Source organism: Microplitis demolitor, chromosome 3, assembly GCF_026212275.2.
Source record: "Microplitis demolitor isolate Queensland-Clemson2020A chromosome 3, iyMicDemo2.1a, whole genome shotgun sequence".
NCBI lineage: Eukaryota > Metazoa > Arthropoda > Insecta > Hymenoptera > Braconidae > Microplitis > Microplitis demolitor.
In genome coordinates, this window is record NC_068547.1 from 22,781,958 (window position 1) to 22,919,882 (window position 137,925).

The following is a 137,925-nucleotide window of genomic DNA, read 5'->3' on the forward strand; positions in this document are numbered from 1 at the left end:
AACCGTTCGGGACTGATTTACGTGGCGTCTAATTAGCGAGCTTGACGGCGATACTCTATATATATAAACCACATATACTTGTATATATTACCGTACGTACAAGTATTTTGATTGGGTGGTACAAGTTGACATCTATAAAAAAACAGCTTACAAGATGCTTAAGATATTGGTCAATCTTTGCTGTCTCTTGATCTAAATAAAGTTATTTTATGTAAATGTCTATTTTTATTAAGCTATTTTAATTGCTCCTTTGATTCCTGTGAAACACTTGAAGAATCTCTGCTACATTTTCCATGAAAATTTTATTTGTTACAATAGAAATTCGGCATGGAGATGAAATTAATTTTTCTAAAGTCCGGAAAAATGAAAATTTTCCATAGGATAAATTTTTTTTGTTTTGTGTAATTGAATTTTTATGATTAGAAATTAAATGAAAGAACTTTTAAACTGCAGCCTGGTCTTGAAAGGCCAGAAAAATCTGAAGAGAATAGAAACATGTCGTATATTTTTGAAAAAAAATTTATAAAGTAATTTTCATATAAATTTATTTTAAAAATAATAAGTAAGTCGAGTACAAATTTCGATAATTAAAAAAATTTTTATTTTCATTGGTTCAAAAGAGGATCAAAATTTTTTAGCGTAACAAAATCAAATTCTCATCAGGCGGTTGACAGACTTGCAGCCAAAAACAACAATGTTGCCTTCAAAATAACAAATTTCAGTACCAACTTTGAGTATTCTTTTGTTGTCTGCAATTTGGTTATGGCAGGAGCTGCCATTATCATAAATATCTATTCTTTTGAAAGTTTAAAAATAAAGCATTTGAATTCTTCTCAAATTTAGAAACTTTTGGTACCCATTAGCTGGCTTTAAGCTTTGGCATATAAATCTAATAAATAAAAAACAAAATTCTTGTCTAGTTTGTTGGATTTTTCATTCACAAAAAATTGAATAACTAGACTGTAAATATAAATTCAAATTTAATTACTTTATTTTCTTTTAAAATTTAATTAAAAGTCAGTATAACTAGAAATATTAAAATGTTAGTTCCGTATAGTAATTAATTAAAAATAATAAAATGTCAATTATAGTGTATAGTGATTAATGATTTAGTTAGTAGTAGTAGTAGTTGTAGTGGTACGTTAGTATAAGTAAGGCAGAGTAGGGTAGAGTAGAGTAGGGTATGGAGAATATGAGGGAATTGAATTTCATTAGGCGATCTTAACGGTCCTCGGTATATATTTAATGAGTGCAGTAGCAGTTAGTGGTAGTTTATATAACGTGGGCATAAAGACGAATTCGGTAGTGTAGTGAGTTTCCTACGGGAGCTTTTGCTGTTAGTGCAAATATACACTCGACTTGTACTTGTACTTGTGCTGGTGCTGGTGCCAGTGCTAGCTCTAGTACTGGTGTTGGAGATGATGATTAAAGGGAATATTTCATAAGAGAGGATTGATGAGACAGATGCTGAGAAAACAGATGTCAAACTTTAAATAGATTCTTCAATTAAATCTTTAATATTAAATTTTAAGTCTCACACTATTTCAGACATTTTATATTTCTTAATTAATTTCATTTTAATGTCACCATTTAATTACTCAATGTCTCTCAAGAGAATATTTAATTGACAGTTAATAAGTCTCTTAATTGGATTATCAATTTTTTGTTACAGTTTTATATTTTATTTTTTTACTTCCTCGTAATTAAATACTTTTTTTTTATTAATAAATTTATTTACAGTCTGTAGGAAATGTTTAATTATTCTATGGCTCTATACCTGTAATTAAATTTAAAATAAAATGAAATTTGTCATTTATTAAACCGCATCCTGTTTTTTCAGTAAACGTCATATTATTATTAAAAAAAAAAAAAAAAAAAAAAAAAAAAAAAAAAAAAAGTAATAACGTTAATTTGAATTTAAAATTTAAGTATTTTATTAAAACTAGATCCATTACAAATGTAATAACTTATGATTGTTAATTTTAAGAGGAAAGTCTGTCGTAAAAATAAGAAATTATGCAGAAGCTGTCACAGCAGCTTATTTTTAAATAAAGATAAAAAAAAAAATTAAATGAGAACCAGAATCAGATGTTTCCTCAGTCTACGGAATTCGTTGGTATATAGTCCAATTAACGAAAAAAGATCACAAGATTCACGGACACGAGACGAAAGTCGGCTCGCTATACAGTCCGTGTTTACTATACAGTCCGTCGATTTATTTTACCTGACAATTAGCCGAAACTGGAAGACGAGTCTCGCTGAATTTTGTTTCTCATCCAATTCTTTTTTTATTTTTTCCCCCTCTTATTTTTATTTAAACTCTGGTTTTTTAATACAAATTGTCGGTCGTTAATTTTTATTATACCATCCAAGGCCGGTGATTTTCATGCTAATATACTTAAATAAATATCACACGAAAACATATATATATTCTTTGAGTCACGAGTCATGACAACAGATGATATTTTTCTTCAGAAAATTGGTTTTATCACTGGCGACTTATCTGCTAATTTGTTTTTTCTTTGAAAAGTAAATTACCTGATAACGTTGCGTAGCTACATCGAGACAATCGACAGCTGAAATACAATAGAGGAATATTGAGGACTTGGCAATGGAGTAATTGGCGTTAAATAACAAGTCGGCGGATAATTTTCTAAAAACTTTTATTTTTATTTTCATTTTATTTATTAATAATTAATTAATAAACGTATGTGCCGTAAATATATATCTTACAAGAGCCTGAGGTCGACTAGAGACCCCAACGCTGACGTTTAAAGTTAAAATAAATCAAATAACAAAATTAACTAAACGAATTTTATTTAAATTTATATTTTTCAATCCCTCATATTCACATACTCGGACAAAAGGGCAAGAGTTGTTTGTTTTAAATCATAAAACTGTGTAAAGACAACCAGCTATTTATTTATTCATCAGTTTATAGTGTCCAAGAATGAAAACAAGCGATTGATGAGTCAAATTAATTATCAAATTACGTTTAATAAATAAAATCAATTATATTATTATATAAAATCAACAATTTAATTACAATATTAATAATAATGATAATGAAATTTTAAAATTTAGTTGCAACTGTCTATTGAAAATTAATTTGACCTCATGATCTGGATAAATTACCCATTAAAACACAATTATTAATAATTAATCAATGGATTTATTTATTTTAATAATTAAAGTGTTTTTTTTTTTAATTATTTATATTTTATCGTAATAGTAGTAAATAACCATTTATATCACACAAATTTTTTTTTTTTAACAATATACAAAATGTACCTATATACAAGTTTAAATTACACATTCTTGCCAGCTGGATTTAATGGAAAAAATTAAAAAAAAAAAAAAAAAAAAACAAATTTATAAGTATAATAAAAAATAAGAAATTTATAAAATCAGGCCAACATTTATTTTTTAAGATATTAATATTTTACTGTAGTGATTTTTTTTTTTTTTTCAAGATTATTGACTATAGAAAATTGACCTGATATTTTTTTAGCCAGCTGGCAAACTCGCCGCCATCTCATCATCCTCTTACATATTTTATTTTTATTTCATTAAATGATTTACTCATTTGCATTCATTGTTTTCAACAGTATGCGGAACTTTATGAAGACAATTTGCTAAGGAACAAAACGAGTGAACGATCAGTTTCTCAAAATACACTTATAAATTATAGAAAAACGATTTCTATTTTCATTTTTTTTGCTTAAACATAAATTTTCATATTAATAAACTGCGTTACTGTCAAGTTTCATTTGATGTTAAAACAAAATATCATTGATGGTACAAAGATTACATATTAATGTAACAATTAGCTGTAACCCTGTTCTCATACTTGTTATATATATTTGTTCAAGTGTCCGATAATTCCCGCCCTGACTTCATCGTCGACTTTTCAAAATAAAAATATTTAAAATAAAGTAGAATTTTATAAAAAATAATAAATGATTAGATTAATTATTAATTACGACGATAAAGTTATCTGATAGTGTCATGGATACATTGATTTTTAAAATTTCATATTATCGAGATCAATTTTATTATTTTTACTTACCATTGTCTATTTTATTTACCTCAAATTGACTCATTTTATATTTATTATTATTATTATTATTAATTTATACGCGAGTAATTCTGTCCACTTTTCATCTTTATAATTATTTATATATGTAACATATTATTGCTTGCGGAGTCGCGTATTTTAAAAAAAAAGTGCAATTAAGTACAGTGACTTTTAATTTTTTATGCCGTGACTAAGACTACAGAGCTCGTGTATGAGAAAATAATTAAGTTTTAATTTTGTGTAGAAAAATTAAAAATCAAAATTTAGATTTTTTTTTAAAATTCCCAGGTCGTTTTTGAGAGAACTGAGTGCGAGCGGACTATTGAGTAGGGACAAGGTCTTGGAGGGCTGTGTGAAAATAAATAATAATAATAATAATAGTAAAGGTATAATCGTTAACTGTAACCTCGGCCACGGAAACAAGGGCCGCCTAACGAGCTTAGTCTCTCTTCGCGCTCGCCCAAGTAAAAGGACCGATGATTTTGAAAGAAAAATAATTTTCTAAGAGCCCACGGGTTTTACTCATTTGGACTTTTTTTAAATTTACATTCCGTCATTTATTATTACGTACTTTTTTTTTCTCTGAGGGCTCGCTTTTGTTGATTTTCATTTAAAATGTCGTTATTTAATTATCGAGACAGATTGTTTTGAGAATAATCAAAAGGTTTCTTAAACACCTGCCAGTGTTGTAATTTTGAATGGTAATAATTTGAGTAATTTTGTACTTCCGCACCTGGCGGCATAAAACATCCAGCTCTATGTATACATATGTATATATATATATATAATACCTGACGGCTATTTTGACTCGTTAACATGCACTGAATTTAAATTATTATTATTTTACTGGAGTAAATATTTAATGTGAATTTAAAAAAAAAAAAATATTGACAGTGACGGATTGGAAGATTAAGCAGAAATTAAACGTCGAGTGGTTGGGTTACTGGGGATTCGAGGGTCGTTTTGGGATGATCGCGGTAATTTATGGACAGAGGAATAACAAAGTAATGATAGTGAGCAAATATATGTTAAAAGAACAATGTTGAATGTTCTTTTTAAATTGAGCAACAATCACGCGAAGGTACTTCCGCCTTAGTGACTCAGTTATCACCAATCAGAATCACGGATTGAGTTTAGCTCTCGCGTATAGTACATTAACTTTACTTTTTTATAAACATGACAAGTGCGTCAACTGTCTAATCACGTGCGGATAATTCCAAGTAAAAATATAAGTACTCTGATTTAATATTTTTTATTATTTCTTACATGTTCGAGGATTTACTTGTTACTTTTTTTGTTTGGTTATTCCCATTTTATCACTAAGAAAAGAGTCTATTTGTCAATAAAACCAGTGAATTATGTTTTCAAATAATTCAACCCGAAATTAAATTATAAATTATTTATTATTTTAATTAAATAAACAATTTCCTCAGTGATGTAAAAAATTATTAGCAATAATAATCAATGGGTCATCAAAAAAAATAAGCTCCTTAAATGATGGCAACATATTTGTTTTTATTTTCATCAGTTATGATTTAATATGAACGTCAAGTAGACACAAATCTGAGCGCCGATGAATTAAAATATTTTCACTTGGTCTCTGTTTGCCAGTTTTTATTTTAATCACCAGACTTCTCTGAGTGTTTGTTGATACCGTAACATTTTATCACACACTGTTTAATTTATTTAATTAATTATTTATTAATATATTTATTTATTTTTATCTATTTAATTATAAAGTTATTATTCACTCACTCAGACACTGAGAGCTAAGTAACCACTGAGTAAAGTAAATTAAAAGGAATTCAGTCACAAGGCTCACCCCAGTGCACCCACTCTTGGTAAGAAGGCTGCTGATGCTGTAGGTGATGGTGAAGCGGCGGCTGATGATGGTGGGCCAGTCCCAGAAGACCTATTCCCATCTGTGGCGGCGGCTGGTGATGGTGATGATGATGGTAGTGTTGATGCTGATGACCCGGTGGTGGCGGCGAATAAGGATCACCCCCGACACCCACGTCTACTACGTCAACGACGGGATTAGGCTGGTGCACGAGCCCGGACGGTGATGCCTGGACCGAGGTAGCCTGGACCGAAGATGACGGGGACTGAGCGACTGGGGACGCGGCCAATGGTGTCATTGGCTGAACCTTCTTCGGGCGACCAACCGGGTTGCCGCCTCATTCGCGGCTTCGTCTCGGTCGGCCGACCTTGGCCTTCCTTACTGTAGTTCCTCCGTTACCCGTAACAGCTGCTGCCGCTGCCGAAACGTTTGATGATTTCACCACCTTGTGCCAGTCTGCTTCGCAAATTGGCGCGCCGGACAATAAACAATATCTAGTGACAAAAAATGAATGTCCAATTAATAATTGTCATTATGTTTTTCGTTTTTTTACAACAAATTAAAGCAGAAAAATATTTACTTGTCACCGGCAACCAGTTGGATACCACATTTACTGCATGTGAAACATTTTTGATGAAATACTAAGCCACCCGCTCTCATTACTAATTCATTTCCTGGTATAGGGCTTCCACAAGATTGACACGCGCCTGAGCAATATAACCTGTAACACAATTCATTAAAAATTTTTTAATTTAATTAATTATGATTTTTTTATTCAACTAATTTACAGTTAGGGGCCCGGGAAATTTGAAATTTTCCTTAACGAAATGGGAAAAAATTATAATGATGATAACTAAATGGCAATATTTATAAGTATATATTGTCTAGGATAATTGAAAGCAAGTGAATGTATGGTTATTTATAATAAGGTGTTGTAAATGCGGGTTTTAATTGGAAGTCACGGTGGAGATAAAGACCGAGTAGTGCTTGGGCTCTGCGGCTGCGAATGCTGCTATCAAGATTCCAGTGGGGCGCGAGCAAGACGCCTGTTCCATTTCTGGATCAAGGTAGTTGTTAGTTGTTACTGAGTATCCCAAGGCATCGAGCGAAGCTGTAGACATTTATACAAACCCGAGAGAGGGCAACTGTTAAAAAGTCGTAGTAGGGGTTAATTATTTATTCGCACTGGTTTGCGGAGACGGTGATTTTAGTTGCCATAGACGGGCAACATAATGAGCAAGATCGATCAGAGCTTGGGTTTATATCCCCACGATTCATGTCTGCTTATTTTTTATCATAAATGGAGACGGCTGATAATTATTATCACGTTATGAGTACATATATTTTATCGCATTTATATGAATTTGATTTATAGTTAATATACCTACGAATGTTTGGTTAATGATTCCAACGATCGATATTGATTTTCTCATTAAAGTTTCATCAAAATATCGAGTCTATTAATCAAAGCCTTTTTTTTAATTAATTAGTGCGCGAGAAAATAAAATTATGTGATAATAGATTGATTGAGTTGATAAATATGAGGATGGAAAATTAAAGACGGGCTGAGGTGGGCTCTGGTTTACGCAGCATCCATCTTGACAGGTTTTGTAGTTAGAATATATCTATATAAATATAGTAAGTAGTATATTAATATAGTAAAGGGAGCGTACGGTACCAAACTGGTTTTAATTACTCGCTTAATCTGCAAGAGTTGTTAGTTCTTAGTTAGCTGGTTTATGAGCTTCTTCACTTGTTACTTCTTGTGTTGCACACCGGCGAGCGTTTTTCTGTGCCAAGAACTTCGATAATGAAGACTAAATATATATTTAAATGTACAAAGGAACTCATAATAATGCTTTAAGACTCTATTATATTATATCATATCATATCATATTTTATCATATTATGACTTCGTTATAATAACCAACTTTTTTATTTATTATTTACGACATCCAGCCCATAGTTAATGCTGCTAAAAAATTCATCAAAGATTTTCCTAACAAAAAAACACTAATTAGAAATTCAGTTTAGCTAATAAATATTTCCTCTGGTTCTTAATTTAATATTTCTTCAAATTTTCAAAAATTCAAATATTCAAAATTTATTTTTCAAAACAGGTTATCATTATAATTTTTTACTTTCATTCTACATCAGTTACAAATACAAAAATTTTTGGAGTGATTCATTTGGCCCGCTCTTTTCCTATATATGTATATATGTACAGTTAACTAAAATGCGCGAACGTCAATAGTATAGTGTATGTTTACTAAACGACAACGTGCTTGCGAATTGCATTCTGTAAAGCTTGATGTTTATGTAGCAATTAGTTGCGTGCAATACTCGGTATTCGAGTCTCGATTCAGAGATTCACCAGTTACTAGTAGGATCATTGCAAATTGTCAAATCTACGTGATTTTTAAAAATATTTCGGTGACAGAGTAATCGATGAACCGATTAATTGGTCAATTGATAAATAATTAAGTAATGTCTAAATTTAAAATTAATTCTCAGTCTAATAAATAAATAAATAATTTTATAACAATAATATATATTTTATAATATTACTATTATTATTATATAATAGTATATTTATAGGGAATAATTTAAATGTCATTTATCGACGTTGTTTATTAATGAGATAATTACGCAATAACCACATGGGAATTAATGGACAAATATATATGTATGCATATATATATATAAAGGTAAAATCGGATGAAAACGACAAATGAGGAAAACCATATAAAAGATATATAATCAAGAGTGGGCCACTGATTGGATTTGCGGTTTCTCGTTATTAATTTAATCATTCTCTGACAGTTCTATAATTAAATTGCTAATTGATCCATCGAGGATTCCCATGTACACCAGGCAAGCTCAACATCATCCTGCGATTATTTATCATCTCACTTTATTTATTATTATTGTTATTTAATTTTTTCCACGTGGTCCTCTTGAGCCGATTGGTACACAACCTGCAGCGATTTCAAATTTTTATTCCCGCTTCGTCTCGTCTCATTATTGCGATAAGGCAATTAAGTATCGACTCTATGCAATATTACTCAAGTGATTGCAAGTGTAATATAAAAAAAAAAAAAAAAAAATATTGTCATCAATCAAACGTAATCGAAGAAAATAAATTATAGGTATGAAAAAAAAAAATTTATTCTCTGATTAATAAATAAATTAATTTTTTTAATGAGAACAGGAGTGTTTTTTTTTTTTTTTTTTTTTTTTAATTATAAAGTGATTGTTAGAATCTCACGATCGATTATAATTGCAATATTAATTGTATGGTATTGGTTTATTTCTAGTCAACGGCTGATCAATTAATCAAATAATATAATCTAGTATTTCATTATCGGCAGACACGTACGAATGTTGATTGGCTAAGTGTGTTGTTAAGTAGATTAGAAATAAATAAAAAGATATAAAAATAAACTTAACTAATAACTAATAAGTAATATAATGGGTAGGGAGTGTGTAGTTATCTGAGATGGAAAGCTAAAAGGGGATTGAAAGAGCTTACAATGTAAAGAGAGAGACCGATACCAAGAGAAAGAGAGAAAGAGAGAGAGAGGTCTCACAACGTAGCCGAAGTTGGTCCCGTGCAATTACCAGCCGCCATCTGTTCTATCCGTTCTACTTGATCGGCGAGACGTCGGCTTCTAATTAGTAATTACGAAGAAATCAAAAATAGAGCAACTCGACGTTAGTTTATACCCATACTCGTTTTTTTCTCTCTCCCTCTTATTCTCAACTACATTAATATCTTCGCGCTTCACCGGTTCTAATTCTTCAGCAATTATTTCATTTTATTTTTTTCGTGAGAGAAACAGGATAAGGAAAAAAAACCTTAAGAAAACTATTAATTATAAATCAATTTAATTTTCAGTTAATTCATACTCACAATTACTGTTTGGTTACTTAACTCAAACTTTCAAAAGCTATTAGCTTTGTAGGATTTAGAGGAGTAAAAAAGGAAGAGCTGAGATTATAACGGCATATGCTTAACGATATGTGGTTTGTATATGTATATATATATATATATGTATGTGAATAAATGTATATTGTATGTGCCATAACTCGTGCAAGCAAGGATTCATTTTCCCGCTCGGGCGATCCGATCTATTCCCGGATCACGCTCGATTGCCTCAACGCCGTCGTCCTGGATCGTGAGACCTAACCGTTAAATCTGAGAAAATTATCCAGCGGTGTTGCATCCCAAGGACAATGGAGGACAGAAGTATAAATTAGACTGACATTTGATCTACGGAGAAATGAGAATAGAACGTCTACAAGTCAAATAATTAATTCGATCACTCTCGTAGCAGCAATGCGTCGTACCTTTGGATTATAATATAATTGTACATGTACCACACTAGTACGAGTACTACCACTAGCACTAGTAAGTGCTTACTTAACTTAAACTACAACGTACTCGCGTGAGCATCAGAATATGGCGCACTGTTTATTAGATATCAACCTCTACCATCACCCCGATGCTTTTAATAGATAATTATCTAATCAATTGTATTTTTTTTTTATACTGAATTTACTTTAGTGATTGATTTTATTTTAATAGCAATCACTATCCCCTATAAAAGAGGAAAAAATTGAGCTCTTAAAATTTTTTAAAAAATCATACGGGAAAAAAAACAAAGTAGGGTAAATTGGGACACTTGAAATTTTCAATGATAAATTTAAAAATTTTTATTTGTAGGAAAAATTCAAAATAAAATAAAAATGAAAAATTTGTGGGAAAAATTTTTCGGAGGTCGACTTTACCCCACTTTAGGAAAAATAGGAAAGTCCATTTTTCAGCTCTCCATTATATTTTTTATAATTGTTATTAAAAAAATGTAAATATAATTATGAGGATAAATTATTAGTCGACTAAAGTTTAAGTAAACTTTGGTAATGATAAAAAAAGCAATAATAAAATGTCCATGTATAACAAAGAGCTATAGAAATGACCGAAAATAATTACGCTAATTAAAGTCGCCCAATTTGCGCTTTAGACAATTAAAATGGTGACGAAGCGCTGAAAGAGAGGGGGGGAGTTGGAGCGACCCAACGGGCCGGGTAACTCATTAGCAGCCCGAGCTCATATATGCCAGTCCCTACATATACAGTTGTATACTTCCTTGTGTGAATGGAGCGTGCATTTTGCTTTATGCACACATAAACACACACACAAACATATGTGTGTTGTGTAGCAGTGAGGGTGAAGAACAATTTGAAATACGTAACTCGTAACTTGTGTTTTATCTACGATATATCTTTAGCAACAGATAGACGATTACACCGTATTTTAATTTAGTTTACTGACATTAATGATTCAAATTTTAATTACAATAATTACTGGAAGTTAATTTTATTGCGTGCAGAGTTCTGTCGAATATAAATAAAATAATTAAATTAAATTTAAATTGAATTGTTTTTTTTTTTTTTTTTTTTTTTTTTTTTAATTACACACTGTATTAATAATTAGTAGGTCTGTTAAAAGTTAAGTCGTGTAGTTTAAAGTGTGAGGAAAATCCAAGATTCGTGGATATTAATTTTATTCTCCGGGAAAACTGTAGTACCAACAAGTTAAATTGAAGTTGAACGATCCTATAATGAGGTGCTGCGTTCTGGAAAATGAGTTTTGACTTAACGACAAATTGCCTTGAGTTTTTTTTTTTTTGTTTTAAAATTTATATTTTTTTATTTATTTTTCACGGTGGGTTTTTTCAATTACATTTTTATTTTAGCTCTCCACCCTCACTCATGCTTACCAGTTACAGCCCCACCCACTGGTCTGTCTTTTTGCGGTGAGAAAGACCGTAAGAGCACTAATATAGATGATCAATTTAAAAACCCCGACGTTTCCAATAACCATTTAATTCAGTCAATCAAAATTCCTATTAGCTTCCAATATACAAGTCCAATTTCGCTCTTGGATACAGCAACAATAACAATAACAATAATAATAATAATAGCTAACAGAGATCGTGAGCCTCGTATTACAAGGTGGTAAAACTTTTTACAACAAAGTCGAGTGTGTACTTAAATTTTTAATAATAACCAACAAATTGTTTTTAATATTAAACTTGTATCTGTAATTTTCTATTTAATTATAATTTAGATTTTTTAATTAAAATTCCGCCGGTTGAAATAATTATTCGCGGCATTGTACTGATAATTTGAAATATTCAATTAAAAACCGTGTATTAATTTAATTAATTAATTTATAAAAATAATTAAATTTTTATCCTAATGGAATATTGTTTCTAAAATTATTTATATTGAGTTACTCGATAATTAACAGAGCTAATGAGTATCAATATTGATTGATCAGATCTATTAACTCGGAATTAATTAAACTTTTGATGATTACCTCTCTCATTTTATCCTTTCCTCAATCAAATGTTTCTCTCATTACCTCAACCCGAATGCTAACAATTTACGAGTAAGTACTAACAGTTATTTCGAAATTAGGTTTTTTTTAATTAATTATCATAAGTACTAAAAAAAGTCTGAAAAATAGCTTTCAAACGACTTTTATATCCTTAATTAATCTACATACATTAGTCTATAATCATCATATGTTTGCGTCAAAACTTGTATTCATATGTTGTAAAGTATGAGCTTAATTAAATGGATTAATTAAGTTAAATTGTTGATGGTTGATGTTCAATTTTGTGAGATCATGTAATTATGATAAAACGTTTTAAAAGTTGAATTCTCAGCTGATATACATATAAATATATAATTACTCTTTTCCATTAAGCTAAATATTCATACGTACATAAATTAATGACTTTATGACATCTGACATGACAATTTTTAAATCAATTACCCGAGAGAATCTATACGACAATCAATCAAACTTTAAATTTTAAAAAAAACTTCAAGTGTCTCGTAGATTGAAATTATGTAATTTATATTATTATTGTTGTTGCGATATATTTAGCTTGATAAAACATGTCAAAAGGAGTATATATGTATGTGTATGGATGTATGACTGTGTGAGATTATATCGAAGTCAGCGATTTGTAATAATAGTGAGCTGAACGTGAGCAAGAGCCCGTGGAAAGCAATATAAGTGAAGTATATACTGCAATTAATATATCTCGATTAGTTTTCAACAGAGTTGGGTTTTAACGTCGTCGGCGACGCAGTACCACCCCGGCGGCATCTGAGAAGCCTTTGGTACTTTTATTATTTTTTCGTTCCTTGTTCCTCCTTGTTCCTTAATTCTCGTACCCATTCTTTATTTATTATTTTATTTATATTTCATTATCTTTTCTCTTTATACATATCCCAACCCCCGACACATAATCTTTTATTTTCTGTCCCACTCTCTGTCTCACCTTCCATTTAGTTATTGCCAATAAGTAATTATATTGTTGATGCTGCAGCACGCAGATGAATTTAAGAGAAGCGGGAATCTCATTTTTTACGTCCCCGCTAGCGAGGACTACGCAGGTGAATTCACTCTCCATTTTTAAGTCTCTCGTCTCATTTTTTTTTTTTCTCAATTTATTTATTTAATTTAATTTTTTTATTTTATCTCATTCATTTTCTCACCCGGTCAGTTGCTGAGCTCGACGAACCTAATTACGATTTTTACACTCTTCATCCACAATTACATGGCTCCGGTGCAGATCGTATCGAGCCGAGTTCATCTCAAAGGGCACGAGGGGGTCAATGAAGAAATGCAACCACGACCGGTTTTATTTCTCATCCTCTCACTCGTCTTATTCTCCCGATGCCTTTAATGCATAACTTTATTTTTACTCCGAAAAATTATTTTACTTTAAATTCCTGCAGTAAATTTACTAACTGTCTAATTATTTAATCGAATGCGTGATTTGAATAGAAGATTCGATTTATTTAAATATATTTACATACAATCAGTCACATCACAAGTTACTCATGTTATTTAATACGAAATTACGTTAATAACATCACGCGTGAAATTTGAATTTTAGTCGAGAAACTTGAATGCGCTACGTGATATATTTCCGGTAGGTCATGTTATAATCAAGTTCAACAGATGTAGAATTGTGAATTGTGTTTCATTACACCATAAATTACATTCACAATGATATATATATACACATATATGTACAATAATAAATTCTATAAATATATTGCACATTAATTTTTAAAATTTCATTCATTACTCATTATTTTAATTAATAAAACTTGAGGCAGAATAAAATTCTTGAGCAGAAATGCTGGGAAAAAGTATCTGGGGTAAAAAGGGACACTACTGAAAAGGAAAAGAATTTTTTTTTAGTCAAAATTTTGGCCCACTAACCACAATAGCCAATTCTTTTTATTCTCAATTAGATCTACACAAATTTTTTTCTAAATAGTGTCTCATTTTACCCCAAGTTCCTCATTCGTATAATAAAAATAATAATATAACTAATGTACAATTACTTAATACATATGGAGGATAATATCATGTAATTGTATCTTGATTATACTTGTCGGTCATATATATTTATATATATATAGATGGTTATATCTAGCAATTTATCTTTGTCCTTATACGTTACTTAATCAGCCGTATTCCATTTTGATTAATCTATTATTTTAATGGAATAATATTATTCACACGCAAAAAATAATGAAAAATAGCAATAAATATAATTAAATATGTTTTTGTTATTAATATAAGGTAATAATTTGCAATTAATAATTTATATTTTCAATTTAGTTATGTAATTTAAAAGAGGTAAAATTATTTAATTAAAAAATGCATGGATGTATTTGTGTGTGTGTGTGGATGATACAAGGATTTATGTTTGAAGGCAATTTAGTTGGACGTAACAGTTTGTCAAATAAACAAGTTTAATATCCAGAAGAAAAGTGGGGGAGTATAGGTAGTGAGTAAGTAAGCAAGCAAGTAAATAAGTAAAGTGAGTAAGTAAGTAATAAACATGAAGAAGTAAGCGGTGTTGAAGCAATTTTGCCGGAATGAAGCAAAGAGCTTGAGCGTCAATCAACCCAAACGGATGTAATCCACGTCACGCAAGGACAAATTAAAACTTAGTTGCTTTGCAATTTCATCAAACCGAGACAAAGTAAAACGATACAATAATAGCGAAACGGCAGCATCGGTTTAGGATGAGGGCGACGAGGGGGACCAGGTCGGAGCAATTTTCTTGAGCGGTTTCAACCCTCCCAGCTCTCCCTGAATTCCTTCATATATATATGTACGTACGGTTGTATATATGTTTTTGTGTATGTGGCGTCGCGTGTCGTACGTAAGTGAATTGTTTTTGGGATTTCCCGGTAAATGTGCTGAGGATTGTTGTTGCCGTATCTCGTTGTACTGAGGTATATGTGTGTTTTGGAAATTTCGGGCACTGTAAATTGCTCTTTTGTCCAATGAACGTCGTTGACTTTGTTTAGGATACTCGGAGGATAAGGGATAAACTAGAATAGTGTACACATAAAATAAGGACAAGTCTCTATCGTAAATAGAATCACCGAATAAACATTTTCTGAATTATATTATCGCTGGGAAAAAAATGATTGAATTTATTCTGGTCCTTAAAATTATTTTTTTTTATGAAATTTTGATTTTAGAAAAATTTGTTCGACTGAAAATAGCGGAACGTCAGTAAAAATTTATTTTGTCATTATTAAAAAAAAAAAAAAAAAAAAATAAAAAATAAAGTAAAATAAAAATTGTAAGTATATCAGAGCAAATTGTATAAACTTATAGTACAAAGTATCTATTGTACAGCCAACAAAACTTTCTAAACGATACGGTAATAACAATAATAACTTTTGTAACTCTCAGGGCGGTACTGTAACCCGGTTGGAAAATGCGAAAAGAGATAAATAGATAGCAGAGGATAAGAGAGATAAAATAAGAAAGCAAAGGAGAGCGAGTGAGCAGGACTCACGCGCGCGTAAATTGAACGTCCAAGTTGTATTTATATGATAATAAGCGGGTTTAAACTGTACCCGGTGTACGTAAACTCGGTACTTAAATACCAGTCGATTACCGGAACCGTTGGCTCGTGCGTTTCTCAAGGACGGAGACCCACTGGGTAAAGCTACTAGAAAATCCTCTCTTTATCCATCTACACGCTTCAGAGGTGTATTAATATCGTCTATTATCCAGCAGAGGACGGGGGAAAATATTTACATATTTACAGAAGCCGCAACTTTTGTTAAGTTTCAGTTAATCCGCGCCACCCCTCCCCCATTTTATTCCCAGATACTCTCGCGCAGCTACCGAACAATATTTAAATTATTCACGACTCTGCTTATATCTGATATTTTTAAGTTTTCTCGAGTTCCTTCTTAAGTTTATTATTTAATTTTGACTGACTAGTGACTCACTTATTTATTAACCTGTAAAATAAATATTTTTATAAAATTACTGAGAGTCGGATTTATTGTCACAGCAAAGACTTTTAATAGAGCGCGTATTATATTCGCGTGTGAGAAGGAAAAAAATCAGTTATGAAAACGTCACCCCACGGAGGTATGTATATTTAAAGAGGGTTGCGCTCGACGAAAGAGAGAAAGAGAGAGGTTGGTTATAATTTTAATGACGGCGTGTCCGCGCAGATTATTAAGAATACGCGTTGCTAGAAACTTTTAACGAGGCTGGGTTGTACAGAGACCTGTGGATGGTAGTCGAATGTATATATATATATACGTATATATTTAAGCAATGACGACAACGCTAGTGAGGAAGAAGAGGTGGCGTAAACCTCCCCTGGGGGTACACTGAAAAATCCTTGGTGCTACCCTGCAAAAGTATTATTATGTATTTTATAATGATCTCACAACTAAATTGCAATTTACTACGGACGATGTTGTCCAACCTGTACTTTTAACTTGTACTTTATAAAATATATACATATATATTTTAAAAATATTTAACATAATATACTTTTTGTGATTTTTAACTATTATCAAGCCCCTTTGGCTGAAACTCATTAAAATTTATACTCTGATAATTAATTGAGGGAAAAATGGCCTGTAAAAAATTTATCGCGGCGCTTAATTATAGAGTATTTGAGTAAATTATTAGTTATTAATTATTGTCGTGTGATATAGGATAAGGTTTGAGGTAAAAAAAAAAGGTTATGGAGAGAAAAAATTAAAAAATCATGATCAGCACGTGCGGTGCTGTTAGTTTGGTGTATGAAATTAGTCAGTCATGGCACGAACTGGTCTTTTCAATTTATCGATCCGTGCAGAGTTTGCACGATCGTTGTGTGTCGACTCTCAGACTTAACAACTACTGCGGGGGTCAGGTGGTAGTAGTGTAGCGGGTACAGTAGTTAGCTGGCTTTCAAGAGTTCCCACCAATTCTTTAATCAATAATACACGACACACATATATAACAGATAGATATACATACATATATATGAACTGGGTCATAGGTCATGCGATCGATTTTGACTTTATTAATAACAATCGACCCCGTGTTTAATAATAAGCTCATGTGTAATTATTTGATGGCTGAAAAAAATTTTTTTGCCCAGAAAAAAATTTTATTTCCATTTTTTTTTTTTAATGAAACAAATAAACGGAAAATATATTCGTAAAGAAAAATATGTAGACGATAGATCTATATGTTGTAAATTTGTCTGGATTGTGGATCGACGAAAACTAAGTTCTTTGAAATCGGACGTGAAAGCGTTTTCGCTCGTTAAATTCAAATATGGAGAATAGAGAAGAGATGTGTGATGATGTCGGGAAAAGAGGGGGAGTAGGAGGGGTAGCAGGTGATAGACGAGGCGAAGAGAAGAGACGTGTGTCGCGATGTGCTTGGAGCTTGCGGAGGTTCGTCAACGTTTGCCTCAGGCTTCTCTTCCCTTCATAATAATCCTCGACCTCCGATAGTCGTCCTTCCAGTTGTATTCCTCCCACCAGCTCTTCGACGTCTCTCGCCCATCCCGTTTGCATCATCCCGGCTGGTTGCTAGACTCCCTCTACAAGTCTACTCTATCTCACTGTTTCGTCACTGCAGCCCCTAACCGAGCTAACGACCCTGCTTTATCTCCGTACCAGCCGCAAGATATATAGTTCCAACTGATACGCGACAACGAGGGTTCCTGCATGCACTGTAATGAATCTACGTCGGGTCACTTCAAATTCTACCCATACTTTGTTATTTTTATCTTTGTTTTTCACCTCAGGTACTAATTTTTCGTCAACATTTTCGGGTTTGAAAATTTTTTCACCAGTAGCGATTTTTTTCGACCGATTTTTGAATCAACTGACAGACAGCCGAAAATAAAAAATTGTATTTTTAAAAAAAAGATGAAAAAAAAAAATAATAAATGCTTATCGTTAGTCTAACACGCCACCCTATTAGTACACAACGCAAGAGTGTCTCACGCATTGGTCATTTCGAACCCAGTGTATTCGAGATAACGCACGTGGGTATACCGGTATGGTGCCCACAGATAGGGCTGACCACAATCACCAAGGGATACCTTTTATTACCGCACAGTGAATTATCACTAATGAAAAGTTGTAAATTATTTATTTAACAATATCATAAATATTTAAAAATAATCGTCATCCATCACGATAACTGAGGACTCGAAAAATTAATATTTATATTAATAATGAGTCAAAAATGAATAATGAAAGATGTAGAGAATGTTATACATATATTTAAAAATTAATGAAAAAAAAGTAGACGGGTCGTTGAAGAGATATCGTTCAATCTACATATAATTAACAGAAAGAAAATTTATATAAAAGCCCCCGAAGCCAAAAGCATGATCGTTATTTTTGTTCTCTCGGCAAACTTAAATACGCTTTTAATATAACTCCTTACACATACACGAAGGATAAATTAAAATATCCAATTTCACTGTAATTTAACGCTATTAAATGTGATTGCAAGACAGATTCAACTACGTATGTTTTATCTGACATTTAAAACACAACTACAAGTGCACTTTTAAACCCAATACTGTGTGTGTTTCTCATTATAAATTATTATATATTAATTTAAACAGACAATTTAAATTTACTCTGTTTGTTACACTAAAATTCAAAGCTTTTCATCAGTCAGACAATCACTCATATATATGTTTTGATGTTCGATTTAAATTTAAAAAAAAAGGTTTCATAAGAATACCGACTACCCCATTCTTCCTTATGTAATATAATATATATATGAACTATGGTGTGCCAATGGCGTAATGCATCACGCTGGCATTAAATAATCGTCCAATCAACGTTCGAGGAACTCCAAAGTCTTTAGAGACCAATCTGCATGTTAAGAGGACGCTAATGCCTTTTCATCTAGCCGCCCGTTACTCATAACAATTCACAATCTCTTTAGCTCATATTTATACACAAATAAATATATACATCTATGCATAAATTAATTAAACTTTAATCTTCACCACTTCATTATTTATTTTGTTACTAAAAAGTTATTGTTATTTTTCATTATTCCCAAAAAAAAAAAAAATTTACAAATAAATTTGTAGTTTGTAATATAAAATGGAGTAAAAACTAATAATATAAATATTTGTGTTATTTGAAGAATTTTTAAATTTGTTCTCTGTAATTGCACGAAAAATGCAATAATAGTTCATAGATAATAAAAATGTATACAATAAATTAAAATATATAGATTGTTACTATCAATATTTTTATAAAACTATAGTTTGGCCCTACCTCTGACCTTACACCCTATGAGTTCAACCCCGGGCTGTTCCAGGTACACGCACACGCACACAGATGCGTCTCGTTTCATACCCCTGGTAATTGCTTATTAAATTCCTGGGGGTGAAGAAACCCCGCTCAGCAACTACAGAGTTCTCGTCGACGTCACTCTCTTATACTAGTACTGTTCTTGTAGTGCTGCGGGTGGATTTTACAGGAAGGAAGACGGAATAGACAAGAGATGGAAATATATAACTAGAGGGAGGCACGCGCGATTTCTGGGGGTTGAAACGGGATAAGAAGACTTTACTTCTACTCTGTAAAATGAGTAGAGCATGGAAGGGAGAGACAGTGAATAGAAGGAAGGAAATAAGGAGCGAGGGAGAGACCGGGGGTGGGATTGCCGCAGAGTACCCGAGCTTTGGCTGTCTTGTCCGACAGAATTGTTTTCCTGTTACCGTGAAAATATGCCAAGAGGGATCTCGCCGCGTAATTGGATTATTAATTAGATTGTTAATGAGACAGATTCCATGAGCTGGGGGTCTATAGTGTGTTTTGTTTGTTTTGCGCACATAGGATATATATGTAGATGGATGAATAGAGCGAAAGGACGGGAAAGCTGCGGTAACGAGGCGTGAGATGTTATGGAACATCACCCGCAGATTTAAGTTCGTGACTTAGCGATAAATCTCGTGTTCAATACCCGTAGGTGTTTAGTCAATTATTTAGACGCAAATAACGTTAAGTACTTTGAGATATAACGATGCTCAATTTATTAAAGTAATTTAATTTATTATTTAAATTGTAATTATACTGAATGATAAATTTACAAGATTTTATTTCATAAAAATATAATGAATGAGAAATTTGACTTTTAAATTTACGAAAACTATTTTCTGTTCGTTTTAAATTTAAAAGTTTAAGAAAAAAAAATGAGATGGTATATAGACTTGTCAAAACATAGTAACACATGATGACGATGTTGACTCTTAGTAAAACACAGACGGTTGAAACATAAAATTTTTTAAGACATAGCTGCTCTCTAGCACGCCGGCGGAAGGGCGTCAATCAAGGACTCCAAGAAGTCTGTAAGTTTGAACAGTTTAACCTTGATTCACTGATTGTGAATTCTCCGAGTGATTGAATCCCTGAATTTCATGGCTCTCGTTTTATTTATTCGAATCAAGTAACGCGTTTAGTGTGTAATAATTTTTTTATATACATATTTATCAAATTACTAAGACGGACTAGATTTTTGAGAGTTTTTTTCATAAAAATTTAATGGATTGGACAAATGTATGTGGGCTTACATGTGACGTCTGGTTGCCGTTATTGGGTTAGATTCATCCCGAACGCTCGAAGCAATCTAAGCAAAATAGAATAGAATGGTCATATCCCAACCGACGATCTCGATGACAAATATAATTCTCATCACTATTTACTATGCTACTCGCTGTTTCAAAATTAGATTATTATTACAGCACTCTACCCCTTACTATCTCTTTTGAATATATATATATATATATATACGAATGTTCTATTTATATATATCTATGTCTATATATTTTTGTCGGTACAGATATATATACATTATGTATAGGAGAGAGTGAGAAAATATGCAACGTGGTACGGAATTTTAAAAAATGTATAATAAAATTCTTATTCCTTTGAAAAAAATTTTCTTTGATATTAATATACATAAAAAGAGTATTGTTATTAAAAATTATTGGATTATTGATGTAAATCAATTTATTTCTTTGATCAAATATTCGTGACATTTTTTTTTATCAACCTGTACAGTAGTAATAGTTGTTATATATATATACATATATATATTATATATGTGTGTATGCATTTAATAATTCCGCAGGAGAGAAAAGAGTTAGGATAAAAAATAAAATTGATTTAGTTTGGATGAGAGATAAAAATAAAAGTGAGAAAGAGCGTTAGCGGCATAATTGAAAGTATGAAGCGGCGAAGTATTTTTTTTGTTTTAATTTTTTTCCTGTGCGGTTTGACAAATTAAAGGCGACGTATTTTTACAAGCAAATGACGTATATTTTACGCATCGACTGCTCGTTGGAACCGATTGGTTTTTCACGAGTGAACAAAACCCGTCAAAGGGGAATTCGGGCAGTTGATGTACCATAGGAAAAAAAAATAAAAAACTTTAAATGTTCTAACGTATTCCATTTCAGTGAGCGTTACTAGAATTTTTGTTGTGTAAATTTTAATTAAGTGCTTTTATTTTTAACACCTACTATGTTTATTAATTTTTAAATTCAAAATTATTTGTTCAAATGATATTTATCGATGTATTTAGATAAATTTCATTGTAATAATGGTTTTATTTTAGTAACGGCAGAATGACAAAGTTTATTTTTCTTTCTGAAAAAAGTCCGTGAGACTGAAACTCTTTGAAAAAATATTAACATGTGTCGTTTTTTTATCATTTTATTTTTTGTTGTTTCTGTTTTTACGTTCACAAGTGAGTTTTTTTAACGTCTAACTGACGCGCGGATTAAAATTCATGATGTGCAACGAGCAGCGAATGGTTTTGCGGAGAGAACACACGAGTAAAGACGATAAAAACAATAAAAACAACAACCAAAATAAAAAATTAAATTAAAGAAATACCTAAAAAACATTTGTCAGGTTATTTGTCAACTGTTTAAGAGTAATAGATTTCAAGCATCACAAAATCTCATTCACATAATTATACGTGATTTTAATGAATTCAAATAAATCCAAAAAATGGTTGACCCCGCGGATTATCTCAAAAACTTTTCACGGCTCAATAGTCTCAAAATCATTTATTAGTAATTATTGTCAATAACAATAATAATTTCCTTCGAACCTCGACACCTGTCAAAATCTTCATTTTTGAAAATTCAACTGAATTCAACAATTTCCTTTTTTCCAATTTCAATTTTTGATAGCGGGAAGTTAATATAAATAAAATTCACATTTGTCAGTAATTAAATTTTTTTAATTCACAAGCGAATTCTCACTTTAATTAATATCAATAAATTCGATTGTCTATACAGTAAAAGCTTTTGATATTTGAATGAATTCACATGGCTGCACTCACAGTCTTTTCAAAATCACTAAAGCAAACACATAAATGGAGAAATCCATTTAATTTGTACATATATAAAAATTGCGGAAAGAAAATAAAGTTTAATAATATTATTTTTGTGTTGACTATTGGCCACACATACGCGTCCGTATATAAATCGCTTTGTTTAATTAATTGGATGGAATTGTGTCCAATGAATATAAATAAAAATTAAAGTTACCCAGCATACATTTATCGAAAAAGAAGTTTTTGCTTCAGCATTAATGTATAAAAACGTGGATAGTAAGTTAACTGATTAAATAAATTCAATTTACTCGTCCCCTATCTATAAATATTTTTTTTTCTATTTTGTTTTTTATCTGAGTCACACGCGTCTTTGACAGATACCGTAGAGAATCCCAAGCCGATAAAGTTCCACGGGTGTCTTTTCCTTCTTTCCTCTCTAGCTCCATGCCGGTTAATTTTTTCTTTTTTTTACATAGCTATCGTTACTCGCGAGTATTTTTCAATTAGTAGAAAACAAAGGATGTCCTGGCAATAATTGCAACAGAGCGAAAACAAGAGGGGGCTACTGGAGTAATTGCCTGGCGTCATTGGACGTCGGTTCCTACTTGTACATATATACACCAGTGTTATATAGAAAGTGGTACAGTGCAAGAGATGAGTATAGAGAAAAAGGTTTTCTGTATGTTGTCAATGTGACGGCTATTTTTTTTTTTTTTTACGGATTATCTATTCTTGACGTACGTGCGAGCTGTGCACTATCTACACACTAGGTACGTTTGAGTACCGATACCCGGAGATCTCCGTCAAAGGAGCAAAGTACGGGAAATTCGTTTGCGCAGTACGTGACGATGTCGTTATATATTATTCAGTGTAATGCTTTGGATATATATGTACATATATGGCTATGTATATAGACGAAGCGATGAGTCAATGCGATCTACCACTTGGCTCTTTTGATAATCAACAACTTGGACAATACAACAATAATAATAACAATACACAGCAGTATTGAATAAAGACGCATTGTTTTTTTTACAGAGGAACGCCAGTGAAAATTGTAAGAGAAAATTTATCGATCCTGATTTTACTAAATTTTTTTCATAGCGTCCAAATTTGAAGAGAATAAAAAAATTTTTTTTTACTTTAAGGCAAAATGAGGCTGGTTAAAAAAATTATTAATTTTAAAAAAAGTCATAGACTTTTGATAAAGTCATAAAATTTGAAAACTTGTCATTTGCAAAAAAATTACGGATACTAAAAAATAAGTGTTGATTTAATTTATTATTAACCACAAAGACTAAGGCCGTCAACGGAAGAGACATAAACGCCGTCTAATATCCACGAGATGACAAACGTGACGTGCATCGTCTCTTTCTCACTTTCTCATCCTACACGTGTATTATCTGTTTGCTAAAATATATATATATGAAAAATCTAAAGCTGAAAGCTACAGTGTTGAGCTTTTGCAAGACGTGTGTCATCGGACAAAACGTTAAACGAAAAATGTGATTTCATTTCAACGGGATTCTGAACACGCGCATTACTCATATTTTCAGAGATTCCCACTATTAGAAATGATACGTCATATATAAACGAAAGTTATTATATTAATAACTTAATAACCCCAAACAATAGTAGTAGTAGTAGTATGACTAAAATAATTTTCATAATTTTCAGATGTGTGATTACTGTTGAATTTCATTAAAATATCGATTAATTTACTTGAATTGCAATTGACGGTTTAATTACCTTCTGAATAGTAAATATAACGTTTGAATTTACCATCAGAATTTGCGTACATAAACTTTCACGGAACTTTGACTGAGCGATAATTAAATTAATTGAACAATCTGTACCAATTGATTAAAACTCATCGTTCAATAATATTTTAAACCAAAATTAAAGCCGCGATGTCAAAGTGATTATCCGAAAAATCTTTGGCGAAGTAAATTTTACAGCAAAATATTTCAAAAGGATTAATTATTGAAGTATAAAGTGTGTACTAAAATTATCCGCGTACGCACGCAGAATGTGGAGGTTGGTTAAATTCAGATTTCAAAGTATGTGTTTAATAGTGAATAGAAGTAAAACCAACGACACGTGCGCCAGGATAATCGTGTCTGAAGACGAAGACGAAGAAGAGGAAGACGCCGGCGTCGAAGGGGTGAGAAGAAATAGAGGGATAAAGGAAGACGGGAAACGCAGAGAGGGAGGTAGCAATTAACTTCTCCTCACAAGATTAGAGCGAGATATTACGAGATATCGAGCGAGACTTAATGGCAACACGCGAGAGACTTCAAAGGCGGTAATAAACTGCCTCTAATGAACCCCTTATCGCCAACGTTGCCACCCTCCTGCGCCACCTCTTTCTCTCCCGCTCTTTCTACCCTAAAGTATACTCCTTTTATTTTTCATTTCACTACTCTCTTGCTATTTACAACGCACAATACTCATAAACTCATTATTTATTCATTTGTTTATTTTTTTTATTTTACCGGCTTCTTTTCTTTTTTTTTTTTTTTTTTCATTTTTTATTTTTATTGTTTCTTGAATATATTTACAAATAAATGTTTGTATGTTCATATAACTCAACCGGTTTATTTTAAAAGTACTTTATATTCACGTGACGAGTTATCTTTTAAACAGACGGTTGTCATGAGGTCGACGCTAATTTCCGTGCTGATAAGAAATTAGGCCAAATTAATTTACCTTTTAATAGTTGGCCATTACTTTTAAATAGCTACGATAAACTAATTAGTACTAGCAATAAAATATAAAAGAACATTTTTCAAAAAATACTAAAAACATATATTATATATTATATGTATACTGATAAAAAAAAAAAAAATAAAAATAAAAATACTTGTGTAGAAATCTATCCGTCACATCTTAAGCTCTTATATTTTTGGTTCGTTTATCGTCGGTATACCTCATTGCGTCAAGCCCAATCATGTTGATTCAACAAAGTACCTACAACAACCAGCCCAGCTAGCAAATTGCCGGAATTTGGTATTCGGCCAGGAAGAAGCGAGGGGGTGATGATGCACGTAGAGTGGCAACCCGCACCAAGAAGACACGAGTCGCGGGTAGAGGGAAGGATCTGATGCTGGTTGAAGCCAGTCTGATTGCACATCTAGGCCAACACAGGGACCGCGTGACGTCGGGCTGACGCGCTCCAGTGGAAAGCCACCGCGATGATTGGCCCTCCCGTCTTCCTCGGCCGCGTGTCGTCGTCGTCGTTCTCGTGTCGACCAGAACCTCACTACTACAATCTACTATTTCTCCTATTCAACCCTCACTCTCTTGCTCTCTCATATGAACGAAAAGTAACATTCTCAAGTATCTTCGCTCTTTCTCACACATACATACATACCTATAAATCTAACACACATATACATATACATGTATTTCTCTTTTTATTCGCTCACTTACTCTCTCAATCTAACGTCTATGTATCAGCCAAAATGCCGAAAGGGAAGAGAAGGATGATTGGACGCATCCTGGTGATTGTAGCACCCACCCCTTGATTCATTTTCTATCTCATTTTCTCTATTGCTTCTGTATACTACTACTACTACAACTACTATCAGTGCAAGTAGCAGTAGTACCAGTATTTGAAGTAAGTCTGTCTGTCGGTCTCACTCACTTGGCTCATTCTATACACACACGACTTGCCGGCAGTCAACCTAACCCCCAACGACGAGAACCAGCTCCTGCACGACTACCGCAGTGTATACCCACACATCCCCTTGCGTGCCTGTCCCCGTTCCCGCGGTAAAGCACCACCCTGCTCTACCCCAGTACACACGTATAGACGTATACGTAGATGCCTGTAAATCGAGTTTACCCTCTCGCTGTAGCTCAGCCCTTCAATCAAACTGATTGAAACATTCCTTGAATCCAAAAGAAACGAGCCATCTCTATCATCTTCTATTTCTCTCATTCGTCTCTCTCTCACCCACACACCTGCTCATCTAGTCCACGTGCTCACTGTTTTATTTGTTTATTTTCCCGTCGCAAGCTTTGGAAAAACGTTTTTCATTCACTTTCGTTGCCCCCAACTTCTTTCTCAAAAACATTCGGGTTTCCTGCACGAATAATACTTTTCATTTATATAAACTGTTTATTTTTATTCTGCTCTAGTTTTATCTTACTATTTTTTTCAATTATTTAGTTATTCGGTTCTATAACAAGCTGGAATAGACAAACGATTGATAAGATTCTATTTAACATTTTTTTATTTTTATCCAACAAAAAATACTCGATAATTTAAAATAGATTTGATGAGAATAAAAAAAAAAAAAAAAAAAAAAAAAACGTGACAGGTAAAATATTCTGAGAAAAATAATTTGAGTTAAATGGCGCCTGACGTGATTTTTAAATGCTAGAAAAAAAAATTTTTTTTAATTCTGTCTTTTAAATTCAAATCTCATGTTCTAAAAATTTAAATTCCCTTTACATCAAATTATTACAGTAAATAAATTTAACCGGAAAAGTAAAGAAAAAAAAAAATATATACATTTATATATTTTAAAAATTTTTAAATTAAAATTTATCAGCAGCCGAAAAACCAACATACACATTAAATACATAATTATATAGGTATATTATTTTTTAACATAAAAACGATGTCTGTGGTAGAGTAATTGGCTCTTAGCGTTGCGTATCTCGTTCGTTTGGGACTTAAAGTGACGCAGAGTATAGAGCAGAGTGTATATATTGTGCAGTATTGTACAGAGGGTACACAGAGGTACAGAGTGCACCATGACAGTTGAAATGAAAATAAGTACAACAAGTTTAAGCACAAAAAGATGAGGAAATGGCGGGAGGGGAGGAGAGGGCAAGAAGATGAAGATGGAGAAGAAGAAAAAGATGGATGAGATAAAAAGCGAGAGGCAACACACCGTAAGTATCCGACGGTTAGACCTAAAGAACTGAACTAAACGAGGAGGAATGGTCTGGTCGGACTTTGGAGGCAGCAACAGCACGTCGATCTATTCCGAGCGGCGGACGGGTCCACCTAATGTAATGTAAGTCGACGTCTGTTTCTCATTAAATTGTACTCTGACCTCGAATCCTCTAAATTTGGAACAACGGTCCCCAACGATTACCTAGCTCTGAGCTTTGTAACATCACAAGTAGACCCGCAGTATCAACACAACCACATGTAACTCTCTTTCCCCAAGACATTTAGAATTATCGTCACTAAAATAATTTACTTATATGCGCGTTCGTTTTATTTACAAGCTGACTTTTGTACGTTGTGTCTAATGCGTACAAGTACGTAAACTTGTAACTCAATTATATAATTAAATATATTATTGAGATTTATATTTATGAGCACAAGAGTGAGTAATTGCATTAGAGCGAAATATAAAGGGACATTAGGCAATAAACGACGGATAGGAAACATTTTCATTAGGGCTCCTGGGTAGTGGGATTAAGTTAAAATGAATAGGAGGGCGTATTGCGCGACAATTACTTTAATATAACTATCGGATTTCAGTTAAGTAGCGAAATTCCGAGTTAATCCGGAAATCAATTAACGATTAAATGGATAAAAGGATTAAGTTTAATTGCATTGTTATTATGTGTATTATAAATATTTATGGCTGGGGTGAGGTTCGCGTTTGTGTCAAGAATATATAAAGATGCACTTACCTCATGTAGTCGGTCTTGCAGAGGATCATGTTGTTTTTGAGATAACAGGATGCGCCCAAATCTATCAGAGGTAGGTGGCAACAATTACACTTGAGACAACTGTTGTGCCAATAACGATCCATCGCGTGGAGTAAAAATCTTTCTACTATCCTGCCGTTACAGCCCGCGCAGAATTGCATATTCGTTGCGCCTGGAGGTCCTTCTTGCTGCAATCATACAAATAGTGATATTATTTTATAGGTCATGAATTTTTTTGTTGAAAGGGCAGATAAATTAACTTTGAATTATCGGAGCGCTCTGTACTTTCTTTAAAAAATTACCATTCACTCTCGCATTCATCAAAATAATTAAATTTTAACTTTTCGGGTTCTGTTGCTCGGTTCGTATGTACTTCGAATAATTAAATGCTTAAATACGTAATCAATCTTGTGGATTTCTTAAAAGTTAATTTTAAAAATTTGAGAGTAAAATTTAACTATAAATTATTATTGAAATGATTTCTAGGCCATGATTCTAAAGTAAGCCGACGTCTAATAATTTTTGGATTTTTTAAAAATGATAAATTATAAAAAAAAAAATATTTTGAAAAATTGCACCTATAGTTTGTTAAATTTCCTACATGTGCATATTTTTAGTTTTTTATTTTTTAAATTAAATTGTTAAAAAAAAAAAGTCCAAAAATTTTTAGTTGCCTGCTAATTTCAGGATCATTACTAGGTTACGTTCCTCCTTATTTTTTTATTCAAGTGAGAGTTGATAAAGTAGAAATCTACGATAATTTATCTATTGATACTTTTGTGTAAAAAAAAATCTGATTGAAGGATTTGTCGTGAGAATTTTTTAAAATTTCCTGAAAGTTTTAAAAAATGGACTTTGAGTTTTACCGAAATGTTTTATAAATTATTGTTATTATAATATTTTATATTATATTAATTCAGCGATAATATTTCGTAAGAGACAAACTAAACGGTATAGTGAATAATAAGAGCTACTTGACCGAAATCACGCACCCGTATCTTTTTACGCAAAAGCCAATCTCCTCAAAATCACTCGTTCGCGACGGTCACGCGTAGGAAAGAACAGCAGAAAAAATACTTCATTTTACAACAAACCGATAAAAAAAATCAATTCCGCTTTAGAAATAAAAAAAAAATCAATTTCCCGTCAGCTAAATCGACTTTTAATTAAACAACGCCAGGCTATCAATGTTCGAAATTTTCATGCTCCAAAGATAATTTTCTAAAACGCGCCAATATAAATAGCCAACAAAATTTTCAATCGCACTCATCGAAGGAAAGTCGATTGAATCGCCGCACTCTTCAGTAATACAAACGAGTTTTCGTTGAATATCAAACACCCGACTACAGACAACAGACCAGAGACCAGAGACAGGAGACTAGTAAAACGGGACATTAGAATCCCAAAAGCGGACCACGGATCGTTGTGAGGATCTTGAAATCCAATGTCCTTGCGGTTGGTGCTCTCAGTGCGTCGTCTTCGTCGCTCGGGAATTCATTTCAGGCAAACCTTGCAGTAAATATCCCAAAACCCTCTCTCTCTGACTTATAATCTGCCACCACCAACCAGCTCTTACTCTTTCCTCCACCACTACCATCTCCAATACCAGCAACTGAACCAAGATCACCTCAACTTCTCTTTCCTTCATCTCCGTAACACATTTTAAATACAACCACGTTCTTTTTCTTCAGAGCAGTAGGACAAACAAGTACATGCACTTGTTCCTACAGCTCTAAAACAACTTATTTACTCTTACTCATACTTATACTGATAGACATTCCCACTTACACACACATGCATCCATGCTACTAGTTTAGAAATAATATTAACTCACAATTTTGTCACCGGGAAAACACTTCATTTGGTTCATACGCGCAGTGATGGCGCTGTAGTGATGAGTGTGGATCTCCATGGTGAGAAAATGCCGATTGTTTGTTTTCGGCAATTAATTCACTGACCACTACTACTACCAAGTCCAGTAGTGTTCAGAAAAACGAACCAGCGTATGGTGGATTAATCTGATGGCTATTTATTTCCCAATCCAGTAGACGAAACAAGGAACAACGCGGCGGCTTATGCACTCAAATAATCACTTGAATGAACGTTACTCCAAAACACTTGGCAGCATTAATACCCAGTGGATTATAACGAAATGAAGATTTATTATAGATAATCTAGCCTCTGGTTAATGAAACTTGTGGTAAGGTAATGTAATATAAGGCAGAGGAATATAAGACTTTACTAAATGTGCTCCAACTGACTCGACTCACAACACGTTGATCGTACCCACACGCAACAAACACGACTGGTTACTCTCAGACGTTTGAGTAAAATCACCACGATACTCGGCGATACGAGTAGGGAGAACGAAAAGAAACGGAGAATGAAAAACACTGTGCACTGAGAGAGAGTGAGTAAAAAAGTTGGTGAACGTGTGAGTGAGTAACAGAGAAAGAAAGAGAGCGAGTTCTTCAGCGAGTGAGTGAGTTAGTTTTAAATGATGTTAAAGTATAGAGTATACAGTAATGTATAAGTGTGTAAGGAGCAAACTGTAGAGAAGTAAACTGTAGTGTGTGTTGGAATGCACAGAAAACGACGAACTAGCCCCGACCGAAGTCAGGACCCAACTGACTGGACGGGGTCTGCCGGATGGCTTTGGGACCTGAATGCCTCTCGGGGTCTCTGGGTTCAGGTACCCCGTTGCGTTCTGTTTCCGAGGTATAGATGATGACGACGGTAGTGAGCCGGTGGAGGGGGATACCGATGAAGAATATGTACAAAAAGAAGAGCCTAGAAAGGACCTAACGAACGTGCTAAGGGGGAAGGGTCCCATTGGTTGTTATGGTGGTAGTGAAAAAGGTGGGAGAAGTATCTTGCCCTCTCTGTCTTTCCCATTTCTTTTGCTTTACCTTTACATACACATATAAATATATACATACATATATATAGATATATACGTATATATAGTATAGTAGTTTCTCGTCCTTAATGTACTCTGGGTCTTTCGGTCTCTGTCGCTCGCACAGAGCCAGCAGACTCCACAGAGCTCGACCCCGCAACACTCTTTGCCCCATTCAATTATATTTCTCCATGGTAAATGCCCATATTGTTACGTTTGTCAATGGCGAGCTAAGTGAGGGTCGCATAGCCGGATAATACCCGTGGAATTTCAGCTTGAGAGGCCCCTCTGTTAAGCTATAAGGCTCCGATGCCCCTCGTCATTAACATCACTCTTTTGCACTCTTGGCTATTTGTTCCTCCATCTTCTGTCGTCCTTAAACTTTGCTATTATAAGTACACTATACTCTACTGTGTGCACACTATGTGCGTTGATTGAGTCCCGATGTGTCATTGCCGACACGTCAACCATTTCATTTCATTTTTTCCTCATCATTCCCACAATTCTCGGAATAATGACGTCATTTGGATGAAAATAAATTTCTTATTATACATATATATATATACATATATATTTACTACGAAATGTGTAACAGCAAAGGCAAGTGGTCATACGAATTTTCATTTAAATAAGTTAATATTTTAAAGCAATTTAAAAATTGTTACAATTAATTTTTATAGCCAATTATCTTAATGAAATTTTTTTAATTAAAAAATGTTAATATCATTTTTTACTCCAATTTAATTTTAATTAATTTTACGGTATAAATTCAATTACGAAAATAAATGATTGCTATTTTTTAATTTTTTTTAAAGAGAGAAACTTAATTTTAAATATAGTTGTACTCGGTTAATAAAAATGAAAATAAATATGTGTATATACATAATAAAAAATACGAAATATCCTATTTAACAAGAATACGAAATATCTTTGGCAATGCTTCCGCCTACTGGCTTTCTCTATTCGATGATCGTTGTTGCTGAACCACCACGCGCTTAGAAAGTGTAGGCCAACAGCACTTGGGGAACCGACACGAGCTCATGCTAGTTTCAACAACCTTAACGATGACGCAAGAACCTCTCGGCTAAGAGAATACAACCGAGAGGTATACACAACTGTATGTATATACATACATATAAACTAAATCTTGTACCCACAAACAAAACTCTACTCTCAATATTCTCATCCACTCGTTTCCAACGGTAGAAAATATTTTTTCACACGATCTTATCAACTCTACACCCAAATCTGAGCTCATGTGTCACCGATAAATTTCTTATACAATAAAATACAATGTCTATTATTATAAATTATGCTCAATACTATTCCAATAGCATTAACTCACTTACATACATACATATCTATACATGTGTGGACTTAATACTGACGTACTTTGGACTCAATCACATTCCACAGCAGCTCAGAAATTTAAACCATTTTCAATAATCGCTATTGATTTATCTAAATCCCAATAAATCTTCAGAAAAAAAAAATTTACCCAGTTACTGGTTGAAGAATTCTTACCTTTAAGGTGCAATTGTTGTTATTATGGTTGACAGGAGGATACGCAGGATGTCCGGGCAAGTGAGGATGTGTGTGTACAGAGTGATGAGGATTGTCACCCATCATACCCCCGCCACCGTGAAGATGGCCATTGCTGCCCATGCCCGGTGTGCCTGACATGGAACCATAGGGTGTACCGGGGTCACCTTGGCCTGAATGACTTAGAGGTGAGTGGGGACTGGGCAGATCCGGCGTCGAGGTACTATTACTTCCTGCACCGCTGCTGGCACCACCGGCTCCACCGCCGCTATTGCCGCTGCCAGGAGTGCCGTATCCTCCGTGATGAGGTCCTCCGGCACCAGGGTGGTGCGGACTACTCGACAGCGAGGGGTGATGAGGGTATGCTGCTGAGTGGCCCGGGTGGTGGGGGTTCATACCAGCGGTCAAAGCGCTCGCCAGCTTGACCAATTAGATGGGTGGGCCTTAAAGCCCACCGACTTTCCGTCACAAATAAATTTATTCACTAGATCACGATTGCTCTCCTGTATTTAACCTCTACTTTCACGTAAATGACCGCTTCTTCTTCTTTATTTCTATTTTTATCTGAAACATAAATTCAAAATTTTTTTTAATTTCATCATTAGCGTAGTCGAGGGTATTAATAGTAATTTATTTATTGGCTGATTGACGAAAGCCAATAGAATGATGCCCAATTTCAAAAATTTGATACGAAGCTTTACTTTTTTTTCACCGTGATTGATAAATATATATGTATGTGTATATGTATATGTATATACGGAAATAGCAATTCCGCTTCACGAATTCCATTGTACGAACGAACAAAGCTTGCTCTAATTACTCGCCTTTATGATCTTTTCCGGCGTCCAATCAGATCTTCTCATTTCCCTCCGCCCTCGAGAAAGTAATCTCATTAACTTGCTACCGCTCTGGTGACCTGCTCGCGCTCTCTCAGTCCATCTCATTTGCTGCTATCGTTACAGAGTTCACCAGCTGTTCTTATATAAATATACATATATATATATACATATATACATAACTATTGCCTTGGTCGATGATATAATTTTCTTTACTAATTTATTTTTTAAACTTATACCAATTTAAATTATAAATTAAAACTTTTTCTTTGTTCGATTTAATGTGGTCATTAATTTTAAATAAAAATTTTTTTATGTGTACAGTTAAATACGTAATTTATAACAATAAAATTTAAAAATTCAAATATTATCTCTGTAATCTACTTAGATCGGGTCTTAGAAAAAAAATGATTTAGTGGTTGCGAAGAATTTCGGGTGGATGGATTTAAAATGAAGTAACCGAAAATGTCTCATTTTAAAAATCTCATTTGACTGAATATTTTTTTTTATTTTTTATTTTCCTTCTGTTGGCTTTACCTGGGGACGGGCTCATACCCATATGGATTATAATAAGCATGAGCATCTGAGAGGCCTGTGGATGCCGCCGATTCTTAATTAATAACGACGGTCCTTCTTGGTAAAACTCAGCGTGTGGTTTTTGGGACATCACCCATCAGCAGGCTTTGCTCTCACGATATTTTAAAATTCTAAAAATGTATAAATAAATATACATGTGGATACAAGTATACAAGTATTCCTCAATACATCATAGTCCTTGTAATTATTTCAGTCCCTAAGCAATTTTACCCATGACAAAATTAAGTAGAAAAAAAAAAATGAGTATAAATGACAGTGTATTAAAACTGAAATGAAAGGTTGTGTAAAATATTTTAAAAACAAAATCTCTTCAACGTCAATTTCACTAATCATTACTCTAATAATATATGAAATGTGGTGTAGTATATTATTGTGTGGAATAGGGAACCTTTATCAGCATCACCTGCCAGCTGTTGCATTCAATTATATAAAACCCACGAGTGCTAATTTTGACGTTGATTGGTAAACCATTAATCGTTTATTTTATCACTCAGCTGGGGAAATTTACTTTGAAAATCTATTTAATGGCTTAAAAAATTTAAAAAAACATAAAAATAAATTAAGCCGGTTTCCTAAGTGATAATTATCGCGACGTCTACTAATGAGATAAAAGAAAAATCGTAATTCATCAAATAAACCGACCGATTGTAAGCGTGCGTGAGTGTATACTAAGAAACGAGTTTTCTTTAAGTAGCGGAAGTGACCTCACTGCGATAACGAGACGATAGCGTATAAATACACACATTCGCACAGACACATTTGCGGAGCATAAATACACTCGGATATGTTGATCAGAGTGATATATTTGTGTAGATGTGAATATGTGAGTGTGTGTAAGTGTACTGGTAATTACCAGAATGATAATGACGAAGTTGAATAGACAGTCTTATAGCACTAATGAGTGTGAGTGAGTAAGGGATAACATAACAGAGCAGAAGCAGAGGAAGCTAAACGATGAACAAGCAACCGATAGAGATAATTAACGATCACGATCCTACGAAAACGAGGACGTCGAGTGCCACAAGGACGATTACAACCGATAATAACGAGATGGTGGCGATGTTGTTAGCGATAAGGAATGATAACGAGGACGTCCGTGGGCGATAGTAACAACGATAACTCTAGTTTAATTTTGTATCAATAAAACTAATGCGCATCATCTCATTGTATCTGTCTATCTATATATATATAGATATAACATATACATGTACGTGTTGTCTATATCTATTTTTGAATTTATTGTAATTATTGGGTTAGGTATAATTGTTAGATAAAAAATTTTTTAAATACATGTATGGTATGACAAAATAAAAGTGTCTGGCCCAAAGGCATGAAGATAATTACATGATCGTTAGGTTCTCTCGATTCCGTTGTGTGATTCTTCCGAGAAGACTCGAGGGCATATGATCATGAGAAGGTGGATCATCTTCGTGTAGAAAAGTACACCTTTTCATTTGCCTCAAAAACCTTCTTGGCATCTATATATGTGTATAAACATATATTTGTCTGTATATATATATACGTCTAATAAAGGTCCACGGTAACAAACAGAGAACCCACTCATCTTTCGCATAATTACTATAATCGTTTTCACCAATAATTAGATTATTTTTCAAAACCGAGCTCTCACTCGCTCGCTCTCTCGGGATATTTATAGTCTTTCCTTTCTTTAAAAGTTATTCGGTCTCGTTTTATTCGCAACCAACAGAGAGTCTGTGTGCTGTATTCTTTGCCCTTATTCTCTTTTTGCGTCTATTCGACCAGTCATTATACCTCGCACCAAAGTTATCATTACGTGCGGATTCGCTTTATTTTTTATCTTTTTTTAAATTTTATTTATTACTTTTACTATGTTTTGTTTTTGCAGAAATTTTTTTCGGTTGATGTTTGCGTTTATGCCTCAAACTCGGTCGCATTCTCAAGAAATCGTCAGCTTTTACTGCGATTATTTTCAGCATTCAGTGTATTACTTTACTTGGGTCTTAAGCTCAAGACTCTGGTATGTTTCTTTATGTTTTTACTGCTGTAGAGAGAAAAATCTTTTTGCGTGAGTACTGTAAAAATGAAGACCAAGACCAAGGCTCAAGCAAAATGGAGAGGAGAAACAAGAAAAAAAGTAAGAAAAAGTGTTATTAGGAGATACAAATGCCTTATTTTATTGTTGTCTGGTTATAGTTGTCGGTAGGAATGCAACTACAGCCATTTCACTGTGAAATATTATTCCTGAGGGATAGCCTTACAGATGAGTAAAGCGAAAGTGTACTCTCATATATACATACAAACAAATATACTGAAGTGGAAGTAAAAAGAAAAAAGCCAGAGTCTCTTGACCACCGAGTGAGAGGCTTCACTCTTATACCATCCGACGTCAAGACTCTACAACACCAAGGACTTTGTAGTTGCCGTTCTGCTTTTATAGTTTTTCCATTTCCCACTTTGTGTTTTGCATAACTATCCCATTGTTATCTATTCATGCAACAAGTTTAAATATTTATATTCATATTTCTTACGGATAAAATAATAAATTTTTATTTTATTAATCCAAAAAAAAATTTTGACATTCACTACCCCTACAAAATTATGCCGTAACATTTTTTTTTGCTAAATATAATTTGACGTATTTATATATATATATATATATATATATATATATATATACATATATATCAGTGGCAATAATAAAGACACACGATTGTCAAAAAGGCTAAAATAAAGCACTTCGCTATTATAAATCATATTGGAAGGTTCAATGGAGTGTCAGATTACCCAGTAGTGTATATAGAAGCCGTTAAAGCTGTGCTAGCCAATGTGCTAGAAGTATGTGTCCACATATGTACATGCACTTCATATATATATGTACAGACATAACTTTCTCTTTTGCTGATGGTGTTTCGGGCATCGGTACATCGGAATACACTCAGTCCCTAAATACGTATCTAATTAAGTGTCCCCAGAATACGAGTACTTGGTTTCGAGAGTGCAGAGAGCCACATATCGAGTGCAAGAGTGCTAAAATATCATGAGTTAAATGTACGAAGAAAGAGGACACGTGAAAACTAGTGTAGGGGCGGTTCATGGGTTTATAATAGATATCAGTGCAAGCATAACTCTTGGCTGCTCTGCCATACCGCCCGAGCATGAACCTTTCTCCATACGAACCTATACCTACATATGTACATATCTATACACTACAAGATGGAATTTCATCCGCGCTATACGACATAAATCTCAGACGCATTAAACCCGGCGTTATGAGAGAGCTGGCCTGCACAGAGTTTCGGCATCCATTGCCAGTTTTAATACGTTCGTTATATATACTTCTTATTACATATATATTATAGCTTTGTAGCTGTTTCGCGTAAAGATGCTGATACTAACGGCTGTTACAAACTTGATATTTAATACTATTAGACCAATTTCGAGTAACCAGGATTAATTATTTAAGTACATAAAAATAATAATTTATGTACACAAAATGGCTTCTCAGCTTAAGGTTGACAGTAATTGTTTACTGTAATTGAAATAAATTTAGTCAAAAAAACAATTGCTGGTGGTAAAAATAATTGCTAGTTCATATAAACATGTCTTGGTGACTTTTAAAGCCTTGTACCAAATGCCATATGCATAATTGAATTTTGCATACATATGTGTAAAACTCCACATGTGAAAGTGGGTGTGGATATGTATTTTATTAGTGTGCATGTGTGTGTGTTGCATCAGACATGTAAACGCAGAGCAATATAAGAGTTTAGAACCTTTGTAGGTTGACCTCTTCACTGAGGCAATAATACACAAGTTGAAAGAGTCAAAGTGTAAAACTGTTATTTGCGAATAACAGTTGGCTCGAGCTACAATGCTGGTATGGTATTGCTCCGCTGACGTATTTGATGTAGCTTGGGTGTAAAAGTGTGTATGGGGTGTAGTGTGAGGATTGGTATTATAGCAGTGGATCGGAAAAGGAAAAAGAGAATGTAGTTGAGGAGGATTCACGTATCGTGCTGCTGAAGCTCTCGAGTCCGCGTTCACGACCCCTACGAGGCCCCCCCATAAATATTGGACAGTGGCAGCTTGTTACTCCACACCATTGCTAACTTCAAACCGACCACGACACTCAATACTCTCTGACCACTCGTATAACCACCGATGAGCGCTCTGTTCATCTGCTGGATGTTGGATGCTGTGTGCTTGCAACCGAGTACATTTGATTGACATCAGCTTACAAGAGATCAGAGTCACTCCCATCTCATTTAATAATCCTACGCTTATTACATTGATATTATATGCGTACATTATATTGTCCGCACTACAAACTTACGATGCAATCCACTGGCGGTAACTTAATAGAGAAAATTTTTTTTTTTGGACACCATTGACTCTTCCGAGAAATCGGTTAATTTTCAATTGAAAAAACATAATTTGGTGTTAACATACTGCGCAATAGTTAAATATCACTTGTATTTTAACGAGATCGCAGACATTTATATTCATATTTATAAATATAATGAGGAGACGTAAGAATTTACTTGAAGAGGCGTACGCCTACGTCTATAACGAGCTATCTGCGGTTATACACATCCACCAGAGTTGAGAACGCATCGAGAAGCTTACGCGGATATAAATTACATATATTATGCACTGAAAATTGTTTTTAATTTATACGCAAACTCAACGTTTTATTATTTATTTCAAAAACGCGGATAATTTAATTAACGTGCTAAAAGTCATACTTAAAAAATTTATTTTACTACTTTTGAATAGTTTATTTTTTATTAGCTCTTCTGCACAAGTTTTAATTAATTTTATTTATTATTATTAATTAAATTAATTAATTAATTAATTAAAAGTTAAATATTTTAGATGTGTATAGTATGAAATGTATTCAATAATTGCAACCATGCATAAAGTAATTTGTATAGATTATTGTCTATTCGATGTGTAATACAGTAATATATATAATCTATACACTAATTAGTGGATTCAGTGATGCAGAATTGGTGGTTAGACAAAATTTATCTCGCTAAGCATTTACCGTCGGTCAAGATTGAATATAGTGCACATTAGAGCTGGAGTGTGGCCGACTTGAGGGCAAGTGAATGGATGCCTGTGTATGTAAGTATCCATATATATAAGCAGGGGTTTCTAAGCTGCATCAAGTAGAGAAAGGGATGAAGTGAATAAGGTAGCGGGAGCAGAAGTAGTGAAGAGAAGAGAAGGGTTGTAAGGTGGTGAGGTGGTCTTTGGCGACGTCGTAGACGCTGGAAGGGGCCACTGGTTAGGTGGCTCTAATTGGTCGAAATTAGCAAGTTTAGTCATTAGAGGAGTTTCCGGCGGTGAGTCCACTTGACTTTAGCTTCCTGTGGAAGGAAGGAAGGAAGGTGAAAGAGGATGTTGGCTATGTGTTCTATTCTGCTTTTGGAGAAACTCAGGACTTACGATTCAGGACGTTTCTAGTTCTCGCATCGCCTAACTCACCCGTCGTATCCTTACACAGTTCTCATCCTTATGTACTCCACTGTCTACTCAGTACTATCTAGTCGAAGTACATAAGTACGTAACACACGGGAACGGGGTTTACTCTAGCTTCTTCCTGACATTACCAAGTCGAGACTTCAACACCACAAATAACTGTTGCCGTGAGAATTCTGCGGTTTACACCTTACTATTGTCTATTCCAGATTATGGAGCTGTGTATATCTGAACCTATAACGTGCAGAGCATCAGCATTCTCATATTAAGTATCAAATTATAATAAGACATATTAATATTAATGTCATTACCATCTTTGATTACGCTATTGAACTCTGTAAATACTAAATTTGGATATTGTATCCTGTAACCATAGACTGTTTTAATTAAGACATCCAATTAAAGTGCAATGCGACCGCCGATTTAATTTATATATTATACTTCCAAGTGATAATTATTTTTGAACTCTATTTAGCTTCATTTCTAGAGACACTGTTCAATTAATTGAACGAAAGATTGATTGATTAGTTAATTAAATAGTTTGTAAGGTACCTCGATTCATAGCTTAAAATACTCAAAAGTATATTTGATTAGCCAGTGATTAAAAATGCGGCTCAATAAATGAATGAGATTTGATAATAAAGAGAAGATGAATACAAATTAAATTAAATTTAAAAATAACTATAAATTAAATTCGATAAATCAATGATGATAATTATCTGATAGAGCTTATCAAAGTGTAACGTTTATCATGATTAAAGTCTTGATGTATATAATTCAGTGGTATACAGTGAAAATTTATAGTCGAACCCGATTACAGTAATTTTACCAGCCAGCAATGAAGTTTGAATCACTCTGAAGTCTAGACTTTGTGCATGCGGTAGGCGTGTAAACATACGGACAACGTTTGACATTAATAAAATAAAATTATAACGTTAATCGAGTTTGCTAGTAAATAGTAAACCGCATGGATATGATGTTCAATGCGCAAGCGTCGAAATATCATGGCTTATACTTTTGGTTAATATTAATTCCGTTGGTCCTGTCCCCTGCGCGTGGATCCTCTGTACACCCCATGGATAGATCGAGGTACGTGCACAATAGTACAGGGGATGTCGAGAATTGAACTAGTGTAGTGTTTGTGCATAGATGAAGGGGAATCGTGCGTGTATCAGACAACTTTTCTCTAATACGCAATCTACAAGTACAGACGGTCCAATCTCACGCAACGAAATTTAAGAGAGAGTAAGCACTAGAAAGATATATGTATATATATCTATATATGGAGTGAGTACACACGAGCGTGTTGTAAAAGCATCAGCTGCCATATACGAGGACCCTTAATTATTCTATTAAACGGCTCGCGGACTTATTGTCATACCCCTGCCTTATACCGTCATCCGAGCGTAGAAAGGCGCACACGCGCACATGTATATATATATAGAGTATACATTTGATGGCACTCACAATCAATGGAAGCATATAATAAATTTATTGAATGGTAAATAAGCGACAGAGACACTGCCGGTAAATTTATTAAGGGATAAAAAAATAGCTACTCTGTAAATAAAATAAGTGATGGTGTGAGATCAAGTATAATCATTTATATTATTAGACTTGAGAATGTGTAAAATAGGCGTATGAAATATAAAAAACAATAGTAAAAAAAGTAAACGAGAAATAATAATTCTTTAGTGGTATTATATATTACCTTAAAGGTGCTATGTAATATGGGATAAAACTTTTATGAGATAAAAAAATAAATGGCAAGTTCTAGGGTTCAGGGACTTGGAGACAACCAAGTGATTGGTCGTAAAAGCTTGACGAAAAAAAAAAAAAAATAATATAATAAAATAAAGGAGAGAAGAAAAAAGTAAAGGGGGAAATTGGTGATTTCAGGGGTAAACCAATTTTATGACAACTGCTGCCAAGTTTCAAGACTAATTCTAGGTTGTCTTCGCACTTTTAGTACGCTGATAATACGAGGGGCTTTTACTGTTTGCAATTAGACTCGGGGTAATTTTAAAAATTTAATGGTTTTCAATTTATTTTTCTACTTATTGAGTTGTAATGGAAAATTTTATTTAGAGTATTTTTTTGATACTTCGGAGCTATAGATAAAAATAAATAATTATAGATTGTTAACTGTTTAAATACTCAAGTTGTTCAAATAGGAATGCACTTTGTTTCTGGCGCAGTATATAAAAAAAAAAAAATAGTAATAATAATTTTTGAGTAAAACCAGGCAATTTCCGATGTAATTTAAAGCCATATAAACTACAAAGTTTCCATGAAAAAACCACAAAATCATGAAATGAGTTTGAGTCTCAGTATGAGCAGTTGGTTTCAAGAGCTGTACTAGTCTGGGTACTACTACTGCTACACTGCTACAGTGTGCTATATATTGTGTGCCTTAGCTCTCTTTCAATTTCGCAAGGGACCGTAAAGTAATGATTCCAATTTCGCGAGATCGCTCGTAGCTCCACGACGATTTGGATTAAGCGACTAAAGAAATTCAATATCAGTAGCTCGATGGCCACATAAAATTACTGACTGCCACTTTGCCTTAATTTGCGCAATAAAGTGCCCCCCTCGATCTCTGCCCCAGCTCTTTTCTCCCACTACACAATCTCGATTTTATTTTTTCACTCGTTCTCCGAGAGTTTGCGCTGCTATCAAACACGTGGGCTTGTTATTAAACCGCGATGAGATTTAAAACTGGATAAGAGGATAACATTTATGATTTAGTTTCATATATATGGTGATGACCTTGCTCGCGCTGATTCGAATCAGTTCGATAAAAACCGCGGGTTAATTTTCGTCGGTTAGTTCCCTTGAACTTTCGGGCTGGTAATGATGCTGATGGGAAAATCAAAAGGTTCTGGAGTACACTAGCACTCGAGAGAAATATTAGGACCCGTGAAATACGAGAGGACGATATTATATTCGACGATGCTGACGTAAACGACACTACAGTATATTCATGGCACGAAAGCAGAAGTATGGCAACGTTTGTATAGCAGAGCTAACCTATGTAAGCCACTTTTTCATTTCGTTCCATCGATTTGCAATATATTGGACAAAATGGAACGTTTACTTTGTTTTTTCTTTATGAAAAAAAAGAACACTCGCACAGTGGAAAATAAATTCATTTCTCTATATTGAAATCGATTTATATTTCATTCAAAATATCTTTTTATAAATGAATAAAAACTAAATAAATAAATGAAAGGTTCAATTTATCATTGGGCCATTAAACTAGATTAATCCTCTTGCTATTTGTTTATTTACAATCCTAAAACAAATCACTGTAAAACGTATTTTTATGTATACAAATTGTTTTTATATTTTTTCTATATTGTTCGTCGAGAAAAATAACTTTTATATTTTTTTTTCCTACCATTTTTATATGCATGTAAATTTATATTTTACAAAGTGGTTAAAAATGAATTTAAAATTGCTCTGTAATAAATTTTGACCTGCTATTTAGTTTCCAATATTTATTACAAATTTTTTACACAAAAAAAAAAACAATAATTGAACAAAATAAAAATTTATTCCCCGTCAATGCAATAATCAATCGAAATTTGAATTTTTCTCAATTTTCAGATGTACTAAAATTTTCAAACCCAATTCACGTAGCCTAGCTGTCTTCATTTTTTATAATACTACAATAGCCAACTAACGAACAAAAAAAATATTTTTGAAAGGGTTGTGACATAAGTAAACAATAACATTGAAGAATCTAGCCGGACATTATTTACTCAAGTGATGAAATTTACAACGACTTTTACCAAATAGAATATGTAAATCCGTTAGATAGAAAGAGCTTGTGCACTCAAGAGCGAGTGGCCTGAATCTCGTTTCACATGACGCTCCTATATACATATATATATATATATATATATCTATATGTCTCGCTATCTTTCGTGTAAAATCCATTGGCCAAAATTTACGGCATACCGCGCAGGTCGCTATTTTCTATTCCACATCTTGGTGTCTCTCTTGAACCTGCGAAAACCTATTCCTTCGGATTCTCTCTTTACAGCCACCCTTGTCTGCTAACCCACTCACTCTCTTTCTATCACTTTTTCTCCTTAACAATATATACTTATACTTGTCTACATGTATATCTGTATATATATAGAATGAGAGTATACGGGAGCACGCGGCACGTAAAACGTATCCGCGTACGAAATTGAACTCACCCGAACGGCCGTAATACGAAAACCATAGAATTCGCAATATCGTATCACGCGCATTCTCTCTCAGTAGCGTACCGTCTATAGTAGCAAGTATTACGTCTTTTGCAACTACGGGGGTGGCTTGTGGGTGTGCGCGCATGTGTGAGTGTGTGCATGTGTGTGAGACCCCTACCAAGCATTTATAAGCGAAGGTGCCCCACAAGTGTAAGCGAGAAGATAAAATTTCTCTCTATCTCTGCTGGCAACTAGAAACGTTTATTTTAAATGCGCCATATACATATACATATATATGATAGTGAATCGAGGCATAGATAGTCTGTGGTTCAGAAAAGGAGGTGAGATCCCAGGCGTGTCGGTACTATCAGTTTATCAGATGCTGCAAGCTTTGTAACAGCTGTTACATATCCCACCCGATATGCTAATTTTCAAGTGGGACTAAACGAATCAAATAAAACATTAATAACGCGCGTTATTTAAAAATTATCTCTACTGTATATACATATGTATACGTAGTTGAGTATTATGATATGGCGAGCAATAAATATTAATAAAAAAGTAACAACAGTTTATGCAGATGAGAAGCTAAAGTTATTATTGACTCGCCGAAATGAAAACAACAAAGAATATATATGTATACATATTTATTGTTGAGCGGTGCGAAGCAGGGGAACGTTTCGATCGATGTTTTCCAATATCTGTCAAACACATATTTTTGTCAGATTTATTTCACTCGACGTCTGCCCCTCACACTCACCCAACTCTCTACCCGAGACGGGGATAAAGGTCCAATTTCATTTTCTCGCCGGCTCGTAAAAGCGTACACACTACTGTCCTCATACCCAGAGCTACCCCCGGTATACCGAAGCGGCGCTGGCTCTGAATTGGCTTTATCTTTCATTTGGGTAATACACTTTTCAAAAAGTTTTAAAGAAAATAAACAAGCTCTTTATTTAATTAATTCTATGGACCATTATCCGAGTATGGAGCTACAGTAAACATGCGCAAATATATACATATATGTAGAAACGGACTGAATAGAAGTTATTTCAGACGAGTATTTCCGGGGCATTAATTTGTGAATAACAGAGGGAGTGATTTTAATAGAACTTATTACTGGAGATTTTAGTGAGCGCGTTAGTGATGTTAGAGTAACGTAGACTCATGACGTTCACAGTAATGAAAGTAGACGAGAGTACAAGTACAGTAGAGTAGTAGGTCTTTTCAGAAAGTGCAATCCACCGTGACGGGTTCTTATTTGTGCTACGACATTTGTTGGTTCTCAGCTTACGTTCATTACGTATCCAACCGAACACTACGTGTACTTACAACTTATCTATCTATATTTTATACTTATACCTACATATATTATGTACAATATACATGCATACATAAATGCGAAAGGGGAAAGAACATTTTGGAAGCAATGGAACATGAACGTAAAGCCCTTTTCGTATTGAGAAACTCAATGTAAAATTCTTGCGGTTGCAGTAGCACACGACAATTTCTCTACACGCACATACAGGATTTCCATTTTACGGAAATACAGCTAGTGTGCGGGTTGGTACATACTCGCGATGCTCTCCCTAACAATCGCGGAAAAAAATAATAAAAAGTATAAAAACCTTGGAAAGTCTCTCACTATTTTCCAGCTTTCAGACAAAAACTCCAACCACTATACAAAAGTTTATGTACAAAAAATATATAAGTCTATACATATATTAGAAATATGTAAAAAACTATGTACCAAGTATGTGTGAAAATAATTCCTACCCAACAATTTATTTTTTTTCCCTCAGATGTATTGCGGATAAATATATTTTGTTTTTTTTTTTATTGTCTGATTTCGTTTTTTATTTTTATAATATATATTATGTTCGCGTGTTACTTTATCGTATCAGAGAACGAAAAACAGAAAATAATAGCATATTAGTAGTAACGCAACCGACAGCTGGGGCAACCCCTCAATTGAACTGTTATTTTAGTATTATATTCACACATATATATATATATACATTTACGATAATATATATGTATATAAGGTATGGATTATTGTAAAAGTAAGTAAAAAAACTCACACTGTCATCAGATTGATCGCGTCCACGACATTATTGTGAACGAGGCGTTAATTGTAGAGATTTGTCATCAGACATAAAGCCAGTCTTTTCTCATTTCGTATACATGGGGTGAGATTCGATCCTGGGCTGGGGTCACCGAGCTGGGGTGACGTTCGTATGAATCTCTCGAATCTCTTTTAATAATGGTTTATTTAAATTTAATACAGTGACGTCTTATAAATCCGGGTAAGTAAATAAAATTTATATATATTCAGGTTAAATATTTAAAGCTAAAAAATAATAATTTAAATATAAAGCGACTTTAGTCACTTGTCAATCTCGTTAAAGTTAACTCGAAATCTTGTGTATACTTTTCTCTGGGTTTTTCCCCATATTATTATTGTGTATTATTCTCAAGACTCAACACACACTTCGCATGCATTATAACGACGACAAAACAATTTTAACAACCAACAGTGTGTAAAAAAAATTTTGAAAAATAATCACCGTGCATTTTATTATTTTTTAATTCTTGTGTGTCAAGTATTCTCGAATAACGAATATACAGCTGAAATGTTACACTCCTTTGTAGAAATATTTTAAATAAAAATACTCGAATCATTATAAGATCAAACTCACACAGAATAATCTAAATCTTTAATGAATATCTAAAAGAGGGAAAAACAGTCTCTACTCCATATACATATGAAGTAATTTATTTTTTACTCATAATTAATTAATTAAAAAAAAATTTAATTTGGAAAACATTTTTGAGACTAAGAAATTATGAATTGCCCATTTGTCCCATGGTATCTATTTTCCTTTCGTATGTAATTTAAAAAAAATGACACGTGTGTATATATGAATTGGCGCGAATTCCAATCAATGAATCAAATCGAATACAAAGCAATAAATTTTTTAATTAATTAATATTAAACTCCATATTAGCCCGGTGTTTGTAGGGACGGTGCGTGTGCGAAACGCATGTCATTGTGGGTAATGATCGTTTTACCCTTCGCCACCAAGCAATAATAATAATAATAATAATAATAATCGGGGCATATACCAAGCCAGTAATACTAACAGTGACGTGGCATACTACTCCGGTGTTGTGTCTAGCCGCACATATTGCTGAATCGTTATTAAATTATACGCAGAGCCATAACTAAATTGACCAGTACGGTTCGTTAACGAGTAAACGGTCCCGTTCAATATGATTTTGAATTTAACTAGGTTATATACAGTCAACAATTTGTTACATTCGTGGTATCAAATAACACACCTCAAAACTCAACATAACATGGCCAGCTTTAAATACATACCAACTCCCACTGACCATACGATTGTTTTAAATATAAATATAAATATCCATCTATTGATAATATTTACTTTGGTCACTTTAAGCTCCCGTATTTTCATTTCCAAACCATCAAGTGCTTCATCATCATCATCATCATCATCATTATTATATTAAATATACATAATTGTTAATACAAAAATATCAAAATAATTAAATCAGTGAGTTTAATTTTTTTTCCTTCATTATTTTTTAAAAACTTATGTAGTCTTGAGTATACATTTAAAACAAACAAAATTCCTTCCTCACACTTGGTGTCTCGAGCACCATTACTCAGCACGGCCCTAAATAAATATGTATAAATATATATTGTATTTTTTATTATTTAAAATAAAACATAGCAGGTTCTACGGCACCTGCGATTTGAATTCTCATTTTTCCAACGGTTCTTAAACTCATACAAAAATTAATATTTATCATTTTCAATATTATTATTATTATTGTTAAATTTATGATAAATGATATTATATTAATCGTGTAAGATATGTATGTAAAGCGACATACATGCATGAAATCAATCGACAGAAACTTTCACCACGTGGGTGTACTGCATTTGGTGGTGTCACGACTGAACCGTACAGAGTCCGGATCTCCCACGTGCAGACACACATTACAGACTAAAACCACCGGCAGATTATTTTATTCCATCGAATCTTTCTTATTCTCTCGATTTTCTCGAGCCTCGTATTTAATGATTTCCTCACCTTGTTTTTTTGTACTTTTAATTTATTATACTTATAAAACGAAAACCGTTAAATAAGACTTAATGTATGTACATATCATGTATGGGGAGTTTTTTTGGCTTAGTGCATACATTAAAATATGTATATTATTTATTGTTGACTATTTAAATGTACTGGGTCGGAAAAAATGGTTTGCATTAAATATTAATTTCTTCCCATCCATCATAAGGTAGTTACATATTACACAGTCTGTTTTAGATAGGCATTAAATGTTTATTTATCTATTCAATGAATAATTACTACAAGAGCCGCAATACCAGAATTAATCGTTCCTGTATTTTAATATATGTATGTTTGATGTTTGTTGCACAGACGATTGCAAAAACTGCTTTTAATTAAATGTGATTACATAAATAAAATGTAGATTGATATATGTCGACGTTAACGTATATATTAATTAGACAAGACTGATTTTATATAAATATATAATTCCATTTTATTTAAATGAAATCAGATCTTGGAGACCGTAATTTATTTTAATCTCTGTAAATCATTTTCATATATTTTGAACAAATCCGCGGACAATTTTTTTTTATAAAGAAAATAAAAAACTCCGTCAAGGTATCAAAAAAGAATTTTCATTTATATTCAAATTTTTAAGAGTCCCGCTGTATCCAGTTTTGATAAAAAATGTAGTTTTTGAAAATTCAAATTTTTTCCCGCCAAATTTAGTATGAGCTCCATTTTCCCCCTAATACTATAATAATATCCTCTCTTTTAACGATTTACACTAGTGACAGTAATGCTAAGTTAAATTAAAAAAAAAAATAAGCAAATAAATAGACAACTTGAAGTTTGTCAGTATAAGTATGAAGTAAGCGCAATCAAATGGAATAAGCCAATTTTCCAAGCAATTTCTTTATCGTTACTAGTTGATCAGAGACACTATAACTCCAGCTATACCTATTACAATAACTACAATTGCAACTGGAACCAGAACCATAATGATAATGATAACAATAGCAATAGCAATAGCAATAACAACAACAAAGTAAAGAGCAAAAGTGTTTAACTGTTAAATCCCGTTCACTTTAAGTTCGTTTAGCGACGCGATCGCTTGATTTTAATGCGAGTGGGTGGTTATGTAGGCTGTTGGATATATTAGAGAGACCTTTTGAGAGAGAAATCGGCACACGGCTAAGCCACCAGGTGATGCAACTTATTAACACTTAGCTCAATAGATTTAATCTTGAGGCGAAGTTGGGGTAAGCTAAAAATGTGATGCCGCTGTCCGGGCGACCGTCATAAAACAATATTTTCAAGGAAGAGAGATATATTATGGTGTAGTAAAAATAATATTTTAACAATATACGATAGTTTAAATAGCAAACTTGGAGTGATTTATGTACTTGGGAGGTGTAGTTGTAAATCATACAGTTCTTGGAATCGGTATTATATTTAGTGGTGGGTAGTCATTGGCAAGTTTGCTGTGCTGACTAGGACTAGAAGTAGGAACGGTGCAGGGCTAAAGTAGGTAGGCGGGTTAGTGCTACCTCAAGATTTTGTAGTGCCCCGGTACAGAACTTGAGGCCAACTAAGACCAGGTGGCTCGTAAAATAATCGTAGAGATCGTAGAATATTAAGTAAAAGCCTGTCCCACCCTCGTCCCTTACACATATATAGACATAGAATGGACATAGACCAAGTAAAGGAGCGAACACCTGCGCTGATATCTATTATTTCACTCAAAGAAAGTACCGCTACGTAGTTTATGGTTCCATCTTGTCAACTTAAGTGCACTCTAATCTGCTTTTTTTAAGACCAAATTGATATTCACTTCTATAACGCGTTATTAAAGATATTAAATACAGAGTACAGACAGGAAGTAGGGCTTTTGAAAATATTCACTTTTTTATCTTGATTGAGCTATAAGACAAAATTTCGGGGTAAAATGGGGTAGCCTTGAAAAAATAAAGAAAATTGTAATTTCGAAATATTAAACGAAATCACTTAATCAAGGCGCAGAAAAAATGTATTTTAAAATTGAACAATGCAGCATATGTACAAATGAATATAGTCAGAATAAGTAGTGTAGTGTAGATTGCAGTGAGTAGAATGAACGCGTGAGTATCGGATTACACGGAGATATTTCAGCCGGAGGAATGAAACTTCCAGTTGGTTGCATCTCAATGGTTCGTTGACGGTCGGAGGGCCTACCGTCACATCGGCAATGTAAGGAACTTGAATCGAGAGCCTTGAGGCCCTCTACACACCACTACATATACATATACATATAGAACTATTACATTAGGTCCAGGGTAGGATGAAAAACCAACAAAGAATATCCTCTTGACAATAGGACCAAGACCCACAAGCTCTTACCATTCTTGTGTACCTTTTCTCTCTACACTCGTACTCTCTGACTCTCATCAGCTTGTATGCACACACCATTGTGTTTATTCAGCACACATACACTATATACCTATATATATCGTATATTTATACGCACAACCGGCAGAGTACTCAAAACCACCTTTTAATCATAACAAAAAAAATCCATTTATAATTAAAAAGACTTAATGGAGCATGCAAATTACATATTGTCCGACATCCACTCACTGGAATAATAAATTTCGTAAATTTAATTTTTAATGAAAAATCAAGTAACGACTAATAGCTAGTGATAAATATATGTATAGGGCACATATATTATATAGATAGAGGATTGAATGTGTCATTTAGGTAAAAGCAACCGAGTAATTATCGTCATTCTACATGTATGTATATATATATATATATATATATATATATATATATTCATATGGTGGATGTGTCAACTACTATAACGGAAATGTCACAAATGGGATCGTTATCCAGCATATATGCAATGGATAATGGACCATCAAACTACATACTGTCTGTTATACACTTAACATGCTCCGATCCCGTCAATAATTATCATTAAAAATTATCAGCATTTAAATGACACTTGACATTAAAAAAAAAATGTTATGGAAAACTTGTCCAATAATTGAACGATTGAATTTATGAAATAAATGAAAATGAGGATATGTACTTACTGAGTTGGGTGATTGGAAAAATAAAACTATCAGAGATTGAAAATGAGTAAGGTAAAGGCAGACCGGATGTAATGAAAATAAAGATAAGATATGATGAGTGTGATATTAGGAAAAATAAAGGTCAGAGATAAAAGAGATAAGACGCGTGGATCGAAAAGGAAAGTGTAGGCGACGGTTCACGTTGGTGAGAGTGTATGGCAGGAAGATGTGCGAAGGGGGTTAAGACATCACCCTGCCAACAGGTGGTGCTCTCTCCCCGAGCTCGGCCTCGGTTCTCAATCTCTTGCTCTCGCTCTCTCTTTCTCTATGTCTTTCTTTCTCAGTTGCTTGCTGTCGTGTTCTCTTCGAAGCGACCCTCCCCTTCGCACCCTCTGCGGCAGCAGCCCGATAACCCGCGGCGACACCCGATAAAACCGTGTCTCCGGGTGGTTGGGGTTGAATAAGACCGGAAGAAGTGGGTCGGGAATGAAAAGAGAAACAACTAGAGGATTATTATTACTACCGTAAAAACATACCATAACATATATAATCCTGCATTTTTTTTTCTATTTATTGTCACCGAATAAAAATAACTAATAAATAGTTAAAAAAAAAAAAATAATCCCAGTGAACTTATTCTTTTTTTTTTTTTTTTTGTCAAATAAATTATTAATTTTTAGGTCTCCTCTTAATCAGCGAATTGATGATCGTAATTATTTAAATTTTCAGAGTAAAAATAAATAAGCTGTCAGTGTTTCGTGAATAAAAAATGAACAAAATAAATGAGTATACTTAAAAATGTCCATTATAAATTTGAAGGATCGAATAACTGGCAGGACAATAGCTTGATTGTTAAAACGAATTCTAAAAAAAATTTTAGCCTCAACTCTTTTAGAAGTTCCATTCCCTCTAACTCAGACTCAGTCTCTGACTCTCATCATCTATCCTCTCAGCAACCCTCGCTTATTATCATGCACCTTTCTCGCACTTATTCACTATCTACCAAGGAGTGCCACCCACGTGCTCACATCACGAATCATTCAGCTCGAAATTTACTTGTCTCATTCCATCGGAATGCCTGTTTTATTTTTCGCCCATTCCCATCTCATTCAAGTGTTAAAAACCGTGGTTTAGGTTTGTTAATTATACAAATACGTGTCATTTATTACTTTACTTCTATTCGGCATCATATAGGTCTCAGTAAAAATATATGTCATGTGAATCATCATCGAGTGCCGCATCCATCAAGACGAATATCAAAACAATAAAGACAATTTCCGAGCGGTGGGACAAAAGCATAATAAAAATCCATGGTGGCCACAAAGTGAACGAAAAAATGTTTTTTTAAAATTTAATAACTTTTGTTGATAACAGTCAACAGCAAAATAAATAATAAGGTCCACTGAGAGTTATATGATAATAAAAATAATAATGAGTTAGATATATACAGAAGGAGGAGGAACAAAAAATAATAGTAAAGATGACGAGACACATCAACAGGGGGTGGTCTCGTTAATAAGCATAATTAGGCGGAAATTGAATGGCCCTCGAAATGCCGATTATTATAGAGCCCAGTCTCTCTTCTTTTGATACAGCCGGTTGTCTCGCGAGCTCTGGAATTGCCCTTCGTCCTTGAAAATAACGATCCCATATATATATACAAATATATATATAGAGAAAATGTGTGCGTCTCTTTCAGCGATCCTCATACCAACAACGAACCCCACTATCACCACCATCACATTCTCTCCCTTATTTCCTTTTGCGTTCCCTTCCTTTCTTGTGTATGTATTATTTATTAGCACGTTAATACTTTAGTATATATTTTTACCTCGTACCAAATTCTATTATATAGATATTAAAATTAATAGTATTGTATGTAATATAATATTTATATTTATACTGCATGATTTTTATTTATTACTACTGTGTATAATTTATTTAAATAAATAAATTTACTTAGTGTCGAATTTAAAGTGAATGTTGCTGTTGTTGCTGTAGGTATTTTCCCATGAAAACAAACTCTATTAACCGGAGATATATGCTGATTATTTATTTGGTTAATTTTATTTCCAATTCTCAAGGAAAATCTCAAACTTCTTGTACAACTGTCGGAAGGTAGATCGAGTATGTGCAGTGGACCGTTTCGAAATGCCCTGATATTGGTTGTCTCGCTTCACATGCGACTTCACGAGAAGGATGAACGATTCCAAATTGAAATGTAATGTACACCCTCCTCCCTCTGGTCCGTATACGCTTTTCAATCTCATTCCTCTATCGTCTCAATCTCCCTATACTCTGCTATACTCTGCTCTACACTCACAACACACCAATGTCGTCTTTTCCAAACGTTCTGGCTCTTTTCGCTGGTACATATGCAACACACAGTCTATATAAGTGAACACCAGTAGGAAAAAGACGGAGCATCCAATGTGCAGAACCAAACGAGACTGGAGACCAGCGAATGCTGCTGTGTGCTCTGCACTGGGAATTGAGAGAAGAGAGACGAGCAGAGAGAATTAAATGTATATGTATATATATATAGTCGGAAAGGGGGTCGACGCCACCACCGCTTTCTGCTATGTATATATTATACACAAGAAGAAAAAGTAGAGGGGGTAAGTGTAGGTGATTTACAACTGCGGGCTTAATGGAGGCTGTTTACTGCTAATTAAAACTAAACCCATTTAATGCTGCGCTCGTGTGTTGGTTCGGTCTTGTGTTGGAGTCTACATGCATTGAGAAAACCGATTCTCTATACTATTCTGTAGTACATATCAACTCTATCTCATTTTGCTGGTGACACTTTATCTTTGCTTTCTCTTTCTCTCTCTTATTCGCTCTTTCTATCTTGAAACTCCTCCATACTACCCCTTTGAACAAAGTGTCTTTGCACTCGTCTCTCTCTATTCTCTGCAAACGTATTCAAGTCTGTATCCCACACCGACACCAGCCGGAGTATATTCTCAAAAGCCAAAGTAAAGTGTGTACTGGAAATGATAATTTGGTTGTGTATAAGTTTAACGGGATATAGACACCGGGTGCTCGTTAGTGGATCGTTATGCATCGACGGAAAATACGTCTAATTATTTAGCCCCATACTCTGCGCTATAGCACGCAGAGATTTATAATAAATTATTATTAACAAACATGAACTGACTCACTCACTCAAAGTGATTAATATTTATCTATGACAACGGACTAGTGTAGTGTAGTGTACACTTGTAACATGTCCATTCGTTAATTTTATGAAGACTGAGGTCTCGTCGGGCAGAGAACCGACAGATAAAGTCAAAGAAGAGTAGGAAGAAAACGAGGATGAAGAAGAAGGTGCTACGGAGAATAAGTAAAATAATTGGCACGAAACTTTCACATTGACTTTATACTCTTACTCAGTGTGACTCGAAATTTCTCTATCTCATCTTTTATACTTTAGTGTTCGTATAAATGTGTGTATGTGTATATGTGTGTGTCACTTGTTCTGGTTGTATAAGAGTAGTCGTTGCTGGGAATTAATAACCGACCCTCTCGCATCTGCAGCTCGTTAATGATTCGTTTCGTGAGTCGTGCGTTTTCTCTTAATTTGACGTAGCTGCCCCGCGGCATCGCGCTGACAGATATCAATTTTGCAGCTCCAAGACTAAGAAGACGAACAAGAAAAACGTAAAGAGACGAGAATGAGAAGTACAGAGAGTACTCTGGAGTAATAATTTATTTCATGACTATTGAATTTTTCCTTTTGTTTATATATTTTACAACTGACGTATATTCAGACCGTTTATTTATCAGTCTATCTCTATTCAGTTACTACGTGCTATCAATCTCACCTCTCTCACATCGGCATTTTACAATTGATCGTGTCAACACCGTTTCACGAAAACGACATTTACGACACTGGATAGCGATACAAATTGAAGCGGTCCCAAAGTAACGAGGACAATAAATTTAGCTAATTAAAAAAACAACTCATGTGGTAGAGTACGCAATGACGTGTATTTCTTTTTACTTGATCATTATTAAAATATAAATATAATTATTAAAGTAGGTTGTAAATAATTACGAGAGTAATATAATAGATTCAGTGGATCTGATTTATCGCATTATAAATAAGAGATGGGTAGAGAGATAGGTGTATTGTTGTGGTGTACGTGAGTGTACAAGTCGGGGAGAAATTTTCGAGAGGCAAGTAAGTGCAGGTGTGATTTGTGCGGAATCTGCGCTGGTACATTCCAAGGAAAAGTAGTGGAAATGGAGCTCTTATACGAAAGTACTCCATATCACTTTATTTAAGATTTACCCTCTCACTCGTCCCTTTCAACCCTCAACAAGACTCGTCCATTTCGTAGCTTCTAGCAGCTTCATTCGCTATATACTTTTCCCTCACCTCCGCGTCCCCATTTCCTCTCTCAATTTCTCTCCACCGACTCCTTCACTTTTGCATCCTCGAACAACCACTCGAACGCTCGACGATGCGCAACTTTTCCACATTTTTTATCCATTTAAATTCATTGCTCATTCACCGACAGCTTTATACCACACACATACATAAACACAGCTGCACACCCTCACGCAAATTATTGACAATTTTTAAAATAAAAATTACTCTGTCAATCATTCCTCCCAATTAATTAAATTTCATTCGGCGAAACAAATGCTCGGACATTAAAAAAAAAAAATATTTGATGCTTGTTTACTTAAATTTATTCAACTGACTGCAAATGTACTCAGGGCCTCGTAAAAAAAAACCTTTTAGTAAATAAAATAAATGTTTCGCGTAAATAAAATTTAAATTGACTATAAGATGATAATTTTTTGCCAATCTCGAATTGAAGGTAATAAGAAAAATTCCCGAGCTCAACTTGAAGCCAATATATTTACAGCTCTCTCTCTCTCTCTCTCTCTTTCAAACGTAAAAACATACCATAAGCACGCGGATAACGCAGAAGCAGCTATGTATATTTATTTGGGACGTTAAACGCGCGAAAAGTATCATCCGTTCCTCCTATCCTCGACTCCTCGGCGATTCGAGCCTCGTTCGCACTACTCCGACTTTTATTTCATCCATCTCACTCTCTATCTACTTAACGTTAGCTTATAAAATTTTATCTCCGTTGTGTCGGTATACAAACACTCTTACCTTCCATTATTATATTGTCCTGCGTCTTTTCCTTGCACTCGCAGAGCAAAACAACAGAGAGAGAAAGAAATAAGAGAGAACGATAAAAGAGATGAACAGGCCCAAGTCTCCTCTCTCTGTCTTTATAAATCCAGCATACATGAAACCGGTCGGTCGAGTTATCCAGCATTCCCCACTACAAAACGGGCCACCTGCTCAGACCCCGCGCACCCATGAGTCCCTTCGGTCCCACCGACGACAACCAAACAGACTCGCCATATTTATTCCTCTCTCGTCACAACCAATATCGCAATACATCAAATTACATTAATCCACATAATGCCCGATATTGTTTTAAAAAATTTAACAAATTAAAAAAACCTCTCGGGCCATTAAAGCCTTGATAGCTTTAATTATTATTATAAAGTATGTAGGATGTTGATACGTACGTTAAAAAAAATATAACAATTAATTGTTAATGATAATTAATTACCCGAAGCTAAGAAGCTAGACTAATTGACATTGATTTATGAGTTTAATTAAAACAAGGCGCCAGAGAGAGGAGTGTCTTACATGAGTAGGGAGGATTTAACAACACCTTTTAAAAGCTAAAGGCCCTTTGTCTAATGGCCCGTTCAAGCACCACTGTGCTTTGTAAATCGAACTAAAAAAATATATACATATACATACTTATATACATCTAGCTCTTTCTTCACTCTGTACTCAGCACTCTACTCTTATTAATTATTTTTATTACGCTCCATTATACAACACTATTTATTATCAGTCATTTTCCCATAACACAAATAACGCACCTTTTTTTCGTGTTTTTTTTATTATTGTATACTATCTTTGCTATTGAACTTGACATTGATAAGAATTATTGAGCGACTTTGACTGGTGTGTTACCGATAAGATATAGATATAGTGTTTGAAGAAAAAAAAAACTGATAATATAATACTGTTGTTTACATGTTAATTTTAAATAATAAAATTGTCAAGATATCAGCAAGTGAAAAAAAAAAATTTTTTTGCTTAAAAGTTTGTAATAACGAAATGTGTGATTGCGGTTTATAATTAAGTTGCGTTCTCGGTAACTGTAATTATAAAATAATAAATTTATTTTTTCCAGCGACTCTTGATACAAAAATATATAATATAATGCTCGTGTGTCTTGTCATACTGTAATATAAGTTTTAATACCGAGATAATGTAATGTAGTCCAAAGACATGCTGCAATGTGATGGCACAAAGCGTGACTGAGCCCGCGAGTTAGTCGCTCATGGTAGTTGGTACACTACACAGACAAGCAAAAAATCCGAGACAGAATATAAGAGACAGCCACCAATACCAGTAAAGTCAACATCTACAGAGTTACCACGAGACTGTCTCTGTCAATTTAGTTATTTTTTTATTATCTACTTCATCGAACTTACAGCACACACTCGACTCGCGATGGACAGAAGGTTGAAAAGAGAAGTGCAGTAAAATAAAAAATATAAAATAATAATAAAGTAAAAGGATGAAAAAAAAAAAAAAAAAAAAATAGACATGTAGCAGCCCGGGCAAAGGGAACTAAACTCATTTCCGAGGCATTAACCAATTACTTTTTGCGAAAGGGTGTCGGTTACCTTCGGCGGCGGTCGCGGTGAAAGAGGGCTCTGTTCTCTCCCTCAGTCCCCTTGCTCTTGTCTACTCTGAGACTATCCTCGTTGATATAACCACTAACCACCCAACTCTCGCTGATGCTTATTCTTCTCTATAGAGATATCTTGGTGTCTTTATCTCACACATATTATCTCTTCAAGCGTTAAGTGATAATTTAAAAAGTATACTTATACAAAGTGTTACAAACACTAGGATAAATTGTATAAATCATGATGATGTATACTTATTAATTAATTAATTAATTAATTAATTAATAATAAAGATTAATTATAGATGAGTGTAATTTATGTGATGATGATAAATTTAATTATAAACAGTCAATATCAATTACTCAGAGCGAGTAGTAGGAGCGTAGCACTAGCAGCAGCATTGATCCAAGTTGACACGAGGTAATTAAACCCTAGTAATAGATATTCCGCGTAGCAATTTCATGGACATTCTAGCTCATATGCACAGACACACGATGACATTCGCAAAGTGCATGGGAGAAGAGAACCAAGCGAGATGAAACCCACGATGATATTAAACGTGACTCGGTCGAACACAAAACCCACACCCTCTTTGTCCGTTATTCACCCTCACTTGGTCTCATCTCCTTTCTATCTTTCTCTTTGTCTCTATCTCTCTCTCGCTCTCGCGCTTCATTTCAATCTCTCTACTATACCACTACATCCACCACTGCTATTCCCGGTGTGTATGCAAACACACATCATTTTGTTAATCTCGGAAGTTGTAGTATAAGAATCCACTTAATGAAAATTTCTGTCAGATCACTGAGTCAAGTTCGCGTGCTCTATACGCCAAACAACTACTATTATCATTATTGCTGTCAAGTGGGTTGTAGAAAAATAATTTCATAGGTTTTAATATAATGCATCACATGTGAGGGTGCCCAGACAATTAATAATCCACCCATTGTCTCTTATATTGTCAATATTTTTTAATATATTAAAAAAGTTTAATATTTTAATATTAAATTTTTTTCCCGTCAAAGATACTAAGATATTACTCTCATTTTATGTTAAATTTAATAAATTAAATATTTAATTAAATTGTTTTAATATTAGTCGAGTGTTACGTCAGATAATTATTGCCCGTAGTAATATGTGCCGTGGACGCAGGACGCACCGTGGGGCGCTGGAGGGAAAGAGCTTTTTGTTTAATGTACAAGAGCCCTAGGCTGTTGTTAATATTACATTTTCAATGTATCTGTATCTATATACGTGTATATATATATGTTCACAGACATTATTAAAGGTGACCCCCGTCTACTCTTTGACTTGACTCTTCTAACCCTTTGCCTTCGGTCTCTGTCTGTCTCTATCTCTGTTTCGGTCTTCTTGCGCCTCCACCACGTTAACTTGTCTTGTAAGTAAAACCAAAGTTCAAGCAAAGACACAATAAGATGGCCTCTGTAATTAATTTCAAGCTCCGGTGATTAAATATTTCCTCGACTTGCTGGCTCTCCACCCAGACTTTATCCTAATTTTTTATTCTTTGTTGTACTGTCATATATATAATTAATTACTGAGCCGTTTAATTATTTTTGAATTCCCTGGGAGGGCAGGAAATTTTTTATGACTGAGAAAAATTTTTTGGTATCGAATTTTCCGATTAAAAAATTCCTGGGGCTTAAAAATTCATTGATTGATTTAAATCTCTTTTTTTTATTTATTGAAATCGTGGATGAGAGAGAAAGTATAAAGAGAGTTGAGTTGAGAGATTTATATATTATGTATGTACCTATGTATTTATATTTAAAGTGCACACTCTTTAAAATCGATAGTAATCGTGCTTTGAGCTTTACTCGAGAACGAACATCCAGCGATTTCTTTTTACGGATAAATATATACTGAAGGAGGAGGTGTGAGAGATGATGAGCAAGAAGTAAAATTGCATCACGTGACCCTTAACACCTCCGTAGATAATTTTCTTCCTTGATTTTACAACGGTACTTTACAACTTTTACAATACACTCATCATTTTATGCTAAGTACTTATGAATATTAAATGCGAAAGTTGAATTTTTTTAAACGTTATTGATCCTGCCAATTAGATAATGGACTATGTTTTTAAATTACACACTATACACTTTATTGAAGCTTTTGATGGGAAAGAAGAGAGACGAAAATAAAATAATTAAGTAATAATAAAAAAAAAAAAAAAAAAAAAAAAAATTTTAAACCACAAAAACTCGGTTTCTTTTTCATCACGCGCACAATCAAATCCTTCTTGGAAGGCCCGGGTAAATCTATTTCGCGCTTAAAGAGCCAGCTGTGACCGTATAGTCGCTTCCACAAGTCACAAAATATTTATTTAAATAAAATAAATAAATGGACATAAACTTTAATAATTTTAAAAAAATTCCCACAATAATTAAAATTCTAAAAAATTAATTTACCGCCTTTTTTTTTTTTTTTTTCATTTTTTTAACAGCAAACTTAGCAATTAAATTTTCAAAGCCCAGTCAGTTAACGACACAAAATAATGAGCTGGTTTTCTTATTAGCGATAAAAAAAGGTCAGCAAATAACTAAATAAAAAAACTAAAACCAGACCACTTGCTCGACGGCCTGTGTGTGAGTGTGAGAGCAACAGAAACAATGTGTTGGCTGTCAATTATAAAAAAATCCCCAACGTGTCTTCACTTTTTTACATAAATTAGAGGGAGTAAAAAATAAATACATAAATGAGAGATGTGTAACTCGTTTACAACTCCGAAGAATCCAACTCAGAGATCGTTAAATGACCTACCCCTCAGCATTTATCTCACTCGGACTCGTTGTTTTAAAAACTAGCGTAGCCACCCCCTCAGGAGATTTACGGCAATACCTTTTTTGCTTCACTTCTTAAGTGCTTTCGCATTATCTCGCTGCAACTAAATACGCTCACTCAGTCTACGCAGGATACCCACCAACGATACATACACTCGCTCTGCCGTATTAACCAGTATATATATATATATATATATATATATATATATATATATAAACTTCACTTTTAAAGTCAGCTGGTTGACGTAATATTAACTGCATCTAACTACATTTACATGAGTGTGCTACAATATATATATGTATATATATGTATATGTATATGTCTCATGTTGAAGCTACGTAATAACAACGTCGACGTTACGAGAACTCATCATCATAATAATCATCGTCTCTCTATAGCCAGTTGATACCTGGGTTGTTAAATAAAAAATAATAAAGAATAATAAGAAAAATAATAACGAGTTATAAGAGGGAGTAAATAAACGAGGGGACTTTTAATTATTTCACATGACGGATACACAGTGTAAGAGGTAATTGCCTCATATTCAATTAATCTCAAGGACCAACAATCGTCTTTCAATTATTATTCTCTGTTGGAATAAATATCTAACAGCTGTAATCTACTACTTACTACGCCTTGTTATTATTTATATTCTATTATTATTATTCATATTTTTTTCCATATCCGCATTAATGAGTCAGCGACTTTGGAGCCGCTTTGTTATAAATATTAATAAATAACATTCATTTTAATTATCGACACAATGGCTGTGATTATAATTTTTTAATTAAAACTGTAATCCAAGTTTGTACTGATATATATTTTTTAAATTTATGTATGTGTGTATAAGTAAATATATAAATACGAGTGGAGGTTTTTCTGTTGATTTAAATGTCAGTAATTTTTGTTGGGGCATCGACAAACATGTCTCGGGTATACGCAATAGCTGAATCGTAATTAGAAATTAGGTAAGGCAAGAAACGCGCGAGGTAAAGAGAGAAACTTTTAATTGGTCTCACCGTATCTTTTTTTGCTGAGCGCAACCGTAATGCGGATATCATCTACCTAGACATAGACACTCATTTATGTGCATATATATATAAATATATATATTTATGTATGTATAAACAACTAATTTTATTCCTGAATTTTTAAAAAATAATTAACTAAAATATATATACACTAATATATACGGTAATAAATATTCAATTATGAAATAAAATAAGTATTTATAGCAGGTCTCTGGAGTGAAGTGACATTGATGTAAATATAATTAACAGTTAAATTTAAATTAAGTATGTACTTTACCAAGATTTAATATATAAAATACCATTGGATTTTCGTATTATATATATTTATATAGGTACCTTGAGTGTATACATCTCGAATGTTTTAAGCAACACAATTGTATATCATGTACATAGAAATTTATATATATATATGTGTATATGTATATATAGAAAGACCAATACAAGTCTCTAGTGGTAGCGACTACTTCACGGCTTTCCATAGAGCACAAGAGCAAGCGAAGGCTCTGCCGGGCTAATTAAAACCGCGGATAGTAATTAATTAAGCAGACGTCAGGAGTGCCTAGAATTCTCTGGCAGACAGGGGCTCTCAAATTCCCACAGTGAAATTCCTACTTCCAATACCCAGCCACGCTTCTCTTCATATATATATATATGTTGAATAAATGTATAAATATATACGTATAGGTATGTATACATGTTTGTGGATATATAACATGACTCTATTATCAAAAAATCGAAACCCATTTCAATATGAGTGATACAGATAAAATTTAAAAAAATATAATAAAATAAAAAAAGTGATAAAGTTGGAGCAATTTGGGGAAGTGATTCGTCGTTGCCGGCTGGAGAGAGCAATTTTTCAATTATCTCTGATCAAATAGTTCATCCAATTATCTAAAAGCCGTGTGACCTCGGGTTGGGTACCTTGGCTGGGTCCAACATCCAGCCAGCTCGTTGTGATTGAGCTTATAGCAATTAATGTTATTGCTTGGAGTAGCACTACATACCCTCCTCGTTTCTCATTCCCTTGTCTATTACTATCCCTCTCTCTCTCGCTCTTTAACTTTCATCCCCGTTTTCTCTATCGCTTAAATACTCGCAGCGGACTTGGAACCACTCAACAAAGCTGGAATGAGTATACAGAGACTTGCATAGACCTGGACTATTGCTCCCTCGTACATGTACTAATTCGAGGGTACACTTGTTCCACAGACCCCAAGTCTACTTTTGATTACAGCACACACACTCGACGACACCCGTAGACCCATATTTTATAATTATTAATCTCTCCATTTAAATTAAATTCTTAATTTCAAATTATACTACAAATAAATCTCGAAATTCATTTATATTTTTTAAAAGCCTTGCGTTAATTGCCTAATTAATCTCACATACCGTCTCCAGTTTTAAATCAAATCCATCCATTTTAGTATCATTTGGTTTCTAAAAACTACTGACTGACCCTCGGCTCAGCTTGTCTTTAAAAATTAAAACAATTTTATGTTAAAAAATAATTTATGGGGATTATAAACAGTGGGAACGTTGAAAACATTTAAATGACGAGGCTAATTACACTAATAGGCCATTGGGGCCGACAAGCAAGTGTCAGGTCTCATTGAAGATCTAGTCATAGAACGTGGCTTGATAATGTACGGTAACGGAACACCTAAGAGCTATCCTGAATATCCTACTTCTCTGTATGTACTAGTATCTGTATTATATATATATACATACAGTCACACATTAAACGATTTACGTATATACATATATTGCATGAGTATATATGTACAAGTAAAACAAGAAGACACGAGCAATTGTACTCGTGTGGGTAAATGTGATATGTATATGACGATCCGCGTGTGTGTAGATGACCAGAGAGGGCAGCTAACGTTTATAATATTAACGTTAATGGACTGCCTTATACCTTATAGAGTAACTCCCACTCAGAGCTGTGAGCTCCCTGACCGGTCGTTCTACCTACTTCCATGTAGTGCAACTTCTACCCCTTTGCTCGATGATAGTCCTCCTATAGAGTCGTTGCTGCAGCACAGTAGTACCCTATCGGACAATATTAATGGATGTATATGCAAGCTAATGCACCAAAGCAGCCAACGAAGTAATAACGGATAGTCATATCGGTGTGCCCCAAGTACCGTCCACACCCGACTACTTTCCGATATACATTTTCTCATCGTACGTGACGCGTAAAAATAATAAGCTGGCTTACGTTTATGCAAGCTCGGTTTTTTTTTTTTTTAAATACCTGCATACATTCTGCGCAAACTGTAAAGTTGCGGAATTAAAAAATATTAAATATTTTTAATTCAAAGTTTTTAAATTAATTATTAGTTAAAGTTCCCGCGTAAGAGTAAGTATAAGAGTATTTCAGCGCGCGGATAAAATTTAATTAATTTTTCTTTTTATTTTAATACTGAGGTCTTTTTGTTGCTGTTGCTGTTGTTGTTGTTGTTGTTATTAATAACGTAAATTAATAATCGGTTTAATTATTACCACTGAATATTCAAGTGGATATATTTTTCATTTCTTTATTATTATTAATTTAAGTTTTTTATTTCTCTTATTTTTTTAGTATTATGAATTGTACGGACGTCGCATGAACGTGAGGAAAACGTGAAGGTATACCAGTACGACGGTATCGCGTCGCTGCAGCTGAAAACGACGTGGCACTTAACTTTTAATTAATATTATATACCTAATTAGCCCGCCGGGTAGAAAGGGAGTGAGAATGGATGAGGGGCGAGAGGCGAGAGGTGAGGACCGCGGGGTGGATAGAAGCTAGATGGAGTATGAGGTTTAAACTAAAGGAGTGAGAGCGGCGGCGGGGCCAAGGTGTGGGTTTAGTGTATTAATTTAATTTTCAATCTCACGGGGTAATTCTTGGCACAACGTTAGTTTTAATCAACCCTCTCCCGTCCGGGTTCACACGGAGGTAGCGCAAGCGGCCGAGTAGTGAGAGGGTTGCTGAGGGTGAGTTGAAATAGGTCGTTCGGAGAGGGCGAGAGACGGATTGAGGGGCTCAAAACGAGCTGCTATAGTCTGCCTGCGCTAAACAGAGACCCGAGGGTAGAGGGTATAACAGAAAGAGAAAGAACCGGGAGAGGAGGAGGAGGAGGGGTGTACCTACACGGCCAATAAAAACTGGTAATAAAAAATACCCCTCAGGGCCTAGTCCTCCTCGTCTCAGACCCTCGCTCGTCTTCCCATTCTGTCTTTCTTTAACTTTCTTTCGCTCAACCTCTAGACATACTCATCCACCTGCTCTGGATTAACTCTTATCAAATATTTACATTTTAATTCGCGAGCTACGCGTGCATATGCTACTAGTCTAGTGTAGGAACTGTAGTGTAGATTGTATAGCAAAGTGTAGTTTGGTACGCGACCTTTTACGACGACGCGACGTCATTTAATTGCAAAATACCCCTCTATCCTTTATTACTACACAGATCGAACAACAACCCAGACCTACTGAGACGTCTCTTTATGTGTAACATCTATAGGTTTGTTTTATATGTCAGACATTAATTTTCCGGCGAGTTGTTAAATTTAATAAGCTTTTTTATTTTTTAAATTTATAGTCTAATATAAAAAATTAAAGTGAGTCGGTCGAGCGTTTTTTTTTCCTTTTCGTATTATGAAGATAAATTATTTTATAAAAGAAGCAACTTTAATTAAACTTATTATTAAAATACTCGATTCATTTTAAAGTTAATACAGCTTTTGTAATTTTAATTTGTTAAATAAATAATTAAAATAATGAACTTTTTGTCATTATAATTATGCGACGTTTTTGAATTTCATAACAAGCTAAGTATCAAAGCAGCTGTAACGGATGACAGTAGGACAATGAAATTGTAACACTAGAACACCTTTCCCTAGAAAATAAAAGCATCAAAGCAGCAGGTTTTCTCAGCATAACAAATTAAACTGGTTAGTAAGCTTTTATAGCAGCTAAACTCGACAATCCGTTACACCTGTGTGTGACACTACAATGAGCTAACTCGAGAAGACAATAGCGTTATATATGATCGTGACAAAAGATTTTTAATTTTTATTATTTGCCTCAGCTGTACATTTAAATAATTCGATTTAAATCCCCGACAAACCTGTAGAGCAAATTTACACTGCAATACGTACATACATTCTTATTTTAATACCATTGATTAGTCAACTGTTGTTCCGTTTATTTTTTACCGACCCCGTCTTCGTACAAGAAATAGCATATGTATGACAATACAAAAGATAAAAGTCGCATATATATGCTGCCAAAAATTTTCAGAGTCGAGTGAACTTCGGAAAAAACGTTTTTCAACCCAAAAAAAAAAAATAATTCTTGTTTAGTCTCCGAAAGCCTCAATTCCTTTGATGTTTTATTTGCCACCTATAAAGTAACTCTACTTTCTGTACTAAAAATTCTTAATGAGAATAATAAGGCCTAAATGCGAATAATTTGTCAATTTTAAAGTATAAACTAAGACTTCAAAATCATCAACTTTGAAAAATTTTAAATAGAAGAGGTAGGGGAGAGAATACGTCGAATGAAATTTTTGAGGCTCAAATGTATGGATAAAATTATTTTTGTATGTTTTGAGTATTTTGAGACTCTAATCCAGATTATGTTATTCCAGTTTAGTCCTCAAAGTGGTAAAATTGGTCGTAACTGCTACTTTGAGGACTAAACAATAGGATAACTTTCCATACTGTTGTCAATTTTTAAATTATAAATCGATCCTCAAAAACCTCATTGAGAACTTTGAGACTTAAAACCAAATTCGTTTTTTGACTTGGGAAAATTTGTACCCCGGATCGGAGTAGATACAGGTTAAAATTAAATCCACTACCCGCCAAAATCACTCTACCAAAAAAAAATCCGTATGCGAGGTGATTTTTTTCAATACTCCAGAACTTTGAGCCGCAGAATCAATTCGAATTGAAATAAAACCCGTATTCACTCCCAGTTTGTGCAGTGTATTATTTTGTCCATATATATATACATATATTAATTTATAAATATAAATAAAAATTAATACTCATTTCCTGTTATTTAAATTGTCATAATGTAATAGAATAAAATAAAAAGTGAACCCGGTGAGCCAAAATGTCAAAATGTTGGTGGCAGTGGGAATATTATTTTAACTTTTTAGCAGTCCGCTACTGGGTAGTGTCTTTGGACCAAGTCCAGGAAATTCTCAGCTCTACTCTTTACTGCTCTTACTACACCGGATATATATCTGTTGTATACAGCTGATCATTATCAAAAAATAAGACAGCTTATAATCGTGTTGCACTAAACTACACAAACACTATTACCACTTTATATAAATTTATTATCATTACTAGCCTTACTGCATCTAAAACTTTATTCAAAGTTAATAAAGCTAATTATGTACGCTTGACAAAATCTTCAAAAGACGTAATCACGTTTTTTTTTTTAACTATTTCACTAATTTGATAGGATACATACGTACACAGTCTGTGCACTAATGACCATTTCTACTTGACGCAACGGAGTTTAAAATTTTAATAGTCTATTTACAAATACACGTGACACATTTAATTGAATACTAAAATCGCTCGGGTGTATATTTATAACTATTATAAATTGGAAATGATCATGACGCTGACGGTGATTTTAAATACAAAAAAAAAGAGAGATCAATTTATTTTCTATACTTTGTAGTATCAATTCAATGCTTTGAATAAATTGTCCGTGTACTTACGAACACGACTTCTGAATAATTTATTTTGAAAATGGGTCAGGTCACCGAAAATCGTATTTTTGGTCAGACAGGTAAATTTGAAAAATGATTAATATAAATTTAAATGGTAATTATTTGAATTTTTCGAGTGTGTGTTTTATGTAGATGAGTGTAAGGTGAGTCTGATATATAAGAAAAATATTGTTCGAGTCGTGCAACTCGATAAGAGCCTAATTACGTGACTGATGCTATCGGCACGTGACTCGATATGGAGCTAAACTAATTGGCCGAGCGATACGTTGCTCGGCAGGGATTTTTTGAGCCGATGTAATGCAAATTAAACAAAGTGGACGGAGTTTAAAATAAAATAATAATGATAATAATAACAATAATGTATATATGTAATATTGTTATGTAGTTAATAAACGAATAAGAAATTTTGATGACGCTTGTAAATGGTACATTTTGATATTTACGATTATTCTAAGCCAACGATTCGTGTTTCTTGGCAACAAGCCAGTCTAGATTATGTCTACTACATAAGTGTACAAAATAAATAAACGCTTAAGAAATATTGAGCTTAATTTAAACTCTTTCACTGCCGGTTCTGATTAATTCAAGTGATAAAAATTGATCAAGAAAATAGGAGTGATAAGGGAGATAAATGATAATAATGGTGATAAAAAAATAGCTGATAGTCTGAGAGTAATAGGATAGAGCACGTGGCGGAGGTGAAGCGCCTGCGTGCTGAGTCTGCTATCAAATAGAAATTTCTTGCCGTGTACGGAACGCTAGTGTTTACGCGCATTCAGTCGTTCGGCCGACGAGCCGCACGTCGAATCGTCTACATGTCTACTGAATTAAAACAATATCTTTTTTATTAAAAAATTACGGCTGCAAACCAATTGACCCTAAATTTATTAATTTTATTAAAACAAAGCCAACTCACCTTGACGCACAACATGCGTAGGCTGTTATCTATTGCATGAAAAATAAAATAAAATAATTCACAATGTTTCAATGATCAATTAATATATCACTGGCACAACCTAACCGTCTGTTTAGGATTCCACAATTATTTTTTTCACTTACTGGCACATACCAGCTTACTCTACTAATTAATTTTTTTTTTATCACGACAGATCACTCTGCGCCACTAGTTAAGATAAATTACTAATGATAATTTAGAACAATTATTATTTTTTTAATTAAAAAACAATTACACAAATCGCGTCGTCAAATTATTTTTCCTCCGAGTTTTAATTAATGTCGCTCACAAAAACAGGCTAATTGCTTTTGATGACATTAATATTTATTATTTTGTTTTTTTCATCACTCGAATCGATTATCCATTACGACAATAAGCATTAATTAAATACGATTGCGATACCTACATATATAAATTGATATTAATTACACTGACGTTTGTACGATGGGGTGATGTGCGTAACTACTTAATCGCAAGTAGATTCGTCCGTCGGTGATCAGACACTAAAAATGTTACTACTTATTCTGATCTTTGTGATAAAACTTTCGTATCACCTATCACATTTATTCGATACTCACACATTCGTGCAATTAACTCCCATTAATAGTATCGCGATTATTGTTTGTCGGTTTTCTTCCAATCGAATTAAATTTTTATCAATAGTCTACACAATAATTCGCTGAAGGTGTTGCTTTTACTATTAGGATCGACAGAGATTGTGACTGCGAGTAAATTTGAAAAACTACAAAATAAATCACAAAATGAAACTTTTTCCAGATAAGAGATAAAAACACGCGAGACGCGAATTGCGTGGTGGATATAGCTTAGACTTCGGATGTGCTCGGTACGGCGGTAGACGAGCGAGTGCGGCCGGTGGAGCTACCCCCACCTCGCCGGTGGGTTCGCGAGTCAGTGGGGCTATCCGCGACGTGTGGAGAGAACGAGGGGTGGCAAGAGATTCCAGTGGTGGGGAATCAGCACACTGTAGTCGAAAGAGAGGGGCACACATGTTATTATGGAGGGACGGAGGGGTATTTTAGAGGTGGGGCATCACCATCAACATTTTCTATCTCCCTCATTTCACTTCCCCGTTGGTTCTCATCCTATCTTTCCTACTGCTGTGTATATGTATATAAATATACTTGTAGATGTATGAGTTTCCCTTACTCACAACCCCACCGTTTTACTTTGCGAGTGAAACATTTCGCGGGTTTCGCGGGGGATGGTCGCCGCCGCCGACGGGTTCTAACAGTGGGGGAAGACAACAGTATTCCGTTAATTGAACGACTCGCGTGCTAGCGGGAGAGAAAAGAGAGAGAGAGAGAAAGAGAGAGCTGCCAAGACGAGAACGGAGATAAAATGAAAAGTAGAGGTGGAGATTACTTGAAATAATTACTTATCTTAGTTATTTTGTACTTATATACGATGAAATTATATTATTATTATTATTATTTTATTTTTTATTAACAAAGTCGCTGAAAATTTAATTTAATTTATAATTAATATTTTTTTTAATTATATAAGTAAATACAGACAATGAATTATAAATGTTTAATTATTATTTTAATTTAAATGAACTTTAATTAATTAGTAAAAAAAAAATACCGCGTAGAATACCCTTTTTTTATTTTTTTCATTTTATTTTAGTTATTTATTTAAGTTTAATATATATTTTAATTATTTAGTTGTGCATTAAAAATTTAATTAAAAAATAATTATTTACGCGTAACATTATTCCTCTTTTCTGATTAACCAGAATAGACTAGAGATAATAATTTGTATTTTTACTCCATCGAAAAGTTTGTACATAATTTTTTACTGATAAAAATAAAACGGTAATGGCGATTGTTAATTAAACTATAATATTTATCTACAAGTAATCGATGCTATCGCGGCTGGACTTAATTACTTTAATTAGTTTTATCGATCAAGTTATTTATACATATATTTTTTATTTGAAAGTTATATCAATAGTTTGAAGTTGTTTTTATTTTATTGATAAACTTAAATGAATTATTTGAAGGCCGTGTACACAAGATTTGATGATACAGCGCCGGATAATTTGTATTTTCGCTTCAAGGATCTGTTATACACCGTTGCCCAACAATAAAAACATGAGTAAAATTGTACATACACACCACATCCTGTGGATTTACCACAAACCATCACCACTCATTTCTCATTACTCTCTTACACTCTCTTTTTTATCCCAAGCACTATCCTAAGTAAAGCACAAGTATACACTTGTCAGAACTTTTATTTTTACTGTCTAAGTCCCTTTGTCTTTTGAAATGAAAAGTTGATTCAAGCTTCGACTAGAGCTTCCAGCTTATACTCCCAGTGAAATCAAGACAATGAGGGACCCGGAAAAGTATAAAAACATTGAGATTTCATTGGACTTGATTGTAGTATGTAAGAGTTAATTTAATATAAGTGGAGATGGAAAAGTTGTAAGAAATTAAAAAGTTTAATTGCAAGTGTGCCAGAGTTTTTATTCATTGATTATATATACTGTTGGTCCGGTCTTGTTTTATTTGGGAATGAGAAAAATAAAATAACGAGTCTTCAATTGACACGTAAGTTTATTTAATTTAAGTGAAAAATTTAATTTCAGTTTGGAAAAAAATTCAAGAGTTTCAAGACAAGGTCAGAGACACATTTTAATCAGTGTCTTATATAATTTTAAAATTAGCAGACAATGCTCACAAAAAGTTTTCATCTCGTAATTTATTATAATTTTATTCAAATATAAATTTTAATTATAAAACTTTTTGTTTGAATTTAATTTTAAAAATAATATAATATTTTAATTTAGTGGGTATAAAAGTATAATCCGAGAGTGAAAATTATAGAGAAGATGAGAGGATGAGAGTTTAAAAAAAATTAAATATTACGTATTAATAACATTAAATGATAAAGATTATGACGACAAGCAAGTTGAGTGGATGTAGTGCCGGTGATCATGGGTTCGGTCACTTTTGAATTTAGCAGAAGCTACCACAGGAGCTCCATGAGGGCGGGGCAGACGTCAGACAAATGAAAAGCATCCCTAATTTGAAACTGAGAGAGTCGAAAGGCAAACAAGTGCCAAACCCGGTTATGCTTCTTGTCTCGTCTCTGCTCTCAAGTCGCTTCTCTTTTTATTATTCTTCTATATCCCTTCTCGCACACTGTCTATACGTACACTCGGTTCTATTCTTCTGACAATTATGAGTCGTTTATACCAAGAAAACACCGCAGGGATTCCCGAGAATTATATATAGTTTTCATTGTTTAAAAATATAAATAAACACAGAAAATCGTAACTCACTTTCTTTGAATAAATATTAAACTAATTTTCAGATTTTTAAAAATTTATTTAGAGCCAGCAAAATTTGCTTCAGACGACTTGAGATAACCTGGAATTATTTTTAAAAAATTCCCTACTTTCTTTCAATTTTTTTTATTTTTTCAAGGAATTTTGACCAAAGTTCAAAGAAAAAATTTTTTCCTTAGAAATTAAAAATTTCTGAAGTTTAAATGCTTCAGCATATATGCCAAGTACAATAAGATTTAGAAAAATCGGAGCAAAAAGAGTTCATTCGTCCTCTGCGTTCCCATTTGGTCCGGCTCTCCCTTGGTAAGTATAAGCACAGAAAATTTTAAGCCATTACCAATATCGTATTTATATTTAAAAAGAGCAATAATGGATGATGAAAGTACGCACTACGGCATGAAAAGTAATGCATAGTATAATATCCTTATAATAGAAAAAATAGTATAGGGTATAGGTTGATGGGAATGTAGAAAAATATGAGGGAGGTCGACAAAAATGACGGGGAATTAGATGTAAAGATGTTGGTACAAGAAAGGATGACGTAGAACGACCAATGGAAAATATATATTATATTGAAAAGCGAACGGTTTCTCTCTACTCCCTCTACTTGCTCTTGTGAGCTCGCGATACGAGTGAACTTGGCGATCAAGAGGGCCAATTACCGACCTATGCAATAGGTACTTTTCCACATACGTAAAATGCTCGTGTAGGTACTCGAGTGCATACTTTCCCTCTCGTATGCTCGCATTCTCTACACCCCCACGTTTCTACTCCTGAGTCTCTCTCTCTCTCTCTCTTATGGCAACTCTCTGTTCAACCCTACAACCCCTAGCACTTGACGCTACACATACGCGGACTATATCGACTGTGCGTCTACTTCCCATATGTTCCCATTACCCTTGAAGGACTGCATGCACATTATGGTACCGTATAGTGCATCGTAAAAAGGGTGCTCAGTACACACATATAAAAACGTACTAATAACGCTACATGACCGTCCACTGGACTGTATCTTGAATTTTTATAGATAAATAAATGTGCTTGAAAAAAATTATTGGCTTTACATGTCTGTATATGTTTATGTGAATAGAAAAATTTTTTTATACTCGGCACTGTACGATTTAATAAAAGTTATTGAGGTATTTATGTGGAATTTGATTGTTCGCAAAGTGAATAGAAAAAATAAAATTTTTATTTTATGAAATAACAGACGAGTGATTGAATTTTCATGGAAAAAAAAATGGGTAAAAATATTTTTCCACCTTTTTTTTTTTTTTTTTTTAATTCATCTTTTATTTAAAATATAAAAATTATTTAGGGAACGGCTGCTCTTATATCAAACAAATTAATTTAGATATTTTGAATTTTCATGCGTAATTTAAATTTGTAGATTTAAATATTGGTACTGGGTTTTTTTTTGTGTATGAAAATATAAGAAAATGAAGTAGATGGAAATAGCGTTGATATGAAGTAGGTATATATATATAAAAATAATGTAAGAATGAGTAGCAGGAAAACCTACTGGTAGTGTCCCTGAAGCAGTATGTACAAATTAAATTGGGTAGTAATCTTATGATGAGACTCTGAAACATTAATTTGTCTCGTTGTACGAAATCCTTGTCGTGTGGGAGAAGTAAGAGGGGTGACTCTTTCACAGCGACCCGTTCTCAAGAGTCTCGCGATTGTTGTACTTGCTTTACGCGGCATACAAACATGTTACGAGTGGGTAATTATATTTACCTTTTCAGTTTTATTATTTAGGAGGTAAAAGAGTGCTCGACCTCGAGCTGCCTTTCTTTACTCGTAATTCACTTTTTTTATTTCCCTTTCATTCCTTTTTTCTTTTCTTTTCTTTTCGGTCCCCTTGAATATTCATATGTAATGTTATTTCATCAAACCATAAAAAAACACCAAAGTTATTTAATTATTTTAAAATAATTAATCAACTCTGTGTAACATCGGAGGATTTTAAAAAATTTTTTCACTTTGGTGCGTGGATACATCTGATTTTTAATGTTACTATTTTTCGTTAACAACTTCTGTGTGACAAAAGCCCGTAATAGAAATAGAAATAGGAGAAAAAGCAAAACGAATTGTCCCTTCAAAGACCCAGACGGAAACAACCATCGAATTTCAGACTATAGCTCGCAGGAAAAAAAAAACCTGAAAATCAATTGGAATTATTTGGCATTGTTGTAAAAATCCGTTGGATGTTATCAATGAACCCAAATTGTATCTTTATTCACAGTTGATTTAATTTACACCTTAATCGAAAAAATCACACTCGTATTTATTATGTCTCTCTAATATTCCCTTGCTCCGAAAATAATTGAATCAACTGGAAACCCTAAAAAAAAATTTTCAAACCTCAAAAATATAGCCAATGACGCACAATATGATTCGATTTGTAGGATTACATAAATTCTAAATTGGTGAACTTCAATGAGGCCAATAAAATCGAGCATAAAAATAATTTGAAAATCCAGGCATTATGATAAATGGATGAAGTGGAGATAATTTGTAAAACGTATCCAGGTAGAGGTTATCTGCAGAGCGGAAGTGACATCGGCAGACGAAATATTCGAGGAAAATTCCGATGGATAGACAGATCGACACTAAAAGGACGAATAGAAAGGGAAAAGCATCAACAATCAGGCCAAAGTCTGGCATTACACTCCATTCATCTCCCGCTTTACCACCCGTTTTTCATGCACCGAAACCCCCCACCATGTGTTATACTCTTTTTACATCTTTTTACTCCTGTTCACACACCTTCCTACTCGCCCTCCACGCCGAAACGTATTCGGCTGACAATTCTTCATTTGCGTGAAGCAAACTCTCACTACACTACACCAGAGCCTCTCAATCAGCTAGCAAGAGTTATAAACGAGCTTTAAAATAAAATAAATAAAGAATAAAAATAAATTCCTTTGAAAATTAAACAAATAACGTTACGAAAATACGAAATTTCAGTCGCGCTAAATATATTTACAATTGATTATTCGAATTTTTTTTTACTGCCACACCTTATAATCAACTTTTTTTTATTCACTCGAATTTAAATTGACGAATTTTTATTTTTATTTATTTAATCAATGGATCAATGAGGATCAGATACACCGTCAGATTACAGGGTAAATCGTGCGTTGATTCCCAATGAGTATTCGCGTGATGAGCAGAGAAAATTCTTGGAATTTTTCAGCTTACAAAGAAGAGTCGTTTTGAAGTGCGCTGATTGCAGTGGTTGTTTCGACGAGCCCATCACTGCGTGCCTGGGTCAGGCTAACTGGGGGAACGGGAGAGAATTTACTTCCCATCATGCCATGGGCTATATATATATATATGAAATACACGTACGTTATGTAGGTAGTAGTTTACGTACTATACATAACATTTTGGTACAGACTACCGTCATTTGGACAGTATTGTCAGAGACCAGTCTATCCTATACTAACCAGGAATACGGAATTTCATCGTACACCATCAACGATACGACATATATGATTTATGCAACTTTTTTTTTACAATGACGAGCAATATTTCACTTGAGTACAATTGGTTATTATTGATTCATTTGAGCTTTTTTAATGGTTATTATTCTTTTCCATTGATTAAAAATTTTTTTTTCCATACAAAAAAAAAAAAAAAAAAAAAAAAACACTTGATAATAAATAGAATCATTTGTTCGACAAATTTCAGTTTTTCCGACAACCCAATCAATAAAAAAATTTAAAAAAAAAAAAGGCGCACAGTATTTCCTAACAAGTGAATTATTTTCCGCACGCGGAGAAAATGAATACGAAATAGCTAATATAATTATAAGAGTAATTATGTTGTTAATGTACGTGTAATAAATAGCGAGCTTATTAAGTATTGATTAGAAGCGAGAATGTACTAGAGTATGTACGTAACGCAGCTTGTTATACGACCTAGTTTTTGCTTGAATGCATTATTATCTAAAACAGCAGAATATTTGCATGAATTAAATAATTAAATACTCACTGAAACACGCTACTCTTAACGTCCGTTGCCAAAGATTCAGCCTGACGTGACATATTTTCTGTAACACAAAATTAAATACGAATTTATTATTGCTATTAATTTACAAAGCGCCTCAGCTTCGATTAGAATTTATATTGCAAAAAATAAATATATGTACATGGGTAATATAAATATATATTAAAGTATCTGTTCATGATATAATATATATTCATGATCATAATTAAAGAGTCTTGGGTATTAAACTATATATTTATATGTATGTGTAATAAAAAAAAATATAAAAAGGGCAAGAAATAAATTTATAAATTGATCCATATTAATAAGATGAGTGAATTCGCGTTGGTTAAATTTTTGCATAAATTTGAATTGGCTCGGTGGTGAATTGCCTTACGGCGAGCGCTGCAAATTTGAATAATCGGGTATAATTCTGGGGTTTTCCCGGTGTAAAATGTCCACGATAAAATCTGCTTGGCTATATGTCGAAACGTTTAACACAATGTATTATATATATATATATATATAAAGTTTTCTCGTGTAGTCCGTTGTACGTCGGTGGTTTATTCGATACACGGTCTGTCTCTCTTTCTCCCGCAACTATACTGCTACCAACGGATTATTAAACGCATGCACTTGTAGACAGGAATGAAGCGGGAAATAAAAAAATTCAAAAGTCAAATAAAATATTTCACGGTTTTAAAATAGTGGATTATTTTAAAAATAAATGGCGGCTGTTAATTTTTATTTGATTTTTTTTCGTACGACTTTGCCTTAAGAATCTGTTTGAATTGTAATGAAAATGTTTTTTCAACTGCAAAGCACATATATTTTAATTTCTACTGGCCATACAATATCCTCGTCTCTGTGGAGTCTTTTGAAGGAAACAAAAAGTGGAAATAAAAAAAATAAATTAGGAAGATGAATGGAGAATGTAAAGTATGAAAATGAATAACAAAAGGAAATGGTAAAAAAGTAGCAATTACGATACTCCTTTATAAAGTGAGGACAGAATCTGAGTTCGGAGACTGTAAAACTCCAGAGAGCAGCATCTAACTGACTGTCGACTAGCGACTGGTAAGTTCAAGGATGATCAAAGGAATAGGTAAGAAAGAAGATAATATAAGGAGCAGGGCTCGGACCCTTGGCATGCGGTCCCAAGCAGACGACGTAAGATATCGCCCTCAGAGCCATTTCATCCTCTGGCAGATTAAAAGCAATCTTATTATACCGAATGACGAGGTCACGTGATCAATCACAAAAACACACAACGGAACTATCGACTTTAATGCGGTTGACTGAGACACGACTATGCCAGCGAACAGAAGAATGCCCACCCGTTGAGATTAAGGAATGTGGAATTGTGTCGCAGGGCCGACAAAACTCATCCCTTCGCCCTGGACTCAATCTATTTTATCAGCCCGATCTTAATCTGGAAGGAAGATACCCATCGGAGCTATCTCCCAGTCATCATCCATCATTTTCGTAAACAATCATTACGAAATTTATAAGCCGTCTTTTTTATCAGGACTATTGAAACATCAATTAAATAATCTGCTTTAAAATAATTAATCGATGCGATGCTGAAAGTAATGAATTTTATTTTATTTAACTTTTTTTTTTTTAATCAATTATAAAACTATCCGAGGGTATTAGCGTTTTTTATGGTGACTCGAGTAATAAAAAACGTAATGCAGGAAATGAAATTTAAAAATGAGACGTTTTGTAATAATAATAATGATGGTAATAATGAAAAAAAGTTATTATCGTCCATCATATTAGAGAGTTTAAATCCCATTGGATATGAGTAGAGAAGCTTCAAAAGTTGAGCAGTTGGATGAAGAGAATTTAATCGAGACACTGTGAAGAGACAAATATGAGTTAATTTTTCATGAGATGAAATCCTTTATTTTTAATCTTTTTCTCTTTCTCTGGGTCTGGGCTTTGGCTCTCGCCCTCGCCATTGCCATCGGTGGGTTTGACTGACATGAATGACGATCTTACGAATTAGGTGCCGTATAAATGGGTTTTAATTGGTTTTTGCTCAGATGCTCACACTCACACGCATAAATACTCATCCTGAATTAACCATCTAACTAAAAATAACATAAAGAAATAAAAAAATAATCATTTAAAATAAATATAAGTAAAAAAGAAACAGTCGTCTTGGACAATAAAAGATTGCACCGAGTTATTATAACTTGAGAAATATATATATATTTTTTTTTATTCTTTTCGTTTAACGTTTGTGACAGTGAATAACGTGGTAATAATACAATATTTAAAGGCTAATGACCCTGAAGAAGTTTGCGAGGCTTTGATCTCATAACGAGTCATTAATTTTCATTCATTAAACAACAAAGTTATACACCGGATAAAATTTTCGTAATTATATTTCAAGGTTTTAATTATAGCGAGCTTATTAAATTAAACCAACTAGTCTTTTTTTTTTTTTTTTTTTTTTTTTTTTTTTTTTAATATTTCAATAGTTGTATTAATTTATGTCTCTATAAAATAATAATAATTTACAAACAAAGCATCACCTGTTCTATACAGCGGGTTGAGAAATAACCTGACAATATTTAAAAGGAACCCGAACAAATTTTGACAAAATTACAATGATAATACAACGAAAGGGGACAACGCAGACACGTAATTGCCAGAAAACCCATGTACCCGAGAAAATAATCTTAATGTGATCATGCAGGTGATTCTTCCTTTACTATTCAAATGTAAATATGTGTGTCAACGGTTCGCCTTATTTCTTTCATATATTACATATTACATATACATATGTATACATTTTGTCACGTCAAATTACGGGTATACAAATGTGTTGCAATAGTTGTACTCAAGGCTGACTCGGCATTAAATTAAAAGCAATTTATTATTTTCCTGCACAACTCAATCGCGAAAAAATTTGAAAGACAATTAATTGATGACAAAACGAATGAAGTATTTAGTGACTTTTTTTAAAAATCATGGATTGAATTTTAAAAATCAGTCGATTAAAAAATTTCGAGTCTAAGCATTGGCGAATGTGTCGTGAAGAGGAAGGTGACCAGGAACTAGATAAGATTTTTTAAAGCGTCTACAAGAAGTTTCTGAGAAAACAGATGAAAATCTTGGGCAAACGAAAACCAGTTGCACCGCAGTTTAGTTAGCATTGCGTTCTGGTCGCATTACTTAGCGTGTGCACTCATAGATCCTATCGGTCCAGGTACCAGGCAACAGCTGGACCACGTTCTTGAAGAAAGAAAATTGAATATAAATTCAAAACACCTTGGAGGCTAAATATTTAAGCTTCTATCTTAAAAATAAATGTCATGCTAAATAATGTAGTGTATTTTAAGAGTCTATGGGTCTTGGGGTCAAAGGCGAGGAAGCTTTTCGAAGAAATAAAAAAATCTTAGTATATGCAAAGAATAAATTTATATATTCTAGTGACATGTCGCATAAAATAAAAAGTAAAAAGAATCACACGCGACTTTAATCGGTGAGTGTCTCTAGCAGACGCGAGACTCGACAGAAGAGATTTCGAGTCTTGATATTACGAACGAGCGCGAGTATAATTTTTATGGTGACCCTCGGCACGGAAGGGCGGCCGTTGCGGCGGCGGCGGCGGCATTGCACTGACGCTATACAGATATAGTGTAATGTATAGTATATGTTTGATACATATATATGTAAGTATGTGTGTGTGCATGTATATAAAAGTATAGAGACTATGGAGAAAGACGAGAGACGGATTTTTTTATTTTTTATTTATTTTTTTTTTTTCAGGTATTTACGATGGCACTCGAGCGGTGACATGGGTTTCTGGGACCAATGAATTTTAATTCCTTTCCCATCCCGCTTGCTTCGCCGGACAGCTAACCATTCTTCCTATACACCATGGCCCATGAGTATTCAGTTGGCCAAGAAGATGGCCGGCCGAGGGACAACGGAGTACAGGGGGTTCCCAGTACGACAGCAGCCCCGCTGTGACACCAGAACGATGATTTAATATTTTAAGAAAATGAGAAGGTCCACCCTTAATTTAACCGCGGACGCGGATTGGAATATGTTTAACCATCCAAGTGTGTATGTGTATGTGTGTAAATACGTAAGTGTCTGTGAGAGTGTGTGTGTGTGTCTTCCAGGCAGCAGGAGACTTGAGAATACATTTCAAGCATCCAAGCAATTCGACACTTTAAAAATGTTGCCCACTAAAACCGACATTTCTCATTGTCTATACCTCAAAATTTAACTATACCAAGTTCCAGGATACTCCTGATATAACAATAACAACTCTCTATAAAAAATCTATAGGCATGCGGGAAGATGGCTTCAACTATAAAAATACCATTTCAAATTTTTTTATACAAAATATAAATAAAAATTCCTGCGGTTTTTAAAAGACTTGAGTTTAAGATAGTCGGTTTTGAATACATCTATTGATAATGTATAGTATAATGAGGTTTATTGGGTTAACGTTCTGTTGAAGACAATTTATAAGATTATGGTTAGGGTTAAAAATGTTTGTAAATCTTATGTGATTTGACACAACTCGTGAATGTACACCGCTAACTCGATTTTCCAGATGGTATCATGTTAGTGACCCAGTTACATAAGCATCATTACCGCGCCTTAAAGTCTAATATCTCCAAGAGAGACTGAAACTGAGGAAACATGGTCGAACTTGGCATTTAATTAATTTAGGCTCGTTATTAAGTTTACATCAACTCTGTTGTGTTTGAATCCTTGTTCTATTATATACTACTACTACTACTGTTTAGCATCTACTTTATACACGAACCACTGAAGTATTTATGTATTTGTATAAATACCTACCCGAAATATGTACATATATTATTTGAAGTCTACTTTACCAGTGCAATATATTTTTATATTCAAATACAATAGAGTAGATTTATAAATTCGTTGATTTCTAAATGAATTGAGAGAGCAGCTCTCTCGCATTCCAGGACAACAACAGAACATCAAGGAACCAAGAACCAGAAGTAGAAGTTGAAGAACAAGAGGAACGAAAAGGCGGGAGAGAAGTTGCGACAAAGGACATTGGCGTGGGACGCCGATCGAGAATAACTTGCTGACTCTCTTACACCAGCTCATATCACATTAATCCTCTTTGTCACCGTCCTTCGTCTGGTACGTCAAGTCCCAACAATCCCGGCGTTGCCGGCTCGCTGAATCGCGGTCCACGAACGCGAATCCAACACTTTATTTCTTACCTCCAGCCTAAGTTTCAAAAAAACTATTCAATCAGTCGGTTATTTTTATAAAAATTAATTTCATTTATCAGTCGTTTCTTCACAGCGCTGCAAAGTAACGGACAATTTTATCAATGGTAGTAAAAAAAAAATAACAAACTACCGTGAAGGATAATATTAGGTGGACAGTGCCCTGGTTCTTTTTGGCAAAATCGAATAACACAAGAGACAGGCGTATCGGGAGTGGTTTGCTATCTATATACTATGCATTAAGGCGGCATCGATGAATTATAAAAACAACTGATGCCGTTGGTCACGGCAAAGGCGTGTGATGTAATTGAAATGTAACCCTATTGTTAAAAGATAATTGACTGACACTGTACCGACCCTCTTCTGTGTGTGTATATATATGCACATATACGTACACCAGGATCATCCCAAAGGCTATCTCAGACACTGCATCAATCCGACATGCGATTTATCCAACAAAAAATCCTCGACCAATCGAGATACTCACCGCGTAAATCAACGCCGAAATTAAATTAAAGAATTAATCACCAAATCATTTAAAAACCAACTGCAAAAAAATTAATCAAAGTAAATAAATAAATTGAGTAAAATAAAATAAAAAAAAATAAATGAATGGGGTTCGTGGGCCGGATGACCATCAATATCGCGGCGTTGGTCATAAAAAATATTTTGTTTATCGTGGTAGGTACAAGATAAGTAAATCTATGTTTATGGATGTCGCTGAGAGGGGTCAGCTCTCTCTCGGCTCGTATGAATATAATATAGATATATAGTTTAGTCGGTGTATGTATATAGTGGGATATCTCGAACGGTCAGGCAGACGTCGCTGGTCGCCGGTGTGGTTGCTGAGAATGGTGGCGGTAGAGGGTGAATACGAGGGACTTAATTAATAACCTCGGTAATTGAACGCCGTTCGATCTATACAAGATAACTAGCTTCCAGTTTCCATATAGTTAAGTATTCTCAGCTGCGTTGATATCCTGAGATATACACACTCGCGTACACATAATTACACCCCCATCTCCTCCCCTCTTCTCTTCTATCCTCTCCTCTCCTCTCCTCGGCAGTTAAGTTCAGTGCGGCCACATTAAATATACCGTAGCACAAATACGTGTATATTTATTTTATCTCGTATGAGAAAACAATTATCACAACTCATTATGTTTGTTTTAAAATATATATTTATTCAGACAAAAGAAAAATGAACAAAACCGTGAGAACTTAAATGTGTGGCGTTTGTAGTTTTAACATTTATCACACACTGAAGAAACTTAAACCTGGTCGAGAGTAAGGGGGAATAGTGTCTTTATGTGTGTGTCGTATAGAGCAAAGGAGTAAAGAAAGGTACCGGCTCTCTCATCTACTCCTCTACTCGAAGTTAATGTAAGTGGAAAGGGCTTGAGTTTCACGATGAGTGGAGCAAGTCGTCGTCATCGTCAACCTACGGAGTAAAGGTACAGAGGCTGAGGCTAAAGCTGAGGTTGAGACTGATGAGGCTCGAGCCTAACCGCGCACTCGAACTCAAACAACTTTTAAGTCCGTGTACCGGGGCAAACAAAACACCGCGCTAATTGCTTACGTCACTCGCCAAGTCAATGGACTAATATCTATCCCTCTCTTTGTTTAAAATACATATATCTATATGTATAGCTATATCTAGCTCATACTTGTAAACTGTGTGTACTGTAATGTTAAGTTCTGAGTCATGCGAGCAGGGTCGACGAGGTCTTGGATTTCAATTAAATCGCATCCACGCACTCTGTTTACCTCGTATAAATGACGAGAGGTGGTTACTTGCTTGCTTGAACCCAATATCTAGATAATTATCAACAGGAACCGTCACTCTCCTGTTAATGGCTTGATAAATATTTAAAAAAAAAAACCTCAGCAAATAATAAACAAGATTATAAATGATTTTGTTTTGTTTTTTATCTTTTTTTGACATGGGATGTTGACCAAAATAAGAGTGTGTTGAATGGAAAAGTGAAAAAAGATAAAATTTGCAAAAGTAATTTGAAAGGTTATCGTTTGCGTAAGCGGTCCCTTTGAGCGAGAGGGATAAAAAGGTATACAGAGAGCACTTCACTACTAAAGAGTACACTAGCGGCCGGAGACAGAGAGGTGTGACTTTCCTTCTCCACACTCCACACTTCTGAGAAGAAGTTTGCAGACTAAACAGGACTCATGGAGTCTTAAACGGACTGTCCCGACAACGAGGTCCTGGCGGACAACTTCCTGAGAGATAAGCCGCTGAGATAGAGAAGTAAGTCCTAGACCTTTTGTCCTTATTTCCTCTTTTTAAGTCTCACTCAATCTCACCCTCTCAGTTCTTCTTATTTATTTTTATACTCTTCTTTAAATTCTTATCCTTGTTTTTTTTTCTCTCATCTCCTACTTTAAGCCACAGTATATATGTATATATATATATATACAACACTGAAGTCTATATCTTATCTACTACAAACAAGAATTACGTTTGCCACGTAATCTCACCCGACCTGCGATTTATTATCCAAAGTTGTACACATACACTGATCCTACGGATTCTCATCAGACATCTGATGCTCAAAATATTTGCCCAGAATTAAAAACATAAATTATTTATTCTTATCAAATACCTACTTAGTTATTGTAAGATTTTTATTATTAAAATAACCACCCATGCATATTAAATTTATAAAACTGCGCTAAAACTCTCCAAACTAAATAAGTAAACTGTAGTATTTTGAGCTCTTGAGCTGTGGAATTTACTAATAAATTTATTGTTGATACTTTCAGTAAGTTAAAAAAATTTAATACTCGAAAAAATTTATTATTATATATTTTTTCCTATGTCTCAAGCAATATTCCAGAGGTTATAATATTACGATAGCCAATCGTCTTATTACTCGAGGGAATATTAATTCAATTTTGCAATAACGAAATTGCATTGCCGGGGGTTTGAGGGCAAATGGCTGAAACTAATATAAAGCAGCACCAGCATTACTTGTTCCCTTTTTCGCTCTCCCTCTCTCTCTCTTTCTCTCTCTTCATCTCATTTATTATTTTCTCATCTCACTCAGTTCAGTGTAGTATACACTCTGGTATGGCATATAAGCAGTATTCCGCGTTTTTACGCGCCCTTTTTGCCTTTGCCATCTCTCGTTCTTTCACTCACCAAAGTCTCGTCCCTCTTTAGTCCCTGTGGCAATTCCCCTACTGCCGTTCCTCTCTTCAACCCTGTACTACTCAACTGACTACTCACTACTCACTAGTCTCTCCCTCTCTGTTTCTCTCTTACTGATAACTCTCCTGGTTTCTTTGCCCCCACATAACCCCAAGGGGTTACTTTTCACGCGGGTTGGGCGAGTAATATGAGCTGCCACTCAAGGGCCGCCCTGTATTACTGCCCGAGTAATTATAGCGACCAACACACTGCTACGCGGAAAGATCACCACCACAAATATCTACCAATATCATATATATGTATAACTTTGTATATATGAGCTGGGATACATGGTGACGTATGTGTGCACGTTATGAGTTTGAATTGTTGCGAAGCAATGACGGTAAGGGGTAGAGAATATTATACAGGTTGATGGCCAGAGAATGAACGTAGTATAGAAAATTAAGCTCGCTGTCCTCCTCGTTCTGTAATAATGGATTGCTGGATCAAACATGGGCTCGCGTCTTTTTTACTTCACTTATTCTAAGTCTAATTGCTTTTCTGTTCCCATATGTATTAAATTCGTTTTTTATTTGGGAAAAAAAAATTGTTTTGGGAAAGTATTCAAAATTAGTTGAGAGCAAACGATTTCGCTAATTGACATTTTTAATAAATGTTAAACAAAAATATTTTTTGAACAATGTTAAAATGTTTAATTAAAAGTATTAATTAGAGCTAATTGTTTTTCTGATTAATTAATTAATAATAAATGCTTTGTCAAAGTTTTTAATTAATATTATGATATTAATTAAAGTAATTGACAATTATTTGTCAGCTAATTGGCATTTTTTTTATTAATAATTTATTTTTAGGTTCAAAATAAGCAGTGAGAATTAAAGAATTTCTGAGCTGCTTTTTATAGACTAGTAAATTTGCAGCCAGGATTCGTAATTGTACTGATCCCTATGGTTCAGGGAACTAATAGGCAGAAAAATTAACATGAGATATTATCTAGGGGCATTTTCAGAAGCAAACTTGACTGAATGAATAGCATGAGTTGATAGGGTAAAGTTTTTTGAATGTACCTTATAAAATTGAGTGCACATTGAAAGTTAAATTTCGTGGTGACTCATTAGACTCCTACCATTCCGCTCTCATTTAATTGGCTCATTAATTTTTTAATGAATTCGAAACAATTCAAATTGGCTGAAAGGGATTATAAGTGTAAATAAATTGATAGAGAGTAATTGCAAACTGTCAGACACAGAGACCGGGGGAGATATTTTTGAAGCTTTATAACTTTATTTTCAAAGTAGTCAGCCTGGCGCCGCATTAGTCGGACAGTTAATGTCATTCAATCGCCTTTAAATTATATTTTTCCCTATCCGCTATTCAATTAATAATAAAAAATATTTTTTATTACAGAATAATACTTGTAAGTACTTTAGGGAGGAGAGTAGGGCATTCTAACCCACGTGAATAACTAGCGATCCTAACCGAAGACAATCTGTACCCGGAAATTTTAATTTTTGCGTCTGTTTGTAGGAAGAATGGCGCATGCGCGAATTTTTATAATTTTTTCTCTCACAAGAGAAAAGACTCCTTTTAAATAGGGCGGGAATTTTAAATTTCGGCGTAGGCATAGTGGAAAGAAAATATCGAAAAAAAAAAAAATATGAATAGTAATTCAGAAAACACGGTTAACAGCCAATCACTCGAATAATTTTATCCACATCACAGACCAATAGCGAGTGACACAATAGAGACATGGGTGAAACAAAAGGTAAAGTAGTCGAATAAAACTCTTGGCAATGTGCTGTAGATGTATAATATCTATATCTATATCTATCTATATATCTATGCATGTATGTATATATGTAGATATAGATACAATACAATCCTCACGTTATGACCATCAACTATATGTCTATCGTGGCGTGATATCGCCGACTGGCAGTTAGCGCAAATAATAGCTGGGCCGAGAATGAAAGCGAAAAAAATAAAAGAAAATCGAAATGAATACGCATTTGTGTTATTCGCTTACCATCGTTATATACTCTGATAAATCCGTAAAATGAAACTACTCGTAATCGCGGCTGAAAACACTCGCGTAACCATGTGAAACAAAGGACAAGTGGTTATGAATTAAGTGACAAAATGCAATTCCTCTGTACAAAATAACCACCGAAAAATAAAATTTAATATACAGCATAAAATCCCTCTCGCTATTGTGTTAATTTACAAAACGTATATCATACCCGGATTTTAATAAAAAGCTTATTGTTAATTTGTTAAATTATCGTCATTATTTTGGGTAATAGAATTTTATGGATTTTCACCACCGCACTTTGCAGCTTGTAAATTTATTAATAATGACTAAATTAATAGAATAATAAAAATAACGAGGATCGAGGATTAATTTTTTTTATTTTTTAAATAATAAAAGTATGCATACGAGTAAAACGAAAATGTTATCCTTCCCAAGTTGGCACGTGAGTATGAGTTGTCTCGACACGATCTCAAGATTATACCTACACCCACGCCAAGATAATATAGATAGATAGTAATTGTAGGGTTGCTGGATGGTGAAATCGGTTCGACAGATCGATCGTCCGAGAAGGAGTTACTGCGCCACGATCGCCAACAAATATTTCATACCTACATGTGCATGTGCATACATACATGTTTGCACTTGTTCATCTATATACGTATATCCATGCATGCATGTATGGATAAGAAAAGAAAGAGAAATATATGAAGGAAAAGGAAGATGATGAGATGAGAAATAAAGTGGCGAGAATGATCGTGAGAGGAAGCATGGACAGTGAGATCGAGATAATGATGCACTCGAGAAGAAATCGTTCTCACATTATTTTCTCGCGTGGGGCACCAACTCGATTATATACCCCGTGGCGAGATCTGACTCCCTTCACTCTTACCCATACTCTTGAAAGGCCACCCCTCAAAAACAATCCATCGGAATTTATTCACGTCCTCTAGGCCTCAAAAATAGTCACTGCCATGTTTGGAATAACGCGTTTAGCCGCATAATTTATGTACCTTTCGAATTATCGAGGGTCCTGATACTTGTTTCGTTTAAATACAATGCACATTGTATGCAATGTTTATCTATGAAATTATGTATTATGAAAGATTATCTTCCCCCGATTTATGGGAGAAAAAAATGTCTGAATTATTTTCAGCGCTGTAATAAAGGCTATAGAGATATTAGTGATTTTTTATTTTAAAAACTGATGGATAGATTTGTTACAGATTAATTCATTCTACAGGTTATTTTTTTTTATTCACGAGTAGCGAGTAAATCGACGGGACGAGGTAATAAAAACCCGTAAGGAAGAGAGTTGAGAAAATATTTAAGGATTAAAATTATTCCTGGGTATATAGAATAAGAAAAATATAAAATGTAAAAGAGTTTAAGAGAGAGAGAGAGAGAGGGAGAGGTGGCAAATTGTAATTTATCGCAACCTCTTAAGATCCGCCGTGACGAGGCTAATCGACAAACGTAACTAATGCCTGCGCTTGCCCGATAAATTTAACAATTGCTCGAGCAATTTTTTTTTTTTAAATCTTTTATTAGGAATCATGGTTAATCAATCGCGAAATGAAGCCCGAGATTTTCGGATTATGATACTCGGTTAATTTGATTAGCAAAGAAAAAAAAAAATAAATGAAACGACAACAGGTCATACATGTATGGGGTGGATTGTACGCAAGTATACCAGAGAAAATTAGTTTTTGGTGAGGTTTTCTTGCCATTACGCCGGCTGACCCTTATCTTTAGTGTCTGATGCTGCAAGTGCTCTGTCCATGCAATAAATGTAAGCACCAGTATGCCTTTTTTTAATGGAAACATTTTAGGATTAAGTGTACACCCGTTTTAATATCATGAGCTGCGTATCTGCAGACATGTTCAACGTCGACATTTAATTTAATTATTTAAAATTTAAATCCATTAACTTTATTCTGTTTGTCAAAAAGTTTCGTTAAAATAATAATTATTTCTTGCACAACCAGAGTATTATGCACATTAACTTTTAGTGGAGATTTAATGTTTATAAATGTAAATAAAAATAAAAATTTAAAAAAGAATAATACAAGATACGGGTATGATTAAAATGGCTAAAGCGGTTGTTTGAAGAGAAATATTTATTTAAATGTAATTTTATTTGGTAAAATTATAACGATATCTGGTCTAACATATGCCTTTTATGTATTGAATGCGACGTATGTGTCCCTAGAGGACCTTACAGAGTGCACATGCCTCCGAATATGCAGGTAAGGAATGAAAGAAGATGCCAAGCAAAAGAGTACAGAAGAGGTCGTAGCATGGAGGAGAACGTTGCGTTCCGCACGATCCGATCGTATTCGTAACCGCGACGCCGGACAAAGCCGGCAAACTTTTCTTTACTCTTCATCGTCGGTTTGTCTTATTCTTTTATTATTATTTTTTTTCTCCGTCTTAGTCTTGGTCTCTTGGTCTTGTATTTGTCTTTATTTTATTTCTTTTTTAAAGTTATTCATTTTATTTTTATTTAAAATACACTTTTATTTTATCTTATTGTTCAGCACGCGGTTCGTGCGATCTTAAAAAAAATCTGTTTTACAAACAAAAGCTACTTAGGCATGATAACGTATTCGGGAGTCGTATGGGTCTCTTACATTCTCGTTTTCGTTAAACTCTTTGCCTTGCTTTTACTTTACTTTACTCTGGTATATGCATGTTTCTATTTATATTTTTACTCGTCTTTGTATTCGGGTTTTATTTCTCTTTGTATATGTATGGATTATATTATGAAGAAAACAAGGGAATACACGAAAAAGCCATAACCTAACTTAACGTGACTTTGCCACGAAAAATTATTCAAACAATAATGATACTGAAAAAAACGTTTGACTGAAAAAGTTCAAGACTTCAAATTATCTGATTAATTGAAATTTTTTTTTTCGAGCCGAACGAAAGTTACGAATAAGTTAGGGTAAAACAGTCACCCAAAATTTTGATGAAAAATTTTTAAATCTGAAGTCAGTATCAAAAATTTTGACAATTCTTAAGTAAAATTCAAATTCAAAACGATAAGTTTGAGCCAATAGAAGAAATTTAAAAAATTTAATTTCTGTGGCAGACTCATTTTGCCCCACATTTAAAATTTTTTTTTGATAAGTTCATATTAGTGCCATGTGTTATTTACGAACTGAAAAAAGTGAAAGGTAAAAAAAAATTCACTATTGAAACTTTTATTTAAGGAGCAAGTTGTCCCTTCTCTCTTCCTTTACTACACGTCCATATACTCTTTGGCAAAGATGTGGAAGATGAAGATGAAGAGGCAGAAGAGAATAAAATAGCCATCGGGTTGTGAGAAAAAAGCAGACGTAGACGAGCTTATGCACTTTGTGTCACCCAATCAGCAATATGAGATGCTAAAAAAAAACCTGTAGAAATTCCTCAGCTACATTCTACTGTACGATCTTGACTATAAGGCGAATTAATATAATTTATGAAAATTAGTTTTGCCGTCAATGCGAGCATCATCTTTTACATATTAAGCGACACGATTCCTGCAAGGATCATCAACTTATGGATCATTTCAAAAATTTAATAACAACATTAAATTATCTCCAACGTTTGCTTTTCAAGGCTACATACATAAATACTAATGTAAATTAGCAATATTAAATTTTTTCATCATTAATAAGCTATTAAATGTTTTTAAAATTTATTTCAAGTAAACTTTTGTTATACTGCTTTTTATCGAGTTAAGTTTAGATCGATAAATAATAATTTAGAAGCAATAAATTTTAATGTAATAGAATAGATAATAAAAGGCATTATTATCAGAGGGTATAAAAATACAAGCGATAAACTAAGAGATAACAATATTAATAAAGATATATATAACATGCATTTGTAATTAGTAATTGGAAATAAAATAAATGAGTTTTTAAAAAAGTAAGAGATTTTTCATTAACAATGTATATTAAACAAGCTAATGTATCGGTTTAATGTACTTTAAAATGTATCATACAAATCACCGAGATAAGAAAAACTTTAATGTTGCCATTAAAATTTATTAAATGTATAAAGATAGACCATAACCTAAATACATTTATCTCACACTGGCTTGAGAGAATAACCGCGATGATAAGTACACTCAGAATGTCAGGATAATTACGAATAAATTTATCGAAATAAAGTAAAAAATAATTTTATTAAGCCGAGTACAGCAAAAAGTAAATCGCAATGTTGATTGTGTTATTATAAAATAAACCAACAGAGCTGGGCCGTGTGGAACCGGAAATTGGTCGGACATTTTTCACGCTCTATTGAGAACTCGCGAAGATAAAAAGTTTATTACATAGCGGTCAGCAGTCGTATAAATGTGACAGGTTTATTGGTTCACAATAGTACTATTATACGCAGCTGTACTTGTTCTATATACAGTGACGTGAAATTTTTAAATGCTCACTTTATGAAACTACTTAAACATGCTTTAAAACGAGCATTTAAGCAGTTTCGATGTCTCTTAATGCTGCTTAAAGATAAAATCATCGAGTAATAAATTAAATTTATTCATTTTCGTACACTTAGATATATATGTATACGCAGCTTTCACTTTATGCTAAAATCTCCGTCACTGTAGATAGTGTGTAACCATTTCTTTTTATCTACAAAGCCCAAAGATAACATGTGCAAAGCCAAGATACACAAGTTTCTTTATTTATTTTCATTAATCCAAAGCGCGTTAGTGCTGATTATTCAAGAGCCACTTTGCCGTATTAAAAAATTATTAAATTACACTTTATTTTATTGTGTATGAATACTTTTAACAACTGAAATAGATAAACACAATGGTGAGTTAGTGTCGAGACTTTCCCACGAGGTTCGAACGTCACAAGACTGCGTCGGCGAGGAATAAATCTGTCGTATGGTCAAGAGACCCCACGAAGATGTTTGAATCTAATGTAGATAGACAAAAGAATGAAAGAATCGCTCCTTTTATCATGTCTGAAGCTTTTTTCGCTTCTCTCGCATTGGATTCGCCAAGATGGAGATATATAATATCACATGGGTATATAGGGGTCGTAGTAAGAGTATGGACCCCACGCCACGAAGTTTCAGGGCCATGACGATCCGGTCGTGAGTTGTTTCTTCGCGACACTGTGCTATATACTATCCATAAGACGCTTCACCTCGACTACGGTCATAATTCACTGTGATTACTGGTACTGAGGTATTATATATATATATATATATACATATATATAATATATAGACATAATGTATTCATAGATGTATATATATGTGGGTTGTTACTATTATATTTCCTTAACATCTAAGACAGCTTTGTATTCTGTATTTCTTTGTGCCTGTGCTACTTGAAAATAAATACTGCATCAAAATTATTATTATTATTCGTATTTATATTTATGAAATAATAATTAAGAGCAGTATATTTACTAAGGTATTTATAAAAAATAGTGGTTAAATATTTGGCAATGTTGACGGCCAATATTTGTCCCCATGCAAATTCACTCAAAGCGGATATTTGTAGACGTTAATTAATTCTATATTTAATTGAACAAGTGTTGATTTTCCAACTTTATAAGCGTTAAATTGTCCAAAATTATATGATTGCGTTGGTAATTTAGCGATAATTGACTTCATTAATTGACTATTTACTCGATGATTGTGTGGGTTAACTGAAACAACAAAACAAGCTATTGACGAAGGGATTTTATTGTATACTTTATGAGGAATGACGTCAAACTGATCGAGCGAAGCGATTATTACACTCTATTAAATGAAAATAAATAAAATTCTTAAGCTAATAAATTGACTAAGGGAGGATCGGAAAAATTCGAGAAGAATATCATTGTCTATGTATTCTAATAAAAATTATCCTATAAACTTTTTTTTGTATGGAACAAGTCTAGGATTTTTGTTTAATATGTCTTCTAGTAGAAATAACTCTGAAAAGTCTGTAGAAAAAATTTTTTTCTGCCTTTTTACCCATATGAGGATTAATTAGGATGAAAGAGGATGACGATGTCCATGTATTTTTATAAATAAAGGCCCGCAACTTTTCATCTGTTGGAAATATCTTCACACAATAGCAACATTGTTTATTCGCCATGATGTATTCTGGTAAGAGGAACCACAAAAAGTCCCGAAAAAAATTTTATTTTTGACCTACGACGGGGAATCCAGCCTGAGAAGATTACCGAAGATGTTGCCCATGTAATTTAATGGAAAGAAGCCCGTAACTTTTCATCTGTTGGAAACAACCCATCACAATATTAACGTTTTTTGTTCATTACGATGTTCTTTAGTGGGAAAAGCCATAAAAAGTCCTGGAAATAATTTATTTTTTGAGAATTCGACATCGGGCAGATACGGGCAGATGCGGGCAGATGACATTTCCCATGTCTTCTTATCAAGAGTAGCCTTTACCTTTGCTACTGTTGGGAATAACCCATCACAATATAAACGTTTTTTGTTCATTACGATATCCTTTAGTGGGAAAAGGCCCAAACAGTCCCGAAAAAAATTTTATTTTTGATCTATGGCGCATTGTCAGGCCAGGGAAGATGAAGTTGTTTATGAATTTTTATGAAAAGCGGCCAACTTTTTGTTTTGCTGGAAATAACACTGCACAATATGAACATTTCCGGTTTGCTATGATGTCTTATACACAAAGATACAAAAATATGAATTTTCTTTACACTCATACAGGGTTAATTTCTGTGATGCCATCGAATAAATCTCTATGTCAACATAGGAAAAATTCCATTTTCTTCTCGCCATGTAAAAAATATTCCTTTATTAGTGAAATAGAAATATTAAACAACGGTTCAATCATCTGTTAAATTAATAAAAATCGAAATCTTAAGAAAGTTTTGAATTTCAATAAATATCATGTAAATTGTAGCGGTCATAAAAAAGTTAAATAAGCCGGAAGCGTTAATAATAAATTTAAAAACAAAAGTAATAAAATAATAAATTTAAAAAAATTGAAATTGTCGTAAAATACGTTTTTATAATAGAGATGAAAAGATGTAATGTACCGAGACTAATAATGTAATAACGGAGAAATCGAAGAGAAATTGAACGTGACAACGTGTTAGTATAATTAAACTCCATTGGCACGATCTCGAAAACAGAGTTGGGTGCGCCATTTAACCCAAGATTTCTCGATTCTCACGGCATTCGCCTACATGCTCTACACTCTCTCAGCATCCATACATATATTCACACACACACGTCCCTCTATATATACACAGAGCAGCGATAATTATGGATACGATAATCACGAACTGGTCCTAGTCTAACGGAACGTCAGCCGACTCGTTTATTCATAACCACGAAAAAATAAACAAATAATAACGATGATATAAAATATTTAATGAAAATAAACATCCGAGACATCCTCATACATTCTAATTAGCTATCTTACTAATTTAAACGGTATCAAGGAATTATCTCAGTGACTAGTGATTTTCTTTGGTCTTTAGCTCGATAGCATCAGTGGCCAAAGAGAAAAAAATAACCGGAAAGTAAATAGAAAAGTCTCTCAGCGATTTATTAATTAATGAAATAATTAACTCAAGTATTAAGTGTAACATGTAATACAGTTTAGCAGTGAGCTTGTAGTTAACAACAAACTGTAACGAGCAGTGAACAGAATTCTCCAAGGATATATTACAGTGTATACACTCACCGGGTACGCGATATATAAAGACATATACACATATATATGTAGTACGGTAGGTAGTAGGTACAGCGCGGCAGTAATGGAGGATAAGAGGGAAAACGCAAGAAGTGCTACTGCAGCACGTAAACCTGTCCCTAATTGATAGGAAATTCCAGTATATCCAGTAGGCATTGAAATTTTTAAATCAACCACCCCAACACACAACTTTTAACTGGATGGTAACTCCAGCAGTATACCGGGGATTTGTGCTGACCCATCGTCTCATGTTTAACATTAAGATTTCTTCTCGATACGTTTAAAAATAAACATTTAATTAGATGCACTTTAACAACTACTTGCTGGCTCATTATTCCTCGAACATTATTTGCTAAAAATATACTTTTAAACATACGGCAAAAACAGGAAACACACAACTTGGTAATTGATTTGCTGCTCGATTTTAAAAAAATAGTAAGGTCGCTTTTTCCAAGACGGTATCAAATTTGTGAGCGAATTGTTTAATGAAATAGTCAAGTGGAATGATCTTAAATGAATTTATTTATCGAGCGTCTGACTGTGTGATATCAGTTAATTTTGTGTGAGCGACATCACACGGCGCCATACGTAGGTGCGTTCGCAATTAACGACTGAAGTGAGTGTAACGAAGACTGGTCGTCGTTTACGTGGTGCAGTCTTCTGTTGTAATGCAGCAGCGAGTGAGTTGATATGAGCTGAAGTGAAAAAGAGCTAAAGGTTCATAGGTTGATATGCTGAGAGTAAGAGCGAGATGAGAGGGACCGGTTCATTAGCGACACTCACGATCTGCCTCGAAGACATCTATTTCATTTATTTTCTTTCTTCATCGAGTATATATACACTTGCCCCACCTTTGCTCTCTTATTCACTGTACGCTCTTTACCTTATTCACAGTCCACTTAACTTGAATTGTTCTTTTTTAAAACTCGATCTCATTCTTCTTAATCCGAACACCATGATACACACACCCCGCGCGATGTAGCACGTCGTTTGCACACTATTCTTTGAAGTGATCAGCGCTTACACTGCTATTAGATTTTCATCATCTTAAGAGTTGTCGATTCTTGATATTTAATATCATGGTTCGCTTATTATTAATCGTTACTTATTACTTATTACTTATTATTCAACTGATAGTACGTTAATGCAACGAAAAAAGTCATTTGGCGTTTTATAGCCGAGTTGAGTAATAAAATTTATGACACCTTATTAATAAAAGTCCTTTGAAATGTAAAAAAAAGGTTTCGCAAGTTCGATTACTTACGGATGATTTATGACGTTAATAAAAATAATATTTTTTTTCCGAGCTAAACGAGTGCAAGTTGAAGCAGCCGGTTCGAAAAATAAAATTGTCCAGTTGCAAGCAAGAGTCTGCATCTGTATGAGATATGAAATGTTGAGTCGATGATTGGTCCGAGTTGAGAGTACGAAAACATGTTCTATGCAATGCATGACACGTGTTAATAAATATATATTTACTTATATATCCGTACGGTTATTAATATAAAAATTGACATTAATGATCGTTGTAATTTAATGCAACTTTTTTTTTCTTTTTTTGATTTATCATTTAATTAAATTATAAGATAAAAAATATTAATAAAAAATTTATTAAATCATAAAAAATATATGGATGTCTGGAATGACATTTTTATTCGCAGAAGTATGTAGACATTTTATAGAATTTCAAATAAATTTATATCAATACGATTTGTTTTCCAATATCCAATAATCCAGATTGCTAGTAGAAAACAAAAGAGAAAATCTAATCTAACAATGAAGAGTCGAATGATATATCCAGTGTGTGAAAACAAGAATAATAAAAAAGGATTGTGTTTTCGGGAAAGTCAATGTTTTTGGTCGTCTAGTCGTGACGGTGGTACCGGCAATGGTGATAGAGTTTAAGCTATAACGGGGAACCGCCAATTTTCATGATCGCGCTTTCGTGAAACTGTTTCAGGGAGGGACAACAGGTTGAATTAATTGACAAAGATAGCGTTTTCCACGTCGACGTACCTAAACGCAAATATTCGATTGCAGTAACACTGTGTGTGTCTATGTGTGTCAATATATATATAGCAGTGACACACGGCAATGGGTACCAACCAACGCGATGCCTCTGTGCTCTATGTACTGGCAGTACCCAGTTCTATGCTACTATCGCGGTATTGAAAGAGAGATAGAGAAATGGCATTACGAGGGAAAGGGGGAAAAGGAGTTTGTAAATGGGAAGGGGTGGCTCGTGGTTCGGTTGATCGAACACATTTTAATCAATTCCATTAGTCCCCTGTAGCCATCTACCGCTATGGGTATACGTCGGGGGTGCGTACAAAAGGCAGATAGAGAGATAGACAAATTAAGTGAGTACAACTGAAAGAGAGAGAGAGAGGGTGAGAGAGTTTGTGCACTCGTCGATGGGTTTACGAACGCCACAACGGCCCCGTGACGTCATCGTTTCGGTTTACACGCGCCAATCATCGGCGGACTAATTGGTCGGTACTCCGCGGCCGATTCCACGCTCGATCGATTTCGTCCTCTCTCGTTCTCACACACAATATCACTGTCCCTCTCGGTCTGCTGCGAGAAGGATAGATAATACTACACACACGGAGCACGGGGCTAACTATTCACTTGGTACTCATCCCCTTTTGCCAACGCGGTCGGTCAGTACCAACTCGCGTGGATTTTCCTCTTGAATATGCCGACGATTAATTCACCGTCGTCCATCCTGGTTTGATGTTAATGGCTCGAACTCGTGATGAGTTTACACTGGCATAGTTTTAAACTACTTATATTACGTACACTCATTTGGGCGATAAGTGTGTTTAGAAAGCTAAGTAGAGATAAACATCCGATTAATCACTGATGATTGATAGAAATTCAATTTTAAACTCTGATACTCACTAACTCTCTCTCTGCTCTGGAATGCCATTAAATATTCGATGATGGAATTCACGTATGTCTGATGGTAAATAGAGTTTGATACTAAATCAAACATTTATGCGATTATTTTGATGCGATTACTCTCTTACTCTCCAGTCAATGCAAACATCATCAACATCACCAATCAATTTTGATTATTTCAAAAATATTAGGATTTTTATTTTTATCGTCGTTATTAAATTTAAAAAAGTTTAATGAATAAATGAGTTAATGAATAAAGTAGTACCTGCATATAGTGAGCAAGCACAATTATGTATTTCCAATCGAATTGATTGTAGACACAGGGAATGAGTTAAATTGCTCGTGTTCAAAGACGTATATATATATTGACAAGACATCTTGCTATGGTATAAATATGTGTGTGTGTGTGTGAGTACATATAGCATAGGATATATAAGAGGAAGACATGAAAACCCGGGACTGGACGGTGGTTGGTCGAGTACATCCTACGTACCTAATCAAGCAATAACTATTTGTCAGTTACCCGGGCAACCTAAATCCAAGCTAATTCGACATCCGTGTCGAACACAGATTTGCTATCGGATATCTCTTTCTATCTGGACAACAGCATATTCGCATTAGCGAGCTCCGCAGCCCACGCTCGATCGAGCATCGACCACGGGGCCACGAGTAGTATAGCTGAGAGCTGTGGAGATCTCTACTCCCTTGCTTGCTTTTACGTCTCTCTGCTCTGCTCATCTCCTCTCGGCTGCTGCTTTCATCGTCTCTCGTTCCCGTTTCCTCGCCCCGTCTCGCTCTCCCACGGCTGGCCCGCGCGATTGCTAAGTGCAGCACCTCGCGTTACACGCTTAACCAATCGTCCACGATTGCCGCATCAAGCTCTCGACTCCATGTGATATGTCCACTCACGGGACACCCGAATCCTCGGCCACTTCCACAAGATACCATTACACCTATCCGCACTCACACTTGCTCGTATTCACACACACACACACATCTTCTGGTACATCTGCTTCAGCCCGGCTTGCTATTTTCAGGTTTTCGTAATTTAAATTTTATTACAGACCTTATCAAATATTTTCGGCGATTAATAATGATAAAGTAAAGGCCGTTGAACTTGAACCAACGGATGTATAAAAAATAAAAAAATATATAAAAATTAACAGACATAAGAGACTCTGTGGATTATTCTTGGGGAGTGAGTAATTTTATATAGTCCCGGCGAGAGGCTTCATTGACTGAGATAAGTGATTCTCAAGAGGGAGTGGAGTGGAACCTTCTTCTTGTTCTTGTTCTTCTTGTTCTTATGTTTCTTCTTTTCTTTCTTCATCTTTAGTCTTCTCTTTAGTCTTCTTTACCCGTGCGGTCTTATTCATTCATTCATTCAGCTGAACCTGCTCCACGATAAACACTCACAACGGACTTCTTTTACTTCTTCTTGCTCGTGTTCTTCTTTGCTCGAGCACACAAGAAAAGCTGGGACTTTGCGTGCAACCCAAAGATAACTTCGGTTGCTGGTGCTAATTGAGTGATAGCGTTTGCTAATATTTATGATCACTTCCTTTATCCTTTATCCATTCTTAATTTTTTATACTCCAAGGAAGTGTGCCTTTTTATAAAAACTTTACACACATGAGATCTGTGATCCTTGGGTGTTTTGTTTGTTTCTCATCCCGTTCCATTCCTGAGATTTTGATTTTTTGTTGATCAAACTGTACACAGGCTTGCGGAACAGGATAGTGGGGATTTCATTCACTCGATCCTATTTCCTCTCGGCCTCAGCCCGCTGAATCCTTCACTGCTAAGTGAGAACCACTTTAGATAGTACTCTTGGCGGGGAAAGATAAAAGGTCCTCTGATGGACTCGGAACAAGACAAAATTAGCGGCCCTTTATCTGGCTTTGTCTCACGACATCAATTTATTCCTTGATTATATCCAACGTTTTTTATTATAAATTATTATTTGAATTAAACTGATAATTTTAATTATTATTATTATTTAAATACCAATCAGCAAAATTTATGACAGAAAATTATAAAAATATATTTTTAAAGTAAATTAAAATAATTACAATTATTACTTAGCATTAAATCGTGTTTTTTAATTTTTCCCGCGCAATTTAATTCCCTGTTTATTTTTTTTTTGTGCGCTCATAAATTGTAGAAAGGCATAGAAAATAAATATTGAGCATTTTATCATAAATGAGACATTTCTTGTCGTCGTAAGATCTCTTGGGAGTTTAAAACATGTTCGATATTACTGCTGACTTTTATTAATTAATATTTATGACGATATCCAGTCAGTGGCTCAGCTTCAGACGGCTTCGGAACATTGTCATAAAAATTTTTTATTTTATTACACACGTTAGTCTCTACTTGTAACACCTGTCTCAATCAATCCCGTAGATCTATTTTTTTTTTTTTTTTTTTTTTTTTTTTATATGAAAATTAAATCTTAAAATTTAAAAATATATTTATTTAAATTTTAGACTATCGAGAAAATAAATAGACTCGATAACAAAAAGATTGAGTGTTTACTAATTAATAAATTGATTAAATAAATTATAACTAAATCCCGGATAGTAAAAAAAAAAAAAAAAAAAAAGTAATAAATTGTTAAATTAGTCATAATCACAAAGTAATTTATTAATTCGATTGAACGTGTATCTTATAAGCAACCTGTCAGTTTAATCTTAAACGTGTGAGTGTAGTAGTCACTTTTATATATAGTAGCCACACTCACGCAACCCACCTTACCTACACCTATCGCGAGTTATCCTTTCACTAAAAAAATATTTTATTCACGATAAATAACAATACTAATTAATAAAACCAAAGTAAATAAACAAACTCTCTATTTATCTCACTCATAAATTTTAATTCTTGGCATAAAAATTATAAAATAAAATTTAATCATCCCGATAAAGACAGTGAAATAAAATAAACTTAGTAGGATTTATAAATTTGAAATAACAAGCTTTTTAAAATGTTTCGGATAGAAAGTTTCCGTCGCGTCGCGAAGGTTGACTTGACATAAATATTAGCGGGAATAAAAATAAAAATAAATTATTTATATTGTATATATATTTTTATATAAAAAGGGGTGATAATGATAGGGTAGGTAGAGATGGTGCATCAGGACAAGGTATCAGGACCGACTATCTATCGCTGCCTTTTACGCTAATTGATAAATCGTGTTGCGTTAATGAATATACCGATGGCCGAGGGGTGACCGAAGAAAGTATACATATACACATTTACATATGCGTATTTATATATTTTCAGCCGAAAAATTTTTTTCATAATTTAATTGAAAATAAAAAAAAAACTGATTGTTAATTAATTTTTCATAACTCGTTTTAAAAATAAAAAAAATAAAAATGATAAATCCTGCTACAAATATTTGTAATTTAAACGCATGTCAGTAGGTATATAAACATGTGCACATCAACTTGCACACAGATATCTCTCGCACTCGATCAGCCATCCAATTGCACATGAAACACTAATTGCGCAATTAATCTCAATCTATTTAATAACACCTCCATTACTCTATACGAGAAATGGAGTCCTTCAGCGGCAGCATGTATGCATATATGCACCAGTATGTGTCTCTGCTGGTCTATGGTAGTTTCATCGTCGGATCATTGAACTAAAAACCCCTCATTTAAACATCATACATATATAAGTATATATGTATACATATATATATCCACTAAACCTATTTTTAAATCACTGATAGCTCCATCATTATTTCGGTTTTATTTAGTTTTTTTATTCGCGCTTCAATTATTCGTCCATCAATCTACCAAAGCAATTGCCATCCACTCGCTGGGTTTAGACTTCAATTGAAAAAAATAATAGTTTGTAGATCTACATTGATTACGTACCAGCTAAAGATCTATTTGAGTGTAATATAAATTTTTGCAACTAAAAGAAATGAAATTATAATTAAATGTCTCCGAACTCGTCAGTTAAACGAAGCGGCGGTTAATAGAAATTTTTTACTGAATTTCTCGCGGTTTATTTTCGAAGCTGAAGAGATAAAGAAGAGAAATTGGCAATTGTTAAATAAATAAATAAAGTGAAAATAAATGTTGATAAAGAAAGTTTAAAGGCTTGAAAAAGATCCTTAAAAAAGTGCAATCTATCGAATTAAAGCAATTAGCGGTACAACCGTTTGTAAGACCGTGATACTTAGCAGCCTATCTCTCCGTACACTCGAAAGCTCTTCACTTTCTTATATGAGATAACAAATACCGACGAAACTTACACCAACTCTACTCGTAATTTTTTTTTCGGTAAGTCGCTAAATAAGTAGATTAATTTATTTTATTTTTTCGAGACGCGCATTTGTGTCGGACGATAAATCGGTGAATTTAATTTTTAAGAAGTAGGTGGTTATTTTATTGCACTAACGACAAGGCTGTAAATATTTAGTTTTATTTTTTTATATCAAGTCAGTGGCGTACGTAAAAAGTGTATAAAGTGATCTATAAGGATATCGTACAGCATCGCGAGTAACTGGAGTATTTCTCGAGTTACAAATCTCTCGGCGCCATCGTAAACGACCAATAAAAATTTACCACGGCATTTAAACATGTCGCTGAAATAATCCAACGGTTAACGACTCTATTTCAATACTTTTTTACAGAGTTGTCATGCAAGTGCATAAAAAAAAAAAAAAAAAAAAAAAAAATACGAGAAGACTTTCAAATAAAAAAATATTTTGTTGGAAACAAAACTTTAAAAATTTTTTTTTATAAAACACTCGTGAGTAAATACGAGTTTGATTTCCGAGTTAGTTGAATCCCTTGATAAAATTCCCATTGATGTCAGATTTTCGTCTGGCATGGAGGATTTCACGGAGAACCTGGAGAATTTCGGTATCCTTCAGCTTAAAGTATGAAAAGCTGCAAACTCTCTTTTAATTTTTCCTCTTGCCGTTTTGCTAATACTCCCAGTACTGCTTTAATTCAGTAGCATCGGCTGCTTCTCGTGTCCCTTAAAGCCATAACGAGGATAAAATTCGAATAAAGTTACAACACCACCCATTCGCCTATCCACCAGCTCGAGTAGTATTAGTATTATGCTCCAGGATTCACTGTTCACGTTCGTTGTAACATTTTAAACTCGCATTTGCTCGGCTTGATACCTAACTTTATTCCCAAGGCTTCACACACCATACGGAAAAAAGCCTGTTACGAAAACTCACTGCTGACAATGGAGCTTTTCGACAGAATATCATTAAAGTATTTAGAAAATTCGAAACCCGTAAATAACTCCAAAAATAGAAACTATTTTTTTTATGAAACTTGTTTAACACCATTAGCGGTATTTATTTTTTAACAATAGTGTTAATTATCAACTTAAATGAAAGTCCTAACAAGCTTAGTTTTATTTTTAAAAGTACAAGAAATAAATTTACGAATATTACCTTCTCTAGTTTTCTTTATTTTTTCTAATCAATACTTGAGTGCCTGCGGACCAATGCCCAAACACCTGTTTGTGAAACGTCAAAGCTGAAATTCGGTGTAATAATCTGGTATGAATTTTTAAAAATTATAAATTAAAAACAACAATGATTTTTAACCTTTGATTTACAACTTGAAGCGAAAGATAAAAAAGTAAGTGAGTGAAAGAGGATAAAACAGTAAAAGTATATAAGCAAAGTAAAGGCAACAAGGAAAAGTGAAAGAAAGAAGGTCGGCATCTCTTCGGTCCTATTAAAAAGCCCGTTTCCGCCTCCGTTTCTGAAAGCTTCTTACAGCACTCGAGGCAACTGCAAAAGTACTTGAAAGCTCGTGAAAAGCCCGAGCCGACAACACTTTCTTGGTTGAGTGCCGTCCCGCCAGGAGGGCGCTCTGTAACTTATTCGCACCCAGTCACGAAGATACGATTACTCTAGTTGCAATATCGACTGGATCCTTATGTATTAAACATCCACCAAGAACGAGAGTTCATCTTCCCTCACTCCCTCTTACTCTGCTTGGATCACGAATCCCTATTTACTATTGCTGGACATCTGCCCATCTTGTGGCGGGCACACTTCCAGCGGAAAATACTCATCCAGACTCTTGCCTTACTCGATATTAATGATTCTATCAAATTTTTATTTATTTATCGTGTACTGGCATTCTATAATTTACCGCTATACCTAATATTGAAGCATTGATGTAAATAAAATCTATAATATGAGCAATAAAAATAGGCAGAGACAAAACTATCGTGATGCAAATAAACCTTGTCTCGCTAAATAAATAAATCTCTTTAGTTAAGAAGGGTGTACATTATTCTTCCTCATAATTTTCTTTTTTATCCGTTGGCGGGCGAGTGTCGAAAGCCCCTCAGGGAGTGAAAACGAGTGGAGAAGGAAAAACTCGCAAGAAAAGAGAACTCAAGTGATAGAATAAAATGAAAAAATAAAGTAAAGTGTCGAGTGAAGATGAGGACGGAAGTGAGAAAGAAAGATTCAATGGTGAGAGTGCCAGTAATCCGTGTTCGGGTGCACTCGCCCTAAGATAACGGGGAAAACATCCATAATGCAGTGTTTCTCTTAAAAGCTACCAATAGTAAGTAGCGTTTTAAGTGACAATAGACCACAATTGCACACCCTAAAAAAAAGTAATATTACTGAGCGGCGCATTAACATTTAATTGATTGATGTTCCGAATGATAAATTACTTTTTGTTAAAATCGAGTCGATATTTTATTAAGAGAAAATAAATATGAATTTCTCATTATAATTATAATTATAGTTATATGAGAGGTAAGAAAAGATTAATCAGGACTCTGAAGGATAATGTTAACTGCAGTCGTGCAATTATCTAAGAAAACGATGATATCCGCAAGTCAGACGACTTAACGAGGCAGCGGGCGAGCGAATCGCAATTACGCTAAGGGTCGTGATTAATGACCCCCAAGGGTCACGAAAATTAAATTCAATAATTCTCTCTGTATTCGTTTAAAAATTCTTTAAGGGTCCAGGAGCCAGACATCGCAGTTGTGTACTGTAGGTTGTACAGAATCGTGTGGTTTGGTGTGCAGTGGCCAGCTCAGCTCAGAGCGAGCCCAGGATGGAGGTGGGTTAATTTCTGGACAATCGCTTACGGGCTGAGTCGACGAGTGGGAGCCCCTTAATCCTGGAATAGTCAGGACAATTTAGAGACTGGTTAGCTGGTTTAACGTCAAACGTGTAACCGCGGTGTGTGGTGTGGGTAAAGAATGGCGGTAGTAATATCGCGGCCGTTACTGTACAGTGTTCTCTCCGGAGAGAGCTAACCAGAGTTGTAGAAACGCGTAGCGAGCGAGTGTGCGAGAGAAGAGCTGAGCAGAAGCGAACTGGATGCTTACAGTGTTACGAAAGCACCGGGGTAGGCAATATGGGGAAAGAAGCCCACCCTCAACGTTGAATATAACCTGGCTCTTTAATTTAGAGTCGCTGGACAGTAATTAAAATAACCACCCCCGACACACATATTCTACAAAGCGGTACCCAACCTGTCTTACTGTCAGACACGCTCTCTCTCTCTCTCTCTCTCTTTCTCATTCGCTACTTCTTCGTATACACTTTTAATTTATTACTCGTATACTCGTCTGCTGAATATACTCAATAAATATATAGCTATTTATATAGTTAATTTACTTTATCATTATCAATTACGACAAATGTTGATATAATTTTTAAAGTGGAAATATTTTATCGAGAATATGAAATAAAAATTTGAAAATATATTTATAGCAGTGGAAGAAATAGCTTCGAATGGAAATAAAATTTAAATTGCCGGTTTACCAGCACTAAATCTATAATAAAATTTTTTATTTAAAAAAGTAAAACGGTAATATAAAGGAAACGAAGTACGCTAAATGAAAAGTACGGACATGAATTTCCGGATCTTGAATAACCGTTGAGAACCACGTCCGAAGTTGTCCATATGATTGTAACGAGTATAAGGCCGAGGCCAGGAAGAGTGAGGAGCGTTGCAAAATAGAAAATTTAATTTAGCCTGTCACCCCGTCGACCTACCCCCGGTATATTCCCTTATTGCGAGTCTGTCGTCCCGCCCTTCCACCTCAATACAGTTCTACTAGTATTACTATACCATACGGAGTGTACGGAGCATAGCAGTAGAGAAAGCGCCGAGGGAAGTAAATGAGAAAGAGAAAAAGGAGAGAAAGACCGAGAAAGTAATAGCAGAGATACAGAGACAGTAACTACTGAGACACGGGCTGCTGCTGCAACACTCGCCTAATATTAATTCCGACAAAAATATTTCTAATTGTACCCGAATGTTAATGTCCACTCAACTATTTTATTTACAGTCGTTTAATTTTATTAAAAAAATTTCATTTTATTAAAAATTTAAGTTGATAAATATATATGTATTTATTGTTATTATTATTTATGAGTGTATAAAGATACATTTTTAAAGATGAATGAAAATATACAGTGAAAAAGATTCTTATTCGATTGGTAGTGTGGTCTAAGGATGTACCAGGTGTTACAATAAATTTCGGTTATATTTTATTCAAGCCAGGTCGATCGGTAGTTTTCAATTTGCCGGCTCGTATATATTTCGCGTGGGTTCGACGGGTTAGGGTATAGGGTATAAGGTACAGTGAGCGTGGTGTGGGCACACGGCTACGAAAAACCGTTTCCTTGAGGAGCATTGCCAAAGCAGTAGGGAAGGATCCTGCTCTGACTCAGACAGATAGTGATAAAGATATACAAAAGAAGACGGGTATAAAAGAGAAAGGAAACGAGGAAGAAGAAGAGGGAGAGATATTGAAGGGCGAGTAGGGTGGAGAGACGAGTGAGGGATGGAGGTGTGTGCAATTTCTTGGTCAGGATGGCCTGTACATGTCGATCTAGCTACGGCCCACAAACCCTACTCGATGCTGATGCTGATGCTTCTTCTTCTTCTTCTTCATCTTCTTCTTCTTGTATACACTGTCTTGTTCCACTCCATCTATATACCGAGAAGAGTTGATGAAAAAATAATAATCCCATGAGAGTGGTCAGTTATTGAAGAAACGGAATCATTCCATCTGCTGCTGTCGATCTAACTCCATATCCATCCTCTAGTCACCTTACATTCTTTCAGTTCCATTCTTGAACCAATCCAGAATCCAATTTAATAACCAACAATTCGCAAAACTTTTTTTTCTATTTTAGAAATTTTTTTTCTGTCAATTCAAATTGATTTTCAGGATGTCAGTTTAAAAAGCTATGTTTTAATTAAAAATATAACAGATAAAATATTCTTTATATGAAACATTGGTATTCTGGGGATATCTAGATTGTTAAATTTATCGAAGTAAAATTGAATGTTAAAAATACCATTGATTATTAAATAAATATTAATTAATCAAATTGGAAAATTAAATTTTACTTTATCTGACAAATTCTTGCTTTTGAACTTACAGTAAAAAAAAAAAATGCTGCTTTGGAAATAGCGAAAAATATTTGAATTTAATAAATATCATAGCTGTTATTAGTTTTCAATTTTATTTTCTAAAACAAATTTTAAAAAGTAGCTTTTTTGTTAAACACAAATCTCTCAAAGGAAAAAAATATGTAACATATGAGTCGCGAGGTTGGTTCTACAGTCGGCTGACCACGACAAAACTATATCTGAAAAATATTGAGGTATGCAGTAAATAAATTTGCTCGTAGTCGGTAGGTTGTGGATATGTCACAGAGTGGATGAGTAGCGAGTTTATTGAAAGTAAGCGCGAAGGGACGCGAAATCGTATCTCGAAAAAGAATAAATATACCAGTGTACTAGTTGTAGATGTTTGGCTTCTACTGAAATTAAAAATATCGATTGCTATTGACGCTCACACCGCCTCCATACAGTCATCTATCCACCAACATGTACATCTGCACCCACACATATATATGTTCAATTTGTTTTTCTCCTGCAAGACAATGGGCATTCTTTTCGCAGACAGTAAGAGGTACAAATTGCAGTTGCCCCTACGTCTCACTCTGATGGACCTCTGTGCTCATCGTCATCAGTCGTTCATCATTTAGTTTCTTTTTTGTCACCATCCCATACCCCTGAGAATAAATTCGACCGATCACCATACTCTTCCCACCACTTCCACTACCACTTGACTTTTTTACTCGCTCCAGGAATCCCAGAAAAATACAAAGGCTTCTTTTTTTTCCCTTTTTTTCATCACCAGTCTGCTGTTGTTCACTATTACTATTACACCGTTCCCTCTTTTCTGTCCTTACTACAAATTCATTCAGCCATGACTCGATTCACGGATTTATTCTCATTTTCCATTAAAAAGAAAATTTTTATATTAAATAATAAAAAGTTTTTTTTTTCCATTGAATGCTTGAAGGCAAACTGGGGTGTCCTTGCGGGAGATAAACGACACCTGCTCCAACGTCCAAGGTTTGATTAGGCTTCCGGTTAATTAATAACCTCTCATGCACATACCCATGATGTATGAATATGCATGCGCGTTTCCGTGTGTCGAGAGTAAGTGTTAGTGTGCGGTATGAACGCAGGACCAGGACACCGAGGGGAGAATCTAACCAGAAGGGCCAGGACCACTCATTTGCATTCGGAAAACAAAGGGACTGAGTGCGGTGCACACATACGCACCTACCTATCCAGCACTCGTTATATTTGTGTGTATGTTCACCACCAATATCTCTATATATACATATGTCCGCTCGTTGTGTCTAATGAAAGTGAAAAAATATTTTAATTTAACCTATTAAGGAAAAAAGTTCATTTTATAAATTAAACATTTAATTGAAGGATAAATTTATTCCTCTATAAAAAATATTAAATATTTATCAGCTCATTTAATTGTTTTGTTCACAATAATTAAAGTTTTAATTTAAAAATTAAATCAAGGCTTTTTCGGTTCAATAATTATCATGGGCTAGCTAATGGCCCAGTTAATTAATAAAAAAAAAATAAATAAATTAAAAGGAATTTGTCTAATAAAATGAACTAAATCGCATAAACATTCAATCTATCCGCCGGAAGTAAAACCATCTGTCATACACACCTGTCTCACGTCTTTCCACTGTACCTTATGGTGCATCACATTAAAAAATATAAATATAAAAAAACCGTGTGTTTCCGTCAACTGTGAAAATGCCGCGTGTATGCATCATTTTTTTTTATTGTGAATAATAATAATAATAAATATTATTATCATACACACGAAATTATACACGCCAGTGTAATAATATTTCATTCTTGAAAAATAAAAAAATTTTGTTATAGTCCGAGAAATAATTACCCGTAATTATTGAGGGTAGAAAAAAATATATATCGTCGTGTAATCTCGGCAGAGTGAACGTGAACGAATTAAATGTCAGTATAATTGTTTTTAAATATTTTTTATATTATTTAGCTGGGTTTATTTTTTATTAAAAGTCGAACAGAAAATTAAGCGGTTACTACCTCGGAGTGGACGTTAGATTTTTTTATTGACCCGATTGAGATCGAGAGCGATTAATCGCTAAGAATGCAAGCACACGGGTTGCGAAAATTATCCCTGCTCGATCTGCGATCCGTCACGCAGCGATTTCTACTTTGTCTCATCCATTTTTTGTTTTTTTTTTTTAAGTTTAACTCATAATATCTTGGCCTTATTTTCTCGAGTTAAATTCCAAAGAATCTAATTTCCGTCTAAAGATAAATAAATAAAAAAAAAATGATTAAATAAAATACGACAGTAGGACTCGATAATAAGAATCGAGGATTGACTCTTGAGCGTCAATTTTAAAATAATGACTGCAAGAAAATCACTTCAAGTATATTGACTGCGAATGAATACTGACACAAGCTATATAATATAATATATAATAATATAATAATGATTGTCATTACATATATTACATATCACAGACGAAAAAAAAAATTCAATCATAGCACGATATTATTTTCTGCAGCAGATTGACGAAAACAAATTTCGAGAGTGACATTTTGTAAAAGAACCTGAATGTAATTTAGTGGGTTACAATTGGCAAGATAAAAATTTAAACTCCATCAAATATCGCGGGCCGTTTATAATAATATATCCGACGCACACAAGGCCCGTGGCCCTGTAATTTATATTTAAATAAGATCAGATTGTAACCGCAAGGTAAATACTCGCCCCACGGGTGTGTTCCCATCGGCGTCAAAGTGTTGTGCGTTGCCTGTGATGTTATAGCAATAAACTACATAATCCAGCGATCCAGGCGTTTCGTGGCCCGCCGAGACTGCACTGCCGTAGATGATATTTCTCGTATCCACTTGGCATTACAATTGCCTTGCGGTCGGAAACGACCAGGCCGCCGTCGATTATCGCTATCGATCAGCTCGTCATGAACACAGTATTATTCTATCTCGCTTATGATCGCCCTGTTCCTATCGTAAACTCATTTATGTTGTACCATCTTGCAAACACTCATCATCTTATCTTTCTATATATATATATAATACCAATACTGTGTTTTGCACACATTATTATTATTATTATATATATACTGTATCGCTTTGTGTACACTCGAACCGGACATTAAACCAGCAAATGATTATAAACATTAGTTATTGCCTCAATCTCTCGTAAATTTATTATTTATTGGGCAATTTTAACGCCAAGCCGACAAATTCCCGAGCAAAAAAATATACACTTTTTTTTTACACTAATTTCATGAGCAATATAAATAAATATATGTAAATATATATCCATATATGAACAGCAATTTTATTTCGATTTATTTTCTCTAACTCGCACTCTGCAGCCGCTGCAAAAACGTATAATAAAGGCACCCTGGAAACAATATAAAACAATAAAGGGTTCTTACCATAACCACTACGAACGTATGAACGAACGAAGGAACGAAGGTACGAGAGCGAGTGAGACGGGACGTTATTGTATCGGGTATGAGCTTTCTCCCTTTACTAAACCTCTAACCCGAGGTTATACCCTTATTCTTCCTCCCACGACCCACCTCCTCTCGTCCACCCGACACTTTAACTCCGTCGCTCTGCACTCGGTCAGTTGTCTAATATATGTGATAATAACTTGGCCGGGAATCGAACCTGCTGGCGCACGAATCTCAGATCTACATATATGGATTGCTTCGACCCCTACTACTACTACTACTACTACTACTACGACTACTATTACTATTACTACTATACTACTACAACTACTAGGACAACTTTTATAGGATTCTACTATTCGCCGCAATACCGTAGCTTGAACGATTCTCATATGCGTGAGTGTACATACAAGAGAGAGATGGATAAATTTACCATAGAAAGGAAAACCGTGAGATTGCTAGCGACCCTCGATCTGACCGAGGGGAGCTTCTGTAAAATCCAAGATTGAAATTTGAAATATGGAAATAACACAAAACGATCGCTTAGAAAATGACAAATTTTCTTACTTTAATAAAATAAAAATTACATTTACTATTCATTTTATTAAAAATACCGAAAACGCTTTCTGTTAAATTTTTTTTCCCACTACGATTATTAATAAATAATAGTTATTATCTCGTTAGGTAGCGACAGTCTTTCGAGTACAGGGGACATTATATTTGCAATGTTTTCCGACGTACCACAAACCATCCCTCTCGACCCCTCACGTCCGTTTCCGGAGCAGTTTCGTCGCGTTGCGTTACGTCGGGGTGATACTCTTTCTCTCTTTGCTATCCACGTATATACTGATATATATTATACACAGATATAGATATAAATGGTATATGCGCTTTATGCCATGCCAGACTGGTTGGTTAATGTTCCGTGGATGCGAATTCACCGCGTACGTCTTATATTCGAAACAAAGACTTTTGTTGGTTGCTAACGGTTGGCGAACCACTCCCCGCTAGTACCGCGATACGATACGATATTATATTATTGAAATCCGGATACACATATTTCTTATTATTTTAAAAAACTTGTCACACGACTGAGACAGAAAACCCAGCCAGTATAACTCAGCTGCTATTGTGCATGGGAAAATTCATAAAATCATTTTTATCTTTTTCCTTAAACATATTTTAGTTATTTTTATTATATTGTTTATTGGATGTTTTAACAGATTTTTTAGCCTGCCTTTTTGTTCACATAAACTCGACGTAATCTTCGGATTAAGATCCTTGTAGGTGTGGAAGATTGAATTACCGGCACACCGCTTTGAGGATACTCCCTGATGGGAGGAACAACCGACGAGAGAATGAAAAAAGTCTCCATCGAGTAATAAAAAAATAAATAAATAACTTTTTGTAAAAAAACTTTAAGTGCCTTTAGAGTGTGTCTTTAAGCTCAATCTTTATCAATCACTATTTCAAATCATTCAATCTATCGATTTTATTTTATTACACGGATTTTCATTAGAGGTTTTATTTATTTCGATTTACCTAAATATCGATATTTGTAAAACCAATTAATTTTTTTATTTGGGTCCATATAAATCTCAACATAGACCAGAGCTAAAAAAAAACGAATTTTCAAACCGGAAATTGTCGACTTTTATTTCAAATGGGAATTCATAACCGAGTGAAAAAAAATTAGATCTCTATAAAATTGCAGAGGTTTAAGTCTAAGACTTTACGAAGGTCTAAATTTTTGTTTCCTTTTCACAGACTAATTATAAAAAGTGTTGGAATTCATAAATGTTAAAAAGTGTTTAGGGAATAATTTAAAAAATTTATATAAATGAATTAAAATTAAAAATCTTATAAGAAGTAAGTAAGTCAGTATACTAAGAATTAGTATAACTCCTTTTTCTGAGTACCATAAAGTGGCTTACTCATAGCCAAGAGTGTTAGCTAAAAATAAATATATAATTAAAGCCAGTAATAATGAAGTTCTTTATGCTTTTAGTGCTCGTGAGACGCGGTGAGTGTGTAATGTGAGCACTAGTGTAGTGCAGAAAACGTATATACGAGCGTATATAATAACACGAAAACGTAAAATCTCAAATTCAAACGCATTAATAAAATATCATGACGAAAGTTGTATTAATTAACATCATGAATTATAAATAGAATTTCATAAAAATTCATAAAGCTCAAAAAAATATTTATAGTTTTAAATACATGCCAATTAACGTATTAATTAATTAAATAATTAACTCACCTAATCCGGCAATTATTTGATAATAGGCTGGATTGTTTTGCGGGATGTAAATTGTAATCCTGGAACAAACAAGTAAAATACGTTATCAGAAAAATCCATTATTTACGTGTGTTAAGCTTTAAAACCGATTTTAATGAAGCCTTTAGTTTATGTGAGTAAATATATATATATATGTATATACAAATTGTAGGATATTAATTTCGAGTGGAAAATTAAAAATATTTTGAGGATCGGCAATTAGCGATAAACAAAAGAGCGAATTGCGAAACACTGGCAGGATAATAATCGGGATCCCCTCAATCCGTTTTCGAATTTCATTTGATCCCGTCAAATTGATGAGTGTATTGCCAATGCAAATATACACAAGAAGAAGAAGCAAAAGAGAGATAAAGAGTTGAAGTGAATGAGGGATATATAAAATGAGTTTACTAATTTAGATATCCGATGCATGTTCATATATCTATCTGCATAAATATATCATTTAGTGAACAAGCCCGGTGCCTAGTCTCTCGACAATACTCGATGTATTTTCGGATATATCTATAGATACACGAACACAAATCATTATTATCGGGTCATTGTGTTAAACTGCCGAGGATTACAGCTTAATCTAAATTCGTTATAAATTGTTTTGTCTACGTGGCAATAAATGATACTGATAACTCATGCAGTATATATTTAATTGACCACTCAAAATATTGACCGGGAAATTGTTTAAAAAATAATTTAGCCACATGGGAAAATAAGTGTGAATATGAAAATAAAAAAAGCTGAGCTGTGAAAAATTATCTAAAGATGAAGAATAAGAAAGCAGACGAGAGAGAGTGAGAAAATGTTAAAGAAATATCGGCGGTCAACGATGGAAAATCCTGTATCCTGGCAGTAACGAGCGGTACATACGAGAATGTAGAGGGCGGGTTGAGAGGAGAAACTAGAGAGTACCGAGAGTACCCTTAGTCGGTTTTACCCTGGGGAGGTTTTATAATGGCGTCCAGTTATTACCACAGGACCTCGGGCCACGGACACGATGGGATGCTGCGACAAGAGACGGCCGATTTAACAAGTGCGATGTGCCCTAGCTACCACTCAACTGTTTGCCTGCTTTATATCTATATCTATAATATATACATATACATATACATATATATGTGTTCATAGTACTGGGTTCTCGTTAGTGGTACTCAGACAGAAAACCAACGTGGACACCCCCGCTAATGATTGCGGCCAAGTTTCAGTTTACCCGACCGCCCAAAGACTCGCCAATTAATTTGTCATTAACTACATAAACTATTTTTTTTTTTTTACAATTTATCTTCCATTTAAAACTTTCCCGCATAATAATTAAATATTTTTAACTTATAGGTAAACTGTCATTTAATTTTTATTTAAAACTTTTAATGATAACTAATAATTCAAATTATTTTTATTATTTTTTTGTGTACATACTTACAGCAGTGACAATTTTAGTCACTGCCAAGATCTATCATCTTTCTGAGCAGCCGAAAAAAATAAAAAAATGACATGTGTTCTAGCGCATGTTCTAATCTCGTCCCAAAACGACTACTAGCTCTTTTTCCTTACGAGGATGAGGCTCAAAAGTCTACTCGAGTCTACCGGCATAGCATGGCAGTAAAATCCCATACTTCTCCCTGATATACGGTATGTCAATTTAACAGCCTCCACAAAGTGCAGTCGGTGCTGTACCGCGTTGATGCATCGCGCCGAATTAGCTTCCCACAAGCGATACGGCTTTTGATTTCTCACTAGCCTCAACCGAAAGACCCTGCGGTATATCTTAGCTCGTCTCGGATCTTCCCGCAATAATTCAAATTTTTTTATCTATTTATATTATCAGCATTTATTCATTTTATCTTTTTTTCTTTTATTACTTAATATTGCTCTTTGATGATACTGCGGCATAAAAAAATTAAAAGATCAAAATCACACAGTGATATATAATGCGTTTTAAACACCTGTCTGGATATATAAATGACGAGTGACAGGTTAAATAATTGCTTGTAAAATAAATAAAAATAAATTTTAACACTTATTTACATCATCAAAAGTCTTTATAATGAGCGCGTGTTTCAATATATATAACGACAAGGCCTTGAGACAGTATCCTGTGAAACGTAACAGGAAATTATCAAGTCTCCTGGTGTATCTCATGTCCTTGCAACAAAAACACTCGGAAAAATCAAATCAGCAGAGGCATTAGTGTGTGCCTTAAACATTATCTATTCAATTATCACCTCGTATATTGTATCTGCTATCTGCACACGTTCTCTTCTCAAATATATATACACTAAAACCGACACATGTAAGTCAGCTAATCCTATTTCACGACTTCCGGCCATTCTTGAGTTTGAGTGACGTGTCCTGTGACGTCAAAAACTGGTTACCAACTTCACGGATGCACGGACGCCTTAAACGTTGGCCGACATTTTTTTTTGACCTCTAAAATACATAATTTTGTAATTTTTCACTACTGATGACTAACTATTAACAATTAACTGCTAAATTCGTTGACATTACTTAACAAACTGTGTGTTTGTAGTAATTAATTTATTAATAAATGAATTAATTATAAATTTCTAAGTCAATAATCAAGTTAATGAACGTTAGCAATATCGAATGTTCAGATGGTACTTGAGGCTCTGGCAATATAACTCAATAAGTACACAGCACGTTAGAGTCTTCAGAAGTACTAGTGGTTGGAAAGGGCCGTTCGGAAGTTTCATACCACGTAGCTGTTCCAAGGGCAAAATGTAAACTGTTACAGAATGCCATAGATGATATGATGATACCGAGGTAAGTTTAAGGAAGCAGTTAATTACTACGAGATGTGAAAGATTAACACACCGTAACGAGGACCACTTACTAGGTTGTTTTATTTTTCATACACTTGGAAGAACACACAAGAAATCACACCTATTGTGTGGATAAAATGAGATTAAATTATCTTGATAAAATTCATATATACTTATACACTTATATTTGAATTTATTTAGTGAAAAAAAAAAAAAAAAAAAAAACTGAAAACAGAAAACTTTCTTTTTATAATTTATTTTTCGACCGCTTAACTTTGGGGCGGGCAAAAAAGGCGGCAATGTACATTGAATTAAATTCCGCGTAATTAATTTTATTGGATTCTCGTTAGAGGGTACAAAGAACGAAGAACAAAGAGTGCGTGAGCGGTGTATAAGGACGACGATACCGACATTTTCCGGTTACGGGAAAACCTCGACGTAAGTTTCCCGATTGTTTCACGATGTAAGTAAATTTAATTTACTGGCTAATTATCGTGGAGTAAAGTTCTAAATTAAACTTGTAATTGGCTTTCGCTTGATTCGAAGAAATTGCGCCGACCCCCGATCCCCGGGCGCGGTTCCGCCGTTGGCAGAAGGGGAAGAGAGGGAAGATCCCGACGCTCGAGCCCCGGTTACTGCACTACAGAATCCACTGTTGCTCCGGGCGATTTTATGTGCGGACGTGGCTCGTCGAGCTCTGTCAGAGGAGCATGGTCTATGACAGAAGCGTATTTCGTATCAAGGATGTAATAAACAAGGAGCTGCAAATGACTCAGTCGAAAGCGTTAATTATTAAAAAGTTTAACGTACATATATTTAATATTTCATCGACCTAATACTGGTACAGTTCGGTGCCGAGATTCTCTTGCAGATTTAATCATAAAATTATTCATTATTAAAATAGTTTCAAGTATATATTTCATATGTATATGTATATATTGTATTATAGTAAGACTAGACGTTTCATCACGACAGCTAATCAATATTTGTGTAATTAATTTTAATGAGAATGATCTGCAATTAACCTTACATTTAAATTATTATTAATGTGATACTAGATATTGCAACTTCTTGAGAATACCTCCAACAAACTATTAATTGACGTTTATTAATTATGTAAATTAAATATCCAATAAAGATCAAAAAGTCGATTAAGTAAAAGTTTAAAATTTAAAAATGATTTTTAAAATTTAAGATAAAACTGATAGCCATCTACAAGTGCGTTGATTGAAAAAATAAAAAATCGTTATTTAATCGCGTGAGGGACTAATTTGTGTGTGTGTGTGTGTGTGTGATGCGGACAAATAAATGCTAAGTGGGATAAAGAAAGATGATAAATTTAAATGGTGCATAAAAATGAGACGTTTAGATAAAAACAAGAAGATAATCTTGTCGCTCATACAAAAGAGAGTAGACGTTAAGTCACGTTAAACATTACTTAGGGGGATTGGGATATTTAAATTGTAATTTTTAGTATATGCAATGTGTTCCGGGGCTGGCTCGCGTGTGTATAATATATGCACATTGTATAAGGCACTTTGTAATGGTCTACTGGTAAACTATACTGACATTTGCGAAGGAACGAGTTGCCAGATGATTGTATGCACCATGATAATTATTATAAGATCGCCATGTGTAATTTCTATTCAAATTTAGGGAGCTAAGAAAATCAAACCTATTTTCGGACAAGTAATAAAGATTTTTTTTTTGCTAATTTGCACGTTCCAGTTTGACTATATTTCTTATGATTTAACAAGCGTTTGTTTACAGAGTTTAATAATCCAAGGTTCGATTCAGGAACGATAAATTCAGCTGTCTCGTAAAATCTTAGTAGCGAAAGTATTGGATGATTCACGATGCAACTGTACTCGTTCCCGGTATGTGTTACCTTTACATTTGCGTTTTATTTTATTTTGCAATACCAAGCAGTTGGACAATTACACACTATTGTATTATTCAATAAAATTCAGTGAGTAATTAATGTCTCTCAGTGATTGAAATCCTGAAATGACTTTCAGTTTATTTTGTTGAGGGTAAAGAGAGCCATTTTCCAAAGACAATTTCCTTTACTTTGATGCGACCACAATTCTTATATTGGATTTCGATAGTAAAGTACATTCTTGTTAAGTATTTCTGGTTAAACTGTAAGAGATACACGAATGCAATAAAATAACGTATAAAATAATTGGCTGTAAAATTCTTGACCATGTGCGTCTGTAGGTGGATCCGTGTCGTTTTATTTTATTTTTATTATTTTTTAATACTATTTAAACTCGCGGAGCTTGCTGTGAATACACGGCTGTAAATTCATCCAAATATTTTATTGTGTGACAATTTTTATGGTAATTGTCGGTATAAATTTACGGTAATGCTTTTAAAATTTCTTTCTTTGTTAAATATTTTCATTTTCTTTTTTTTTTATCCTCAAATTATAAGTATAAAAAGTATTATAAATGACAACATATTTTTTTACAAAAAGAAATATAAATTAATTTTTTTTATGAATTTAAATTAAGTAAATTTTATTTCATAAATATTATTTAAATCAATATTTATTAATTCAATGTGTCAATGACCATAAGAGGTTTCAATAAAATACATCTGATTAAATAAATTTAAATTCCAATTTGAAAATAAAATTTAACAAATATTGAGCAATAATTTTATTTTAATATCAATGACTTTTTTTAAATTATAAATAATTTTTATCATCATGAAGTTAAAAATTTTTTAAAACAAGTCTTGCGTACTGCGAATTTTTGAAAATTAATTCTAAAAATAATTAGTCATGATTTAAGTCTATTAAAAAAAATTTTTTTCACAAAAGTTTATTTTTCGAGTCGTAAATTATTTTTATTACCATAAAGTATGAAATTTTCGGAAATATTAAATAATTATAATAATTAAGTGTAAAAATTGAATGAACGTCAGCAAGGATAATTATAGTAAGTACTTTACCAAGAATTTGAACAAAATGGTTTTTTTTCTATGGGTTTTAGTGTATCGTGGCTGCAGTTGGTATGGGGCCCGAGCGACTCGACGCATAACAAGGGAAAGAAAAGAAGGAAAGAGTACAGCAGGTTATGATGGAGTCTGTCAGCTGGTAAAACCATAACTTAACTTGTGCAAATGAACTGCATTGTACGCATTGTTTATGTCGGAACATGGGCGATATAACATCATATTCACGACTAAAAATATAATCAGTAAAATCAACTGCATTCATAGTTAATGAGTTATAAATACGCAGCACTTAGATTTCCTGTTTCTTTCTTTAATTTATTGTAATTATTTTACCCGTTTTATGTTTTAGTGTTTCGTTTAGTTGCCGTATTTTTTTTTTTGCACATAAAATATTCAGTTTAAACCGTCAGCGTATTTACACTAAATAGATTTTGAATGAAAAGATAAAGAGATGAATTTACGAGTGAGCCAAGGCGATATAGAAGCAACGTCTGGAGGTCAATGGATACGAGGGAGACAGAGGCAGGATATGCTAAATGATCTCATTAACACATTCCTCGTCTGCTTTGCCTCCCTCATGTGTCAGCTTAGTCAAATTATTTCTTTAAATGAAGCTTTCTTAAAACATTCAAAATACATCACATATATATTTATATCATGCCCAGTAGAATTCTACTTTCTATAAATAAGTTTATTAATATTTACAAGTGTGACCCAACAATTTTGACTATTTTCTGACAAAAACAAATAGTCGGAGTTCAGTGTAAAATAATTAAAACACGAGATGTACTTGTGAGTCGTCCAAGAAAATGAGAAGAGCCCAGAGCTGATTTAATTAAACGCTTTACCTCAACACCTGGCTTATTTCTGTTCACTTATTCCCCACCAAGCTCACTTCTACATTTTATTTTATCATTAAATTCCCTCGTCTTTGTCTTTCTTGGTCTCAACTTCATGATTTTCATTCTTCCGTTAGTTCGTAAGTCGTCTATCTGTACCCATCATTTTTTTTTCTTCATTATTTCCCACAGTCTCGGTAATGTTATTATTTAATGAAAATCTAACGTGTAAGTAGCAAATGTCCATCCGCTTGTTTTCATTTAGTTACGCTAAAAATACTGTTTACTCGTAATTCGATTTGGTAATTTATTCCCAACAACTCTTTTGCAGCCACGTGGGAAATTGCACATCGAATAGTTTAAATGAAATTTTAAAAATATTATTTCGTTGCATACATACTTGGTAAGTAAAACGTTAAAATATTTATGTAAGGTAAAGTTAAAAAATAAAAGTCAAGAGTATAAAAATAAATAATTTTAATTATAACTTGTAAAACCGTTGTGCAGAGAATACAAGAGAGTATGCAGTCATCAGCAAGCGTAAGGTTGATTTAAAATTGATTAATGTAAATTGGTTCTGTACGAACAATTAGCAATTCCTTGTTCATGTATATAGTTATTAAACTATGTATATATTGTGTATAGTATATATTTAAGAGATGAGGTTAGAAAGAGATGGATATAAAGTATCTTTTGAGTGCACGAGCATAGAGAGGGTGAGTAAAGTAGTTTGAGATTAAAGTTGAAGGTTTACTATATATACGTAAATATATAAATATATATGCGAGCTCTACTCGGGAGAGTGAAAAGAGACTATGATACTGTGGTTGTGATGATGATGTCTATCTACGTACACTTAAATTAATGGAGAACAAAATAGAGTGAATGAAAACATACATGGGATGTTTCTGTAAAATGGAATTAATTTTATCAAATTAAATTCCCGTCTATTTATCATTTATTTTAAATTCATCAACAATTAAATTAATTTTTTTTTATGCATAAAAAAAAAATATATATATATATATATAGGGTACAACCAGAATTTGTGACCACTGCTCGATTTTTTGACATTTAATACTTTACTTTAATTAATGAACAATTGCAATAGTGTGATAAGAGTGTCTTAGTACACATTTTGAAAATTAATTATGCCACTGGATTTTTTACAAGGGCCAAAAACGGTACTCTAGTCTATAGAATTCAGTACCAACAGATTAATTGAAAAGAACGAATAAGTTATCAGAGTGACTGTCATGCTCATTAGTGAGTCTACACGTCGATTTGACCTTTAGTGAGTGCACGGTAGATAAAGCCAATGTACAAACGAATAAGAAAGGGTGCGAATGAAAGAAAAGGAACATGCTGAGGAAGATGTGGGTTTGTAGAGTGGAAAGAGACAGAGATATGGAATGGAAGATGGGTAATAGGTTGGCTGGTTGGTGTATTATAAGGCAAGTCGAGTACCAAGTTGAACATGCTGTAGGACATCGTGGACCATCAGCACCCAGCTCACCATCTCCCTCATTGTATTGCACGAGACTCGAGAAGTTATTCAGAATAACAGCAGCGCCAGAATAAGAACACTGTTCTGCTGTTAATACAAGAGAAATTCTCATTTGTGTATTACTCTGCTGAGTGTGGTTACGTGTGTGAGTGTTTCTGCGTGCGTGTATGGGGAGTATAAGAGAATAAATAAGCATCAGGTCGATTTGAGGGCTTGCGATGCAGCTGGCATTTAGCAGGCATTCAATTAAATATTGATCCGGCGTCACTAAGCGCCGGTAAACAATTATGCACGCTAATTAATGCCGGGCCGTTGTCGGTGCAATCAAACCCTATCGTACTGATGTCTACTCTACTCTGCACTGTACTTGTACTCTATTCTATTCTATTCTATTCTGTTCTGTTATACTCTACTCTATATACTCACTTGGTACTAGGCTGTATTCTGCAATCGTGTGTATCCGCAAGCACACAACAACTGAATTCATTGCCGGAATGTTTATATTAGGTTTTAAAGGATCACTTTAATAACTCACCGGCAGGAATATTCAATTATCCTGCAGCTATTATTATGATCATCAATTTTTTACCGCTAATACGATGGAGCCGTTCAATTAGATGCGTTAATAGACGCAAATGGAAAGACCATTAATACGGATAAGTAAAAATGCTTAACGTTATTTTGGAGATAAAAATAAATTTAAAGAGAAATGCAGGCGGGAGAATCGATGGCTCGGACAACGTACAATTTTCCATAATGTAGAGTACCTGAGACCGTGTTTTAACTATCCCCCGATCTAAATGCACTCTAATGGACTGCATTAAATAGAGAGATGGAGCGGATGGTTGAGTGTAGTAGGATGGGCAGCGGGGGACACGGCTGCTCCCCCAATCCCGGGGGTGCAGACTGACGGGGTTCTAATATAAGCACTGAAAAGAGACTCTATGCCGAGGGACACGTTTCTGTATACGCGCGAGGACGACGACTATGACAGAACTTTTGTATAATTTCCTGTTGACATTGGACTTGCCTACTGGCTCGCTACTTCTCTTTATTATTCACTAATTATTCAATCTGCTGCAGTTTAATTACGACATTTCACCATTCGTTTCATTCTACTTGCTGTATAAATATACTTTAACAAAAATTTACCTCTAAGTTTTTTTAATCATTGTTTTAAATTTAATAAAATTTCATGTATAATTAACCAATGTAATTATGTATGTCAACATAGCTTTTATATAATTTATTTTATTTTTTTTTCTCATTTTATTCCCCAAGATTAATAAAGTGAGTGGCAATGTAAATTTTAAAATACCTAAATTAATTTACGTAGGTAAAAATAGAGTGGGATTTAAAATAGCGTAGACGAGAGACCGGGTAATTGAATGTGACACAATGAATAAATTAGCCGAGAAAATGTTATTGTGAATGTAATGGACATGTGTGAGTATTATGCATGTTTTTTCTCTTGAATTAATGTCGTAAGATTGCGTTGATAGTAATATGTATAATATAAATATAAATATAAGTATAAGAGGCCAAAAGTGATCACGAGTTGGAATTGAGCCCTTGGAACGCGTAAATGCAGTCTGATGCAGCTGTCACGTGCCAGACGATATTGTCACGTAAAAACGACTTTTTATTCTTGAAAAATTTAAGTTATTGATAAATAAAAATTTATAGAAATGCATTGACAATTTCTGTGCAATGATGAGTATGTATATCTATATTATTAAGATCTAAGGGAATAAGGAGGCAAAAACCTCCCAAGTTTTAATTAAAAAAAAAAATTAATAAGAAGAAAAGAGTATGAAGAGGATAAAAAATGACCCAGGTAAAAATATTTGGTCGAAAATAGGCCGAAACAGCTCGATTTAGCCGAAATCACACCGAAACTGTAAAATTTTATTGAAACACACCGAAAGTTGACCGAAATATTTTTATTCTTCTTCAATAGGCCGAAATTTGGCGGCCGGCAGTTAAATCAGCCTGTTTACGGTCTTTTTTCAAGTTTTCGACACGACTCAGTAAACAATTAAATAATTTATCAGAAATTGTACTCGGACAGCAACCGTAGGCTGTAAATTATTGCGATATAAATTTATAGGGTAGCTGTTAGTAACTTTATGACGGAAAATATTTCAAATTAATGCCAATGCTAAGTGAAATAAAAGAAAAGTATAGAAAATACATAATTATGCTTTCCAATATCGATCATCGAGTCTGTACTGAGTCTGTGTTGAGTCTGTATTTTCTATGGAAGCTATTGAAAAGGCATCTAAAATCACCCTAGCACATAAAAATGAAAGAAAATAATTTTTTTTCCCAATATCGATCATCGAGTCTGTACTGAGTCTGTGTTGAGTCTGTATTTTCTATGGAAGCTTGAGACAAGGCTTCTAAAATCTCAGTAGCACATGAAAATGGAAGAAAATTATTATTTTTCACAATATCGAGCCCCAAGTCTGTATTGAGTCTGTATTGAGTCTGTATCGAGTCTGTATTTTCTATGGAAGCTTGAGACTAGGCTTCTAAAATCTCAGTAGCACATGATAATGAAAAAAAATTTATTTCTTTGAGAATCCTAGACAAATCCTAGAGAAATCCTAGACAAATCCTGGAGAAAACTTAGAAAATTTATTTCTCTTAAAATTCTAGACAAATCCTAGACAAATCCTAGAGAAAACTTAGAAAAATGTATTTCTCTGAAAATCCTAAACAAATCCTAGACAAAACTTAGAAAAATTTATTTCTCTGAAAATCCTAGACAAATCCTAGAGAAATCCTAGAGAAAACTTAGAAAAATGTATTTCTCTGAAAATCCTAGACAAATCCTAGAGAAAACTTAGAAAAATGTATTTCTCTGAAAATCCTAAACAAATCCTAGACAAAACTTAGAAAAATTTATTTCTCTGAAAATCCTAGACAAATCCTAGAGAAATCCTAGAGAAAACTTAGAAAAATGTATTTCTCTGAAAATCCTAAACAAATCCTAGACAAAACTTAGAAAAATTTATTTCTCTGAAAATCCTAGACAAATCCTAGAGAAATCCTAGAGAAAACTTAGAAAAATGTATTTCTCTGAAAATCCTAGACAAATCCTAGAGAAAACTTAGAAAATTTATTTCTCTGAATATCCTAGACAAGTCCTAGACAAATCCTAGAGAAAACTTAGAAAAATGTATTTCTCTGAAAATCCTAGACAAATCCTAGAGAAATCCTAGAGAAAACTTAGAAAAATTTATTTCTCTGAAAATCCTAGACAAATCCTAGACAAATCCTAGAGAAAACTTAGAAAATTTATTTCTCTGAAAATCCTAGACAAGCCCTAGAGAAGATGTCAGTAGCACATAAAAAGGGAAGAAATTTGTTATTTTTCACAATATCGAGCCCCAAGTCTGTATTGAGTCTGTATTGAGTCTGTATTTTCTATGGAAGCTATTGAAAAGGCATCCAAAATCACCCTAGCACATAAAAATGAAAGAAAAAAAACTTGAAAATTTTTTTGTCGCTGGTTTTTCTATGATTATTCATAATCGCTTACTTTAACAATCTTTAAAGTTCTCATATAAAAAGTAGACACTCGGAGCTACAATTTCCTCATTTCCTTTCTTGTACGATCATTTCTCTCGAAGTTACGCCCTATTGAAAATCACCCAAAAATTTGGAATTTTTTATCGATCCTTTAATTTTTTCCAGTAGTGTATATAAAATAAATAGAATGATAAAGCTTAAGTAAAAGCAATAGAGAATATACAAGAGGATGCCGCGCGTGCGGCATTACTTAGCTAAATAAATTCAATATCTCGGAATAAATACATTGATAAATCAGCCACTTCGCTAAAAGCCTTACTTTACTTAAGCGGGGCTTTTGCGAGCACGCGCAAACAAACATACACAAATGTATATAAAAGTATTGTGTGTATGTGTTGGAATAAGTGAGAAGATGCGCGCAGATCCAGCTGGGTATTTTACGGTGAGAGGAAATGAGATGGAAAGTAACCAAGGGAGAGTGAAAGAGTGGAGTAACAGTGAATGTTGAGTATAAAAGATGAAAAGGACAAATAGAATAAGAAGCCAGAGATAAAGATATTGGTGAACAAGTATACAGAAGAAGATGAAATAAATAAAAAAATGAAAGAGCAAAACTCTAGCGTACTTATAGAAGAGTGGTTTTGCTACGTCTATAAAGAATCTTGTTTGTTTCTGGCCAGGAATATCCAAGAAAAACTATTTACCTCATGGCTTTTTACCAGTATACCGCCACTAACTTTTTCATACATAAAAGCTCGTGTTAAGGTGCTGGATATTTGGACTCAGACGAGATGATATAGATGCTGGTTTACAAAGACGATTGATACTTGGGCAATATTAGCACTTGTAACAAATATTTTAATTCATTACTTCTCACTGCCAAGAATCATTCGAGCCCTCGGGGGCTGCATGCTGCTATATATCGACCGATAAATAAATAAAAAGGTTCAATGTGAGAGTAGACTAGAGTAAGATAGTGTTTTAATTTAGCTGATGGTTAGTTAAATATTTGCTTTATACTCAAATAAATTTTTAATTTAGTTTGATGGAATTAAAAAAATTAATTATGGTGATAAACTAATTTAATTTGAGTAATTTTAGGGGGCTATAAATTTTTTAATCAATACTTTAAATTAAAAGTTTTAAATTTAGTGGCTTACTTTTTGTGTCAACTGTCAAAGAAAAGGGTGAATTTAATTTAAGATTTTTTGGTATGGGATATTGCAGCTATAGTCGATTAGCTAATTACAGGCCACAGTAAACTTGCTAATTAATGTAAAAATTAAAAAATTGATCGATGGCAGATGAATTTTTAAGAAACAGAATTTTAACTAAAGCTGGTAGTGTTTTAAGCTGACGATAAAGCTTCAAGGGTGGGAAATCTCCGCAGGGTGTAAGTAAGTAGCGGCGAGGGGTTGACGCTTGTACGAGCAGAGTCATCGGGGCTGGCACAGAGCAGCGAGAAAGAGAACACCCGTAGTGCTGCCAGTGGGTGCAGAAAGGAACGCGCACCGGCGTACTCTGATTAAAGAAAAATCCGCAACTTGTTGAACGTCTTAAATATTCATCCACCGATGTAGCATCTACTTAATAACCAGTGTTACCCGACAACCTCTATAGCCCCCTTATATAGTAGTCCTGATTCTTATTTTTTTTCTCTTATCCAACACACGAACAATTATTATCCATCCCCTTAATTCCCGCGTCTAAGTTTGGACCTTTCTCAATTCTTCATCCCTTCCGCGAATGAAATCCGCTGAATACTTTTTTACCCAACATCTAACTGCAGTATCGCGAAGGTTAAAAGCTAAAAGCACTTTTAAATTCTGACGTCTCTTCTCACTTTTTGATTTTTTTTTTCTTTACTGTACATAACATTATCCATTGAGTAAAAATAGAAATACTCTATATACATATATATATAGTTGGTTTATTTTTTAATGTTTTTTATGTATTAAGGTTTTTTGGTTTTGCTTCTGGTTTTCATTTATTTATTTATTTATTTTGTATAAAGTCCATCAACAGGAGGAACATTATCCTGTGAATGTGCATTAGGGATGAAAAAGCTACAGAGAGAAAATGTTAGTGAGTAAGGGGATGATGATGCTAAGTGGAAAGCACCTATGTTGGATAAAACAGGTCCAGGCCTCATCCGGAAATTGAGCCTGGCAACAGTCCAGCCTAATGGAGACTTTTAGTCTCTCTTAATGTAATTAAACGTAAACACATTCACTGTCTATATCTATATATATTTATATATACACATAAATATATTCATTAATTTGGTAATGCTTAATTTTTACATTTTCGTATTATTTTCATTAAGAAATAACCCGCCTGTACACTTTTATGGAAGATTTATTTTATTTGAATAAACCCGCGATTTAATTTAATGTTTATTTTAAATAAGACTACAGTATTGTGTATATATATAGATATATATTTTGAGAATAAATGACATAGATTATTATTTTTATTCGAGAGATTCTTAAATTGCTACTTCCACTTTATCCGGAGCAACGTGTATAATTCAACTACTTGGTGCACGTGGGCGACCGATGAAAATAAAAAGCCACTTAACTTCTGTCTCCACTTCCACCGAGATTGCCAATTAATTTGTACCCGAAGTAAAGTATGGTGTCACAGGCGTCCAATACCTCTTACAGATTTTTTATTTTTTTTTTTATTTTTATTTCAACACTCTGAGAGTCATCCATTCGCATACTGACCATTGATCTTTTAGAAGCTGCATTAACACTTGACAACATATACATATACATACATGTATATATAAAGGAAATGATTGTGTATAATGGAGTGATTGAGTAAGCGAGCGAATGAGCGCATGTATGTGTGATGCGACGAAAAGGCGAGAAGCTAAAAAAAGATAAAGAAAACTAAATAAAGACGAACGGGCTCTTAAATCGTCGATAATTCTTCTCTAATCTTAAACCGATGTAGTCACTTAACTGCGCGACATTTAAACTGATTGACGAAATCCGTTTACCATATTTTTGCTTTCATTTTATATATTTATTTTTTCACGTTAGATAAATATAATTCAAAAGACTGGACATTATTTTTAAAATACATTTTTTTTGTAAATTATGAGATAACTTTTTTTAGAAACGTTTCAAAAATTTTTTATATTTATTTTTAAATGCTTGCAAAACTTATGAGTGATTTCCGCTCATAAATATCATGCAAGAGTATTTCATCAAGTTAATTTAGTGTTACATTTTAAAAAAATCATTTCAGGGGTTCCTACTAATCCACCTGCTGCAATTATTTATTTTTTTGTCACGTCAATTGTATTTAGTTTTTTTATTCAACAAAATATGATCGTCTTTCGACGTAAGACTGATGTTACTTTTAGAGCTTTTATGAAGTATTTTACTATTTCATAAAAATACAGAAGTTAATGTAAAATCAATGAATGAAAGACTTTAATTCTCGCCTTCACTTAATTCATTTTCATCTTCTACTTCACATTCTAAATATTTTTTTTATTTTTACCGTAAAACCATTAAAGTACCCTGTAATTTTTCACTCTCATTAATTTAACAGACTCATAAAGAATTTAAAAACCCTGATATAGATAGCACAGGCAAACGGATCGATCAATCGTTTTAAACTATAGCCTTTAGCCGAAAAACCGAGACCTCGATAATACATTAAAACGCTTCTGAAAATTTTATTTCTCTTTAATGTTTTCCCGAGTGAAATGAAATTAAATAAAAACATTAACTAAAAATGATCTAGTTACAGTTGGAAAAAAAATATATAACTGGCCATCAACTAAAGAGCAGAACATGGAAGAGGCGAGTCTGATCGTACATCATTGTTGATCCTCTTCGTCTTCGAGAGCTTGCGGGAAACAAGAGTACCCGCCTCTTCGTCACTCACCACCCCCACATGTCAGCGATAACTCTGCAGTTTACTCGACATTCGCACCCGATACTGTATTTACTTTTTTTTTATAAATAATTAAATAAATAAATAAATAAATGGAACACAGAATTTAGATTAACAAAAAAATCTAATGCTTTTTAATAAAACAAATCGTCCCCTTTTGAATTTTAATATTTATATCAACGCACGTGTAACAGAATCGATGTTTTGACCGATTTTTTAAAAAATTATAATTTTGCAGCCACGAGGTTTACTCAGAAAGGGAATAAACTGCGACAGTGACACCGAAAGTGATAGTGATAGTGAGGAAAAATAGTAGAAATGAGTGTAAAGATACAAAGCAACGTCTTAACTTAAATAGAAAGCTCTTAAGGAGCATAACACGACGGAGTTGGTCCGTAAAAGACGCACGTCCGAGGGCGTCACGAAGAAATGTCTGGGTAACTAGGGCTGACGGATAGCGCCGGAAATAGCGGTAAAGACGTGGATGCGGCCGAACAACGAATTCTAGTGGGACACGACCCGTTACGGGGTCAGGTGTCGAGTCGTCTGGGAATCTCAAAGTGAATTTAACTAAGACGGATTTCTCAGAGACACGCAAAGTTACTTTATCCTCGAAAAAAGATGGTATTATTTTTCTAAATTAAAAAATAGTCGGTACTTTTATTTTAAGACTCGTCTGAAATTTTTTTTTTTTTTTTTTTGTTACTTATTATTATTATCGTTAATTATTTATAGAATTTTTTTAGAATAAAATTTTCAACAACAAAGAAAATATTGAATGAAAGTTTTTTCAGCGCTAACTCATTAAAAGTAATGCTAATTAGTAATTAAAAAAGATTGAATAAATTGCAAGTTAAAGGTTAGGGAAATAAACTAACTAATTAACTAACTAAATAACTAGACAAACGTCAGTGAAAATCAAAAAATCCTTCATTAAAAAATAAAAATAATAAAAGTATAACTAATGTAGGATAAGTTGAGCGGCCTAAAGAATGAAATGAAAGAAAATGAAGGAGCGAATAGAGGTATAGGAACGACCAGTAGCGAGTAGACTGGAGAAAAGTCAGCATGTATATAGATATATAGATATATATGTACGGGGAAAGTCTTTGTTTGTCGTTCGCTCCAATTACCTCCGACCTTCCCCGGTAGCTTTATAATTAACTCCCACTCGTTTAACAAACTTTACTTTTAATGTTTTAAAAATAGTAATTAGCAGCGGCGGGAAAAAGAAGTGGAGAGTCGAGGAAAAAGAAAAAAGATGTACAAGTGCAAGAGAGAGACCGAGAGATTTGGTCGGTGGTTTAAGCACCAGAGTGAAAGAGAAGTGGAAAGCAGAGGGTGGGTATGAGGGTGTAATTAACTATCATGGAGCCCCTTCCCGAAGTACTACTGGTACTGGTACTAGTACTCCTAGTAGTAGAAGTACAAGTAGCAGTAGTAGTAGTAGTAGTAGTAGTAGTAGCCGGCGAAGCAAGGAGGTAATTGGACCAGTCTTATACATACCAAGGTACAATGTATAGTTGTGTTGTGTTGTGTAGCTGCGAGAAGGGTGAGTATCCATACCCACCTACTCTCCTATCCTGCAACTCGAATATAAGAGTAGGGAGGCAGGTCGAAAGGATAAAGGGTTGTTTAAAATTGCACACTGTTCTGTATTATGGAATTTTGATGAGTTTACTGCTGCCACCGTCGGATGGCAGCATTGCCACGTATATCTATTTTCTATTATACAACTTTTTCAATTTATTCAATCATACGGTTCAATTGTTGTTATTATTATTATTATTATTATTATTAGCATTAAAATTTTTAATTCAATGTAGACAAGGCGGAATTAATAGACATCGTTATACAACGTTATTGATTTCTCATTAAAGTTTTAATTTATATTTTGGTTTATTTGTTTTTTAGGGTGTCTTTTAATTGGAAATAATTTAATTATGTAAATGGATTGGACAGTTGCGTTAATTAAAACGGAATGGATGAGAATTTGACAAAAGGTTTAATGAAACAAGAGTAAGAGTAGGATTGGGTGTAGATGTGAGTGTGGGTGGAGGCGTATTATGTAAGAAGAATGCGATAATCGTGAAAAGACGTCGTTATCAAAGGGATTATGATATTAGGAAATAAAGAAGTCCAGGAGAGGGTTAATCAGCCTTTAAATCCATTGATGTGTGTGTGTGTGTGTGGGTGTGTGTGGGTAGGTTGGGCAGGGGGTGAGCTGGGATATAGTGTTGTGTCAAGGCTTCACCTTCTCTTCGACTGTAATAGGGAAACCTCGCTGGTGCTTTCAACTAATCAGCACCACAGACGATCCGTTTCTGAGAATTGAGGGAGAACCAAATCTATCTTATGTATTCCTGTATATATATATATATATATATATATATATATATATATATATATATATATATGTACGTGTTGCTCAATTCAATTTGCCGTACAATTGATTTTTTTTTAACAAAAAGAAAAATCTTATTTGAGATTATTTTTAAGAACATGATAATAGTTTTTTTTTGTTGTATTGCAATAACTTTTCCATGGAATAAAAAATATAAAATATTGAATTTCACTTCGGAGATGAAAAATTAAATAAAGCTATTTGAATAAATTAATAAATAAAATGCTTTTATGATGATTAATGAAATATAATCTGCGGTTTAAATAATAAATTTTCACACCGAAGTACCAAACAGAGATTCGAATTTTCTCCATTAATTTGCCACATATTTATTATTAATTATCCGAGCATTGGGAATTTAATAGCCGATGAGTTTTTGAAATAATAATAAAACTAGGTGATTACGGTTTATTAACTATTTATTTATAATACCCATCTATTTATTAAATAAATAATTATTTAAACAAGTTTATTAATTAAATAGTAATATTGAATAATAATTGTGAGGGTGATGTTTCATCAACAGTGTCCAGGCATAATTAACAAAATTAATTATCCTATATACTAAAACTAATTTCGCAGTTCGCGCTTGGCTCTGTCTCTTAATCGCGAAAAACCGTGAAATTTAATTAAATTTAGGAGTACGAAAGTGAAAGAGGCAAGTAGCGGCGACGGCGGTGGCGGTGGCGTTGGTGGCGGAGGTGCCGGGCCCTAGAGAGGCGCGAGAGAGGAACAACGAAAGAGGGGGAGAGTGTGTAAGAGAGGTAAGTAGTTGATGCTAATAACGTTCATGTCGTACCATAACGGTATTAAACCACTAGAATAACGACGGTCTGGATAAGCCCCCATGTATACAACGCTATATCTTTAAAGCTCCGTTCAACCGTCAGGCAATTCTGAAATTATTTCCCATTATTCAACGTCCAACTTCGAGCTCGTAATTTATTGCCGTCGCTCATGAACGACGATATTAAGAAATTTCTCCCATGGCTTATACGGCCCTGTCGCATTCATTTTTGATAGGGTATTTCAATTTCTCCGGCAAAATAACTTTTTCTTTTCTTCCTCTTGTTTTATTATATATTATATTTTTTTAAAAATATATATATATATATATATATATATACCAACAACAATAACACCAACATCAGCGAAGCTCAAAAAATTCCGACTATCAACTGCTACCGTGGATGGACACGATGATGTAAAGCCGCGTTTATAAAATTGCACCATCAGCTGCCGTAATTCGATAATCAATTTTTTTTCTTTCTCTTTATTAAACGGCTATCAATTTAATCGGTTAGCTTACACAAATAAATATAAATGAGTAAACTGATTAATGATACATAAATGTAATTTAATACTCCGCGATGTACTTGAGATGTGATTTTACGAGATTTAATCTCCGGAGTTGATGACTGAATGGAGAAATTTAATTTTTATCGTGAGAAAGACTGCCCGGTGGCTTATCAATAAAATATAAAATATTGTTAAATGAGTATGCGCATGTATATACGCATGTGTAAGTGAACGCACACCGTAACATGACCACCAACGTCAAGCGGCACAATCAAGGGTTACATGTTACACGTCACAAGATTGGACTTTCACGAGCCGCGTTTCTTAATTAATTAAAGTAATTACCGGCCGAACCGAGTTATTGCTCAGGCACCTGCGTCCACACACATATATTTTTATGCGAATAAATATAAACGAACCGCACACATACGTGTTTAAATCGCGGGAACATTATAATGCTCGTTACCAACGCGCGTGAGTCTTGTCTTTAAAACCAACTACACATACTCTGTATTACTTCATAAATAACATTTACCATCATGCGAAAATGCATATTGCCTTTCCCGACTTGATTTTCCGGCTTGTGAGTTTTACTTTTATTAACCGAGTTTGTATATATCCCGACATCCATGCACATTCTCTACACTTAAAAGCACCAAATAATTCACTATTTTTCCCATGGGTTTTATTAAATCAGTCGTCAAACAGAAGTTAATTAATAAAATCTTTAATAGTTAAGAATATATATAGATATCTTATCAAAGTTGGACATGTTTAATTTAATTAATGTTTATTCCAGCTGCCGTCGTGACAGAATCTAGACTAACGACTTTGTAATTCCGTCTAATTAAACGGTCCTTATAGCGGTTAATGTCATAATTAAATTTGTTAACTACTGAAAAACTAGTTATGAGCGTTAGTATAATTCACTTGTCAAACGTCACAGCATTATTAATCAATTAAGTGATTAAAAAATTTTTCAATCGCTGCAGTATTTTTAAAAAAACGGTCTTTAAATAAATATAAATTTTTAATGGGAAAACTCAGTTATCCTTGATTACATACTCATCTGTGGATTTTTTAAATTTTAAAGTGAAATTAAATTGAATGAAAAGTAATTACATTAGGGTGCTTATACACATCTATATCCATATATATATATATATATATATATATATTTGATGATGAATGTACTTTTATGAAATTACTATTAGTTTTAATAAATTACGAATGCAATAACGAATAAAGTAACGACCACTCGTAGACTTTTTACCATGGCTTCATTTTAAATCAATTGGATTGTGAGTATTGAAACGAGAGTGCTTCTGCAACCCATCTAAAGCAAGCATATATGTCTATAACACATATGACTTTACTCATATGTATGTAATGCAATAAATGGACAAATAAATAAAAAAAGTTTAAGAATAAAATATTCCAATAGACTGAAATTTATTTTAGCAGCATCACCTACGGTACAGATCTCTCTATACTTACGTACATATATGTATATACATGTAGTAACGTACCGTAGCTAAGACAGCTTTAATATTTCAGTAGATTTAGATTCGTACGTGGGTGGCTCGCGAGACGTCCATACAAATTCGTCAGTAAGAGGCGAAGACTTAGGCGTTTAGCCTTCTGTCCTTGGCGACGAATCCACCTGAATTATTAATAATCTGTCCAGTGACAACTACAACTACGGTACAGAGACCGTACCAAGAGGAAAAACATTCAACGGACGTAAAACAGATCACTGGAGTGAGATGTGAAAAGTGGAGGAGCGAGTGAAAAAATTCCTGGAGAAATGTCCAGCTCTTATTTTACTTCTTCGTCTTACCAGCAATAGCTTCTACGTAGAATTATTGGTACGAAAAATTTTCTAGACACTCGGACGAATTTAAACTAGAGTTTTTATTGGCCGTAGTAACTCTTGCTGAGTTTAAATAATAAATGACTCATAAACATGGCGCGGAAATTTAAATAAATATACTGCAGTATTTAGTTTCAGGAATAAAAAAAAATTTGTTATAATTAGTTAAGAGGATTAAAATGTATTATGGATTATTGAATAAGTCGCGTGATGTTTAAGAAATAAGAGATGCACAGTAATAAAAACAAAGACATTAAACAAAAAATAAAAAATGAGTGAGTATAGCAAGGAGGTGAAAAACAAGACTAAGAAGCAGGGGCAAGAGGCAGTCATGGCCCATGAATGGGGACCATTATCAGCCAAGAAACTCAAGCACAATGGGCTTCTTTCAGGAATTCGACTCCCTCGACAAATTACGGAAGTACACGAATAAAACGCGTAAGAGAAACAATAACAAATCTTTCTTTCTCTTTCTCTCTTTTTAGTTATATTAAAGCAAAGTCGACGCTTGCTTGCCGGTTTCTCATTGCTTTTCTTGTTTTATCCTTTTTCGACCCGGCAACACCTAGACGCAACACTAACAATAACCCTTTTCAGAACACATCCAAGGTTTAAAATAACGTTTTCCCAGTATCTCATTTCAAAAATATTTTTTTTCCATTTTTATATTATTCAAATATAAATTACTAAAATATAAATATTCATTTAAAAATTTATTTATTGTATTTTTTATCGACACATTTATTATTTTATTTATATTTAATTTATTGGGTTTCGTCGGTTATATGAAAATTAATTGGGAATACTGATTAGCTGAATACGCGAGCAATTTTTCCATTGGCTGAACAAAAAATAAAATAAAATAATAAAATTTACATTGAAATGTTATTTTAGTTCGGTGGCGGGATCAGGCAAATATAAATATAAATAACGGAATGATAATGAATCAAATCGTGCGTGAAAAACCAATAAGTTATTGGCATCCGGTGGCGAATGATTGGACGTAATCGGGATGTTACATTCCCCATGACCATAAAATTTCATGATCCAAACGAGAGAAAAAACTATATAGATATACAATCACGCTTGTGTATTTTGAGCACATAACAGCCTACTGCGTATTTTTCATTTCATTTTATTTTAATCTGGGATCCATTTGTAAAATAATAATAAAAATATCTGTAGATATTAATCTGCAGCAATTTACAAATATAAATATAAACAAGCAGTTAGGACTTGAACTGTTGTAAAATAAGAATAAATATGTAATTGAAAGGAAGATCAGTGTTGTGTATTGTGAAATCCATTGACTTGTTGATGTTAGCAAAACTCTTTTAAGTATTTCAAAGGTGTCGAAATGCTCTTAAATAAATACAAGAGTAGTAAAGAGTGAGAGAGAAGTGACACTTTAGAAGCTACGAGTAATGCTTCGAATACGAAATGAGGCTTCAGATGGTAGAATTACGAATGACCACGTACACGCACTTTGCACCTCGCTCTCTTTAGTAAAATCAATTTTACTTGACAGTCTCAAATCTCTAAGACTTTTGATATCATACACACATACACACACACATATATATATATATATATATATATATGTATGTATATATGTGTATGTATGTAGATATATATGTATATAAAGGTATAACATTCACAATGAATATACGAGGAGAAGGTTTACGTCGACGACGGCTACACGAAGACGACGACAAAAAGAGACAAATTACGTTTTGTATAGAGTATTGATTGCCTGAACAAACGATTAGTAGTAGATGGTAAATGACGGTAAACCGGTTGAATCAACTTTTGATTGACGCTAATGAACGACGTTCATATAATAAAAGTCACACAAATTTAGTTATTTAATAGGTAAATTGAAAAGACTGCATTTTACACTAATGAACATGATGAAGCATTGTTAAACTACATAAATCAATACTCGATCGTATTTATTAATTAACTGTAATTAAAAAAAAAATTCTAATAGATTGCAAAAAAAAATGTATTGTCATTTTTGAATTTATTGATTTATCTGGCTTTTGTAAATAATTAAAAAAAAAATCAGAGAATTTAACCGGTTATTTAATTAATAAAACACCACTATGACTAATTGGAACATTTGGTCTTGTATTGCAACTTTATCAAGCTTTTTAATAAACACGCATTGGAAAAAAAAAAAAAAATTGGCTATTGATACTTGTCACAGTTTAATAAAATACCAATAAAAAAAAGTAACAAATATTCCAATTATTTATAGTACGGTATTTAATTAATTTAATCAAATTTCTGAAACACTTGAAAAAATTTTTTTAATGAAATTTTAGAAAATGTCAATCATCTGTCACCATACTATTAAATATTCCTTTGAAAAAATAAAACTAATAGTTTTTTTTTTTTATTCATTGTAGAAAAAATAATGTCCGTGTGTGTGCATACTGTCAACCGAAAAACTTTTACAAAAATATAAAAGTTGTAGAGTTCTATCAAAACGAGGATATGAAACTGACGTAACGATAGACGATGACAATCGTTAAAGTCATAAATTAGCATAGACGAAAAACAGACTCATAAAATCCTGCAGTGAGTGCTGATAGAGATGGGAAAGGTTCGGTAGTATTATTACACCGAGTGTACTTTTTTTTATCTTCATAAAAATCACTCGACAGTTTTCCCCGCATCAATTTCCTAGTCGTCATTGAGCATTGTTACGTCCATGAGAGAATATTTTCATTGAAAAGAACTCGCGGATTTTTTTTCACAACCTTCTCTCACTTTTTTAAACCAAAGACTTTCATCCAGTGTGATTGGTAATCCGAGAAGTCTGAAGATCTCTCGATAGCGCACCAGTGTTGGCGGGATAAATCGATGGATCCCTGACCTGATCCTCAGCAACAATTTAGACTAGACTTAGTGACATTGGGAGCAGATATCTTTTACCTTTTCTCATCTCAACTTCAAAAAGACCAGTCGAGTTAACGTGAAACCTCGCGCTTGCTCTCTTTTGTTGGACTCTCTCTCATACTCTTTTTCGCCGGGTACCGAGACCTAGCGGAAGTATAAAAAAAAAATAGCTCCCACAAATCACATAACACAATAGTCTCGATTGTATGTATACCGGCGCTTCCTCCCCCAGCAAGTCGACCCGGAGGTTCTAACCCTCAACTAACTACCAACGGCGCCGTAGTCCACCGACGAGAATCCACGCGGGGATCATAGTAGCGGACACTAAAATCTATTGCCGGAAGTAGGTAACTCTCTCCCACTCTCTTCATATAAATTCTCTCATTCCCAATGGGTGCGTGTTTTTGTCCGCTCGCGTGTCCGTGAATTTGTGTATGGAAATTCACAACCACCACAACTATAACCATCCCCTTTTGTACAACAAATCCTACAGTATACCGACGTATCAGTGTATCTGTAGTACACAGGAGCTTTGGGCTCGGGCTGATATGGTGTTGATACCTATACTTGCATCGCACGCGCCGGCAATTTGATAAAACTCTTTACGACTTCCGTTTGCATGACGTCACCAACACCGGAACACATTTACGATCGTTGAAAAATTGCGGTCGCATCGGCACACTCACTCGTATTAGTATCCTTACAATTTTATTATGCATAACTTAAAAATTTTCAGGCCCGCAGAGCTTGTACTCAAACAACAAGACAAACAAAAAAAAAAAAAAACAAACATAAAAACTTAATGGATTTTGTTTTAATTAAAAAAAAATTTAAAATCAACTACAAAAGTGCAGAGAGCACATATCATGAATCACTCATTGGTTTCACGCGGAAATTCCAATCAGAAATCGAGCCCAACCAATCGAGTAGATGGTGAGATGGATGATATACACCTTGATGTTATAAGCCTCTTCCTCGAACTCTCAATCATTTTCTTTCTCTCTCTCGCGGTTGAATGCTCACCAACACACGTGTTCTCCTCTCATTCTCAAGGAACATACGAGATTAAAGGCGGGGAAGGGACCGAAGGAGTTACGGGATGCTGTTGGCTGATTCATATAATGAAATGTCTGTGAGATGATGAGCTCGAGGGGTCGTAAGTATAGCGTTGTATCCTGGCCCGTGACCTCTGATATTCGTGCCGAAGCAAACGAAGCCGTGTGTAAGAGAAATAACGAAGAAAACGGATATACAAAGTGTTAATACACTTTTTTTATAATTTTAATCTCCTTTCATCAAAATATAAAAATGCGTATTAATTTTTTTTTCCTTTTCAATTCAATTTATTTTATTACTATGAATTATAAATATAATGAAATGTTATTGATCATGATGATAATAATAAATGTTCTGATAGACAACGAGTTGTACAACACATACTCTTTCTTTCTCTCTCTCTGATTATTTTATAAAATAACTAACGTCATGTTGACTGAGAGAAACCACTGCACATATATATATATATATATATATATATATATATATATGTATGTATGTATGTATGTATTGACTTTAATCAAAGTATCTCTTAATCGGTTGTCGATTGGTTCACACGATCAATCTATTGTAGAGCGAGTAGGACGGGGTCACACAAATGGGGAGAGCACAAACGTTTGTACGCAATCGACGAGATGTGCGAGCACTGTGTGTATATATGCCTTTAATATGTATCTATCCACGCGTATATGTCTATATGTATATGTATATATTTAATGTGTGTATGTATTAATGTTTGTATGTTTGTATGTTTATAGTATGGATGTGTCGTACATAGGTACGTGCAAATGCATGAGTAATCAGAGCTAATGCGTCCCTAATGGTGACTAAATACCAAATCATAGTTCGATGCGTTCCCAATGAGCTATTCTCAACGTGTTAGAGATTCGAATTTTGAGAGAGTGCCGTTCCGGAACAAATTTAAACAATTCTCGCACGTAGTATACACCGCGTTCAACAAGAGTACTCATTCACTCGTTTCTATGTCAATACGTCTTTAAATGAATTTCATTTC

At 33.9% G+C, this 137,925-nt stretch overlaps 1 protein-coding gene across 2 annotated transcripts; it reads right to left on the minus strand.

Annotated features, from left to right (window-relative positions):
• Window positions 1–3,397: 3,397 nt before the first annotated feature.
• LOC103575219 (LIM/homeobox protein Lhx3) lies at window positions 3,398–111,861 on the minus strand. 2 transcript variants are annotated; one of them, XM_053737621.1, is made up of 6 exons: window positions 111,803–111,861; window positions 75,658–75,715; window positions 32,771–33,352; window positions 28,330–28,535; window positions 6,499–6,639; window positions 3,398–6,412 (listed from the first exon to the last, which is right to left on the minus strand). In XM_053737621.1, the coding sequence occupies exons 3-6, from the start codon at window positions 33,182–33,184 to the stop codon at window positions 6,256–6,258; spliced, it is 918 nt and encodes a 305-aa protein (XP_053593596.1). In that variant the 5' UTR covers window positions 33,185–33,352; window positions 75,658–75,715; window positions 111,803–111,861; the 3' UTR covers window positions 3,398–6,255. The 2 variants fall into 2 exon arrangements, with proteins under 2 accessions (XP_053593596.1, XP_014297383.1); XM_014441897.2 differs by lacking the exons at window positions 75,658–75,715; window positions 111,803–111,861 and adding an exon at window positions 68,301–69,186.
• Between the last annotated feature and the right edge of the window lie 26,064 nt (window positions 111,862–137,925).

What these genes read in the sequence shown, in the direction of transcription:
- LOC103575219 (XM_053737621.1), bottom strand. Translation starts at nt 33,184, where the DNA reads ATGAACCCCCACCACCCGGGCCACTCAGCAGCATACCCTCATCACCCC. An exon ending in TGCAAGACCGACTACATGAG is followed by an intron (nt 6,640 to 28,329) that starts GTAAGTGCATCT and finishes ATTGTGTTACAG; the next exon opens with GTTATATTGCTCAGGCGCGT. An exon ending in CAACTGGTTGCCGGTGACAA is followed by an intron (nt 6,413 to 6,498) that starts GTAAATATTTTT and finishes TTTTGTCACTAG; the next exon opens with ATATTGTTTATTGTCCGGCG.